At 42.6% G+C, this 144179-nt stretch overlaps 6 protein-coding genes across 20 annotated transcripts in view; 3 read left to right on the top strand and 3 right to left on the bottom strand.

Moving 5' to 3' along the window:
* The window catches only part of LOC118367541 (neural-cadherin-like), a 189229-nt gene extending 165681 nt beyond the window's left edge, over positions 1–23548 (top strand). The window contains exons 18-34 of the mRNA XM_052494416.1: positions 1094–1723; positions 1838–2834; positions 3414–3507; positions 8152–8345; positions 8726–8961; positions 9767–10044; positions 10145–10359; positions 11581–11708; positions 11858–11985; positions 13250–13361; positions 14392–14572; positions 14768–14934; positions 15025–15289; positions 15761–15941; positions 16064–16317; positions 20058–20215; positions 21104–23548. Of these exons, the coding sequence (XP_052350376.1) occupies positions 1094–1723; positions 1838–2834; positions 3414–3507; positions 8152–8345; positions 8726–8961; positions 9767–10044; positions 10145–10359; positions 11581–11708; positions 11858–11985; positions 13250–13361; positions 14392–14572; positions 14768–14934; positions 15025–15289; positions 15761–15941; positions 16064–16317; positions 20058–20215; positions 21104–21697 (4812 nt within the window). The 3' untranslated portion in view covers positions 21698–23548. The remainder of the gene's footprint in view (positions 1–1093; positions 1724–1837; positions 2835–3413; positions 3508–8151; positions 8346–8725; positions 8962–9766; positions 10045–10144; positions 10360–11580; positions 11709–11857; positions 11986–13249; positions 13362–14391; positions 14573–14767; positions 14935–15024; positions 15290–15760; positions 15942–16063; positions 16318–20057; positions 20216–21103) is intronic.
* Positions 23549–26737: 3189 nt separating this feature from the next.
* LOC118367540 (G1/S-specific cyclin-E2-like) lies at positions 26738–33568 on the bottom strand. Of its 2 annotated transcripts, none has more exons than XM_035751122.2 (12): positions 33416–33568; positions 32471–32518; positions 32254–32332; positions 32088–32138; positions 31424–31566; positions 30944–31079; positions 28889–29035; positions 28653–28748; positions 28445–28579; positions 28223–28334; positions 27970–28127; positions 26738–27711 (listed from the first exon to the last, which is right to left on the bottom strand). In XM_035751122.2, exons 2-12 carry the CDS (start codon positions 32488–32490, stop codon positions 27604–27606), a joined length of 1185 nt encoding a protein of 394 aa, XP_035607015.1. In that variant the 5' UTR covers positions 32491–32518; positions 33416–33568; the 3' UTR covers positions 26738–27603. The 2 variants fall into 2 exon arrangements, with proteins under 2 accessions (XP_035607015.1, XP_035607014.1); XM_035751121.2 differs by lacking the exon at positions 33416–33568 and adding an exon at positions 33240–33328.
* Positions 33569–36408: 2840 nt separating this feature from the next.
* On the bottom strand, positions 36409–64415 carry LOC118367538 (tumor protein p53-inducible nuclear protein 1-like). Of its 4 annotated transcripts, XM_035751116.2 has the most exons (7): positions 64289–64415; positions 63884–64089; positions 63694–63741; positions 59414–59490; positions 44841–45169; positions 40640–41108; positions 36409–39260 (listed from the first exon to the last, which is right to left on the bottom strand). In XM_035751116.2, exons 5-7 carry the CDS (start codon positions 44965–44967, stop codon positions 39011–39013), a joined length of 846 nt encoding a protein of 281 aa, XP_035607009.1. In that variant the 5' UTR covers positions 44968–45169; positions 59414–59490; positions 63694–63741; positions 63884–64089; positions 64289–64415; the 3' UTR covers positions 36409–39010. The 4 variants fall into 4 exon arrangements, with proteins under 4 accessions (XP_035607009.1, XP_035607010.1, XP_035607008.1 ...); XM_035751117.2 differs by lacking the exons at positions 59414–59490; positions 63694–63741; positions 63884–64089; positions 64289–64415 and adding an exon at positions 48688–48737; XM_035751115.2 differs by lacking the exons at positions 59414–59490; positions 63694–63741; positions 63884–64089; positions 64289–64415 and adding an exon at positions 47349–47572.
* Positions 64416–65196: 781 nt separating this feature from the next.
* On the bottom strand, positions 65197–69905 carry LOC118367539 (N-acetylglucosamine-1-phosphodiester alpha-N-acetylglucosaminidase-like). 2 transcript variants are annotated; one of them, XM_052494415.1, is made up of 4 exons: positions 69775–69905; positions 67443–67618; positions 67046–67271; positions 65631–65943 (listed from the first exon to the last, which is right to left on the bottom strand). In XM_052494415.1, exons 1-4 carry the CDS (start codon positions 69855–69857, stop codon positions 65805–65807), a joined length of 624 nt encoding a protein of 207 aa, XP_052350375.1. In that variant the 5' UTR covers positions 69858–69905; the 3' UTR covers positions 65631–65804. The 2 variants fall into 2 exon arrangements, 1 of the variants encoding a protein (XP_052350375.1); XR_008090425.1 differs by lacking the exon at positions 65631–65943 and adding an exon at positions 65197–65247 and having other exon boundaries at positions 67443–69817.
* Positions 69906–70036: 131 nt separating this feature from the next.
* Positions 70037–80432, top strand: LOC118367536 (NADH dehydrogenase (ubiquinone) complex I, assembly factor 6-like). Of its 4 annotated transcripts, none has more exons than XM_035751113.2 (10): positions 70037–70185; positions 70290–70409; positions 70789–70892; positions 72699–72821; positions 72985–73041; positions 73138–73240; positions 75869–76002; positions 78370–78471; positions 78886–78942; positions 79905–80432. In XM_035751113.2, the coding sequence occupies exons 3-10, from the start codon at positions 70872–70874 to the stop codon at positions 80031–80033; spliced, it is 726 nt and encodes a 241-aa protein (XP_035607006.1). In that variant the 5' UTR covers positions 70037–70185; positions 70290–70409; positions 70789–70871; the 3' UTR covers positions 80034–80432. The 4 variants fall into 4 exon arrangements, with proteins under 4 accessions (XP_035607006.1, XP_052350374.1, XP_035607007.1 ...); XM_035751114.2 differs by having other exon boundaries at positions 70164–70185; positions 70789–70888; XM_052494414.1 differs by lacking the exon at positions 70290–70409 and having other exon boundaries at positions 70042–70185.
* Positions 80433–98017: 17585 nt separating this feature from the next.
* LOC118367535 (pleckstrin homology domain-containing family F member 2) lies at positions 98018–123967 on the top strand. 7 transcript variants are annotated; one of them, XM_035751110.2, is made up of 3 exons: positions 98035–98266; positions 110204–110378; positions 120422–123967. In XM_035751110.2, the coding sequence occupies exon 3, from the start codon at positions 120433–120435 to the stop codon at positions 121090–121092; it is 660 nt and encodes a 219-aa protein (XP_035607003.2). In that variant the 5' UTR covers positions 98035–98266; positions 110204–110378; positions 120422–120432; the 3' UTR covers positions 121093–123967. The 7 variants fall into 7 exon arrangements, 6 of the variants coding, with proteins under 6 accessions (XP_035607002.2, XP_035607003.2, XP_052350373.1 ...); XM_052494413.1 differs by lacking the exon at positions 110204–110378 and adding an exon at positions 101082–101224; XR_004822128.2 differs by lacking the exons at positions 98035–98266; positions 110204–110378 and adding an exon at positions 115379–115509 and having other exon boundaries at positions 120422–122711; positions 123512–123967.
* The last annotated feature ends 20212 nt before the right edge of the window (positions 123968–144179 follow it).

The following is a 144179-nucleotide window of genomic DNA, read 5'->3' as shown; positions in this document are numbered from 1 at the left end:
CATTGTCCACCCATTGATGGAAATGTGGCTTTGGTTTCACCTCTCAAGAAGCATAATATATACGGTAACTCATCGCACATGTGGACATTATGTGAAATCAAATAGGCTCCAATGTTATACTCCTATCCTAAAGTGTTGATACCTAATACTACTCAACATGAGCACCCACAGTTTACCCACGATAAATAGTTGTGGAGCCTCCTGCTTTTTCTTAGGCTTTCATTGTGTACCCAGCCTAGTTTCGTCACACCTATTCCCACTAATTCCCAGTAATACTGTATGTGCATGTCGCCAAGGTAAATCAGATTAAAAAGGAGTACGATTCATGAGGGCATGGAAGTAATCCTGGAGAGAGAGGCATGTGTCACAGTATTCAACCCAGGGCGGCTTTCCTGGAGTTGGAATTGATTTGATGTGCACTCAGTTCCCCTCTAATGCACTTAATAGTTTCCAGTGTGTGGCAGGCAGCCATCCTCTCCCCGAATTTCCTTCGCTCTGTATATGAATACAATCCTGCCGAAAGAAAAAAGATAGGAAATCCAATTTGAAATGAGTATTTACCTGGCCTTGGCTGTCGTACGCCGCACCGTGTCTCGATATTGTCTTCTCATTGCATTGTCAGGAAATGGAGAGAGAAAAAAAGATAAACTTTCAAAGGCTTTTGTAAACAAACCCTCTGGTGAGAGGAGAAGAGAGGAAGAAAGAAAGTATATTTATTCTTTTGCTGGCATCTATTAACTTTTAATTGCATTGTGCGTTCTGGTGATAGATGTGGGGGGAAGTGTCTGAGCTTGTCCTTCACACAGAGATAACATGAAGGCAGGTTAATTATCTATAGAGGAAACAAGGAAAATAGTCTTCTTTTTGTTGTAAGGCAACGGACTGTATATTGGCTACTGCAATCAATGCTCTTTTCATGTCCTATTTTTGGAACCAGATGGAATCTGAAGAGGCAGAATATCCGTAAATCAACAGAATCGGTTAAATCAAATTGTATATTCATAGTTAACTTCATTGAAAAGAAAAATTCACAGCAGACTCTATCCGGCCCTACTGTCTAATGCAATTTTTTTTGTGGTTTTCCTGTTTGTAGGTTTCAGCAACCGACCCAGACCAGGAGGCAGACCAGAGCGCCCTGCGATACTCACTCCACGGCCAGGGAGCCGGCAGCGAGTTCACCATCGATGAGCGTACGGGCCGCATCTACGCCCAACACCGTTTGGACCGTGAGGAACGGCCAGCCTGGCGTTTCCTGGTCCTGGCCACCGATGAAGGAGGAGCGGGACTCACTGGCTTTGCTGACGTCCTTTTGGAAGTTCGTGACATCAATGACAACGCACCAGTCTTCCCATGCCAGGCGCCAGACTCTTCAGGCTGCTTTGTTGGCCACGTGCCTGAGAACTCTCCCGCCGACACCTCAGTGATGGAGATGAGGGCCACGGATTTAGATGAACCCAAGGCCGGGAAGAACGCCATACTGACCTACCGCATCGTACAAAACGTTCGCAACGAGATCAACCTCAATCTGTTCTCCATCAACCCTTCAACTGGAACCATCAGTACAGTTCTACGGTCTCTGGACCGTGAGGCGGAGGACCGCTATCTGGTTGTGGTTGAGGCCAGGGATGGTGGGGGCTTGTCCGGGACTGGAACGGCTACTATCATGGTATCAGATGTCAATGACCATCCACCAGTCTTCACCCAGAGGGTCTACACTGCCCAGGTTTGTTCACCTGCTCAAAACACACATGTTCCCCCCAACACTGTTGCTCTGTAATATGTTTGATGAGTATTTTGTTATCAATATTTTCATGTCATTTTTTATCAACATTAATAGGTGACAGAGGACCTAGAGATAAACAGCGAGGTACTGGCAGTCTCCGCCAGCGATGGCGACCAGGGTGAGAACGCAGTGGTCACTTTCAGCATTGTCGGAGGCGACGAGGACAGGAAGTTCTTTGTGGAGACGGACAAGGCGAACCGGCGTGGTGTGGTGCGGCTGAAGAAGAAGATGGACTTTGAAAAGCCCCACGAGAGAACGTTCAACTTGACTTTGAAGGCAGAAGATGCAGACTTCTTCAGCCTGGCATACTGCCTGGTTCAGGTGGAGGATTCCAACGATCACGCACCCGTCTTCTTCCCACAGTTCTATGAGGCTCCTGCCATGTCTGAAGACGTGTCTGTTGGCACCATTGTGGCTCAAGTCACCGCTGCCGATCTGGACTCAGGACTAAATGGCCGCTTCTCCTACAGCATTGCCAAAGAGTCTGACCCCAACGGGCAGTTCCTGGTGGACCAGTCAGGCTGGGTGGTAGTGGCAGACTCTCTGGACCGGGAAATGGTATCCCAGCACAGACTCATGGTCCTGGCCACCGACACGGGCATCCCGCCACTCACCGGCACCGCCATCGTCATGGTTACTGTACTGGACGTCAATGACAATGGGCCAGAGTTTGAGGTGCCCTACAAGCCCATTGTGTGGGAAAACATGGCTGCCCCCCAGGCGGTGAGAATAAACGATACATCCCTGCTTCTCCACGCAGCCGACCGCGACTCCTCACCCAATGGTGGACCATTTTCCATCCGTCTCCTGATGTTAACCTCCGATGCTACCAATTTCAACCTGACTGACCTGCGCAACGGTAGCGCTGCACTGACTACCCTGCGAACCTTTGACCGTGAACGCCAGAAGGAGTACCGCCTTCCCATTCTCATGATTGACAGCGGCTCTCCCCCAATGAGCTCAACCAGCACACTGACGGTTGTCATCGGCGACAGGAATGACCACGCCCACTCTCCGGGCCACACAGACTTCTTTGTGTACAGCTACCAGGGTATGTTTCTCCAGTATTCTGCTGATGTTGTTACAACACTACATGTCACAGTTGAATGCGTATGGCCTCTTGAAGCCCCACATCACTTATTTAGAATTTCAGGCCATCTGTCAGCTTGCTGTTACTGCTGGAAAAACTCTGGTTTTCTGTAATGTATTTTTTGTACATTCTCTGTAGGTGTTTTGCCAGATGAAAGTACATTAACCCTCTAATAAGAATTCCTCATGTATTTCCAAAATGCCATGAAGCAAACAATTTACTTAAGCTTAAGTCCCAGGTTTGATAGGCATATAAACAGGAGCCATTACATGTTTTATTTTATTTCACGCCTAAGGGGATTACAGCACTCCATTTAGCTTTTTGGAGGGGAAACGGGAGCTAACATGCTAATGTGTGCACTTCCCCTGCTGTGTCTTCAGAACCGTGTCCATATGTGCCAACGAGGTGACGCTCTCCAACTTATCTTCTCCCCTCCTCCTCCTCTCTCTTTCTTTCTTTCTTTCTCTCACTCTGAGAGCTTTAGGTGTACCACAGGGTGGTGTTGTCTTCCCGCACCTAATTCTGAGTTTTCCCCCGTAGGTGTTCTCCCCACAACAGTGCTTGGACAGGTTCAATCCCCTGACCTTGATGACTGGAGCGAAAAGGTTTACAGATTCAAAGGCAAACCCCCCAGGTACTTTGATCTCCTCACTAAAGTTGGAATGAACCCACAGTGAGGAAAAGAGAATACGACAAAAAGAGTGTACAAAAAGAGGGGAGAAAAGTGTGGGATTGAAAGCGAGAGACAGAATGTAAAAGGAGAGAAAGATAAATGTTAGGGGAAGGAGAAAAGGCCGTGTGAGAGAAACAGAGAAAGTAGAAATAGATTGGAAGAGAGAGAGAAAGGGAGATATGAATTGTCAGGAGCACCATTATTAATACTTCATAAAGAATTGTATTGAAAATTCTCAGTGAAGCGAGGAACGACGCTCTGGTTTTGTTTGATGGGTGCGCAATGTTTGGTGTGCACTGAAAAGAAGCTGATTACGCTGCTCGCACCTCTCCCTCTAATGAGACACCTGTAATTGTAACGGCTTTCTTCGTTTGTCGAAAGAAAGTCGGACTGAAATGCAGCGTGGTGGTTCCCGATGGGACAGATCATGCGTGCCCTGGCGCCCCACTCGCACCTGCCACTCCACATGAACTGAAACACAAGCCTCACTAGAGGCCTCCTCAGACAAGCCGGCAATGGGTAGATGTATGCCAAATACAAAAGAGACGGCAACACATCCACCTTTAGGACCAGGATTTTGCCCATAAAAGACAAATACCTAGCTTTCCACATTGCTAGCTTCCGCTGTACCACTGCGGTACGCATGTTCCAGTTTAGCGTCGCTGAGCCGGAGGTCTCAAAATGGACCCCGAGAATCCTCAGGGCCCCCTCACAGAGAGAACCCCCCAGGCACATCCGTTCTACCGCGCCATCTTCCAAAAAACTTGACGGAAGACTTTGCATGGTTCAGAACTGCTCCCGACGCTCGGGTGAAATCCCCAAAGATGGCAAGGGACCTTGTCAGGCACGAGTCCTTGCACAACAGCAAGGAAGTGTCGTCGGCGTACTGCGTCATCTTAACACGCAGCCCACCACTTCCAGGGATCAGCAAGCCTTCCACCCCTGTGTCTGCCCTAATGGCAGCCCCCAGAGGCTCCATGTACAGAACGAAGAGGAGAACACCATCCATACTCCCGACATCCCCCCCTCTTCCTCCATCTCACCATCCCAGGATGCAGGAATAGTGTTTGCCTCCGGGGTGCCCTGCACCCTGGGTCTACCCCCACAATCCTCCCCCTCCCCAGTGTTGTAGCTGGTTTGGAAAAAAATCAGGGAGGCTGAGTCCCCAAACAAAAAACTCCCCACCTCCTCTTGTACCCAGTCCTGAGTCTTGTTAGGTGTGTCCCCACCCAACAGAAGTTGAGGGCCTGGGGAAACCAGCAGCAACCCAGAGGTTTCTCCCACCCCCATCACTCTCTTGGCCATCCCCTCCCTCTCACTGTCGGCCAATCGCACCCTCCTCTTCATTCTCTTCTTTGGTGATGGCGGCAGTGGAGAGATACCACCCTCCCCCCCGCCAGCTCCTCCACCAGGGCACTTTCCCCCCAGTCCACTTGGTTGCCTTCTTCCGCCGCTTTTCCTGGTTCTCCTACTCCCGTGCCTTCCGTTTCCTTCTCTCTTCCATCTGCCGCTTCTTGCTCCTCCTCCTTCCTTGTGGCCTTCCCCTCTGGACCTGTACTCTGGTCATGAGGCGTGCTTCCTTCCCCTCCTCTTCTTCCCCCATCCCCCGCCCCTGCTCCCCCCCCCAGCCGCAGACGCATATGACCTCTGACGGGCCGGGCACCCCCGCCACAGGTGTGCTGACGAGCCACACCCATGGCACGTCTTAGGCTTGTCACAATCCCTCGCCTCGTGTTCCTCAGATCCACAAAATCTGCATTTTCTTGTACTGCACGAGGCGAATATGTGACCATAGGCCATACAGCGCCTGCAAAATGGGGGCTGACATGCATAAAACAACGTCCCCCTGTCAGCCCCTAGGGAGAACATAGCAGGAGGATGGAGGTAGCCACCATGTCCCTTTGGGTCCTCTCTGAGGAGGGCCTGGAAGCCTCTCCTCCCATTCCAAAACCCAAGGGAGTCTTTGAGGTGCCTTGCTGAGGAGACGTTATCCATGTATCTCCCCAGAAAAGCCCTCACCTCTTCGTCCTTAACGTAAGGGTTGTAAATGTTGACAGTTACAACCCTAAAGTTATTCTTCGCCAGGCTTGTTATTTCATAGTGGCACATCGGCCTCTCACTGCTCTTGCCCTTCTCAGGATATCATCGTGTTTTTCCTCTGTATATAGTGCCACGTCGTATGCTCCCTCCAACGAGTTGCCTTGGAAACAAAACACGTCCTTCACCGTCAGCTTTAGAATCCCCATCAATATTATCCTTCCAAAAGTTTCCCGTCCTAAAGGCTCCAACTCCTTTTCCTTCCAAGCAAACCGAATCGTGTTGGCCAGCCCAATCCCAGGGACCGACCGTGTTGATGTATTTAGCACCATCTCCGCAAGGAGAATGGTGCTCGTTCTCTTCTCTTCCAAAACAAGTAAAAAAGAAAAAACAAAGTGACCGAGCCTATCTGGTGAAACTACACAGAGACAGGAACAATCACCCACGAAATACAAAGCGAACCCCAGGCTACCTAAATACGGTTCCCAATCAGAGACAAAGAGAATCACCTGACTCTGATTGAGAACCGCCTCAGGCAGCCAAGCCCATACAACACCCCTACTCAGCCGCAATCCCAATAACCACAAAACCCCAATACGAAATACAACAAAACAAACCCATGTCACACCCTGGCCTGACCAAACAATCAACGAAAACACAAAACACTAAGACCAAGGCGTGACAGTAATCTGGAGAACTAGTAAGCACATGAAAAGATGACAAGGAACGACAGAGAGAGAGAGAAAGTGAGCAAGAAAGAGCCATTACCATGTTGAATCCCCAGTCAGCAGATCCCAATGCATCTTGAAGGACCAAACTATATGGATCATCTTTATTATACCTACCAGCCATCCCTGTAGATGATGATTTGAAGCCTATTTGTTTTCTGTCTCCGAAGTGCTGTGTTGCATGTTTGCCCCGGCTAGCTCTGCAAACAGGGATTCGTTCATGTATTACATTAACCTGTTAACCTGGTCTCCCGGGGAGAGAAGACATAACACACATCTCTCTCCAGCTCAGCACCTCTTCGATTGGGCCAGCCGGTTTAATTTTCTTATGGCTCAGTTGATTACCTCGTTTGGCCAGACTTCTGAAGGTCACGGGCCATGCATAACCAGAATTTACTGTTATGTAAGAGAGAGCTACGGCACCTTTTCAAACCTCTTTTCAAATCAAATTAAATTGAATTAGTCACATGCGCCGAATACAACAGGTGTAGTAGACCTTACAGTGAAACGCTTACTTACGAGCCCCTAACCGACAGAGCTGTTTCAAAAAATCTGGATAAGAATAAGAGATAAAAGTAACAAGTAATTAAAGAGGAGCAGTAAGAAATAACAACATATACGGGAGGGTGGCAGTACAGAGTCAATGTACGGGGGCACCGGTTAGTGGAGGTAGTATGTACATGTAGGTAGAGTTCATTAAAGTGACTCTGCATAGATGACAACATAAATTGGCAGTGGTGTGGAGAGGGGAGGGGGCAATGTGAATAGTCTGGGTAGACATGTTTGATCGTGGGCCAGTGTGTGAGGGTACTTACCTTGGTGTGCCATCAAACAATGCGATGCTAAAACAATAACGCAGCCATAAACATGTGTATGTTGCTCCAGTTGTACAAAGGCTCTATAGAGCTGAGCTTACATACTGTACTGCTTCTTTCTTTGTCCACATGGGCATTCCCTATTCTTAGAAATGCCCCCCCTCCATCTTCAGTAGAGACGGAAGCTTCAAAAACAGAGACATTCTGAAAGACATCAGATGAACTCCTTGGCATTGACCTCTAACTTGAGAGATGAGGAGAGAGTGAGGTAGATGGAGATAGTCACAGCAGAACCATCATCATTCCCTTGTCATGATCTGAGCCAGTGATAAGGACCAGAGTGGACAGGGGCCAAGTAAATAGAGGGATGATAGATGGAAGGGGAGAGAAGATATGAGTAGATAGCTGGGAAGGAGAAGAGTCACTGTAATAGAGGGAACAAGGACATGTGAGTAAGAAAAGTTAGAGAAGTGAGAAGTAGACTTTAGGAGCAGGATAGGATAGAAAGTTCTGCAGTGTTAACATGGGGCTTAGGTCGGGCTGGTGGAGTTAGTGTAGTGAGAAGGTGTCTAAGGGGAGTAGACAGAGAGACGTAGAAGGAACCCAAGAGGCTGGGAAAAGGCTTTTGATAGAGTGAACACTGAACTGGGTATGCAGGGAATAGAGAAATGGAGTTAACAGGGGGCTAGGTGGGAGGAGGGAGGGGTGTTGGTAGAGTGGAGGAGAGGTAGGGAAGAGGGGGTTGCATTGATACTGATAGTGAAGCCATCTATAATGCATGTGGCTGTCTCCCTGGACAGTTCAGTGTTTTAATGTGAGATGGTGAGCATGGAGGGAGGCCAGGGATAGCCCTGCATGGATGAACACCGGGGGGACTACTGCTGATCTCTCTTACTCTCTGTTCTCACCCCCCTCTCTTTTACTTCTATGCCCACTACCTCCCTTTTCTCTCGATCTTCTTCCATTTCTCTCTCCCTCTATCTCGCTCTCTCCCTCCATCTCCTCCTCCCTCCTCCCTCTCTCAGCGGGTTGTTCAGTCTGAACCACAACTCAGGCCTGTTGATTATCAGAGAGGGGGCCCCTGTGCCGGTGGGTTCCTACAGCCTCGAGGTGCGTGTCTCCGACAAGACCTGGCCCGACGTGACCTCCACTGCAGAGGTCGTCGTCATGGAGCTGGACGAGGAGGCGGTCCAGAACGCTGGCTCTTTGCGCCTGTCCAGTGAGTGTTTTGCACCCTAGTGTATCAGCCAATATTCTCACTTTTCACTCTTTTTCGTGGTCACTGACCACAGCCCATAAGGAGCTAATGCTGTCATAATGTTTCCATAGTAACCGTGTCACGTGTGATGACATGCATGCCAGAGTGCTGTGTGGCAGGCTTTCTTGTATCTAATAGGTCCCTACGGTCGAGGTTCATATCACCCCCAGACACCAGCTGAGCATTTACATACATCCGACTGATCTGTTCTATCATTCATTACCTGTAGAACATTGGGCATGGGAGTGTTTTGCAAGGAACATTCCACTTTGTGGTGTGTTGAACTACAAAATGATGAATTGAGTGTCCTGACCATTCAACCCCCCCATTCTGTTGGGCAGACATCACAGTGGAACAGTTCTTCAGTAGTGCACCGGGTCAGGAGAGTTCTTTCTCCCGCCTGGGTCGTCTCCTCTCCGAGCTTCTCCAGACCGACGGGGACAACGTCCACGTCTTCTCTGTCGCCAATGGCAACCGCCAGGGTGAGAGCGAGATCAACGTGTGGTTCGCCGCCCATGGCTCGCCGTACTACAAGGCCGAGAAACTCCACGGCAATGTGATGGCGCATAAAGCTAAGGTAAAGACGGGATACACACTAAGTCTCTCATATAAGAGTCTGAATACGCATAAAGCTAAGGTAAAGACGGGATACACACTAAGTCTCTCATATAAGAGTCTGAATACGCATAAAGCTAAGGTAAAGACGGGATACACACTAAGTCTCTCATATAAGAGTCTGAATACGCATAAAGCTTCACACTAGACAACATTACAAACATTCACACTATCTCACACACAGTGATGCACTACTAAAAATAAACTCACACACACTTGAAACACCCACATTGACACCATGCTCAACAACATACATATTTCATCACTCACACGCGCACACATTTAAACTCTCACACACACTTAATCACACGCGCACAGCGGCGGTGTGTGTAAATCTTTCATATCCATTTAAGGCATGAGATAGCAGCTGGTGACCCAAGCTTGTGCCGGGGGAACAGAAAGGGAGAGAGATGGATGGAGAGAAAAAGAGGGATGACAGGAGAGAACGTCTGAGTCTTTATGAAGTCCTCACTCGTCCATAAATCCTAAACTGTTTTGTAGTGAGTGTTGCGCTGCCCAGAAGCAGTTGTTTATACACTGAGTGTGTGTCACTGACAGTTTTACTGCTGCCTGTTAAGCTTGGGTGGAGCTGGTGAGTTGCTTTTAAGCCATTGGAGTCAGATTGAGTTAGAATGAATTCATCCAGAGACATCACCTGGCTGTAAATTAAGACTATGAAAGACTGATATGAAGATGATATCAAACCAATTTGATTTCGCTGACAGGCAATAGACTGACTCTCTCTCTCTCCCCCCCTCCTCTCTCAGTTGGAAGCAGCGCTGGGTGTGTCTATCTCCCAGGTGGGTATAGACGAGTGTCCCTACACAGACTGCAGTCAGTCGGGCGGCTGCAGCAGTGACGTCACCTTCAGCCTCACCCCCACAGCCCTCAGCTCCGGGAACACCTCTCTGGTGTCTGTCTCCGCCTCCTCTGAGGCACGCTGCGGCTGCAGGGCCAGAGAGAGCCTGCACCAGGCCTGCTCCTCCTACCCCCGCAACCCCTGCCTCAACGGAGGCACCTGTCAGGACAGCGAGTTGGGATACAGGTATAACGGCCAGAGACAGTTGGACCAAGAGCTCTCGCTGTTAGCATTAGCATTAGCATTAGAAATAACACGTTTGCAATGTTTCTCCCCTGCCGTTCAGGTGCAAGTGTCCACCCATGTTTGACGGGCCTGAGTGCCAGCAGACCAAGCACACCTTCCGCGGCCAGGGTTACGCCTGGTTCCCTCCGATCAGGCTTTGCTTTCAAAGCCACATCTCATTGGAGTTCATAACCGAGTCAGCCAATGGGCTGCTGCTCTACAACGGCCCTCTAGGCCCCGCCCAGGCCGGAGAGCAGGAGGACTACATCGCTCTGGGTAAGAACAGACAGCCTACATGTAGGGCCTGAACAGAAAGAACCACACCATAGTGCAACCCACTTACTCCTACTTCCTACTTTCAAGGTGTCTGGAAATTGATAGGTAAGCAATATGGGGATTGACTGACAACCAGCACTCTTGATCAAGCCTCAAGTGAAGGTGGCATACTCATATCCTCATAAGCTTGCTTGCTTCTGAAGCTAAGCAGGGTTGGTCCTGAGCAGTTCCTGGATGGGAGACCAGATGCTGCTGGAAGTGGTGTTGGAGGGCCAGTAGGAGGCACTCTTTCCTCTTTCCTCTAAAAATTATCCCAATGCCCCAGGGCAGTGATTGGGGACACTGTCCTGTGTAGGGTGCCGTCTTTCGGATGGGACGTTAAACGGGTTAAACGGGATCTTTAATGACTCTCTGAGGTCATTAAAGATCCCATGGAACTTATTGTAAGAGTAGGGTTGTTAACCCCGGTGTCCTGGCTAAATTCCCAATCTGGCCCTCAAACCATCATGGTCACTTAATAATCCCCAGTTTACAATTGGATCATTCATCCCCCTCCTCTCCCCTGTAACTATTCCCCAGGTCGTTGCTGCAAATGAGGACATGTTCTCAGTCAATTTACCTGGTAAAATAACAGGTTAAAAAATAAAAAATAAGCCTGCGTCATATTCAGGTCCCTATAAGCCATGTGGCTTTTATGTCAAGTCATGTCCCCCCTAATCCTAATGTCACATCCCAGTGGTTCTATATGTCCCTAAAAGATGAGTCCAGTTTGGCCTTTAGAAAGGCCTTACCTAATCTGTTTGGTAGCCCCATCGCATTCATTTATGTCATTGTCGAGCTCCAAGTTCCCCGCTCCGGGGTAGCAAATCAAACATGGCTGCTGAATTGATTGCGGTGAAGCATTTTTCACTGGTTCTGCTCAACCGAGGAGCAGTGTAGAACACAGAGGTTGGTCAGGTCACACACCATGTAGTCATACACACTTTCACACACATACTGTTAATGCAACATTAAGGCGGCTTACTCATCAATGTAACTCTGTATATTGGTGAGTCAGCCAGTTTCAAGCGCTTGGTGGCTAGATTGGCTTGTTTCCAAGAATGTGTTTGTGAAAATGACTAGATTGATTGATGGAGAATCAGAATATGTTTCCACTGTTATGTGATCTCAAGCCTCAAGGTGATTATCTCTCCTCATCCATGTTTCCTATCTCTCTTCCAGAATTGAGGAATGGCGTTCCGACCCTCAGCATCAGCCATGGATCGGGATCACTGACGCTGCAGCTCCCAGCGAGATCCACCGTCACGGACCGCCGATGGCACCGCCTGGACATCGTCAGTGACGGAAAGGTCCAGACATATTCCCAGAATGGTTGGGAGGAGGGAATGGTTGGGGATTGGGGAATAGCCGAAGGGGGAATCCTCATTGGGATGCTTACATTATGAACTGAGATAGGACCTGACATTCTTGGTGGTGCTATATGATGTGTTTAATCCAGGCAGTTCAACTGATCCTAGACCAGTGTTCGGGGGCAGTGGTGAATGAGGTGGAGGGTCTAGTGGTGGAGGTGCTAGAGACAGACCAGTCTGGCTGCAAGGCTTCTGGAGAGACCCCTGGCAACCTGAGGTAAGAGGAGACAACTGTAGACCACTAGAATACTACAGACCACTGAAGACCACTACTGACCACCCATATTATGCACAAGCTAGCACTAGCTGGGTTTCTATCCAATTGGCGACAGATTTTCATGTGCATATTCTAAAATCAGCTAAACAAAAACTGATGACATAGTGCACATAAAAATATATTTTGCGGTCAAATTCCCACGTACTGAATACAAAAATACAAGTTAAATGGGTTTCGATCGTATTTTAAACTCTACTGATGGTTTTTCTCTAAAAAAATGTTTTTGTTATATAGCGAGTGTGCCCACTCTGGTATTGGCATGTGCGCTCTAGCCAATAGCGCTATCTGCACGCTGTTAACTAGAGAGCACATATAGCCTACATGATGAGATTATTATTGTCACGTTCTGACCTTTATTTCCTTTGTTTTGTCTTTATTTAGTATGGTCAGGGCGTGAGTTGGGGTGGGCAGTCTATGTTTTGTGTTTCTATGTTTGGTTTCTGTTTCGGCCTAGTATGGTTCTCAATCAGAGGCAGGTGTCGTTAGTTGTCTCTGATTGAGAATCATACTTAGGTAGCCTGGGTTTCACTGTTGGTTTGTGGGTGTTTGTTTCCTGTGTCAGTGTTTGTGCCACACGGGACTGTTTTCATTTATATTCACTTTGTTATTTTGTATTCTGTCATGTTCAGTTTATACTATTAAAACATGGACACTTACCACGCTGCGTTTTGGTCCGATCCTTGCTACACCTCTTCAGATGAGGAGGAGGAAATCTGTCGTTGCAATTATTATGGACAAAAGAGCGTGATTATTTGTATTTGTCAATTGGCAGCCAAGCATCGATCATCATGTCACCAGAATAAGACCCTGGAAATTTATTGAAAGGAGCATTAAACTCATCATTGTGAACTTTCACCACCCTGTGAAGTTCATCACCAACCCATTTCATCTGTAGCCTAATAAACTGCATGCTTTCTCGACAAGTCGTAGTGGGAGGACTACAAAACATGTCATCGCGTGACTCCAAGTTTACTTCAATATAATGATTTATTATATTAATATTTGTGCATAAAAGCGTTTTTATCGACATTTCTCGTATAATTAATTTTACCGACACATAAAGCTTTTCTTTTTTTTGTCGACATTTGGAAAGTTTACCGAAAAATGTTTCCATCAGGCCTGTCATGACATTTTTGATCCATCATGTACTATGCTTGTGAAAAATGTTGGATGGAAACCAATCTCCCTCTCCTCCCCATCCCAGGTTCTTGAATGTGAACCAGCCTCTCCAGCTGGGTGGGGTGAAGGTGACCTCCACACACAGACGCTACAAAGCTTTCACTGGCTGCTTCAGGAACCTGGTGGTCGATAGCAAGGTAACCTCTCTGCCCTAACCTCTCTCTTCCCCCCCTCCCTTGCTTTCTCTTTCTTTCTCTCCCTCTGCATTAAAGTCACACATCCTCCTCTTCCTCCATCACCTTTTATTTCCCACTTCTCTAGTAGTTCTATCCTCTCTTCCTCACTGTCACAGTGTTTTCATGCTCCCCATCAGAGTGACAGAGCTGTCTATCCGATCAGACTGATAGTGACAGGTTTATGAACAGAGCTGAGAGGAGACGGAGACTGGCAGCTGTATTAATATACCTGGGAAGAAGAGATGCTTTTTAAAAGTCTGTTTACTCTATGGGGTTGTCAATATTCATTTGTTTGGGAGTGGGTTTTTCCTACAGTGTTTTGAGAGGCAGTGTATGTGTCTTCCAGTTGGGAGAGTGTTAGCTTCTCTGTCTCTTTTGTGACTTGTGTGTGGGAGCGCGTCAATCTCTTTGTGTCTTCTATTGGCACTGGCTGAGAGTGCCGGGGGAGAGAGTTGGCCAGACGGTCGATTGAGCACAGCTTATGAACTGAGGCCAAAAAAACGATTTCAAAGTCCAAATAAGAAATAAATTCAAAGAACATCTCCTCCATAAACTATTCCTGAAAGCAGATTAGCTTGTGTGGTTTTGCGTCACTACTGGGAAATATGAAAGGGAGGGAACACGGGAATGGAGTGGTGGCCATTTTGGCTCAGACGGTTGACAGTTGACCATATACAGTCCTATGTTTGACATGAAAGTTAGGGGAGAGGAGCACAGCAGGACAGCATGAGTGATAAACATTTTGGATCAGACAGTTGACTATATACAGCAACAGTAATACCCATTTTGACTCTGGAAGTTGAACATATAAAGCCCTATTTGACATGAGGTGTGAAATGAGAGCATCACAGGGCAGCAATGACATCCATTTGGGCTCAGACTGTTGACATAAAGCCCCTTTTTAACAGAAATGTTGATAACTGACTCTGAGGGCTCTCTTTATGTTTCTCTAAGCTGATATTTAACCTATAATATACATCTCTCTCTGGAGGTGTATGACCTGGGAATTCCGGGGGAGAGCTTGGATAGTTCCCCAGGCTGTGGCCTGACAGACGGGGTGTGTGTGACAGCAAGTGGACCCTCCTGTGGCGTCCACGGAACCTGCCTAGGCGAGTGGGGCTCCTTCAGCTGTGACTGTCACCCCGGGTACAGTGGGCACAAGTGTGACAAAGGTAGGTGACTTTTCTGGTGGACTGGTTCTTCACAGCAGTATTTCGGTGTGTGAATGTTGGGGCGGCAGGGTAGCCTAGTGGTTAGAGCGTTGGACTAGTAACCGCAAGGTAAAAATGTGTGTGTGTGTGTGTGTGTGTGTGTGTGTGTGTGTGTGTGTGTGGGATTATTAACCATATCGCCTCTCTCCACTGTAGCTCTACCAGAGTGGTCCTTCGTCAGGGACAGTATGCTACGCTACCAGCTGAGGGGGGGAGGTAGCCCCCGTCGTACACACACCCAGCTCCTGCTCCGCACGCGCTCCTCCACTGGCACCCTGCTCTCCATGACATCCCGCGATGCCAACGAGTACATCATCCTGGAGGTCAGTGCCCTGCTGTGACATCACTCACAGGATCCAATTTAGTCAATTGGAAAGTGAAAAGTGGCTACATTTGCTGATGTCCTCTCTCAGATCGTAGACGGCCACCTGTCGGTGCATGCCAACCTGGGCGACGGTGCCCACTCCCTCCACCTGGCCAGCCAGCGAGTCGACGGGGGCCAGTGGGTCCTCGCCAGCTTGCATCGTCACGACAACCTCTTCACGCTGCGCCTGGAGCAGGGTGGTGGCTCGCGAGAGGTCAGGGCCTGGATGGGGAACAGGCGGGAGATTGTAGTGCACCCCTCCAGTGTGCTGCTGGGAAATGGACCAACCCCGGGACAATCTGCTGACTTCCAGGGTAAGATTGTCTCCTCTTCTGTCCTTTCCATGCTTTCTCTACTGATTCTCTCTTCTTTCTCCTCTGTCTCCTCTTTGTCTCAATCTATTCTCCTGTCTCATTACATCCTCTCTTCTCATCATTTCACCTCATCCTTTCTCTACTCCTCCCCTCCTCTCTACTGTAATGAGCTCCTCCCTACTTGTCTCTCCCTGGGTGTGTCTGCCCTCTACCTCTCAGTGTGGGTATCTTTGGCTGGGTCAATAAGCCACAGGTCCATGTCAAGGAATGACTGATCTTTCTTTCCTCATTTTGTTCTATCTTATTTACTCAATCTTTCCCTTTTTTCCCTTTATTTTACTTTACCAAGGTAAATACATTTCTTAGAAACAGCAATTACAAAAAACAGTTCTCTGATTCACTCTGATTATCTGTAAGAATGTTATCCTATTAGTATTTGTCATTAAGTCTCTCTGCCTCTCTCACTTGCAGGCTGCTTGCGCGATGTGAGGCTGAACGGCCACTCCCTCCCTCTGGATGGTCAGAGTACAGAGTTCAGTACAGTGTTGGAGCGGAGGGGGGTGACCTCCGGCTGTCACTCAGACGCCTGCAGTGCCAAGCCCTGCCGCAACCCCCTCTACTGTGTGGACCTGTGGAGGAAACACCAGTGCAGGTGTGTGAGGCTGGCTCCACACACACACACACATTTAAACACGTACGCACGCACACAATCTTACACATGCTAAGGACACAGACATAGTTAAAAGAACAAACCTGTTCTCCGCCCTCTCCCAGGTGTCCAGGTGGGCAGGTGACGGTGACAGACGAGACATCAGGCCACCACCGCTGTGTACCCTCCCCGTGTGGACCCTCAGCCTGCCGTAACAGGGGCACCTGCCACGCCCTGACCCCCGACAGCTGGCAGTGCCGTTGCCCCGAAGGGTTCAGAGGTCAGCGTTGTGAGGTGGGCCAGATGAAAGCCCACCGTATGGCCGCCCTCAGCCCGGGCTCCATCCTGGTCATCAGCATGTGTCTGCTCGTCTTCTTCGGTAAATATGGGCGACTAAAACCCTCTCTTCACATGACCTTTCACCCTTCATATAGTGAGCTGTTTTCACGGAACATTGAGCGTGCAACTTGTTATGGCTGCAATCCCAATACCGGATCGATATGACAACTACCAGTGAAAATAGAGGGCGCCATATTCAAAACACAGAAATCTCATAATTACAATTCCTAAAACATCTTATCTTATTTTATAATTTTAAAGGTAATCTTGTTGTTAATCCCACCAAAGGTTCCGATTTCAAATAGGCTTTTCAGCGAAAGCACTACAAACGATTATGTTAGATCTCCACCAAACCACAATAAGCACAGCCATTTTCCAGCGAAATATAGCATTCACAAAAAGCAAAAATAAAGATGAAATGAATCACTAACCTTGAATTATCTTCATCATATGACACTCTTAGGACTTCATGTTACACAATGCATGCATGTTTTGTTTGATAAAGTTCATATTTATATAAAAAAATCTTGAGTTTACATTGGTTTATTAGATTCACTAGTTCCAAAAACATCAAGTGATTTTGCATAGCCACATAGTTTCAACAGAAATACTCATCATAAAAGTAAATGATAATACAAGTTATACACATGGAATTATAGATATACCTCTCCTTAATGCAACCGCTGTGTCAGATTTCATAAAAGTTTTACGGAAAAAGCAACACATGCAATAATCTGAGACGGCGCTCAGAACAGAAGCCAAATTAGCCGCCATGTTGGAGTCAACAGAAACCAGAAAATACATGATAAATGTTTCCTTACCTTTGATGAACTTCATCAGAATGCAGTCCTAGGAATCCCAGGTCCACAATAAATGCTTGATTTGTTCGAAAATGTCCGTTATTTATGTCCAATTAGCTACTTTGGTTAGCGCGTTTGGTAAACAATTCCAAAGTCACAAAGCGCGTCCACTATAACGTGACGAAATATCCAAAAGTTCCGTAACAGTCAGGAGAAACATGTCAAACGATGCACTGAATCAATCTTTAGAATGTTGTTTACATATATCTTGAATAACGTTCCAACCGGAGAATTAGAATGACTTCAGATGACCGGTGGAACGCAGGTCCTTCCCCTGTGAAAGCGCATAGTGAATGCATGGTCAACTCGTGGCAGTGGTGACTATTTCCTGTGTCATTCGAACCCCTTTTACATTAGTCATAAGACGAAGTTCTATTGACTGTTGACATCTAGTGGAAGGCGTAGGAAGTAAAAACTCATTCATATCTCGCTGTAATTTCAATGAGAGCTTGGTTGAAAATCTGCCACCCCCAGAAAAAAAAACAGGAAGTGGAATTTCTCAGGTTTTTGCCTGCTATATGAGTTCTGTTATACTCACAGACATAATTCAAACAGTTTTAGAAACTTCAGTGTTTTCTATACAATACTAATAATAATATGCAAATATTAGCAACTATGACTGAGGAGCAGGCCGTTGAATATGGGCACCTCTGTGCACCTTTCATCCAAGCTACTCAATACTGCCCCTGCAGCCATAAGAAGTTAAAAGATCGAAAGAGTAGCCATTATAATGCTGTCCATTCGCAGCATTGATAAACACTATATAGATAGATGTGTAATTACAGTTGAAGTCGGAAGTTTACATACACTAAGGTTGGAGTCGTTAAAACTAGTTTTTCAACCACTCCACAAATGTATTGTTAACAACTATAGTTTTGGCAAGTCGGTTAGGACATCTACTTTGTGCATGACACAAGTAATTTTTCCAAAAATTGTTTACAGACAGATTATTTTGCTTATTATTCACTGTATCACAGTTCCAGTGGGTCAGAAGAACATATACTAAGTTGACTGTGCCTTTAACCAGCTTGGAAAATTCCAGAAAATTATGTCATGGCTTTAGAAGATTCTGATAACATCATTTGAGTTAATTGGAGGTCTACCTGTGAATGTATTTCAAGGCCTGCCTCCAAACTCAGTGCCTCTTTGCTTGACATCATGAGAAAATCAAAAGAAATCTGGTTCATCCTTGGGAGCAATTTCCAAACGCCTGAAGGTACCACGTTCATCTGTACAAACAATAGTATGCAAATATAAACACCATGAGACCACGCAGCCGCCATACCGTTCAGGAAGGAGACGTGTTCTGTCTCCTAGTGATGAACGTACTTTGGTGCGAAAAGTGCAAATCAATCCCAGAACAACAGCAAAGGACCTTGTGAGATGCTGGAGGAAACAGGTACAAAAGCATCTATATCCACAGTAAAACGAGTCCTATATCGACATAACCTGAAAGGCCGCTCAGCAAGGAAGAAGCCACTGCTCCAAAACCGCCATAAAAAAAGCCAGACTACGTTTTGCAACTGCACATGGGGACAAAGATTGTACTTTCTGGAGAAATGTCCTCTGGTCTGATGAAACAAAAATAGAACTGTTTGGCTATAATGACCATCGTTATGTTTGAAGGAAAATGAGGAGTCTTGCAAACCGAAGAACACCATCCCACAGGGGTGGCAGCATCAAGAGGGTGCTTTGCTGCAGGAGGGACTGGTGCTTTGCTGCAGGAGGGACTGGTGCACTCCACAAAATAGATGGCATCATGAGATAGGAAAAGTATGTGGATATATTGAAGCAACATCTCAAGACATCAGTCAGAAAGTTAAAGCTTGGTCGCAAATGGGTCTTCCAAATTAACAATGACACCAAGCATACTTCCAAAGTTGTGGCAAAATGGCTCAAGGACAACAAAATCAAGGTATTGGAGTGGCCATCACAAAGCCCTGACCTCAATCCTATAGAAAATTTGTGGGAAGAACTGAAAAAGTGTGTTCGAGCAAGGAGGCCTACAAACCTGACTCAGTTACACCAGCTCTGTCAGGAGGAATGGGCCAGAATTGACCTAACTTATTGTGGGAAGCTTGTGGAAGGCTACCGAAAACGTTTGTCCCAAGTTAAACCATTTGAAGGCAATGCTACCAAATACTAATTGAGTGTATGTAAATAAAAGCTGAAATAAATCATTCTCTCTACTATTATTCTGAGATTTCACATTCTTAAAATAAAGTGGTGATCCTAACTGACCTAAGACACGGGATTTCTACTAGGATTAAATGTCAGGAATTGTGAAAAAATGAGTTTAAATGTATTTGGCTAAGGTTATGTAAACTTCCGACTTCAACTGTAGATGTATGTCGAAGCGAGGGCAGGGGAAATAGACTAGAGACTAGAGGGCCATTCAGTGACATGTGACGGGTAGCGAGGTTTGTATGAGCCTCTGACGGGTATGGCTGTGTGATGTCAGACTGGCAGTGCCCCCGAGGGCCCCTCTGTCAACGCTGACGGCCCTGATACAAGACGTAGAGATCATAGCCCCATGCCAGGGAAAGGAGAGGGGGATGAGAAGACTAACATAAACATCTGAGTGCTAAAACTAGAAACGTCAAGCGAGATGAGGAAAAGGGTGAAGTAGCTGCAGTGGTGAATGTCTACAAATCAGTGATATATGATGGTTAGACGTGCAGGGAGAGTGAGGGGGGGGAAATCAGAGGGATGGAATGAAGGGAGAGGGGAAAAGACCGTGTAGGATTGCCTGAGGGACAGCGGATGGCCGACAGAAGACGAGGTGAACGTGAAAAGGATAGGTTTTGCTTCATCTCTTTCCCTTCAACACTCAGATGCATGTAGAGTACAGTAGTGTTATCTCTCCATCTCTTCCATCCACTCTAATGACTGAACTGTTGCCTTTCTCTGTGTCCTGTAGCTGTGCTGGTAGCTGTGACAGTGTGGAACCAGAAGGGCAGTCGTAGTAAGTTCCAGAAGAGGGGCGTGTACCACATCCCTGCAGAACACCAGAGCTGGGAGGACATCAGAGAGAACATCCTCAACTACAACGAGGAGGGAGGAGGAGAGCAGGACCAGGTATACACACACACACACATACATACATACATACATACATACACACATACATATACACACATACAAACACAAATCAAATCAAATGTATTTATATAGCCCTTCGTACATCAGCTGATATCTCAAAGTGCTGTACAGAAACCCAGCCTAAAACCCCAAACAGCAAGCAATGCAGGTGTAGAAGCACGGTGGCTAGGAAAAACTCCCTAGAAAGGCCAAAACTTAGCCTGGTTCCTCTAGGTTTCTTCCTATGTGGGGTGGCCAGTCCTCTTCTGGCTGTGCCGGGTGGAGATTATAACAGAACATGGCCAAAATGTTCAAATGTTCATAAATGACCAGCATGGTCAATAATAATAAGGCAGAACAGTTGAAACTGGAGCAGCAGCACGGTCAGGTGGACTGGGGACAGCAAGGAGTCATCATGTCAGGTAGTCCTGGGCATGGTCCTAGGGCTCAGGTCCTCCGAGAGAAAGAAAGAGAGAAGGAGAGAACTGGAGAACGCACACTTAGATTCACACAGGACACCGAATAGGACAGGAGAAGTACTCCAGATATAACAAACTGACCCTAGCCCCCCGACACATAAACTACTGCAGCATAAATACTGGAGGCTGAGACAGGAGGGGTCTGGAGACACTGTGGACCCATCCAAGGACACCCCCGGACAGGGCCAAACAGGAAGGATATAACCCCACCCACTTTGCCAAAGCACAGCCTCCACACCACTAGAGGGATATCTAGTAAACACACACACAGGTCAGACATTGCAGCACAGTGAAATTATCTATGTCGCTGTTCATTGAAATTAATTTCTAAATTGACCACTAGATAGTACCATTTACTTATTTTTCATACTTATGTTTTCAATTTGATGTCATTTCATCCCTCCAGAATGCCTATGATATCACAGAGCTGAAGAGGCCCCTGTGTTCCAGCCTGTCCCAGTCCTCATCCTGCACCACCGCCCCTCTCATCAAGTCCTCCCAGGGCTCCCAGGAGGAGGTGCACCCTGCTGGCTCAGCCTGCAGCTCAGGGACCCCCTACCTCCACATCCCCCACCACCACCACCGCCATCATCACCACGCTAGCAATGCTAGCTATACGAATGATAGTAATGATGCGCATGCTATCTCCGTGGGCCACTGCCCCATGGACTTCAAGAGCTACGTGGCGCGCATCATCTGGGAGGCCGACAACGACAGTCAGGAGTTCCCGCCGGACAGCTATCACGTCTGGAGCATCGAGGGCGCCGGGTCCCCGGTCGGTAGCCTCAGCTCGCTGGGTTCCGCTATCTCCCAAAATACAGCAGAGGAAGAGGAGGGAGCAGCCTTCAGCTTCGACCGGCTATCCCACTGGGGGGACAAGTTTGAGGCTCTAAGTGAAATGTACGAGCGGCCGGCGCTGGCGCTGACATACAGGGACACTTTGTGTTACAGCCAGAGTCAGAGGAGCCATAGTCAGGACAACCTGCCACACCCTTTTTAGGGTATTCATAAACCACAACATCATACACTGCAACATTGACTGACTTAGTTCCTGCTAGTGATTGTCTGGTGTGTCAATGCTGGTTGGTAGTAAGGGAAACAAAGCACACAGAAAATTGGCTCCTGTTATTTTTTTCTTCATGTTGACAGGTTTGCTGAAGCTTTATGTGGTGGAAGAGGGATTACAAGTCTTAGTGAGATGAATTTATTTATTCTGTTTTATTTCTCTCGGTGAAGTGTTGAAACTGTATTTATTTGAGCTCTGAAATGATGTTGAACCAACAGGGACAATGTTGTTCTTCTACATTATAAGGACTTTGAACTTAGTATGTCAAATGTATATGTTACCGGTACCCATTTATTTAGTATTCTACCGTTTTTGTTTCAGACATCCTATTGGATAAAGACAGTCATGCCAGGGAAACGGGCAAATGGAGAAGCTCTGATTTGTTCCTTTATGACATTCTATCCTGTGACAATATATATTAACAGCCTTTTTGCCCTACACAGGGGGAGTTCCCCTTCTTCAGTTGAGCAGGAGGTAGATCTGATCTCTAGGAGGAACCTTTATATAACTAAAGGAAAATTGATTAGACGAAGAAAGCAGTCAATCGTGTTGCTTATTCCTTGATACGAGAAGTTATGAGTAACTCATATACAGGAGGTTCTAGACTATTGTCAAAGACTTTCCCTTTCAATCACGGTCTAATTGCACTAGTGGATGATTCTCAGTGTTAATTGCAGAATCCATTTACCCAAAAATAAGTACAAACCTTAAAATGCTTAGAATGGTAAAAGCATTGTTGATCTGCCTGGTGAGAAACCATCACTTGGCATCAATTATGTGTATTATAGAATATAGTGATGGGTTTCAGATAGGAAATATTTTTCTACTCCAATATAGACATGATGAACCCAGCCCTTGTGGTGCACTGTGTTGATGTGTCTTACAAGGACCTGCTCCTTTCTTCTGTTTCTAGCTCTATGTTGGTTCAGAGATGGTGTTGTGTGATGCCAATCATGTCTGAAACTTCCTGTCCTATCGTCTTGGAAACAGGAGGGCAGGATGACCCCACAGTGTCCTGACAACGTCTGATGAATGTATTGTGCTAAAGGAGAAAGGACATACAGGGAGGGTTTGGCTGGGGAGGAATAGTTGTGAGTAGTCAAAGAAAAGTCAAACAGTACAATCACAGAAACTCCATTGCTGACAATTATTTTACAAATGATCTGATTGAAATGGATCTATGTTTGTTGCCGTAGGTAGACAGAAACTCCCCAAAACTAGCTCTCCAAAATGTCTTCACTTTACGATTTTGTTCTTGATCATTCTTATGTATAGCTGTATAAACAAATATCTCATTTTTTCCATGGCTGTAGAGTTACTGTGATGCACAGTGGGGACAGAGTGAGAACCAGGAACACCTCACTAACAAACACTGATAAAATCCCTTCTGGCTATTGTCTCCACATTTCAAATTACTGGGGGTGCCTTTTGTACGCTGGTGTTTGGTCCAATTATCGACTGCATCCTTACATTTTTTTCCCCCATATAACTTAACTGCAGTTGCTATGTTTGCATATATTAACCTAAAATTATAGATACAATGGATAAATGTAGTTGCAGCCGTTCAGTGATTTTGATCAGGACACACATGGACTCCAGAACTCACAAACCCAGTAAGGCTTCACTCCTCGCAGCCCAGCGTCCCTACTTACTGTATTCAGGACTCAAGGTTCTTGCCCCCATGTTATGTATAAATAATGTACATATCTAACGTTTTATAGCAACCTAACGTCAGATATTCATTTTGTATATTACTTTTATTAAAAATAGCTTTTCTTCAAGGCATTGCATTTGGTTTTGTAACTTTCTTTGTCCAGTAAGTCCATCTCTATTATATGGACACCGTTAATGAACCATGGCCTAGGCTTTATCAGGACATAGCACTGTATGAGAGAAGGTTCAACAACATTAAGGGGATGAGAAATATGGCCATGATTATTCTTAACATAGGGACATACTGCCCTCTGGTGGTGTAATCTGCAGCTCCTAAAGGCACAGCGAGGCTGTTTCATATCTTTACATGAAATACATGCAAAATAATGTATTTGGTCAAATTCAAATTATATTATGTTCAATTTGTTATAGTTTCTCTCAAGGATTTAAAAAAAGATTCCTACTGTAGATGTGTCATAGATAATATGTGCTATTTGTACGTGGAGATGGTAGCACATGTACCTTAAGTTGGAAAATGAAAGAAAAAGTGAAGGACTCATTGTGCAGTTGGGTTGGGGGTGGGGGGAGAGGGTCTCTTTGTCAGGGTTGGTTTAAGAGGGATGGGGTGGGGGGGGGTTACAATAACTCTGGCATGTAGAGGTGGGGGCCATGCATTCCCAGGCCAACACAATAACCTCTCACAACCTAGCCTTGGGGAGGGGGGAGAGAGAGCGGCCCATGGCTGCCTTGCTCTCCCACTGCCTCCTAGACTACCCCCTCAAACACACACACAAACACGCTGGCCTCACGGTAGAGACATGCATCATCACACACAGACACCCAAGCGGAGCTGACTGACCAGGGGTCACTGCCACTGTCACTGTTCAGTCTTTCAGGGTGGGGGACATTAGGGGTACTAGAGATAGGACTGGGGCAATTTTTCTTAAAGGCCCAGTGCAGTCAAAAACATAATATTCCTATGTTTGATGTACAGTATATTTCCACACTGAGGTTGGAATAATACAGTGAAATGATAATGACCTTTTAGTGTTAGAGCCGTTTGAAAAGACTGCCTGAAATTTCAGCCTGTTTTAGTGGGATGGAGTTTTGGCCTGCCTGGTGACAGAGGCGGTGGATTAGTTAGACCAAAAAGAAAGTTCAAAACCTCTGCCAATAACAGATAGTTTCCCCCTCCCCACTGAGACCATGCCCACAGTCCGAGCAAAATTGTTGCTTGAGAAATTGCTGTTTGCTAAGAAGCTATTTAAGTTAATCACAGTAAGTTAATTGTTACCCTGAAATGCATTGGAGCTTTAACACAATCACATATTACTGAGTCTCTTACAGCTGCTTTGGCCCACTTAACCTGTTCATTAGATTAGTGTCCCTCTGGTTTCAACAAACACCCGTCAATACTGGAGTGAAGTTGAGCACTTCATTGAGACTTTACCCGTCTCAGTCACGGTTAAGGCTTCTTTTACCCAAAGCCTGTCATTCGAGTAGTAAAGCGTTCCCCTCCCCCTCACACACTCCCATGGCATGTGTAAACATGAAATGCCAGACCCAAGACAATACGAGGCCTGATAAGGATACTGTAGTAATGCAATGCACATGTTAAAAGTGCAGGCCTCATCTTTATAACACCATCATTGTGAAAAATGGCTTTTCATGTCAGAAGACGCGAAGGGGTGATGCTCACCCCTCACGCTTGTTGAAAGCAAGGCGATGTTCATCCCATTTCAGATGGAAATAAGAGGACTTCTCCAGTCTATGTAATAGGTAGTATTGTGTATGGATCTTGTGGCTTGATTCATTCAAGTTAGACCAGTTCTAAATGTCACTCCCTCGCCAATTCACAAGAATTTAACAAACCATAGTCCAACAAGTACAAGGCAAATGCTGCCATTGCGATGTCAACCATAAAAGCAGGCAAAATGCATACATTTCTATGTCCTTTATTCAAGACAATTCCATTAGAAAACATAACTTTCAGTTTATGTACATAACATATATACATTAGTATTTCATTTACAGTTTAAACATGGTTCTTTGTATACTGCTGCCTCGGCAGACATCTGCACAACACTGAAGGTTTCAGTTGACAGTCACATGTTCGCTAGACTGACTGGGTTGGAGCCCTGCACTGGAACCTCTGGGTTCTCAAGTCTTCACATCACACCATCACCATAAGTAGTTCAACTAAGGCACCACGGGCAGGCAAAACTACAACATTTCATATGTAACTGCATTATACCGCGTTTTCCCACCCAATAACAGATAGTCATAAATAGCATGCATCCCGTGACTTAAATTGTTTGCCTTTGGCATTGTGAAAGACCTGAATTCATAGCCCTATGAATGTATATGGACATAAAAACATTGTAAGGCTTAAATGAACAAATAAATACAATGTTAAAATTACGTACAGTTGTAAATCAGTCCAAAGGGTCTAAATCAAACTACTGAAGTCAAGTTGTCCAGGAATGTGGTGAGAATACACAGCGAGTCGTTCGGAATGTGGTGAGAATACACAGCGAGTCGTTCGGAATGTGGTGAGAATACACAGCGAGTCGTTCACAGCGTGGTGAGAATACACAGCGAGTCGTTCACAGCGTGGTGAGAATACACAGCGAGTCGTTCACAGCGTGGTGAGAATACACAGCGAGTCGTTCACAGCGTGGTGAGAATACACAGCTATGCGTGGTCAGCGAGTCGTTCACAGCGTGGTGAGAATACACAGCGAGTCGTTCACAGCGTGGTGAGAATACACAGCGAGTCGTTCACAGCGTGGTGAGAATACACAGCGAGTCGTTCACAGCGTGGTGAGAATACACAGCGAGTCGTTCACAGCGTGGTGAGAATACACAGCGAGTCGTTCACAGCGTGGTGAGAATACACAGCGAGTCGTTCACAGCGTGGTGAGAATACACAGCGAGTCGTTCACAGCGTGGTGAGAATACACAGCGAGTCGTTCACAGCGTGGTGAGAATACACAGCGAGTCGTTCACAGCGTGGTGAGAATACACAGCGAGTCGTTCACAGCGTGGTGAGAATACACAGCGAGTCGTTCACAGCGTGGTGAGAATACACAGCGAGTCGTTCACAGCGTGGTGAGAATACACAGCGAGTCGTTCACAGCGTGGTGAGAATACACAGCGAGTCGTTCACAGCGTGGTGAGAATACACAGCGAGTCGTTCACAGCGTGGTGAGAATACACAGCGAGTCGTTCACAGCGTGGTGAGAATACACAGCGAGTCGTTCACAGCGAGTCGTTCACAGCGTGGTGAGAATACACAGCGAGTCGTTCACAGCGTGGTGAGAATACACAGCGAGTCGTTCACAGCGTGGTGAGAATACACAGCGAGTCGTTCACAGCGTGGTGAGAATACACAGCGAGTCGTTCACAGCGTGGTGAGAATACACAGCGAGTCGTTCACAGCGTGGTGAGAATACACAGCGAGTCGTTCACAGCGTGGTGAGAATACACAGCTTCAAAAACAGTGTTTAAGAAGGTTGTGTCGTAAACAGTTAACCCTGCACTACCCTTTCAAACAGCTCAAATGTTTAAAATGTCAGAGCAAACATCAACTCACTGCTTTCAGTGTTACTGTATGGCTGAGCCATTTCCAGGAGCACCCAGATTTAAACTACACAGCACCAGATACACATAATAACACATTGTTAAGAGACCGAGTTAAGCAACTCAACTGTGAGCATTATGTACCAATTCACCTCAAATAATGAGCTTTTTAGCCATCAAAACATCCCATGTCTTGAGATGTTCAGCTTCAAGTAACAAAGGGGGAGCAGCAGACATGCTTTCCTATGGAGAAAGGCTTGAGTCAACTCAAATGATCTCCATGTAAAAATCAAATTCTGGGGATTAAGACTGCAAGAACAGGGTCTTTGTTGAAATCATTTGACAAAATATGTCAATATAGTATCCATGAGCTGATTTCCATGGTTGTACTGCATATACTGATATACAGCTTGGTATAAAAAGTTAAATAACTCATTTTAACATGCTACACAAAGGTGAGTTATGCCCAAAAGCTCATTTGATTAGTCACGTGAGGATGAGGTTCCGAAGTTAAGTTTCCCAGCCTCTGGCTGGTCAGGCATGACATCTAGGGAATTCTCCCTTCATCTGGTTGGTCAGAAGATCACCACAAGGAGACCCTGGGGCTCAGTGATTGGCTGGTTTCTCTGTGCTTTTTGGTGGAGTCAATATCCCTCCTATGGCAGCAGGCGATAGTCTATCTTGGCTGTCCGGTTGCCTCTGGTGAGCGTCGCTCTGCAACAGACAAGATGATTCAATAAGATCAATGAACATGTATGCGCAGTTCTATTCTTTTACTTCAAATATGACTTTGTAGCACAAAATGGCTGCCCATACATCACCAATATGGCTGCAATACATGTCTAGGTGAAAGAGACTTGCTACTCACAAACACTGGTAGAGATACTCTAAACAGCCAACAGTGAGGAGCCATTCTGGTTGTCTTTGAATATTATACCCATTCCAGCCCCTGAAAATGTTGTGAGCCCTCACCAGCATGGACAGGTAGTCTACGTGGGTCTGGATGTTGTGTCTTTCATCAGACATCACTTTCTTAAAGTCCTTGAGCTCTGCTCTGGGACAGGCGCTGACCGTGCGCATGAAGGGGGTCATCCACTGGACACAGGGCGCAATACTATCCCACGTCAGACCTGCACAGAAACAGACATGACTAACTAAGTAATAACACGAGGGCTGTGGCGTTCTAGGGGCCAACCCATGTACACGACGTCAAATCATTGCTTACCTGATACTTTGTGGACAACGTCAAATGAGAAGAAATGGCAGAAGGCAGCAGCAGCCAGTATCCCATACTGGTAGTCCAGAGAGTTGATGTCCAGGATGGCCAGGTCTAAAAGCTGTAACATGAAGAGACCAGCCATTAAAACAGCTGTAGGGAAGCTAAAAACCTTCCACGACAGTCAAGTGTCAGGAGAAGCTGCCGGGGGAGGGGGGCTAGTGGACTCACCTGTGTGATCTGGATGTAGGTGTCCTGAGAGAACTGAGGTACCAGGAAGTTGACACCATCCTTTAGAGACTCCACCTGAGCATAGAGCTTCAGCCATGTGATCACCGTCTCTGGACACAGGTTCCAGTTCAGCGCCTGATGGAGGAGAGTCATTAAGTCATGTGTGACAACTGAATTAGTACAGTGTTGGGCACAGGGGGTTTCTTACCTTCAACATGACAAGTTCCATCTCCAGGATCGCTTCCTCCTCACAGGCTCCGTCAGTAACGTAGGCAAACTCATGGAGCTTTGGAGGGTAGATTTCCTGAGGGACATAAGGAGGGAACAATTAGACTTGAGAAGAAAATAAGAGAAGTGCTAACGCCATCTTATTCATTTGTTGACAGTATAAACTAAAGCAGTGGTCACCATCCAGAAGAGCATGAAAATGGACGTTACACCTACCTCTATCTTCGATGCGATGAAGAGGGCTGTGATTCCTATGAGCTGCAGTCGGTCCTTCGCCATATCATCCTGTGTCAGCATGAAGCGGTCAAAGAAGTCCTGAGCCAGATAAGCAGTCTCTCGATGCAGAGTGTACACCTCACTCACCTACAACACAGGACAAAACAGGGATGGGTTAGACATCAGTCACCTCTGTACAAATCCTGTGGCACTATAGTAAACAAGTCAAAGTAATGGAGATGTAGAACCCGAGGTAATAACTATGGAGGTGGAGTATCAGACCTTTGGCTCATGCGTATCTAGTTCAGAGGTCGACCGATTAATCGGAATGGCCGATTAAGTTCTCATAATCGGAAATCAGTATTTTTGGGCGCCGATAAAAATGTTTATAGCTTTATTTAACTAGGCAAGTCAGTTAAGAACACATTCTTATTATCAATGACGACAGTTAACCCACTGTTCCTAGGCTTTGTTAAGGGGCAGAACGACAGATTTTCACCTTGTCAGCTCGGGGGATCTAATCTTGCAAACTTACAGTTAACTAGTCCAATGCTCTAACCACCTGCCTCATTGCACTCCACGAGGAGCCTGACTGTTACGCGAATGCAGTAGAAGCAAAAGGTAAGTTGCTAGCTAGCATTAAACTTACAAAAAAAAACAATCATAATCATTAGCTAACTACACATGGTTGATGGTATTACTAGTTTATCTAGCTTGTCCTGCATTGCATATAATCGATGCAACGCAGGGGGATGATTTAAAGCGCATTTGCGAAAATAAAAGCAGAATCGTTTGATGACTGTACCCAACCATAAACACCAATGCCTGTCTTAATCAATACACAGAAGTATACATTTTTAAACCTGCATATTTAGCTAAAAGAAATCCAGGTTAGCAAGCCATATTAACCAGGTGAAATTATGTCACTTCTCTTGCATTCATTACACGCAGAGTAAGGGTATATGCAACAGTTTGGGCAGCCTGGCTCATTGCGAACTAATTTACCAGAATTTTATTCATTTTATTTTATTTCATTTCATTGAAGGTTGTGCAATGTAACAAGAATATTTATACTTAGGGATGCCACCCATTAGATAAAATACGGAAAGGTTACGTATTTCACTGAAATAAATGTTTTGTTTTTAAATGATCGTTTCCGGATTCGACCATATTAATGACCAAAGGCTCGTATTTCTGTGTGTTATGTTATAATTAAATCTATGATATGATAGAGCAGTCTGACTGAGCGATGTTAGGGAGCAGCAGGATCGTAAGCTTTCATTCAAACAGCACTTTCGTGCGTTTTGCCAGCAGCTCTGTTTATGACTTCAAGCCTATCAGCCTAATGGCTGGTGTAACTGATGTGAAATGGCTGGCTAGTAAGCGGGGTGCGCGCTAATAGCGTTTCAAATTTCACTCGCTCTGAGACTTGGAGTGGTTGCTCCCCTTGCAGAGGGCTCTTGTGGAGCGATGGGTAACGATGCTTCGAGGGTGGCTGTTGTCGTGTTCCTGGTTCGAGCCCAGGGAGGAGCGAGGAGATGGACAGAAGCTATACTGTTACACTGGCAATAGCATAGTGCCTATAAGAACATCCAATAGTCAAAGGTATATGAAATACAAATGGTAGAGAGAAAGTCCTATATTAACTACAACCTAAAACCTCTTACCTTGGAATATTGAAGTCTCGTGTTAAAAGGAACCACCAACTTTCATATGTTCTGGAACTCAAACATTAGCTTTCTACTTCTCCAACACTGTTTTTGCATTATTTAAACCAAATTGAATAGGTTTCATTATTTAGTTGAGGCTAAATGGATTTTTATTGATGTATTAAGTTAAAATAAGTGTTCATTCAGTATTGTTGTAATTGTCATTACAAATAAATAAAAATTGGCATCTGCTTTTTTTTGGTCCTCCAATAATCAGTATCGGCGTTGAATCATAATCAGTCAACCTCTAATCCAGTTATGGCAAATCCAAGAGCATATAGATGGGTACTAGTAATAGGCCCAAGATTGAATAGAGTACAGCAAGTCATTTCAGAGACACATGTACCTCTAGAAGCCAGTCCAGGAGAATGGCCCTCATCTTGGACTTTAGTTTGGGGTGCTGCTGTAGGAAGTCCTTGTCATGGACATACTTCAGCTCCTTGTTCAGCATCTTAATCCACACGTCATCCGAGCTGGCCCAGCTGCCAAGGGGAAACACACCGGTCTTAACAGGACAGCCGGTGTACACTGGCATTGACTGAGGCCCAAAACCAGATACTGAATGTTTGTCATCAATAGTCATAAACATGAAAGGCAAAAAGTAGCCCATTTCTAAAGTTTCTCTAGTTGCAGGTCTACTTCCACCCTGACCTTGTATTTAAGATTTGCATTGACAGTAGAGTGCCATATAAAAAATGACATTCAGAGTTTTCATAAGTAGTGTTGTGGGGGGGGGTACAGTTTAGGAACAAAGACAGGGGAGCAGTTGCCACCAATGAGGTGTAAACGGAATTTGGGCTAAGCCCCTTCAACACACACACAGTACCTGAGGCAGGGCAGCGGTGAGGTCTTGATGAAGATGTTCTTGAATCGGAACTGCTTGAAGCCAGACAAGTCTCTGGTCATCACAAGCTCCTTGTGTGGCGTTTCTACAAGGACACATGGACTTGCCCCTTCTGACCACCGTTTCTAGAGAGAAAAGGCACCAAATTCACTCTTCATCAGCATACAGTCACATAAGCAGCGAATGCAGATAAATAAGCATGCATTTACAGAGTGAAAATTCCATATAGCCAACATTAACAAATAGGTCACAGCATGCTACGCACAGTGAAAAGTACCAAACTGTTCAAAGCTATAGTACACATGAACTTAAACTGCGAAAAGAAAATGATTATTTTAATGGCGACAGAAACTGGGTATTGATGCGCGTTCCATAGTGTATACAAAACAAAGAACGCAATGCGATTTAGATCAGGCGGGGAGGAGAAAGGGAGGGACAGACAAAACGCGGGGTTATTGCGCGCTGTCTAAACCAGTGACACAGATAACTAGTAGTGTGTGTATGTAGCGTTAATTCTCAACAATTACTTCTACATCCATGCGAATTTATTTACCAGTTCACCCCTATATTCTCCCACATGTTTTACAGTCATCAATCACTGGCACAACTTGGTAAAGTTAATTGGTTGAATAAACAAGCAACCAACCTGTATTTCATAGCTTTGTTTCTTCACAGCGGGTGGAATCTTTTTTGATGTCTGAAAAGTAATAACGGACAATACCATTAGCTGTAGTTCTTATTTGGCTTAAGACCAATAAACAATACCGCTACACTAATGATTAAAAATAACACTGCTAGCTAATTGAACAAACCTCAGATTTTCTTTTTCGTGTGATCTTGACGTTCTGTTCCGGTGCGTTCTCATCTCTTGCTTGTAATGTGATGCGACCACTGAAAGGACAGACAACTTTTAGCGGCAGCAAGCAGTCAACATAATTGTTTTCAAACAATGTACAAATATTCAATTTTAAAGTTAGCTTGCAATCATGCTTGTTGATAACGATGCTTTATTAGTGTGGCTTCCCATACCTGCGTCTAACGTTAGCCATTCTGTCAATTGAAGGCTTCAGAGTTCCACTGAAAAGGAGACAGGGCGAAAACATTGTTAAAATGGCAAAGATAGTTTAGAGTTTGTACAAATAAGCATCTTCACAAGTTCAAAACATGATTGGATAATAAAAGGCTGTTTTTGTCCGGGCGGTAAAATGGTATGCCAAATGGGTAGAGAGGGTTGAGCTTGTGAGTACCGTCCTCAATTCCACAAAGAAATCTGCCACAAATTGCATCAAATCTACTGTATCCGCAGTCCCAATGTTATGTCAGAAGCCCTGGTCATAATTTACATTGTTATTGTTAACGAAAGTAACCATATGATCATTATTTTTAATGGTTTGTGAAACCCAACTACGCGCCAATTTCTCGAAGCGGGAGGATTTGGACAGTCACTATGGCTAGCTACAGTAGCTCCCCAGTGAACCAATTTTACCTCCAATACATCAAAATTAAAACAACGTTTACATAAATAGAAATAAATATATGATCATTAAAGAATGTATTGCAATGGCAATAATTCAACAATGCTAGGTAACATTTGCATGATGTAGTTTCCTGTCTAGCAAAGTTACTGGCTAAACTACCTTTATGCCACGTCCATGAAAAGCAGTGGTGACTTGCGTGTTAACGTTAAATATCAAGCAATGTTGATAACAAAGACAGCGTCAAACCAATGTGAAGAAAGAGATGTATTGTCTTATCAAATCAACTAACTAATGTTTACCAGACAGTTTGCTAACGTTACCAGTCGTCCTTGCAATTTGGTTTCTTTTCCAGATTTTTAGACAAAAACAATATCCCAATGAACTGAATGTTCCCCATCGACATAGTAGCTTTACCACTAATTTTCAGAATAAACTCCTGATAAATATAGCTAGCTAGCTAAATAAATGAGCAAACAATTCCTCTCCAGCTCCTTACCCTCAGAAATGAATGAACGAATAATGATCAGCTGGCGCGCCGGCGCCAATCTTTATATATCTGACCATTCCATGGCAAGTGCGCATGTGTGTTCCCGGTTCATTTAAACGCGCTAAATGTTCAAATCTGAATTCCATTTATTGCAAATAAGAAAGCGAACATTCTGTTTTGTTTCCCGAGAATTAATACATTTGATCACGTGTTTGTGATCTTTATTAGGGACGTTCGCTCATCGACTTTTTATGGATGGCGGATCTAGTTTGCACGAGAGGGGTTTAATTTATATTTTTTTGGGGGAAAGGCCGCATTCCTTATTTCCCGGTTAACCTTAAACGACGCAGTAGGCGTTGAGTTAGCCTTTACATGTGGTCAAGTATATATATAAAAAACGTTTAAGCTCTATTTTCTTATTTTTTCTCTGCAAGAATAACACTTCCGTATTACAGGTCCACCTATGGGAGAGGTTTCAAACTCTCTTAGCCAATCAGAGGAAGGTCAGGAGAAACAACGTGGTCTTCCTTCAAAATGTAAACAACCCGAGATGAAGACAGCGTGGAGCGCTGTCATACTGAAACAGGAAGATTCTTACGTTTCAACGCAGATATTATATGCTGATTGTTATTGTACGTAGATTGAGCTAGTTTGAAGCTTTTTTCACTCCTCTTCTAGCAAATGCATTATTTGTTATACTGGACCCGTCCAAATAGTGACATCTACCCCCAGAGGGTAGTATCGTGTACAGTGGGGCAAAAAAGTATTTCGTCAGCCACCAATTGTGCAAGGTCTCCCACTTAAAAAGATGAGAGAGGCCTGTAATTTTCATCATAGGTACCACTTCAACTATGACAGACAAAATGAGAAAACAAATCCAGAAAACCACATTGTAGGACTTTTAATGAAATTAAATGCAAATTATGGTGGAAAATAAGTATTTGGTCAATAACAAAAGTTTATCTCAATACTTTGTTATAAAGCGTTTGTTGACAATGACAGAGGTGAAACGTTTTCTGTAAGTCTTCACAAGTTTTTCACACACTGTTTCTGGTATTTTGGCCCATTCCTCCATGCAGATCTCCTCTAGAGCAGTGATGTTTTGGGGCTGTTGCTGGGCAACACAGACTTTCAACTCCCTCCAAAGATTTTCTATGGGATTGAGATCTGGAGACTGGCTAGGCCACTCCAGGACCTTGAAATGCTTCTTTGTCATGCTGAAAGACCCAGACACGTTTCATCTTTCATCTTCAATGCCCTTGCTGATGGAAGGAGGTTTTCACTCAAAATCTCACGACACATGGCCCCATTCATTCTTTCCTAGACAGATCAGTCATCCTGGTCCCTTTGCAGAAAAACAGCCCCAAAGCATGATATTTCCACCTCCATGCTTCACAGTAGGTATGGTGTTCTTTGGATAAAACTCAGTATTCTTTGTCCTCCAAACACGACGAGTTGAGTTTTTACCAAAAAGTTATATTTTGGTTTCATCTGACCATATGACATTTTCCCAATCTTCTTCTGGATCATCCAAATGCTCTCTATCAAACTTCAGACGGGCCTGGACATGTACTGGCTTAAGCAGGGGGACACGTCTGGCACTGCAGGATTTGAGTCCCTGGCGGTGTAGTGTGTTACTGATGGTAGGCTTTGTTACTTTGGTCCCAGCTCTCTGCAGGTCATTCACTAGGTCCCCCCGTGTGGTTCTGGGATTTTTGCTCACCGTTCTTGTGATCATTTTGACCCCACGGGGTGAGATCTTGCATCGAGCCCCAGATCGAGGGAGATTATCAGTGGTCTTGTATGTCTTCCATTTCCTAATAATAGCTCACACAGTTGATTTCTTCAAACCAAGCTGCTTACCTATCGCATATTCAGTCTTCCCAGCCTGGTGCAGGTCTACAATTTTGTTTCTGGTGTCCTTTGACAGCTCTTTGGTCTTGGCCATAGTGGAGTTTGGAGTGTGACTGTTTGAGGTTGTGGACAGGTGTCTTTTATACTGATAACAAGTTCAAACAGGTGCCATTAATACAGGTAACGAGTGGAGGACAGAGGAGCCTCTTAAAGAAGAAGTTACAGGTCTGTGAGAGCCAGAAATCTTGCTTTTTATAGGTGACCAAATATTTATTTTCCACCATAATTTGCAAATAAATTCATTAAAAATCCTACAATGTGATTTTCTGGATTTTTTTTCTCATTTGGTCTGTCATAGTTGAAGTGTACCTATTATGATGAAAATTACAGGCCTCTCATCTTTTTAAGTGGGAGAACTTGCACAATTGGTGGCTGACTAAATACTTTTTTGCCCCACTGTATACCTACCTACCTATACCACATTTTCTTACTAAACCATGTTTGCCTATACCGTATATAGTAAAGAAGGATCAAGGAATTACATGGCATTTTTTAAAAATATATAAGCTTGCAACAACCAAAAGCATAAAGTTGAGCTTTTTTAATGAATCAGAAAATCAACATTTATTTCTGGTTGCTTCGCTGGCCAAGTGTTGGATTCCACTTTGTAGCATACCCCTCCGATTTCAACACAGAATAAACAGTCATTATTCAATGTTATAGCCTTTAAAACAAGTGTATATGATTATTTTAGAGTTATTGTTTTCTGGGTCACTGTTTATTTTCTGAAGTGTCGAAACAGTTGTTTGTTTGTAATAGTTATTGAAGATCTTCCTGGCAACTACTTTGCTCTGTTGTGATTGGTCAAACATTTGTGATAACTCGTTCTCCATTGTTTGATGAAGCCCATCTTTTAAATGTTTTATTATGCTTTAATATTGCTGTGCAAAGCAGTTACGTACTCTTCATTGAGAACTCATGAGAATGTCATACTGAAAGTAACATCTCAGCTCGGTGGCATAAAGGACTAGGTTTGGAAATTAAGTCCAGCCTGGCTGTGGGTCTTTCTTGCAAAAGACATGTCATCTTAGTTGAATAAACCTGGTAGAATAAAGGTTAAATGGATCAAATGGACAGAAACGGAAGAGTATGTGTATGAAAACATTTATTGTAGACTGTGGCTTACATCATGACAACAGAGCATGTATTACAGTTTTAGAACAGACTACCACATTCTCATTTGCAAATTTTGCTGACCATAAAAAATTGATCTCTCATACGTCCAAAATACAAATAATGTAATCAGTTAAGTAGATAAATAACAGTTAACGCTCAAATTCCTACACTTTTTTTGGCAAAGTGCTGTATTATTCCAGTAAACTAAACCAAAGCAGAAGTCTAACGCGTAGTAAAAAAAAATGCCACCAAATTTCCTTCACACAGGAGAAAACGGGTTTGCTACATTTGTGTATAAAAGCTGTACATGGGCTGGGTGGTTCACGAAGAGAAGCTACCTCCTGTGTGCATAGCTGATTTTCTTTTGTATGTGTTGTCCCTTTGGACAACAGTTCAAGTTCTTCATTAATGCATCGTCATTATACTGTTTAACCTGGAAGGCACGTGATCCACAACAAATTCAAGGCATAAAACAAAATACAAATCCCTGTTATTATCAAAGAGCTCAGACAGACAGCCGAGGACAAAACAAAATGGCTCCTTCCAGCTTCACACATCAAAAATGAGGACTTAGCCATCTCCTCCATTCCCTTCGTCCTGTTGCCCGTGTCACAACAATGCAGTACAAAAATTGACACGTCAAATGATTTGCAATCGGAGAAATTTGAAAATAAAGACATACAAATACAATGGCTAGGCTTAAATCACTTCACTATAAATCAGTTTACAACAGAGACAAAACCAAACAAAACCACCTTACTGCTTCTTAATGCTACCATGATAAATACATCTGAGTATGTATGTACTGTGTATTTCCGCCAATAAGTACAAAGAAACAGGTGATATGTCATAATATCAGGTTATCGTAATATTATGTCATGTAAATGATTGAGTTTGCCCTGGACACTTGACTTTTAGAGGTTCTGTGAAACTAAAATAGGCTATTTGGGTGTTTGAGTTGTCTATGTGCTTTCTTACCACTACAGTGCACAGATTCATGTTGTCACAAACTTGACCATTTCAGAACACAAAAGTCTCCAATTTGCAAACATTGTTAAAGTAAAGAAGAATATACTGTAAAAGCAAAAACAATAGTAATATAAACTATTGCAAGGTTAGAGTTTGCTGCTACTTTTTTGGTTGACATTTTAACATAATATTACTAAGTTATGTAATTAAGCAAATAAAGAACAGGTCAAAAATCTAACTCAAAACAATGGAAAGTACACAGAAAAAAAATACAAACTAAAATTAAAAAGACTAATAGTTTCACTCCATCTTGGTGGGTTATAACAGTCGATTGAGAGAGTAGGAGTTCATTTTCACAGTCCTTGGACAAGCAAACGTTCAAATTCAATTTTATCGAGACGCACACAATTCTTTTAAAAGGTCAATCATTGATCACAAACATTACCACAAGGCAAAGCACACTATGACAAATTTGGAAGGTCTCCAGTATGTACAAAGACAATTAACATCCGTCAAGTAATCTGCATTTTAGTAAAGTGTAAAGGTGATTGACTATGACCCTGAGAAGTGGACTGCAGATTTAGAACAAACAATATGAGAAGATACAAAAACATTTTTTTTCTTCTGTTTTCTCAACATCTAGAGACTAGCGCTATACAACCATGCAACAAATCACACACTAACATAGTCAAACCGCTGCTTACAAACATACCTACGTAGATAAACACTCATACTAACTTCATACTGATATGTAATATAATTTTTTTTTCTTTTAAAAAATATTATGGAATTTTTTTTAAATACATTTTACATTTATTTATTTTAATCTTAAATTCTACTATTATAACAAGGCGTTTAGTGATATTTAACCCAGTATTTGACCATCATTTTCTCAAACAATATTGTGAAAGTACTGAATTACTAAGTTCAAGGCAGGTTCACCCATAGTCAAGAGAGGGGAGGTGATGATTTTGAAAAGTAAGTTGTGGCCATCAGAATGACAAATTACATTAGTTTGCCATGAAGTGAGAGAGGAAGCAATTTCATTGGAGGGGCATGAGAAACAACCTTGTTAAACTGTCCTAATTACAAGTGAAAGACATGCTCCTTTTCTAAATGCCTACTCCTACTCTAAAGACATCACAGTCATTCTATTAAGCCACAAACCCTCTTCTGATAGCACACAACCACTCTATGACAGCATACAACAACTCAATGACATCACTTACAATTTCACTATGACAGCATACAAGCAACTCCATGATATCAATCAATGACATCACACAACCATTCTATGGCAGCATATACAGCCACACTATGACACCACACAACCATTGCAGAGTGGGTGAAAGCGGAGAGTGTCGCCACAGGTGTTATATCTGAATGAACCAGTCTCTCCCAGTTGTGGTGGTGGGGACCTGCGGCCGAGTAAAGTGACCTATGGCATTGATTCTAAAGGAGTCCTCATCACGTCTCTTCATTCCAGAGTGGAGGATCGGTGGATGGAAGATGGAGAGCACGTTGCAGGATGAACTCTTTTCGTGGATCCAGGTTGAGACAGATGGATGAATTGATGGTTGGAGGGGAAGTGATAGGGCCAGGACCTCAGTAGTTGAGATGCCTCTGGCCAGGCTGGTGTAGATAGGTGGTGGTGGTCTTGGCCTGCTTGGCCCCTCCAGTACGCAGCAGGTTGAGGCGGCGCAGGGCATTGCGGGAGAGGAGCTGGTGCTGGGCGGCGCCACGTACCCTCTGGGCCAGTCGTCCATGCTGCTGTGCCTGGTCTAGGAGGCCTGGGACGGCAGCCGCATAGCAGCCAGCATGGAGGCCAGCTCTGCACTGCACTACCGTCTCTGGCCTATAGGGGGAGACAGGAAGGGGGCTGGATTGGTTAATCCATGTTCTTTTTTCAATTTGCGCCTAAAATGAAATACCCAAATCTAACTACTTGTCAGGACCTGAAGCAAGGATATGCATATTCTTGATATCATTTTAAAGGAAACACTTTGAAGTTTGTGGAAATATGAAATTAATGTAGGAGAATATTTTTTTAAATGTCAATTTTAAATTTAACCTTTATTTAAAATAGGCAAGTCAGATAAGAACAAAAAAAAAAAAACAGCCTACCGGGAGAACAGTGCCTTGCTCGGGATTCCTTCCAGCAACCTTTCGGTTACTGGCCCAACGCTCTAACCACTAAGCTACCTGCCACCCCCAAAATATAATATTATACAACATATTAGATCTAACATATATAACACATTAGATCTGGTAAAAGATAGAACAAACAATAAAGTTTTTTTCCCTCTTCTCCATCTTTGAAATGCAAGAGAAAGGCCATCATATAATATTGCTGTTTAGATTTTGGCCACTAGATGACAGCAGTGTGCAACATTTCCGATTGATCCAGTGAAGCATTGCATTACTACTGGACAATATTTTGAATCAAGTCTGCCCAAATGTGCCGAATTTGTCAAATTATACATTTTCAAGTACATACAGTGGGGCAAAAAATGTATTTAGTCAGTCACCAATTGGAGGACAGAGGAGCCTCTTAAAGAAGAAGTTACAGGTCTGTGAGAGCCAGAAATCTTGCTTGTTTGTAGGTGACCAAATACTTATTTTCCACCATAATTTGCAAATAAATTCATAAAAAATCCTACAATGTGATTTTCTGGATTTTTTTTTATGATGAAAATTACAGGCCTCATCTTTTTAAGTGGGAGAACTTGCACAATTGGTGGCTGACTAAATACTTTTTTGCCCCACTGTAACTATAGAGAACATACAAAATGATATGGTAATACAACATTTTTGTTTACACACTCCCAGGAATGTCATACATGATGGATCATTAGCGTACACACTAACTTTTACACAGACAGCAGGGGTTCAAACTGTAGAACCCAGTTCCTACATTTGAATATAAAAATGGATTTTATCAAACAAAATTATGCTACATTTTATCTCTGGGACCCTCAGGATGACAAATCAGAGCAAGATTACTGAATGTAAGTGGTGAATGTATCAAACCAATTGCCGTGATAAAAGTTTGTTGTTGTGCACTCCTTAAACAATAGCATGGTATTTTTTCACAGTAATAGCTACTGTAAGTTAAACAGTGCAGTTAGATTAACAAGAATGTACATTTTCTGCCCATATAAGAAGACATGGGAAATTCACTAAATGTAGGTGCTGTAACACTACTGCCAGTATTTTTGTAGCAACAAGTCCTACCTGTGGCAGGGGGTGTCAAGCGACCGTCGTCCCGGTTCCATGCCCACGGGGTCAACGGGGGGGAGGCAGAGATTGAGATTGAGGGAGAGGGGGAGGGGGAGGTTGAGGGAGAGTCGTGGGGGACAGTGGGTGGTGTACACAGACATGCTGGGGTGTTCTATCAGCAGGTTCTCCAGGGGGCTGGTCTCCAGTACCATAGGCTTGCCCCTCCTCCCCCCGCCGAAGCAGGGTGGGGGAGTAACGAACCAGCTCTCCTCTAGAGAACAGGCCTCCAGGCGCTGGAAACCCCCCTCTTCCTCCTCGGGACCCCCATCCTCGGTGTCGGCGGTGGAGTCCAGGGAGGTGCAGGAGGCATAGCGGATGGGGGAGCTGGCGATGGGAGAGGGGACTACCACAAGGTCTTCCTCCTCCTCCGAAGTCAGTTCCACCTCAGACAGGCCGTCACCACAGGGGCTGGAGCAGGCCTCGGCTGAGGAGAAAGGCAGAGACTGGTTAGGATACACCAGCACAATTTACATTTAAATAAGAAATGGAAAGTTTGTTTGCAACAAAAGCATGTAGGGTATGTGTGAAAATGTGTTTTACAACCATTGAGTTTTATAATTGGTGATAAAAAAAAGGTGTAAAACTCCCTGTAGCAAAATGTAAAAATGCAATATGATGGTCTTGAGGTCAACCTGGGTGGGATGACAACTCATATGCAATACCCTGACATGACTTTAGGGGGCAATGTGGCACAGAGAGAATAGCTTTAGCGATCAAAACAAAAACATATTTTCCCCTGGCGCATAGGTGTCAAAGCCCTACAGGCACAGAGCAGTGTTCTATCGGTCAGAATAACATGCCTGAACCAAAATACTATAGTGTGTGTGTGTGTGTGCGCGCGCAAGAGCTGTCACTCATAGGATCAAGCAGCTTCAGCAAATCCCTCGAACAAACTTTTGCCAAATGCTTTACAGTCTTTCCCAACTCTAGAATGCACCAAAACATGTTTTTCCACTAGCTAACTAACTATCTCAACTCGTGATCCTGCTTAAAAGGTTAGGAGAGAAACTAAGCTTCAATTGAATAAATCTAATCAAGTTAAATGAGGTGGTTTGGCTGGAGCGAGAAGTTGCATTCACTGCATCCCTGGGCAATACAGCATGTCTTGCTTTGAGACTTGATGGTGTTACTGTAAATAGTGCACTAAAGTCAGAATAATACACTGCCATAAGGGAAGTATGATGGAAAAAGCAACTTGATACCAGATGGGAATCAAAGCCAGCAGATTGCTGTTTGGGTTCCCATTATACTAAAAATAGCCTGCACGGACGTCTGGCCAAAACTTCATTCCTGGCCAAAGTTTAAAGCTGACTGTCTGTCTTTTTTTGGACAGCATCTCTGACAAACAGCTGAGTGTGTGCATGTACATGTTTGTGTGTAACTGTGTTCTTTGTGTGTAACTGTGTTCTTTGTGTGTAACTGTGTTCTTTGTGTGTAACTGTGTTCTTTGTGTGTAACTGTGTGTGTGTATTGGATGTGTTCCCGTGTGTGTATGATCATGAAAGGTTTCCTCTCTTTCCTTTTCAGATGTAGTGTGTACAGATGCTCTGAGGAACACAACACGCGTTCATTTCTGAGTGTGTGGCTGTGTTACGGTGTCTGTGTGTGATAGAAATACACCCACTCCCATGGACACTTCAGTTTCCATCCTCATCTTTCTCTGTCACGCGTGTCAGCGGCAGTGCAGCCACCTTGTTAACTCAAAAAAATAAAAATAGTAAATCTCATCGATGCTGACACACACACCTTCAGGGTGATCCGCTCGCTTAGCCACCAAGCAATGCAGCAGAACCCTAAAACAGCTTACATCCCTCATCACTGTCTCTGTAAGGCCAATTAGAACCTGTAATCCTCTCACCCCACCATCCACCTCGTGTTTGTGTGTGTGTGTGTATACTGTATGTGCGTGCGCACGTAGGAAGGGGGAAGGAAAGCAGTCTACGCTATTGATATAATAGATTGGCAGTTTAGAAGAAGTAGGAGACTAGCGCAACTTGAGCTGTTAAAGTGTTCTAGGAATACAGCGGGTACACACTAAATAGTACACACTTTAAGCGTGTGGAATCAATCCCTACTGCAAAATAGGTCATGGTACTGCAGTCTGTGCAGGAAAGAATTATTCAACACTTTCAGAGACAAAACATCTGACCTCTGCTTACTGCATTCACTAACAGTTCTATAAAACAGACACGTAATAAAAGGGTTTATGATACCATGTATCATCTGATAGAGATTCACTGTGATCAGATGAATCATTATTATATCATACTGTTCTATGATCACATAACAGTTTGGGTAAGGCTACAGAGTGCTTGGACTGTAGGGTAATATATCAACCATCTGTTTGTAAAGCATTATGAATGCTTTTATAGGCATTTAAGCATTTACCTGGAACACCTGTAATGAATGATGTGTCACATGGTTTATGAACACATTCTCAGCCTTAATGCATTTCCAGAGGTTGTCGTAAGAGGCCATGAGGAACATATGTAATACAAGTCCTATAACGAATAATGGACATGATAGACAACGGTATGAATGCATTAATCCCAGGTGGTTTGGGTCATAGACTGCTTTACCGACTGGTGGCAATTCTGGAGGGGAATTCTGCTGGGCTGTCTGCCCATACGTCTCACTCCTCAGAGCCTAGAAGGGTAACTCTACCGGGCCTATTTTTATCTTCCTCCCCTCATACTTTTGTTTGACCCGTTTACAGACATATTGCCCATATACTGCCCCATATCCCTTCCACCACCCTCCCCTCCCCCATACAGAAGTGGGCCAGCAGGATTCAGTCTCTCACACCTTGAATATTCACACACTTGTGGAATATGAGATGTATCAGGGACAGACGGGGTGGATGCACTCACTTCCCCCCAATGAACAAGTGTGTGTGTGTGTGTGTGTGTGTGTGTGTGTGTGTGTTATTGAGCGGCATTTATATACTGTATATTGTAGAACCATGCGTGTCTGGGCACACGTGTATGTGTTTTTGTGCGTATGGATACTGGGAACCTTGCCAGGGATTAGAGTAGCATCCTTGTGTCTGCATTTGTGAATGCAGGTGAACTTAGGTTGCGTCGGTACAAAACGGTGGTTTAATGGAGACAATACGGCACCTAAGGATTGCGTAGCCAAGCAGTTTGATAAGGTCAGTTCTTAGATGCGGATGATATGTATATATCGGACAATATGTATACATCTGATAATATGTATACATCGGACAATATGTATACATCTGATAATATGTATACATCGGACAATATGTATACATCGGATAATATGTATACATCGGACAATATGTATACATCGGACAATATGTATACATCGGACAATATGTATACATCGGACAATATGTATACATCGGACAATATGTATACATCTGATAATATGTATACATCTGATAATATGTATACATCTGACAATATGTATACATCGGACAATATGTATACATCTGATAATATGTATACATCTGATAATATGTATACATCTGATAATATGTATACATCTGATAATATGTATACATCGGATAATATGTATACATCGGACAATATGTATACATCTGATAATATGTATACATCTGATAATATGTATACATCGGACAATATGTATACATCTGACAATATGTATACATCTGATAATATGTATACATCTGATAATATGTATACATCTGATAATATGTATACATCTGATAATATGTATATATCTGATAATATGTATATATCTGATAATATGTATATATCTGATAATATGTATATATCTGATAATATGTATATATCTGATAATATGTATATATCGGACAATATGTATATATCTGATAATATGTATATATCGGACAATATGTATATATCTGATAATATGTATATATCTGATAATATGTATATATCGGACAATATGTATACATCTGATAATATGCTCACGTGGAAAAACAAATGCTGCAGCGGCAAATAATCAGTGTTGACTTTTAAAAAGGTAGTGAAGTTCCCACCACGTGACTGTATGGAAATGATGCTCACTGTTGAGCCCATCTGAAACGTTTTGTACATGAATACCAGGAGGTTATGGTGTGTGAGGGGTTGTTTGTGTTTAGAGTGTGTATTTGACTGTTTATGAAGGTTTCCTGTGTGTGTGTGTCTGTGTATGTTCTGAAACTCACCCAGATAGTCCACCAGGATCCACTCTTCATCCTCCTCCTTCTGGCCAAAGCCCTGTTCTCCAGGGCCTCCCCCACTCACCTCCTCCACATCATCCCCAAACAGGACGCTGGTGAGCCTCTGGAACATACTGGGACTCCTTGGGGGGGTACGGCAGGACCAAGGGGGGGCTGAGTGGTGCGAGGACCGGGGTGAGGGTGGGGAACAGGCACTTTGGTCATCAGCTGCAGGTGCTAAAGTGCTTCAATAAGGTACGGATGTCTATCATCTGAGGGGAGCCGTGCAAAGTCTGGTCATAGCTCACCTCGACGTGTGCAAAATTACAAAGGACCTAAGAGACAAAAGGGGAGGGGTAGAAAGAGAGAGAATAATTTGTTGTGATCTTGAGTGACACATTTGAGACCATATACACATGAGCTTATAAAGACCTGTGTGAAAAAGGAGGGGGGAGATGCATGCAAATATCCTTTGGCTTTTGGGCAATTGGCAGGAGGAAAACATGGGTCAGACTGAACTGGAAGGACATCTGTGTTTATTTCTGGGTTACTAGTTTGAGAGGACAGTCCAATATTAACACTCTCTGCCAAAACCAGTTTTTCTATATCTCTAATACTCGATAATTAAACATATAAAAAGGTAGTCAGATCATTCACAACTGTCACAGACTTCAAAGATACACCGTATGTGGTCGTAAATGTTTACAGGTGTGGGTATCATTTGCATATCTACCAAACATCCCTCATAAAGACAATTATGGAAATAGACCCATCATCACCACCTAGCTGCCAACTGACAGACACACTGGCCAAATATGTGTGGGCTTAATAGATCTGTAACCTAGCAGCTTGTTCACTGATAGGGGTGGTCCTTTATAGAACACACACTATAGTGCTGTATCTTCACCTTGGGGTCAACTCTCTGTGACCATACAGCCCAGTATTGGTGGTTAAGGATTGACCTTTCTTTGCAATTAGACCTCCAGTCCCACTGACTAGAGTGTAAAAAGCCAGACAGCATTTTCCTCTGCTGATAAAGTGAACTACTACCCCCACACGGACACACCAGGGAGACAGCACAGCCTTTACACTCACTTCAGGTCATAGATTATGACCCCTGACCTGAAGCAGGATTAGTGATACACAAAAAACATTATTCTGCCAGACAACATTAAATTCCTGCTGTGAAGCCACATTTGTCAGTGCAATTGTAAACTATGAGTTGTATGCATGTACACATTTATGGAAAACACATACAGAGCAGTGCAGCCAATAAATAGAGATGTGGTGGTTTTGTAAGATCTGAAAAGCTGAGAACTGCAGTAGCTTCTTATTTGGCTTCTTTATGATAATGTTCAAAAAGGACAAGATCGCTGTTTGGTAGACGTGACACAAAACTGAAACTTGGAAACCGAAACCTGGTCTGCCAGGCAGGCTACAGGAAAACACACACTTTATACAGTTTGTCATGTATTACTTAACGTCAGACATCTTCGTTAGAAGATGTGTTGGCTGCAAGCGAATGCAAACACTTCGTTCTTTGATTCAATATCCTCTTATTTCTAAGATTCAACGAAAATGAACAGCTGTGCAATGAGGTCAAGGGACTGAGGGCTTTTCTATGAGACGTAATCTACAGTATGTCCAATAGGCAACTGGGTTATAATCCCCTGCACCTGTTCGTCCTCAACAAAATATCGCTTGCATGCATTGTTTCCTTCCCGAGAACGCTGGCTCTATTCAGATAGAAAACAAGGAGGGGGGGGGATGCGTCGTGATATTGGGCCCATTAAAATGGCAGTATATTATTAGTAACGAAATGAAACCGTAGGTTGTGAGAGAGCTCACTTTCTTGTCGTATGTGTTTGGATGGTTGGTTGGAGGCCTGTCGTCGACACCTTGGAACAGAGAACGTTAGTACCGTAACGATTACGTCATATGGATATTCTCCATGGGGTTTCTACTCAGATCAAAATGCCTGATATTGGTTCTGTAATAAAACAAATAAATCACTGAAAATGTAAATAAATGTTAAGTTATTACATCAAAAGTAACAAAAAACGGCACATTTTAGGTTCAATAACAACTTCGTGGTAGGCTGTCTGATTGTAGGATGGTTTGTTGACTAGCATACAAGCAGAGGTTGTAGAGCGTAACCCTACACCTCTTGGGCGGGTCGCAGCTCTTACAATCTTAATCTGCCAGCAAAATACAATTCTGTTTTGTGCATATAAATAGCACCGCCTTCAATAGATCGGGAGACATATAGACCTTGCCATGATAATACATTTTCAGCAGACTGCCGTCTGCCTCTTATTTGGCAAAAATAGGCCGAGAATCTTCTTTTTGCTACACAAAACATTGTTGGTGCATAAAAACAGTGAAAATAGGCTGTGTTTGTGCTAAACCGTTCTTGTGAAAATAAATGTCAACAATGGCCTACAATTGAATTGCAAAAGATTACTGCGTGTTCTTTGAACAACAGACAACAAAGAGACCCCCCAAAAAACTCACCTGCGGCAAGAAAAGATGTGAACAGCAAAGGACGGATATTTAGTGATTAAATCCTTAAGACTTTGAGGTAGATCTTTTAGAAAATATATATAAAAAAGTTCTTCGCAGAAGAAATTAAGTACATGGACCTTTGTATTCGGAGCTACACAGTTCGTTACTTTGTCCGAGCCTTTCCGAGGTCCCAACTGTTCCCTTTGTTATTGTTGAGGCGCTCTAACAGCTGATCCGAGATACGTAGTTTTCAACAGCCTATGGGAGGGCCCTGTATTAAATCTGTAAGCCAATCATACACTGCCGTTGACTCTGACAAACAGTCACCAACGCACGTGACCACCCCAGAGAAAGACAAGACTGGGCTAAACCCAGCCCACAAGTTTTTGGGATTGAATTTTAAAGTCTTTCTTCAAACTTGTCAACATATTTGACAAAGCACCCTTATTTCCTGTGATGGGTAAAATAGAGCCCATATGTTTCCTAATGTATTTTTACTATTTCCCGGCTTAATTTGTCAAGCTTTATTGGATAGCAGGCTATAAATTAGCAATATTATAATATGCGTTAAAACCCTGTTATATAACTGTCCATAAAGGGTAAATGAAGCCATCCTATAATATTATTTCCTTCGCTCAACAAAACATCGCCCTGTAGCCCAGTGACAGTCAAATGCTCTAATAATGTGAAGGTGGCATTATCAAAAGTACCAAAACACTATTCAGCACCCATGCATTAGAATTGACCAAAAAAAAGTACAGGAGTGTGGGACCATGTTACAAAGCAATAACAGCTCGGCCCCCTCCCGAAAAGGAAACATAAAATCTATATGTTTCATTATTGTAACATTGCAATCACAAAAATGAGATGTATGTATGTCTCCTCTATCGGGACAGAATGGACCATTGGCTTCACAAACAAAAAGGATCCAGACAAAGAAAGAGGGGACAAAAAGATGACAATGCACTCAATACAGAGTGTCGGTCACCCGGTGAGGGGTACAACAAAGCACCCCTTCCCTCAAGCGGTGCAAATTGGGAAAAGGGGCCTGATCCAATGGTACACCAACCCCCATACATAAACCAGATTAAGGACACTTCGGACAAAGGACCTCCTGGGGCTGGTTGCACCAGTTGGTGGTAAATGGGTCGTAACTCTACGTCCGACGTAAAATGTGCTGGATTGTTGGCCCAGTATTCCATTAGGGTGAAAATGGGTCTGCATTTCACAGTGGGCAAAAAGACAGACATATAAGTGTCTTTGTTAATTTCTTAAGTAAGCCATACACAACTAACATGTAATAAAATACCAATAGCTAATCGTTTTTGCGGCTAAAAAAAACACTCACCTCAATTTTGCTAACATTTTCCCAGCCGTGTAGGCTATCCAAAACTGACATTCTGTGAAAACACAAAAAAGGTACTGATTGATTTATCAAGACGAGTCCCCACAATTGTATCAAAGAAGCGCAGTTGGGGCTACCGAGTGGCGCAGCGGTCGAAGGCACTGCATATCCGTCCTTTGCTGTTCACATCTACAGTCCCTGGTTCGAATCCAGGCTGCATCACATCCGGCCGTAATTGGGAGTCCCATAGGGCGGCGCACAATTGTCCCAGCGTCGCCCGAGTTTGTCTGCCATTGTAAATAAGAATGTGTTATTAAATGACGTGCCTAGTTAAAAGGTTAAATAAAAAAATTAAACGCCGAAATTATAGCTGACCACACACACCTATCGCTATTTAAAACGGTTGGATGACTGGGATTGTTTCTGTAACAATATGATCAATGGCAATTAGCCTACTTTACTCGAATATTCCCGTCATTCAGTGATATTCATTCCCAGAGTAATTATCCATCCAGTTGTGGTTGAGAAAAATTTGCGTAGTGGTAGGCTTTGTGATGTGACGAACATACCCTGCAAAGTTTAGAATCAATGATGTGTTTAAACCCTGGATGACTAACAGGGGGCGCTGCATTGAACCCTGCTCGCAGCCATCGAGGCACTCAATTCGAAAACATATTTTGGAAGCTTTAAAAATGCGTTTATTCATGTCTACATTCGTTTTCTATTATAGACACAATGCATACTTTTAAATGATATTGTGAGCAAAGACATTTTCCTTAAAGCATTTTTTGTTGATGAGAGTACTGTTACTGTCCCCACTATAACAAACAACAAATAGTTAAATGCATGTAATTTTGTCAGTCCCCGAGTCCCTCAAAACATTTAATTGAAATAGTGTAGAATTCCATTCATCCTATGGAGGACTGCTCCTAATCCGGAGTGCCAATATGGCCGACAGGTGGCTTCCAAGCCTCTCAATCGCGTTATCAATCCAGGCTTTATATAAATCATTGTATCGATCTGCCATGACTGACCAACCATAATCACATGAAGGCACATTGTTTACATCGGATTTAGCTACGATGAATCTTATTTTTGCCTGGTGCAACCTAGCATTTTATACCAACTTTATTTTTTACACCCAACTGGTGCAATCTGCCCCTGGACTGCTGGCCAAGTATTCAATTGGGGTGAAAATGGAACAACATTTCACAGTGGGCCTATAGACAGACATAAGAACTTACGACATGTCTCAGTCAGCCATCCACAACTAATATGTAAGAAATACCAATACCAAGTAGTTTGAGGCGGCAAGAAAAATAACATGGCAAGTATGTAGATTGAAATAGTGTTTCTAAATATATACTAACCCACAAAACAAAGATCCATGTTGAAATGAGGAAGTCTCTTGTCAGAGAGCTGAGAGGTGGGTAGGATGAGGCCATCATAAAAATGTGGAGGCCATAAACTGAGTATGTGTTGTCTTATGCCACAGCCACCCTGCCCTCTTCCATTAGGGCAGTCTGGTTTCTCTACACTGGACCATAGGGCACAGTCGTGTGTTTGTGTAAGCACCGAGTAGCGGGACAAACTCTTCCTGGAAGGCAAATCCCCCCCACACCTTTCAGAGGTGAGATTATCAAAGTGTGAATCAGTCATACGTGTCCATTTAAAGAAAAATCTAACCAGCCATTTCTGTAATTTTCCAGCCCCAAAAACAAAGGCCACACCGGTGCTGTTTTAGTTGGCTACTATTGCAACACTGAAGATGTGGCTTTCAGCTCAACTCCGTTTCCTTTTTGCCACAACAGTGTTACATCACTCAAAATCAACCTGAGTGTGTTCTTAACCTCCATAACTTGAGTTCCAATTTAACTTGGATAAACAAATTAAAACCTACTATGGTGTTTCTATTAAGAACATTCAAATGTTTACATTATGGAAGTCAAACATTTGCGTTATTCAGAAACAGGAAACAAATAAGGATTAAGAGTGAATAAAAAAATAAAAAAATGTTAAATTACCATCAGGTGTAGGTAATGTCAATTTGCCGAACATCAAGTAGACTTTCTCTGATAACTCATCCTGTCAATAAATCAAGTGCTTTTAACAACAACAATAAAATGGTGTAATTTAAAATGGGCCATCGTCAATTTATACAAAGACAATACATGTTCCCTTTCACTTGAAGACACCACATCTTTACATAATGTTGTTAATGTTTGTTTCAAAGTGGGCAATACCTACTAGGTGACAGTTCACTGAAGACTTGTCATTTCAGCGGTTTAATAAATCAATAACGTACATTTTTTACAGAACAGACTAATTAGTATTTTCTCTGATATTTAACATGAACGTATTTAACGTGAATTGAAACTGTGCATGTGACAGAAAAGAACATCACAGAATCTTCTCAGAGTAGTCCAGTTAAAGTACATTCAAGGGGACAGCTATTCCTTGAGGGACAGTTCAGAAATAGAAAAAAACAATTAAAAAATAATCAAAATCAACAAAAGGAAACCTATGTCAAAGGTCATGTGAACGAGTTTTGGGAATTTGGGGAAAAAACAGCGGTGTATTCAAGCTGTGGGGTAAAGAGAAGGCTGTGAAAACACAGGAGCATGCATGCATTCACTGCAAAGTTAAGGTCTCATTTAAGTGTGGTAGGCTACTTCATACAGCCACATTCTATGGTTGGATTGACACTTTCTGTCCATTGATAGGCAGAGGGTGACATTTCCAGCCCTCAACAACTATTATGTCAAGTAAAATCACATCACTAGGAAAGATTCATATGGAACTATGGGTAAAAACAAAAAAAATCAAAACTGATGAAATAGGTTCAAACATTGTTTTTCCTGCAGTCCCTTTTGAATGGACAAAAATATACAACAGACGCCCATAACCTACAGTATGTTTGACACCCATAATAACCTGTGATAGGATCGATGATTAGGTGAAACATGAAATTTGCGTCTGGTTCTGTTTGATTAACATTGACCCAGGGTGTGACAGTTAAACTTCACTTGTTTGCCTGTTAACCAATACAAGACAGACAAGTGGGAGGGCAACCTTTCCTGCCAGTCTGTCTACCTTAAAAGACAAACATACTCGCTCAAGCTAAGGCACACAGAAATTCAATATTTACAATGAATGCTTAAATGATTGTTTTGAAGAACAGTCACGAACACTCTAGGTAATGTGGGAAAGGTATGTCATGAATGGAGATAAGCGTGAGTAAGAACATGATAGGACAACTTAGAGAGGAAAAGAGGTGGACAGGGAACAAGCAGGATAAGGAGCAAAGAGATGCAGGGAGGGAGTGACATCACTCTTAAGAATTGCATCAGCTGAACAGGACAGAGAAGGCAGGGCAGACATGTGCGAGTCAGCAAGTGATTGGGTGGGCCATCCAGTCAGTCACTCCCATGGAAAATAACCTTGACTGTTGAGCACCAACATGTAATGGACTCACGAGACGCTAAAAATAAATCAAATGAGTTAATTACGGTTGTGGAGGCAGACTACGGACATGGCTACTTTGTCCACCAAAATAAACAACTGGTGAATGAGGTGTATGAATTAAGTCCTAAATAGCACCAACCTATCCCAGACAAGACATTGATACTGAAAAAAAATGGCTTTATTGGTGAAAAACAATCTTCACAAACTCAGCAGTGACATGCCAACCACCTTAAACTGCAGTTTGTTGTTCTCAATTCTTGCATTTGCATATTAACGGCAATATGTTTCAAGTACCACCTGGACAAGAGGAATACCTATGTGAGAATGCTGTTCATCGACTACAGCTCGGCATTCAACACCATAGTACCCTCCAAGCTCGTCATCAAGCTCGAGACCCTGGGTCTCGACCCCGCCCTGTGCAACTGGGTACTGGACTTCCTGACGGGCCGCCCCCAGGTGGTGAGGGTAGGCAACAACATCTCCTCCCTGCTGATCCTCAACACGGGGGCCCCACAAGGGTGCGTTCTGAGCCCTCTCCTGTACTCCCTGTTCACCCACGACTGCGTGGCCACGCACGCTCCAACTCAATCATCAAGTTTGCGGACGACACAACAGTGGTAGGCTTGATTACCAACAACGACGAGACGGCCTACAGGGAGGAGGTGAGGGCCCTCAGAGTGTGGTGTCAGGAAAATAACCTCACACTCAACGTCAACAAAACTAAGGAGATGATTGTGGACTTCAGGAAACAGCAGAGGGAACACCCCCCTATCCACATCGATGGAACAGTAGTGGAGAGGGTAGCAAGTTTTAAGTTCCTCGGCATACACATCACAGACAAACTGAATTGGTCCACTCACACTGACAGCGTCGTGAAGAAGGCGCAGCAGCGCCTCTTCAACCTCAGGAGACTGAAGAAATTCGGCTTGTCACCAAAAGCACTCACAAACTTCTACAGATGCACAATCGAGAGCATCCTGGCGGGCTGTATCACCGCCTGGTACGGCAACTGCTCCGCCCTCAACCGTAAGGCTCTCCAGAGGGTAGTGAGGTCTGCACAACGCATCACCGGGGGCAAACTACCTGCCCTCCAGGACACCTACACCACCCGATGTTACAGGAAGGCCATAAAGATCATCAAGGACATCAACCACCCGAACCACTGCCTGTTCACCCCGCTATCATCCAGAAGGCGAGGTCAGTACAGGTGCATCAAAGCTGGGACCGAGAGACTGAAAACAGCTTCTATCTCAAGGCCATCAGACTGTTAAACAGCCACCACTAACATTGAGTGGCTGCTGCCAACACACTGTCATTGACACTGACCCAACTCCAGCCACTTTAATAATGGGAATTGATGGGAAATGATGTAAATATATCACTAGCCACTTTAAACAATGCAACCTTATATAATGTTACTTACCCTGCATTATTCATCTCATATGCATATGTATATACTGTACTCTACATCATCGACTGCATCCTTATGTAATACATGTATCACTAGCCACTTTAACTATGCCACTTTGTTTACTTCGTCTACATACTCATCTCATATGTATATACTGTACTCGATACCATCTACTGTATGCTGCTCTGTACCGTCACTCATTCATATATCCTTATGTACATATTCTGTATAAGACAGTAGTTTTGGAATTGTTAGTTAGATTACTTGTTGGTTATCACTGCATTGCCACTGGTGGACCTCTGACGAAATTTAGCATGATTCTACATGTAGAATCGGTTTGCAAATTATGTCCGGCACGCTGTTCAGAGTTGGTAAATACTCTTGGCTGGCAAACGCTACCGGTGTTCCGCAGCCTGGCTCGGACTCTGGCTAGTTAACACAGACAACAACCCACGCTGGGCTACAACTGAACAACAGAAAATTGTTTTTTATAATATGCCAAGACTATTACAGCAAAAGCGTACAAAAAAAACAACTCAAGCAAAAGGCCAATTAATCACAAGCCGTATGTAATGAAATGATCATTCAGTGGGTGCTTATATTTATCCAAGTAAATACACGTGTGAATTGGAAATGTGTTTTTTGCATATCCCTAATCTTCACAAGACACCCTCAGGGTGACCCTGGAGCAATTACAGTTAAGTGCCTTGCTCAAGGGCACAGACTGATTTTTCACCTTGATGGCTCGTAGATTTGAACTAGGGAACTTTCGGTTACTGGCCCAATGCTCCAACCATTAGGCTACCTGCCACCTATATGTTCCAGGGTAGTGAGGCCGGGTACCTCTTGTTGGCCATCTAGCTCAGAAGCAGCATAAAACGTCTACAATTTACCAAACAAAACCAGTCTCGCAACTCTCCAACAGGCAAATGTATTGAAACAAACTTCTACTCAAGCAACCACCTTGATTTGCATTTTGCCTTGCCTGAAGTGAGAGTGCAAATGAAATTCCTCCATTCTCTTCACCAGTTCAAGGAAGTGCGAGTCAAGATAGGTAACTATACAAACACAACAGCATCGCTAGCACACAGTGAGTCATTATCACTGTATAAAGTCCTTTCAATGTTTTTGAGCACAAGTCATTAGCCGTCTCAGTGGGACAACCCAACTCCCTAACAGCCTCCAAATAGACCACAATCTGGTAACCTGCATGTTAAACACACATGTAACAACACCATCAAACACATTTCCCATAAAATGTTCTCCCACAGCCTTGTAATATAACCACCCCTGGAATGTCTCAGTGAATCCTAACCTGATGTGTGTATGTGTGCACATATATACATGTATATATACACACACACACACACATAATTTTTTTTACAGAACAGGCTAATTTGTATTTTCTCTGATATTTAACATGGTGAATTGAAACCGTGCATGTGACATATATATGTATATATATACACACACAGTTTTATTAAAGTTGATCATCCCTCTTTACATCCCCACTCTCCCAACATAATCACACCATTCCCTTACACCCCCCACTATGACCATATACTACCCCAATAGTCTCATCGTCCCCCTACCTCACCAAGCCGCCACACAATTCTCATATGGAAAACAAATAAAGGCCATAAAGAATTTCCTTGTCTCTGTGAGAGGACTCAACTGAAAAATAAGGAGAATGAGCTTTCTGTTAAAGAATTGAGATTGGGGTCAAGGAGCGGTCAACAAACTTACTCTGTCAGACAAAGTTTTTTTTTTTTAACTGTCAAACTAGTTTGGGTACATGCTTATTTCTGCATTCAAAATCCCTACTGCTGCTGCCTAAGACAATTTTGGCTGAACCAGAAGCACACTTGGCACCCAGACATAATTTAAACAGGATTTCAACAGTTTATCTGAACGGTTACAAAAATAGGTGCTTCACAGGGCTGGTGGAAACATGACTTCAGACAGAAAAAAATAGTTTGGAAATCTTAAAAACAATCCCAGTGAACCCCGGTGCATTCACATTGAATCATTTGATCAAGTGGACTCCATAAATACAAGGTTCAGCGGATTGGAGCGTTGGGGATTTCCTGGCTAGGGTTCAAAGTTCTTAACTTGTTTGTTCTCATGGCAACAGGTGAATAAATCCATCCCATGTTTGTGGAACAGGATTGCAAACATTAGGGTGGCCAACAATAAAAGGACCAGAATCCTCTTCTCTGTTTATGTCCCCTTAAAATACCTATTCTTATAGGGACACATACATCCTAGTGGGTAAACAAATGGTCTACTGTTGATATTAGACACAATCAAATATGTTGGCATATTGTTTCTTTTTTGTCACTTAGAAAAATCTATAGTGGAGGACAATAAAAGTAATTTAGTACAAAAAAGTACAAAGGGTGAAAGAAGTTATTTTCTTCCTCCTTTTACTTTATGCCTTTCTTTTCATGCTGTTTCTCTTTCTTTACATCCACTCTGGATAACGAGATGGTGAGTGATGAGCCGGAGGGAAAATACAAATAGCCCTCTTTCAAATAGGGATAGAGTGTGAAACATCCGAGGGCCTTGTCAGCTCTCCCTCCCTCCCTCCCTCCCTCCCTGACCTCTTTATGCCCTTCTCTATCCCTGGCTCCATCTCTTCCTCTCCTTTATTGATTGCAACCCATTCTCTATCTAAACCTTTCTCCTCTCTTTACAGTATGTTAGAGAGAGCTTCTCCAGACAGTCCTAACAGGGTAGGCTCACTCCCACCCGTCCCCCATCACCCTCCCTCAGCGCGCACACGACCACAGTTCATCCTGGGAGTCAGTCCTCCATCTCGAATACTCCTCTGTTGGGCTGCGACCCTTTCCCTCGGACCCCTGAACCGCACACACCACCATTGATCTCTGTCGGAGAAACGTAGGAGTTGTCCACACGACCGGGGTGGTGAGCCGCGGACCCCCGACACATCTTGATCAGGTGACCCACCAGGATGAACAACAGCAGAAAGGTCAACAGGCCAGTGACAATGAGCAAGCGCTGCCTGGGGAGAGATGAGGGATGAGAAGCGAGAACAGGGGAGATGGGAAATGGAAAACGTTGGGAGCTAAGCATTGGAAGTGGTGTATTTGCGGCATGTAGAGCGCTTGGAAAATGTACATATTCAATCCAAATCCAACCCACTTTTATTATCAGAATCATTGATATCAAATCAAATCAAATTGTATTTGTCACATACACATGGTTAGCAGATGTTAATGCGAGTGTAGCGAAATGCTTGTGCTTCTAGTTCCGACAATGCAGTGATAACCAACAAGTAATCTAACTAACAATTCCAAAACTACTGTCTTATACACAGTGTAAGGGGATAAGGAATATGTACATAAGGATATTTGAATGAGTGATGGTACAGAGCAGCATACAGTAGATGGTATCGAGTACAGTATATACATATGAGATGAGTATGTAGACAAAGTAAAAAAAAGTGGCATAGTTAGTGGCTAGTGATACATGTATTACATAAGGATGCAGTCGATGATGTAGAGTACAGTATATACGTATGCATATGAGATGAATAATGTAGGGTAAGTAACATTATATAAGGTTGCATTGTTTAAAGTGGATAGTGATATATTTACATCATTTCCCATCAATTCCCATTATTAAAGTGGCTGGAGTTGGGTCAGTGTCAATGACAGTGTGTTGGCAGCAGCCACTCAATGTTAGTGGTGGCTGTTTAACAGTCTGATGGCCTTGAGATAGAAGCTGTTTTTCAGTCTCTCGGTCCCAGCTTTGATGCACCTGTACTGACCTCGCCTTCTGGATGATAGCGGGGTGAACAGGCAGTGGTTCGGGTGGTTGATGTCCTTGATGATCTTTATGGCCTTCCTGTAACATCGGGTGGTGTAGGTGTCCTGGAGGGCAGGTAGTTTGCCCCCGGTGATGCGTTGTGCAGACCTCACTACCTCTGGAGAGCCTTACGGTTGAGGGCGGAGCAGTTGCCGTACCAGGCGGTGATACAGCCCGCCAGGATGCTCCCGATTGTGCATCTGTAGAAGTTTGTGAGTGCTTTTGGTGACAAGCCGAATTTCTTCAGCCTCCTGAGGTTGAAGAGGCGCTGCTGCGCCTTCTTCACGACGCTGTCAGTGTGAGTGGACCAATTCAGTTTGTCTGTGATGTGTATGCCGAGGAACTTAAAACTTGCTACCCTCTCCACTACTGTTCCATCGATGTGGATAGGGGGTGTTCCCTCTGCTGTTTCCTGAAGTCCACAATCATCTCCTTAGTTTTGTTGACGTTGAGTGTGAGGTTATTTTCCTGACACCACACTCCGAGGGCCCTCACCTCCTCCCTGTAGGCCGTCTCGTCGTTGTTGGTAATCAAGCCTACCACTGTTGTGTCGTCCGCAAACTTGATGATTGAGTTGGAGGCGTGCGTGGCCACGCAGTCGTGGGTGAACAGGGAGTACAGGAGAGGGCTCAGAACGCACCTTGTGGGGCCCCCGTGTTGAGGATCAGCGGGGAGGAGATGTTGTTGCCTACCCTCACCACCTGGGGGCGGCCCGTCAGGAAGTCCAGTACCCAGTTGCACAGGGCGGGGTCGAGACCCAGGGTCTCGAGCTTGATGACGAGCTTGGAGGGTACTATGGTGTTGAATGCCGAGCTGTAGTCGATGAACAGCATTCTCACATAGGTATTCCTCTTGTCCAGGTGGGTTAGGGCAGTGTGCAGTGTGGTTGAGATTGCATCGTCTGTGGACCTATTTGGGTGGTAAGCAAATTGGAGTGGGTCTAGGGTGTCAGGTAGGGTGGAGGTGATATGGTCCTTGACTAGTCTCTCAAAGCACTTTGTTTAGCTCAGTTACCTTAGCTTTCTTGGGAACAGGAACAATGGTGGCCCTCTTGAAGCATGTGGGAACAGCAGACTGGTATAGGGATTGATTGAATATGTCCGTAAACACACCGGCCAGCTGGTCTGCGCATGCTCTGAGGGCGCGGCTGGGGATGCCGTCTGGGCCTGCAGCCTTGCGAGGGTTAACACGTTTAAATGTCTTACTCACCTCGGCTGCAGTGAAGGAGAGACCGCATGTTTTCGTTGCAGGCCGTGTCAGTGGCACTGTATTGTCCTCAAAGCGGGCAAAAAAGTTATTTAGTCTGCCTGGGAGCAAGACATCCTGGTCCGTGACTGGGCTGGGTTTCTTCTTGTAGTCCGTGATTGACTGTAGACCCTGCCACAAGCCTCGTGTCTGAGCCATTGAATTGAGGTTCTACTTTGTCTCTGTACTAACGCTTAGCTTGTTTAATAGCCTTGCGGAGGGAATAGCTGCATTGTTTATATTCGGACATGTTATGTTCCCCAAAACGGAACATTTGTGGGACGATGAGTGAAAACGGGAGGAGGAATTGAAGAGCGATAAGGCAGAGAAAGATGAGTAATGAATAAACAAACTTGAACCTCCCACTCCAATTGTGGAGAAAAACCCTCCACAGAGCATTTGGCAGAAACCATAGCAACTCAAAACAATCCCTCACTAGCGTATGAAAGGTAAGGGGTTAAATGCGTATGGCCCCTGCACTGTTTGTCCATTCAAATATTAGAACATCAAACATAGCAGTGGACACGCTGTTAGTCACACCATCGAGGCATAACATATGATTGATTAAATTACTATGAATTTCTGTCAGAGCCAAGCTGTGAAAAATAGCATGGTTGTGTTTTGCACAATGGTCATCTGCATTGATTTACAATAGGAGAGCGACAGAGGGATTCAAAGGAGGGAGCGTGGCTGTGCATGCGAGGAGGGCAGTTAGATTGATTTGTAGGTGGTTAACAGCAGGGAGGGGGTTCAGCTGATATGACCTTTGGCACTTACTCAGAGATAAGGCTTGGATTTGGGTGTCTCCTCCTCTCTCCATGTTACAAACATCTGATTAGCAAGACAATGGCCAGCTGTGGAAACAGTATAAACAGCAATTACAGAAACCACTGTCCATGTCTAAAGTCTCATCCTCACACACCACTACGATGCTCACATTATCATACCATTTACATTTACATTTTATCCAGAGCGACTTACAAATTGGCCAACTATACCAACTATAGATGGTCACTTCAGCTTCCTTGTTTGAATGCACTAGCTGTGACTCTCAGCTTAAATGGAGGACAGAGAAAATGACTAAAATGCAAAGAGGATGTTAAAAATATAAAAAAACAGCCATCAAAGTACAAATGCGACAATTTGTTATTCCTCAACATGGCCTCAAGCAAATACAAGCCACTTAACTTTTTACACAGTGTTGTGTTACAGCCTGAATTTAAAATGGATGACAATTAGATGGTAACTGGCCTACACACACACAATTTCAAAGTGAAATGACGCTTCTTGAAATTGTTACAAATTTAAAATGAAAAGTTGAAATGTCTTGAGTCAATAAGTGTGATCCACTATCTCTGTGTGATGCACTGAGATAAACAATGCAGTGTGCTGAGGAGTGAGATTCCAGTCTGCACGTGCCTGTCATACATCAGAGTTGTCGAGAGCTCATGAACATATCCCTGCTATGCCCTACATTGTGACACAACCAGCAGAGTAAGGGGAGGGGGAGACCGACAGTGAGTGATTCCCAAACCTTCCATAACAAAGCAATCACCTACAGAGAAATTAACACGAGTCCACTAAGCAAGTTGGTCCAACACAATCAGACCCAACCACATGAGAAAACAAAAATACATTTCCAATGTGTCAAGTCATACAAAATAAAAAGCACAAACTAGAATGGCAGAATACCTGGTGGCAAAATACCTGACCCCCGTGACTGACCCAAAATGAAGGAAAGCTTTGACTATGTGAGCATAGCCTTGCAATTGAGTAAGGCCCCTTTTGTACTTCACCAAATTTGCACATCGTTACAACTGCCATTTGAAATGTCTATTCCTTTGGAACTTTTGAGAATGTAATATTCAGTGTTTATTTTTGATGATCTATTTCACTTTCTTTGGCAATGTTAACATGTTTCCCATGCCAATAAATCCCTTTGAATTGAGAAAGCAAGGCCAACAAGTAACGAACAAGGAGGGAGGTAAAATGACAGACAGGAACAAGAGAGGGGAAGAGATGAAATGAGGTAATACATGGAAGGGAAATGAGTCTGGGTGTGCTGGGACAGTTGAGATCATCTCAGAGATAAACCTTCCTGATTTGTACTACAACGAAAAAACATAACACTAGACACACAGGACGATCACATTAGGGCCAATTAGTCGACTAAGACAAAAAGGTGGCTTAGACTAAATCAATTTATGTTTGATCCGAAAATGTGGTCGGAGACTCCGTATGGAGGGTGTGAGGCAATTTACGGTGCCTCCGGAGGGCACGCAGAGGCCACGTACCTGACAAATGTAACAATATGGAGGGCTCTGTAGCTCCACATTGACATTGGTTTGGTTTGGTTGACGGTTGATGGGAGCGTTACATCCTGTCTAAACACAAACTCTGCGAAGTGGAAGTAGTATGAATGCCCTGACTTCTGCAGAGGCTGTATCTCCGTAGATACTGCATGGCCAATGCAGACTTCGGATTGACCACGAAGCACCCAGATGCGCTTCTCTCTCCAGAATGCGCTCTTCCACCAATTTGTGCACATTCATTGTTTCATAACTTCATTGTGTGAATCGTTTGTGTTTGATTGTTAGTGTATATCAATTCCTCATTACATAGATCACCATTTGTACATTTGCCATTAATTGCTCATCTACAATGTTTGTTCGGCTACGGTCATTTCTGTTGATGCATTCAATATATTATTCCTTTTAGCGTTCTCATTGTCGGAGTGGACACATTGTTTGCAGAGCGCACAACCTATGCAACACTTGTGAGGAACACGTTTTGGTTTATTTCAACCCATTTACGAGTTCTGTCAATTTAGCCACTGTGGTGGTTAAGCTGTGGAGCTTCTCAAAGTAATGTTTTCACCTCGAACAGCAAGCAAACAAAGTATTTTTTTATATGCATTAGAATGACTATAGTCCCTCAATATATTTGAAAAATCTTTCCAGCTCTCTCCCTCCCTTCTGAATTACAACTCAGTGTGAATGGAAAAATGTCATGCTCTGATCCAGTGGAAACGTCATTGAATAGGCCTACCCGATTACTTCTCATCAGTGGTCACTCATCACTCATTCTGGGTGCTGGAGCTGAAGCAGTAGGAAATTTGAGGTGTCGGTACTCAGCTCCAGTGAGCTCCTGTCCAAGTCAAGCACTGCTTCCTATCACTTAGGCAAATAGCCTACAGCTGTGTCTGTCCAGAGCTCACAGGAGCCTGAAACAGAGGGCCCAGAATATTTTATACAATGTTGCAAGTTTGCTAGAGCAAGCTTCAGACCAGACCCAAATTAATACAATGTTTCAAGTTCATTGCAGAAAAGCCGTGCATAGCCAATATCATTTATAGGATATTTTCTACCGGCAGGCTGCAATGTTTTTGTTTGTTGGCTTTATGTAGGCTATTTTTACATAGTTGACCAATGGCAATAGAAATTACTTTTAAGGTTTGTATCATTTTAATTTAGATATAATTTTGATTAACCACATGACAATGATTGAAATAAAACGTTATTATAAATGTGCATATGAAAACCATAACTGGCACACAGATCGGTAGATATGGTAAGATAAATTGGCATTCCACATGAAAAAAAAAGGTTGCCGACTCCTCGTGCAGCCTATTACCGGCAACTTCAGGAGAACAAGGGCAGAATCTGAAAAAGCCATCAGGAGAGGGATGGTTGGGTCAGGTTAAGTTTTTTCTTCTGGTTATCTAGATCTCTAGCTCCCTCTAGAGTCATTTGTGTCTTATTTAATCAAACAGTGAGCTTAAAGTGTCAGACAAGCTCAATGCATACGGTTGATTTTCTCAAAATACATAGGATGTGTCTATATGGAAAAATACACGTTTAAAAATATCGAACCAATCGATTGGTCGAGGGAACAGACGACGTCGGTCAAACTATATTTTTGTTGTTGTTGGGGGCGGCCCTAGACTACATACAGCCAACTGAAACATATCCTGAATGTCTGTACCATGTAATAATGGGGAACCAATAAAACAGAAAACCTATGCTAGCAGGCTTTGAATGAAGTGGTCCACAAACTGTACAAGACACTTTACAGGATGACAACTAGGAAACTATTAGTACTCTTTAGAGATTGAGGTGCAGACATCACGAAGAGGCTTGTAACCTCTTTATGCAGTATGTTGTGATCCGTTTACTGCAACTAATAGTGCTCAGAGCAGGCGCGGGTGTTACGGGTGGCCTCATACCACTGTGTGGGGAGGGGAACACAGGAAGGGATGTAAGAGACACCAAGGAAACAGGATGAGATGTCACTGGAAAATACAATAAAGCTTTAAAGTTAAGAAACTTCCTTCTTGAAAACCACTGCTCTAGCTTGCAACATCAGGGGTTAGTACCAATGTTTTGGTTTCCTAGACCTTCTAAGGGACTTGAAGATACTGTTCACCATATGTAATTGTCACATATACGTATAACTAGTCCATAATACATGGGAACTACAGCAATGATGTACGTGAAGAGTGAAAAGGCTCTGACAGACAATACGACTTCAACAAAAGCTTCATTTAATCTCCAAAGCAAAAGGTATTCAGTCCAGGATTTGGTAATCAGAGGACCAAGGAAGTGATGTAACGTAGGCTTAGCCTATTAGGGCTAATGCGTTCCAGCTGTTCATTCAGAGATTTGAATAAGTTAAGACACAAGTAAACTGTTATCGGTGGACGGTCAGATACTGTAGATTTTGGAGGGAGTATTACAGGATATGAGGACATGACCTCACTGTATAAAGTTTTAGGTAGGATACAGGTTTGGTCAGGAAAGTAAGGAGTGTTTTATAGGACCATGGGGTTGGGAGAGGGTGCAGTGAGTGAAAGAAAATGTGAGGGCTAGGAGGTGTTAAAGTACTGCCCTGGAATGTGGACTTTATAACTACCAATCGTAATTGCCAAAGCTCGACAGAGTACATTCTTCACAGATCATAGGGTCCTGGGGACAAGCAACATGTTTCACACCAGGAGAAATTACAGACTTGTTGTGTAAACAAACCAAGCCAGAAAGAGAGAGAGAGCGGCTGATTACCTTGGCCGTAGTTCGCCCCTCTCCATCCAGCATCACACGCACAGCCATCTGCACCATGAGAGAGATGAGATAAGAAAGGGGAGAAAGAATAGATAAAGAATGAGGCAAGAGGCATTTCATTGTGACCTCAGAGCTTGTTCAGAACACAAGAGAGAACAACTGTACCTACTCCTCACCAGTCATCACTCACCCTGTGTACAGACACCATGAGCACCGCAGGCGGGCGGTTGGCACACCAGGTTGTCACAGCCAGTCCAATTCCAGCCCTCCTGGCATTGGCAGTGCCCATCGATGTACATCCCGTGACCTCTGCAGTCCTCAGGCTGGCACTGGGGCTGGCGGACACACAGGATGGTGGAGACCCGCCGAGGGCAGCACCACATGGGGTCTGAGACACTGAAGCAGGAAACCGATAGGCGAGATGGGGAACATGGAGACAAAGAAAGCAGGTGAGAGAATGAATATCATGAATAGAAATTGCAGTGTGTCAAACAGCAACAACATTTGACTAAAATAAAAGTCACAAAAAGCAGCTACATAAACCTTGTAATGTTATTGCAATGAACATGTGACTTAAGCTCTCTGTTTGGCTTACCAGTGGTCTGAGGGGTAGCTGGTCAATGAGCCATTTGCCACGTAAGTGGAGGAACCACCCCCATCCAGGTTGATGGCGTTGATGACCCCCTGACCTTGCAGAAAATGTGCCAACTCCCAAAGAGTCATGCTAGAGAGGAATGAACAGTTGTTACAACACCACTAGTAGTACAGTACCATAAGGCCATATAGGAGAAAGGTGCATGCATTTAATGCAAAACAAATCCATAAGGATTTCTGAAGCAATGTCGATTGTGTGAAAAATAAGGTAAATTCATTGGAGAAGGTCCGTGGTTGGACTGATATGCACCTTGAGACTGTGCTGACTAGATACGATTTATTGACTTTATATGGCCTGATATTGAGTGGAGAGGCCATGGACATGAACAGACATGTCCCCTTGTGGTCTTTTCAAAGCCATTTCTTTAACAAACTCATGAATCTCTAGGTCAATGAGGTCATTTGTTCATTGCACCGGTGCAGAGAAAGCCAGATCAATAGAATTGATCAGAGCCTTATTACTTAGCCCTATCTCTTTCATATGCCTAAATGACCCCACTTCTGTCTCCTATCAAACCTGCTTTGTTTCACTTTGACCACGCATTTTCTCTCCCTCCCACTGTATTCCCTTTGTCTCCCACAATCCTCTTTCCACTTCCCCCTCAACCAGTTACACGGTACCCCCCCCCATCTCTTTTACATTTTTACCCTCTGTGGTCCGTCTGTCCGTCAATGTGGAACAGGCAGGGTAGTCTAGTGGCTAGAGCATTGAACTAGTAACCGGAAGGTTGCAAGTTCAAATCCCTGAGCTGACATGGTACAAATCTGTTGTTCTGCCCCTGAACAGGCAGTTAACCCACTATTCCTAGGCCGTCATTGAAAATAAGAATTTGTTCTTAACTGACTTGCCTCGTTAAATAAAAGACAGGATCAGTTTCCCCTCCTCATCGTGGAAATTCCCTGCGGAATGAAATGCATGAAAATGTAATTGAAGCATTCTGGCTGAATTTGATAGAATACATCATTGTTGTTTTTACTTAGCCAGAATGGGCAAACAGTGTTTCACCATACGCATTAGTGAATTGTGCCACAGGAAATGTCTCTTCATATTTCTAAATGTATTTTTTATTGTGTATTATGACAACTCTGTTTTAAATGGCCATGTTATATGAGTGATGTGAAGCCAAAACAGATTTCCACATCAAGTCTAGGACAAAGTTACCGCTAAGTGCTAACGTAAAGCAGGACTGGCTTTACGTTAGCACTTAGCGGTAACTGTTATATGTGTGATGTGAAGCCAAAAACAGATTTCTACATCAAGTCTAGGACAAAGTTACCGCTAAGTGCTAACGTAAAGCCAGTCCTGCTTTTTACTTCCTAATCTAATGGTTGAGGAAGCCGATGCTAGATCTGCACTTAATGGGAGACTTTACCTAAAGTAATATTAAAAGATGTCAATACTAACTATCTACATACCTCTAGCATTTTAAGTAAATATGGCTAAATTGAAGACATCCTCAGTATCCTTCAGTAGCGACCTGTCTCCTTGCACACTCAGCATCTATGCTCTGGTTAATGTAGACCTGGCTGTCTCGGAGGAGCCACACCACCCCACTGACTAACTGCACAATGGGGTTGGCCTCATCAGAGCGATAACTTGAGGGAAAGAAGTAGAGAAACAGGGATGTAAAGAGGGAAAATCAGGGACAAAAATGAGGTAGTAAATAACATCATCCGGTGCCATCTCAAGAAAGGAATAACCAACTGTGGAACAAGGTACTCATCAGATCACATACTTCGATACTCATGTTAAAAAGGGTACATTCTGCAATCGAGTGAGATAAAACATTTCTAAAAGGCAGCCAAAAGCTCAAGTGCATCCTAAATCTCCGTACACATCAGGGTAGCCTAGTGGTTAGAGCGTTGGACTAGTAACTGAAAGGTTGCAAGTTCAAATCCCCGAGCTGACAAGGTACACATCTATTGTTCTGCCCCTGAACAGGCAGTTAGGCCACTGTTCCTAGGCCATCATTGAAAGTAAGAATTTGTTCTTAACTGACTTGCCTAGTTAAATAAAGGTAAAATTTGTTTTATTTATTTTTTCGCCTGGCTAGCTTTGTTGGCTTCCACAAGAAATGTTTATACTTCAGTTTGTGACAGTTAAATATCTTAGTGTTGACAGCCCTCAGGCTCTGGTCTATGAAAAATCTATGGGGGGGTTGAGATGGGGGTGAGATGTGGGGGCACATTGGACACATTGAATGCTTTGGTGAGTCTGCCCATACAATATTACATCAGCCACGCCACAACAACCAAGCAGCCGTCTGTTCCAGGTGGCTGGTTTTATTGGGTCAGGGACCACTGCTTTTTTCACTGCTCTTATTTTTCCCATCAAACATGCATGAACGTAAACACCCTTATCTGGGTAACAGGAACATTCCAAGTTAGAGCCATTACTCTACACAGAATGACTGACAGGTCAACACAACACTTCTCCAGGGAACAGGGAGTCCCATTCTAATCTAATTGGTTATGTTCCAAAGTAGGCGTCATATTACGCGATAGGGTTATAAACATAAGAACTTCATATTTTATGATAACAGGATCAATGTTCCACAAACTCAACTACAAGCCTTGACAGCATTTGTCTAGAAAAAGTCATGAAGTGCAAATTTATGTTAGCTATTACAACCACAAATGGAGCTCAAATTGAGTAGAGAGATTGAGAAGGAAATTTTACAAGACCGGCAGCTCTTACCCAAAAAACAGTGTAACGTCCCTCCTGATGCCAAACTGGGCATTCTGCTCCCCTCGGCTGTCCCTCACTTGCACCCCGTCACTGACTACATTCCCCAAACACTCCCCAGTCCTAGTACCAAAGAACCCTCCATTCTGGGCACAGAGACACCTGGCGTTGTTAGCCGTTTCCTCCACTGCCTCCCGCTGGTTCACCCCGCACCCCCTGGGCTCCAGCACAATGTGACCTGTGGCAGGGAGGAAATATTTTCATGACAAAAGCCTAATATTGTAATGGTATGGTGTTTAAAACTGTTGAATAGATATGGAAACAAAAAAATAATAGTACATTTTGCCATACAGAATTCAAATGGGGTAATTGTAGGGGTATTTTCCAAATGTATATTTCCTCCACTGACCTGTGACCCATCGGGTTGTGCCAGGGACGTCAGAGATGAAGACTTTGGACTCAGCCGCGGGCACCCCAGTGTGGTTGCTGGTGGGCGACGTTGCCATGGACAACGGGCTGGCAGTCTCGGACATGACGGTGGGAGTGGGAGGGTCCATGGTTATGGCCGTAGGAGTACGGAGATACCTGGTTGTTTCAACTTTATTTACTCATGATACACTTATCTTGAATTCATATTGCATTAAACGTTAAGCAAAATAGACAAACTGCATTCAAAGAAATCAAGATCTGCAGCAAAATTGTTTAGAACTTTTTTCTTTAAAGTAAAAGCACCGGTCACACATTTGAGTTATGTCCAAAACACTTTCATCTCACAAACAATTGACTTATTATCAGTGGGTAAATGTGTCCATAGATTGTTAGTCATGTGAAGAAAAAAAATAAGAAAAAGCCTCCGGCCACTTCCAACCATCCTTGGTACGTCTCAACGCTCATGATACGTGTTAATAAAGATGCACTACGCAGAAATCGCACCTTATTTCAGTTTCAGTAATAAAACAAGCAAGTATAGTATCATTGTACCATTTAAACCGCTGTGAAATATATTTTCCATAACCAAAAATATTGTAATTTTAGCCATTTGAAGCTTGGTGTACAAAACTGAAAGACGTAAAAATTAAACTAAAACGGAAAGCATATAAATAGGGCACATAGACCACATCACCTGCGTCCTAGACTTGCTTTTCAATGAGAATGGGTCTTCTATACCATTAGACAACATATGGCAGCTTATGCTACTTGATAAGATGAGAGAAACGCTGGAGGGGTTGTAGTAACAAAGTAAAGACAGGGTCTGTAAAACCAGACAAACTTGAATTGAGAATCGATTACTAGGATTTGATTTACATAATTTTAGATACAAGCACATGACTATACAACACTGCCCTCTAGTGTTGATGAAATGCAACTACCGGAACCTTCAAGATGAGTTGTGCTTAAATGCTAAGAAACACCTCTGCCTCAATGAAATGACATGTGTACTTTAGATAATATAACATTTGTAAAGAATATGAGTTATTTCAAGCATAAAAAAAATCTCATATTTCACATTAGCAATGACAAGTACAATGTACAGTTGAAGTCAGAAGTTTACATACACCTTAGCCAAATACATTTAAACTCAGTTTTCACAATTCCTAACATTTAATCCAAGTAAAAATTCTCTGTCTTAGTTCAGTTAGGATCACTTTATTTTAAGAATGTGAAGTGTCAGAATAATAGTAGGGAGAATGTTTTCAGCTTTTATTTCTTTCACCACATTCCCAGTGGGTCAGAAGTTTACATACACTCAATTAGTATTTGGTAGCATTGCCTTTAAATTGTTTAACTTGGGTAAATAATTTTGGGTAGCCTTCCACAAGCTTCCCACAATAAATTTGGTGAATTTTGGCCCATTCCTCCTGACAGAGCTGAGTCAGGTTTGTTGGCCTCCTTGCTCGAACACTTTTACAGTTCTGCCCACAAATTTTCTATAGGGTTGAGGTCAGGGCTTTGTGATGGCCACTCCAACAAATTGACTTTGTTGTCCTTAAGCCATTTTGCCACAACTTTGGAAGTATGCTAGGGGTCATTGTTCATTTGGAAGGCCCATTTGAGACAAAGCTTTAACTTCCTGACTGATGATGTCTTGAGATGTTGCTCCAATATTGTTAACAAGACTGGGGTGGTTGTTGAAAAACACGTTTTAATGACTCCAACCTAAGTGTATGTAAACTTCCAACTTCAACTGTATATGTTTATTTCAGATAGGTCCTCAGCTTGCAGTGACGCTAAGTGTACGAAAGACTTCTTCACTTGACTGAACATGTTTGCGTTAAATAGCCTATTCACACAGCCTAGTAAAGTCACACAGGGGAAACATACTGTTGTCAGAGACAAGAATGACTTTGCTCTTTACTGTTGCCATTGCACTAGATAAACAAATCAAGCAAGTGCCTGGCTTTAACTGATCAACATATTAATGAATTCGTTTATTAATCCCCAAAAACCTGGCAGAACATAGGCAGGGAATAATTTAACCTGATGCATTTTACTCAATACATTTTCCTACTGGTCACCATTGGAAATAGAAACTACAACCATGACATTGCAAGCTCCATGCTCTGCCAACTGAACTACACGGGACTACCACGTCAGAAGGGTGCGGTGTCCTCACAGGCTGTCCTAACAAGATTCCGGTCTGCCTCCTTGAGACAGCAGCCCAAGCAATCTAGCTAGCGCTTGTTCACTTCTGAGTCTGATTGTGAACGTTTTGCTTCCGAACTAGACACGACGGCCCTTACCCAATATTGTTGCACTCCGAAAGCCAAATACCATGCCATATCAGGACCAATGCAAAGTGACAATTAATTGAAACTGTTGCCATATGACAGCATCGACATTTACAGTGTGTAACTGGCTCACTCTACTTTTAAGCTCCCATAATCATAGCGAGGGAAGTCATATGACCCTTATATATGACGTTGTCCAGAACAAGAGCACGTCAAGTTCTGTTTACTTTGCCTGCTGCAAAGGTCTACTATAAATGAAACTCTGAAACGCACAGTTGTAGCTGCTTCATATTGTTCGCTAAATTACAACTAATTCTCTTCCTTGAGATAAATACTTTACCTAAAACGAGTGTTCTGTATTTCAAAGTACAACATAAAGCGGAACACATGAACTAGGGAGGAATACTTTTGTTGTGACACAAGGTAAGGGTGAAAGTTGAAGGGTATATTATGAACATGGCATCTGGCATTAGTGCAAAGCATGGATTATTAACCACAAAATGTTCGGTGTTTCACTCACTCCAAAGAAATATATTGCCACACGCTATTTGTATTCAACGACCTACCGAAGTAAAATGTATACGAGCTTCAACAAACTCTACTGCAGAATCTCGGCATAACGAAAAATACTGTATCGATATTGTGAGGTAAGTAAGCCAGTTTGCTAGCTAGCTAAATATGGCTAAATGGTATGACGAGCAAGCATCCTTCTAAGCACAAATTGCATGGGCCCCTCTGACTGGCTACATTGTACAGCTCGTTGCATGGTTGGGTTCAATTCCTGTTAATTTAGAAAGTTAACCAAATGCATTTAAATTCCAATTGTTCCTCGTTGAAATGCATTCTAGAGAATTGGAATGTCAGTGCATATACTGAATTGAAATGGAATTGACCCCAACCCTGGCTAGTAATTTGTTTTTGTTACATGTGTTACTGCATCTAACGTTTTCATTGTGAAGAAGTTAGTCCACCAATAGCATTACACTTGACTTGTTTCAAATAATTCCACTGCCTTGTTTCCCCCAGGTCTCGGGACTATGACGGTTTTGTGTCCTCCCTGCTTCTCCCTGAGGATGCCCGGCGCTCCTCACTGGCCCTGAGGGCCTTCAATGTCGAGCTGGCTCAGGCAGGTATTCCAGAAAGTTCAGCACTGAGTGCCTTCAGAAAGTATTCATACCCCTTGACTTGTTCCACATTTTGTGTTACAACCTTAATTCAAAATGGATCATGATATATATTTTTTTCCTCACCCATCTGAACACAATACCGCATAATGACAAAGTGAAGACATTTTTGCAAATGTATTTAAATTTAAATACAGAAATATCTCATTTACATAAGTATTCACACCCTTGAGTCAATACTTTGTAGAAGCACCTTTGGCAGCAATTACAGCTAGGAGTCTTTCTGGGTAAGTCTCTTAAGAGCGTTGAACACCTGGATTGTGCAACATTGGCCATTTATTATTTTCAAAATTCTTCACGCTCTGTTAAATTGGTTGTTGATTATTGCTAGACAAGTCTTGCCATATATTTTCAAGCAGTTTTAAGTCAAAACTGTAACTCGACACTCAGGAACATTTCACTGTCTTCTTGGTGAGCAACTCCAGTGTAGGTTTGACCTTGTGTTTTAGGTTATTTTCCTGCTGAAAGGTGAATTTGTCTTCCACTGTCTGTTGGAAAGCAGACTGAACCAGTTTTTCCTCTAGGATTTTGCCTGTGCTTAGCTCTGTTAATTTTTATTCCCAAAAACTCCCTAGTCTTTGCCAATGACAAGCAAACCCATAACATGACACAGCCATCACCATGCTTGAAAATAGGAAGAGTGGTACTCATTGATGTGTTGTGTTGGATATCCCAAAACATAATGCTTTTTATTCAGGACATACAGTTCATTTCTTTGCCACATTTTGCAGTTGTACTTATTGCAAACAGGATGCATGTTTTGGAATATGTGTTCTGTACAGGCGTCCTTCTTTTCACTCTGTCAATTATGTTAGTATTGTGGGATAACTACAATGTTGATCCATCCTCCATTTTCTCTTATCACAGCCATTCAACTCTAACTGTTTTAGTCACCATTGGCCTCATGGTGAAATCCCTGAGCGGTTTCCTTCCTTTCCGGCAACTGAGTTAGGAATGATGCCTGTATGTTTTTGTTGTTGTTGCCATCTACCAACAGGTGCCCTTCTTTGTGAGGCATTGGAAGACCTCCCTGGTCTTTGAGGTTGAATCTTTGTTTGAAATTCACTACTCGACTAAGGGACCTTACAGATAATTGTATGTGTGGGGTACAGAGATGAAGTAGTCATTCAAAAATCATGTTAAACACTATTATTGCACACAGATTGAGTCTATGCAACTTGTTATGTGACTTGATTATTACATCTTTAATCCTGAATATATTTTGGCTTGCCATAACAAATGGGTTGAATGCTGATTGACTCAATACATTTCAGGTTTTTATTTTTTATTAATTTGTAAACATTTAGAAAATCAGTTCCACTTTGACATCATGGGTTATTGTGTATAAGCCAGTGACATAAAACATCTAAATTTAATCCATTTTAAATTCAAGCAGTAACACAAAATGTGTAAAGAGTTGAGGGGTGTGAATACTTTCTGAAGGCACTGTATGAATATGCATATATTGGAAATGATGATACTATAATCCTCGGGGTGGTCATATGTCCAATACATGTCCAGAGCTAAGTGTTGATGTTCAGGCATCCTGCTGTTGAAGATAATGCTGTTTATGTCTAGAATAATACATCAATTTATAGACCTAGATATGAACAAGGATAACAGTGAGGGAATGGTCTAGTAAAGCAAGGCATTTTTCATGCAAATCTGTATGCCTAACAGTATAAACTTATTCAATGAAGATGTCTTCTGAAAGGAATTGAGAAAAGACTCGCTTTTTTGTTTCTCTCCAAGGTGAAGGACTCTGTTTCCCAGAAGACCATAGGTCTGATGCGGATGCAGTTCTGGAAGACTACAGTGGAGGAAATCTACAGGGACGACCCCCCAGTGCAGCCTGTCAGTGCAGAACTATGGAGGGTCAGTCTGGAGTAGATATTTTCTGTTTTTATTTTCATGAATACATCTGCAGGCTAACGCAGTCTACAGTATAACGTTTGGACTTTGCATACCATTAAACATAGTACATATCAAAGGCATTGGAAAAGCTGTTTTAAATATCGTCAAATATCTCCTTTTGCAGGCGGTGAAGAAACACTACCTGACAAAGAGGTGGATGCTTAGAATAATCTCTGAGAGAGTAAGCAAATGTTTGCATTTTAGGTCATGGATTTGGGTGGGTTCAATTCTAGTTCTGTTTAATTTATTTGAAGTATGTCTCTACTGTTGCCAACAGGAGAAAGACATGGAAGACAGAGCTTATAGAAACCTCCAGGAGTTGGAGGCCTATTCAGAGAATACCCAGTCCTCACTACTGTACCTTCTTCTGGAGAGTTTAGGTGAGCAGGTGTATCTGTGTTTTGTGCTCGACTCCACTGACTGAAGAGTGTACAGCATGTGCATTGCTCTGTTCCCGAGGGGGGAAAAAACATCTAATTTATATTCACAATTAACTTCCCAGTGTTCAAGTACCTCTTAGAAATGATGAGAATCGTGCTTGCAAATGCAGCACATTTGACTAAATTGAGAAAGATGAGAATTGCAGCCAGCGAATGGAACATTGCCGGGAACTTTGTAATTGTGTCTTGTCTAATGATACCTTGTCCGCCTGGCGTTGCAGAGCTCGTCGTGTATAATTGCACAACGGAAATGCCATCAGAATGAATCAATATAGCCACTGATCTCGTGTAGATTTTTGCTGAAAGGCTGGACAACAGAAACGACCCATTTCCACTCTACATTAAACACATTCTTAATAGATTCCATAGAGCCAAAGAAATGGATGACAATGACTCTGCTCCTTCCCTATTTGGAAGAACCTTGACAGGAACAGTCACATTATACTGTGTGTGTACGGTGCATTCGGAAAGTTCAGACCCCTTGACTTTTTCCACATTTTGTTACGTTACAGCCTTGTTTTAAAATTGATTAAATAAAACATTTTCCTCATCAATCTCCACACAATACCCCATAATGACAAAGTGAAAACAGGTTTTTAGAATTGTTTGCTCATTTGTTAAAAATAAAAACAGAAATACCTTATTTACATAAGTATTCAGACCCTTTGCTATGAGACTTGAAATTGACATCAGGTGCATCCTGTTTCCAATGATCATCCTTGAGATGTTTCTACAACTTGGGTGGAGTCCACCTGTGGTAAATTCAATTGATTGGACATGATTTGGAAAGGCACACACCTGTCTATAAAAAGGTCCCATAGTTGACAGGGCATGTCAGAGCAAAATCCAGGCCATGAGGTTGAATTAATTCTCCGTAGAGCTCCGAGACCGGATTGTGTTGAGGCACAGATCTGGGGGAAGGGTACCAACGTATTTCTGCAGCATTGAAGGTTCCCAAGAACACAGTGGCCTCCATCATTCTTAAATGGAAGAAGTTTGGAACAACCAAGACTCTTCCTAGAGCTGGCTGCCTGGCCAAACAGAGCAAATGGAAATGGAGGAGAAGAGCCTTCGTTAGGGAGGTGATCAAGAACCTTATGGTCACTCTGACAGAGCTCCTCTGTGGAAATGGGAGGACCTTCCGGAAGGACAACCATCTCTGCAACACTCCACCAATCAGGCCTTCATGGTAGAGGGGCCAGATGGAAGCCACTCCTCCAGTAAAAGGAACATGACCGCCCGCTTGGACTTTGCCAAAAGGCACCTCAAGTACTCTGACCATGAAAAACAAGATTCTCTTGTCTGATGAAACCAAGGTTGTATTCTTTGGCCTGAATGCCAAGAATCACACCTGGAGGAAACCAGGCACCATCCCTACAGTGAAGCATGGTGGTGGCAGCATCATGTTGTGTGGATGTTTTCAGCAGCAGGAACTGGGAGACTAGTTAGGATTGAGGGAAAGACGGACAGAGCAAAGTACAGAGAGATCCTTTATGAAAACCTGCTCCAGTGTACTCAGGACCTCAGACTGTGGTGAAGTTCACCTTCCTACAGGACAACGACCCTAAGCACACAGCCGAGACAATGCAGGAGTGGCTTAGGGAGAAGTCTCCGAATGTCCTTGACTAGCCCAGCCAGAGCCCGGACTTGAACCTGATCGAACATCTCTGGAGAGACGCTCCCAATCCAACCTGACAGAGCTTGAGGATCTTCAGAGAAGAATGGGAGAAACTCTCCAAATACAGGTGTGCCAAGCTTGTAGTGTCATACCCAAGAAGATTCGAGGCTGTGATTGGTGCCAAAGGTGCTTCAACAAAGTACTGAGTAAAGGGTATGAATACTTTATTTTTAATATATTTGCAAATATTTCTGAAAACCTGTTTTTGACTTGTTAGTATGGGTGGGGTATTGTGTGTAATTTGAGGGGGGGACATTTAAATAATTTTATAATAAAGCTGTAACGTAATAAAATGTGAAATCAAGGGGTCTGTAAACTTTCCTGAATGCACTGTATACAAAATAATGATTACTTGAACATGCAGATTGTTTTATGAGAGGAAGACTTAGAAGCTGGTCAAGCTGTATTCACTTGAGCGATTAATTAACTTGCATCATTTCTGCATTTCAAATACCTGCATTTCTGTGACTTGTTCGCATCTTCTCTTGTGGAATGTCATTATTTTTGCCCCCCTCTGCCAAGGAACCTGTCACACTTGTTCCAGTCTAATTGACTAGAAGAGATGTCTGACTCAAAGCCTCAAACTATTTCAAGTACAGGGCACTCCGCATGAAAGCATTTCCCAGTTATTGATATCAAATGTGTGCGCTTCATTGTTATAAATTATGTATACAAGAGAACAGTGTCTGCTTAAGGTTTTAGCATGGTCCTAGTCAATCAAAAACGGTAACTAGGTTTCTGAGGTAAACTAGAAGACAAATTCTTCTTGTACCTAGACAGCGCATGTTTAATTCAAGAGTTTAGTAATTTTTTTTAAAAGTGGTGCAATGATTTAACTTTTATTTATTTTTCTGTCTTCCCTGATTCCCTTTGTGTGTGTGTTTGTCCAGGTGTGAAAGATGTCCATGCTGATCATGCTGCCAGCCACATTGGTAAGGCCCAGGGGATCGTGACGTGCCTAAGAGCCACGCCCTACCACAGCAGCAGACGCAAAGTCTACCTACCTATGGACATCTGCATGCTGGTGAGTGATCATATCTGCAGCAGAGGTATCAAAATGATGACATTCCTGGTGCCGTTTTGTACAGATGGATGCTACACTGCCATTCCAGACACACACACACAGGCCTTTGTGACATTATATTCCTGCTCGACCGGTTTGGCAATATCAACACAGTGAGGGAGTGTGTCACTACTCCAAATGAAGTATGCCAGAGGCACTGTTCTAATGAAACCCCATGACAAATGCACTGGCAGCAGTTACAAGTCAAATTCTAGCCTTTGTCTGATCATCTGTCGACAAGGTCTCTGAGCCACAGCTGGAGTGACAGGGGACTGTGTGCAGCTGATTTATGATGTGACATCAGGAGATGTTTTTACCGCTACTAGTCCAGTGTGTGTGACAATAGTGACCTCTTCAGGTTTAAGGAGACCTCCAGGTCATTTTCCGATCAATATTGTTTTGACACCTGGGGTGCTACTGTAACATAAAGGTCTAGTCCTGAGCTCAATTGAAGCTTGCTAAAGTCTGGTGGGTTTTCTCCACTTCCTGTGTCATTAAGGGACAGTGACTGCTTTGCAATTTTCCAATTATTTTAATCCAGTCATAAGTTCATTGCTCTGGTCGGAAGCAGAAGGGACTGTTGGTGTCCAGGGGTTTAACTACTTCAGCCTCTGTCCGTGGTGATGTTACATTTATACAGGCTTTGGCAGTGGACCCTCTGTATGTTCGTGTTTTGTTGTTTTGCTCCCATTGCTTGACAACAGCTTCTAGCCTAGCTAATAACTTGCAATTCCAAGCTTCATTTTATTCAAATAGTATTGATGTTACCTGACTTGATTGTTTAGTTTGTCAAGCTAATGTGTGTAGCAGCATGTCTACAGACACCGACCGCCTTGTGCTTTTGAGCAATACAAAGTCATTGTCCTCATATTATTGTTAAACTAAACTCAGCAAAAAAAGAAATGCCCTCTCACTGTCAACTGCGTTTATTTTCAGCAAACTTAACATGTGTAAATATTTGTATGAACAGAACAAGATTCAACAACTGAGACAAACTGAATAAGTTCCACAGACATGTGACTAACAGAAATGGAATAATGTGTCCCTAAACAAAGGGGGGTCAAAATCAAAAGTAAGTCAGTATCTGGTGTAGAGGTTGGCCGATTATGATTTTTCAATGCCGATACCGATTATTGGAGGACCCCCCCCCCCCAAAAAAAAAGATGCCGATTAATGTTATATATATATATTTTTTTTTTTAAATTGGCCAAATCGGGGTACAAAAATACCGATGTCCGATTGTTATGAAATCTTCAAATCGGCCCTAATTAATCGGCCATTCCGATTAATCGGTCGACCTGTCTAGTCCAGTGACTGTGGGTTTGTGCCCATAGACGATTTTGTTGCCGGTGACGTCTGCGGAGGACCTGCCTTACAACAGGCCTACAAGCCCTCAGTCCAGCCTCTCTCAGCCTATTGCGCACAGTCTGAGCACTGATGGAGGGATTGTGCGTTCCTGGTGTAACTCATGCAGTTGTTGTTGCCATCCTGTACCTGTCCCGCAGGTGTGATGTTTGAATGTACTGATGCTGTGCAGGTGTTACACGTGGTCTGCCACTGCGATCAGCTGTCCGTCCTGTCTCCCTGTAGCGCTGTCTTAGGCGTCTCACAATGCGGACATTGCAATTTATTTGCCCTGGCCACATCTGCAGTCCTCAATCCTTCTTGCAGCATGCCTAAGGCACTTTCACGCAGATGAGCAGGGACCCTGGGCATCTTTCTTTGTTGTTTTTCAGAGTCAGTAGAAAGGCCTCTTTAGTGTAACTGTGACCTTAATTGCCTACCGTCTGTAAGCTCTTAGTGTCTTAACGACCGTTCCACGGGTGCTTGTTCATTAATTGTTTATGGTTCATTAAACAAGCATGGGAAACCGTGTTTAAAGCCTTTACAATGAAGATCTGTGAAGTTATTTGGATTTTTATGAATTATCTTTGAAAGACAGGATCCTGAAAAGGACCTTTCTTTTTTTTGCTGAGTTTATATCAAACTAAACTCCTTATTTGTGGAATAAGATTACGATGAACCGTTTTATATATATTTTTTGCTGTCAAACTATCCGACTTGTACTCTATCTTCTATCTATCATGGGGTTGACGGCCACAGTGCTGTAAACACCTCAGGGCAGCCTGAGGCCATAACAAATTTTAAAGGAGAGAGAACAGATCTGACAATCGCTATACATACCGTGAATAATGAAGATAATTATCGAGAGCTTCACTTTGTTCGCCCCATTAGTGGCCATATGCTATCAGCATGAACAATTGGTTGGCTTGGCTAGAATAGTAGTTTGAACAAATCTATCCTGTGTGTGTATGTCACCACCACCAGCACAGAGCCTCCCAGGAGGACTTCATCCGAGGAAGCCGGGAACAGAATGTGAGAGATGTGGTATATGACATTGCCAGCCAAGCCCACGTACACCTACAACACGTACGTAACCTCATGACATTAGGACAGTGTTCCTCCAATGTTATTTGGTGGGCTGTTCTTGCCGAACAGATTTACTGCTTGATTTGATTCAATTACATTTCTACATTTGGAGAGCTCTGATAGTGTATTCTCATGTGGGTTCAGTCGTTTTCTCGAATGGCTACTACAATGCCTTTTTTACCTGTACAACCCATACATAATCATTTAAAGTTGATGAATACTTGTAACTTTGTTTTATTGTGAGCTTCAAGTTAATTAAGCCTTGTTTGTACACAAAAGGAATTTAAAAGAGAAGCTGAAGTAGTCTGAAATTTAGCTACTGGTGTTTTATATGCACGTCCATCTCTGTTAAACGGATTATAGCTTTATTAGCCTGTTAGTCATTTTACTCAGTTTGAACCTTTGTCTCCACAGGCCAGATCCTTCAGCAAGAACATACCAGCTTCCGCTTTCCCTGCCTTCCTCCAGACAGTGGGTTGTTGTTATTATTATAAGAATGATTGGGTTATGTTGTGGTCACTGTGACTGACGTAATATCATGAAAAGGGTCATATTTACTAAAACGTTGACCAAAGACAAGACTGAACTACGGGGCTTCTTTAGTCCTGGCACCAGGGAAGAGACCAGGTCTCCGTGTTAGTTTCTCTTAAGTTCTCTTGTCATTTGTTTTTTAATGAATCCTCCAGTCATGTTCATCTGAACCTAGGTAAGGAGGAGCAGCCATCTTGAATGATCCTTTCTCTTCCTTAGCCACCTCCCAATATCCTCACATGGCTGTATGTCTAGCCTAATCTCCCTCTCATCACAGCACGCTCCCCATCAGGCCAGACACACCTTTTACTGCTCCAATTTAAATCGCACCTGACAGACCACCAAGGGACTGCAATATGGGCTCTTACCACTGGCACTCTCAAAAGCAGTCTGATTCCCACAGAGAAGGGGCATGAAAGAGCGCAAGAAAGGAAGGGCAGAACATATTAACCAGAGGCTTGAGAATGAGGCCCAGGTGAAGAATTAGAGAGACAAATGCCCCGTGTCATGTGTTATGTTTTGAAGGGTGGATGTCACAACGCTTGAGTGCTCCAACCAGCAGGGGTATGATGGTAATTAGAGAAAGAGAGAGCATTAATCCACTCAATTCTGTGTTCCTCTTTTATCCTCTCCATCTAGGACAATTTCCACAAATATGATGCTCTATTGCTGCTGGTGCTATAACTATGTTAATCTGTTCTGACGCCTTAAAGGCTCTTTCCTCTCAGATGCTGAATCATATCATATGTTTTAGGCCGGGCTGGCTTTGTGTGTCTAGGGCAAAGAGGAAGCACATTCCTGAGCTCTGAGATGACGCTCACGCTAGCTTCCACATGTAGAGAATAAGGACTGACGGACACATGCTGTGGATGCTGTTTCCCTCTCTCTGGCTGCTGTTCTAGGTGGTGCTGGAGGACTACCTTCAAAGGGTGCGGAGGGTAGACTTTGATGTGTTCCATCCCAGCCTACAGAAAAGAAACCCACTGATCCCCATCCAGCTCTATTTCCGCTCCTGGAAGAAGACCTATTGACCTACATGGTGGGACCTTATCTTTAGCCCTATTGTAATTTATACCAGATTTTAACATCCGATTTCCCAAAGTCCCGCTCTCGTATGTTGGTTTCTAAGTAGACCTATATCTACAACAGTGGATTTCAAGAGACTCTTCCATCTATGATGTCAGCACTCCCCAGAAAAGGATTCTGATTTAAAACATGCCTCTGCCATCTAAACCAGTTCACCTGTGTTATTCCCTGTTGTAGACTAGACAGCTGAGGACCACAGACAGAGATTATTGCAAAGCAATAACTACAGTACTGGAGACTGAACTGCTGCCCTGATATATTTAATAAGTCGTGTAGCCATGTTGATGGTCTAAGTGTTTTTTTCTTCTTTTTAAAGCTCTTAAATAAAGATGTCACAACCATAACAGTTATGTATATCATTGTGAATTATGACATTTAAGAAAATATAGAGCTTTTTACTTGACTTAAGTGTGAATATCGCTGTCCATATTTGCGGCACAAGCTCTATACATATACAACATTTCACCAGCACAAAATGATATGGTACTGTTGCTCCTGATAACCATTTACAGCCAAAGTAGGATGCAAGTGTATAATTAGCGTAGTGCTTCGTTTACCAGAAAATGTCCACCTCCAGTTGATTGTTTTGATCTGGACCAGATGCCAGGTTGTGGAGTTAAACAGTTCAAAATGGCCCTTTTCTTTTCATGTATTTATTTGGTTTTATTCTTCAAAACCAGGAAATGCTAAGGCTTCACCTTAAAGATTGTCACAGAGAGGGCCAGGTCATTCACCCAGGTTAGTTTGATTATTTTATTTATTATAGTATGTATTTTCCTCCCTGTTATGAATCCTTACAGTCAGTGTGTTCCAGACCCTGATGATGCCCTCTTCAGACTAGGCTACCCTAGCTCTTCTGCCCTTAACAGAAGGGAAAGTCCTCCCATCCCACTTTTTCTGCCTGTTCTCAATGTTGCAAAGAGCTGTAGCCTTCCAACGATTCATTGGGTTTTTGTTCCCAAGCAACCCTCTGTGCTACTTCTGTCCGCTTAAGGCTGGTTCTTATACATGCAAATACCTGTGGTCATTCGTTAGATTGCCATGGTAGGATGAAACATCAATCTTGATGCAGGCAATGGACTACTGATAAAATGAAGTTGGTATCATTCACTTGAAGCAACCCAGTGAAGTCCTGGACATGTGCCATGTTTTGATGAGAAGTGCCTTGTACTTCTAACGGGAGAGACAGTGAGAGGGCAAACGCGACTAGAAGAGAGACATCCAGGATCAAAGGATATTTGATTGGTGAAGGTTTAAACCAACCTAAGATAAGCGAGCATCGTCACAATTTATGTATGTTTTTCGTCGCCAAGCCTGTGATGGCCAAAATACAAACATGCACACAGGCAGGACTCATATCAAAAACCTTTTCTTTTGAACCAAGATACCAGTGTGTGATGGCCAGTCAGTTCTCTATAGTACTGTCTCTTTCGGAGAGAACACTTTGGTCTCATCCAATTGAAGATTCTCCCCACTGGGCACAGACGTCTGTTCCACATGGGTTCAGCGTCATTTCGTTGAAATTATGTGGAAATGTTTATTCAACCAGTGTGTGTGAGTGCCCAGTGGTCTAGAGGTACAATTTAAATGCATCAACATGATGCCAATTTTACCTTTATATAACCATTGTGTCTAGATGCAGATTTGCATTTGACGGGATTGTCAAACTAAATGAATTGCTGTGATGCATAACATATTTCGATTCAATTAAAATTGTGTGCTGAACCCTACAGGACTTGACAAGGTTCCCTGTCTAGTCAAAAGCCTACTAATTCCATATTGCAGGAAATATAGGTCCAGCCAAGCTCTCGATCCATTCCGTAATGAACAAAAATAAATGCAACATGCAACAATTGAAATTGTTTTACTGCGTTACAGTTCATATAAATTCATTATGCCCTAATCTATGGATTTTTGATGACTGGGAATACAGATATGCATCGGTTGGTCACAGAACGTAAAATAAATTATCTGTTGTGACTACCATTTGCCATATCTCTTGAGATGTCTGTATCCTACTGACTGGTGTTTATTTAAGACACTTAATATGCTTCTCTGCATCTCTGATCAAATCTGGGTAAAAGATTGAAGGGAATGTGAGTCTTGTCCAGTACATTTAGTAATTGCTTGCTTTTCTAAAGTCTACCAACCTTGCCAGCAGGCACGCCAGCCAAGATACAGGTAACTGCCAAAATAATGGAAACACTTGAGTAAATGAGAGTTACAATATATATTGAAAGCAGGTGCTTCCACATGTGTGGTTCCTGAGTTAATTAAGCAATTAACATCCCATCATGCTTAGGGTCATGCATAAAAATGCTGGGCAGGCCATTATTTTTGCTATTATTTTGGCTACCATGGCTCTGTGCCCATAGGATGACAATGCCTCGATCCACAGGGCACAAATGGTCACTGAATGGTTTGATGAGCATGAAAACAATGTAAACCATATGCCATTGTGGTCTCAGTCACCAGATCTCAACCCAATTAAACACTTAAGGGAGATTCTGGAGCAGCGCCTGAGACAGCGTTTTCCACCACCATCAACAAAACACCAAATGATGGAATTTCTTGTGGAAGAATGGTGTTGCATTCCTCCAATAAAGTTCCAGACACTTCTAGAATGTATGCCAAAGTGCACTGAAGCTGTTCTGGTGGCCAAACACCCTATTAAAACACTTTTAGTGTTTCCTTTATTTTGTCAGTTATCTGTAGTTGGGCAAGCTAGCTACTGTAACTTGATTGATAGCCTGAAATGGCTTCTTGGTAGCTAGTTATGAGGTTGGCAGATGGCTTTAGCTAGCCCAAAATGGAAACCTAACTTCATAAAATGCTAGGTAGCTAGTAGTATTACAGAAAAACACTTACATTTTTTATTTTATTGAAACAGGACAAATCTGAGGTACCTCTGTATATGAACATTATACCCAGTCACACCCAGAAACATAGACAGTTATCTAATTCTGTGGGATCTATTGTGACTGCTGAAACCAACGTTGAGAAAGTGTCTGATAGGAAACATTATCATATAAAGTGTGAAGAACAAGGGGTTAGGAGTAACTAGTAAACAACTCCTGCTGTTCTGTTCAACTTCTTCAAAGGAAGTGGTGGGTGAGTAGGGAGGCTCCTGATGCTTACCAACTTGAAAAAAGATGCACAATGGCTTCTGCCCTGTGTGTGTGCGCGTGGGGGCAGACTGGTTAACTAATTGGAATTTTCATGACGGATCCAGAGTCATGCTAGATACGTTCATGCCAACTTCAGATTGAAGACCTTTTTACTGCCACATTCCCTCAGCGGGGTTGCATAATGAGACAAGAGAGGGGAAATAATCAGAGAAGAGTATGCTGGGAATAGATAATGGAATGAACTGAGTTTATATTTTCTCTCGTCAAGTCCACTATCCACATTTTAGCCTTTGAAATTGCTGGCAGGTAGAGATAATGAACATATCACTCATACCAGTCACAGGAGTTCTGTTGCTTCAAGCAGGTCCAAATAAACTGCATACTCAGGCCCTGGACATGTTTACATGAACGCAGTTTAAAACATCTGGTCTCCTTCTGTAAATAGTATTTTGATGAATACATGAATCCTATGTTATGTAGCATAAGAATTATATTTCTGACTTATCCTGCTGGACACACTGTTCCGGGTTTCGATTCAATAAGCCCTTCGGTTTTTATGGAGATTACAAAATGTATCTCTGGGAAGTACTTAATACTCCCTGGTTCCCCCACAATAGATGTTTACTGAGGAGCTGTAAAGAACTAACTCTTAATCCACCTGAAAAGCCCTCCCACATGCACAGAAAAAAACACTACAATCCTTTTAGCCATAGATTTGATGTACTTCTTAAAGCAACTTCTCTTCTATTATTTTCCATGGCAACCTATGTTATTACTGTGATGTTACATAAGAACCTCAGGGGTTGTATGGGTTTATTCAGAGAACTTGGGAATTTCATGAAGTTCTACTGTTACGTGGTTTACTGGTTGGAAACACTTGGTTAACATTATGGACTTGATGTAGCCTACAAGATAGAAATGACAATCACAACAACCGTCTGCTGAATATACTGTAAGTAACGCGGAAGGAGACCGCATGCTAAATCAAACGCGTCAAAAAAGGGGCAACCGAATCAATATCATTAATATTTCATAACAACTTGCTGAGAAAGACAGCAACATCAACTTACACCCCTTAGTCATGGCATCTTGCTTCTCAGATGTTCATATCTAGAGGCAATTACGTTAGCAAATAGAGAGAAACAGGGGAACATATAGTACATTGTTTTTTTTAGAAGCACTGGACACATACACCAAGTCCCTTGAAATGCTAACAGTGTTTTGTCATTTAGGAGTGTCAAATGAAGACATGGAAATACCCTATGACTGGATGTGCTCCTTTCATTTGCTCTGAGGTTATGAGTGTAATGAAAATGGATCTGCGTTCTGATTATTTATTTTTGTCACCCAGTAAGCCTACTTTTCACATAATTGTTGGCCAAGTGAACTTCACCCCATAGTGACACTGTATGTGATAGGCTGTGAAAGTGCTTGACAGGAAGCTCAATTTATCTTTTTGAACTGTTACCCTTTTTAGCTCGTGTGAATAATGTAGAAGCCTGCTATGGCCTGCTATAATCACTTTATGGCCTGCTATAATCACTTTAGAGGCTACTTCTTGATAACCAATTTGTTCTTATTTTCTTCTTTATTTCTTTATTTTTCCAGTATCAACATGAAGCTCATTGTGGTTAGGCTAGTTAGCTAGGCTAGTTATAGCCATGGATAATGAAGGAAGAGTGGGAAAACAAAATAATGACATGAGAGAGGGAAGACAAATGCCTTTGGACTCTCTTAGATTAAGGTCAATCTTACTCACTCAGCTGAAGAAAGGACAATTCTTCCCATCATTTGTTTTGCACTTTACATTTTAAAAGCTTTTATTGAAGTGAAGTAAACATGAGCATTTTCATGTAAACAACAAAAGCAATAATGCCAGAAGTCTGAGGTATTGTCAGCGCCATGTTGCCTGTTAGCTACTGAGGGACCCATAATCATAGGTTAATTCCATAGAACTATTGTGTCTTTCTAAAGAGGACTGTAGGTAACTTCAATGTGTTTGTGTATGTGTGTGAGAAAGATAGCATGTGTGCATGTATTGCAGTACAGTCACTCTCTCTCCCTCTCTCTGTGGTGATGTACAAATGTCAACCTCACCATGTGTATGTACATGTATTGCAGTCTCTCTCCCTCTCTCTTTGTCAACTTCACCATTGGTCCAGATGCCTTAGTAACATTGTAATTCTGAGAAGAAAGAGGATATACAGTATACTGAAAAAAATATATACGCAACATGCAACGATTTCAATGATTTTACCTAGTTGAAGTTCAAATAAGGAAATCTGTCAAGTTGAAATAAATATATTTGGCCCTAATCTATAGATTTCAAATGACTGGGCAGGGGCGCAGCCATGGCTTGGCCTGGGAGAGCATAGGCCCACCCACTGGGGAGCCAAGCCCAGCCAATCAGAATGAGTTTTTCGCCACAAAAGGACTTTATTACAGACAGAAATACTCCTCAGTTTCATCAGCTGTCCGGATGGCTGGTCTCAGACGATCCCGCAGGTGAAGAAGCCAGATGTGGAGGTTCTGAGCTGGCGTGGTTATACGTGATCAGCGGATGTGAGGACGACTGGACGTACTGCCAAATTCTCCAAAATAACGTTGTAACCAAAAATATAAATGCAACAAGTTGTAAAGTGTTGTTCCCATGTTTCATGAGGTGAAATAAAAGATCATAGACATAGAGAAATTAACATTAAATTATCTAGCTAGATCTATGAAGTGAAATGAGGAGAGACCTTTAAAAACGCACAGCTGGCGCACTAGTGGGGGGCGACGAGCATTTTAAATTGCGCGATAGGTCTCATGTGAATGGTCAGCCGCCGCGACAAAGAGTGGCAAGCGCAAGCCTGGATATCAGAGAAGAAACTCATGACTGCAGCTCCGCCGAGCCATAATCCTCAAAACGAAATTAAAGACAGGTTTACAAAAATCCCAAATCTGCTCAAGATTACCACTGACAACGTTTGAATATTTTCTCCCTGAGCGTGCGTGTGGGTGTGTGCGTAATCAGAGTGACAATGATGACACTTCGGCTTGCCTATAGGTCACCTACAACAGGACAGACGCATTACACATCTTCACCATCATCGTATTCATTCATTTTAGGCTACCATTTGTAATATCCAACTACTATAATGGCTGCACAAAACAAATTCATATGTTGCCATGTTCTTGCTAATGTTGAGATTGACCCTCTGCTCCCTCACACGCCGCTCTACCCCAAGGTAGCCTATCAGAATGAGGTGAGGTGTAGCTCCCGCTTGTGATTATGGTGTTAATAGAAAGTGCAACTTCCACCCATCTGAACAGGCTCCCTAAATTGTTTTTGTAACAAAAAATACATTTATTTTTAATAGTCAGAGAACACATTGTGTCAATAATACCACATATTTGAGCAAGTGTAGTACACACAGTTTACACACGTCAAGTATAGCTGACAAAACAATCATTTCACAAAATGGCTAAGTGTGCGCTGAACATGACATAACCTAAGACACAGCTGCTATACCGTCATATTGGAAACGTGTTATGCTTTTATGATGTAATTTGATTTTTTTATTGTTGGACATAAAAGACTAAAAACACCAGCAAGCAGCTCCAAGTGATTTTCATTTTTGCAATCTGTTCCAAAGTATTCAAAAATAAATCTGAGAGACTTACACTGAGTAGGAAAAACATTAAGAACACCTCATTCCATGACATAGACAGACCAGGTAAATCTAGTTGAAAGCTATGATAGCTTATTGATGTCACTGTATTAAATCCACTTCAAATCAGTGTATATGAAGGGGAAGGGACTAGTTAAATAAGGATTTTTAAGCCTTGAGACATGGATTGTCTATGTGTGCCATTCAGAGGGTGAAAGGACAAGACAACAAATGTAAGTGCCTTTGAACGGGTTATGGTAGTAGTTGCCAGGCGTACCGGTTTATTTTATTATGTTCAATTAACCATACGTTCAAGAAAAAATCTGCCTGCGGCTGAACCTAGTTGATGGTCACTGCCCGAACACGTGTGTGCGTAAAGCATCGATCACAGAGATACCATAACCTAGCATTTCTCTTTAGGCTGCTTTTCTTTCGTTATGATAAAGGTACCAAACACAATGTAATAAGTCCGTCATTTCGACATGTACAAATATGTCAAAATAAAATTAAGACAAAATGTCCACAGTTTTTGAGGTCTTGGTGACATTATTGATTTGGGAAGGAATCAAAAGCTTGTGCGCGCGCAGCCTAAACTTCTGGTCTCTCACGCTGTATATTATAACATTCCAACAGCTATTCGTAGTCAGTATCCAAAAAGCAAAAAGCGAAAAGTTGCACCATTCGTTTCCAAGAACATTTCCCACGACAAAGACAGCAATGGGGGTGAAGGATGCCGTAAAAGCCAGCGTTAAGGTCCCTATTGTTTTGGCAGCCTTGATATCGGAGAAAGTGGGTCTGGAGCCGCTTTGGCATTCGCTTTCAGCCAGATGTTTTCTCTGCTTTGAGTTCTGGCGTATGCTAGACAATGAAATTATATTTATCACCACGGTTCCACCAAGGAGTGTGAAATCAAACGCGGGAAAGAGCAGGAGAATGTTCCATGCCTGGGAAGGAAACGTGTCGATGGTGCCTAGTGCGTAATTGCACATTCTACTACAAAGGTTATATTCGAGGGCAATTTCATTGCTGAAAATCATCGGAGACACTGCCAGAAAGAAACTTCCCACCCATGAGAAGAGTATGAGGATAGTGGTCCGTTTGCGCGTAATGACTGATTCTTTGTGCAACGGTCTCAAAACTGCGATGCTCCGTTCGATAGTAAGGAAAAATATAGTCGTAATGGACACAAAGGTGCAGCCAGCGAAAATGGGGCCAATTAAATTGCACGGGTGAAAAGCAGTTGCTTGTGAATTGTTCACGATCCATTCTGGCGCGGAGTTGTTCAACATAAGCGACACCTCTGCGTAAACGGAGACTGGCACCACAAATATCCCTACCGCCAAGTCAGCCACCGCTAGCGACGTTTTCAGATATCCCTGGGGCGTATGAAAGTGCTTAGTCCCGCACAGTACGGCTAAAGTCACCGAATTCCCGAACAAGATAGCAAAAATCAAGATAACCATAAAAACGACCATCAAAATCTTGTTGGTCAGAGCACAGTAACACAGAGTACAGTTTGTCGGCTCAGTTCCCTCCGGCAGCATGATTGGTCAATATGAGAAGACCGTGAGCTGAAGTTACTTTAATAATGATGACTATCCTCCTCTTCAACTATATGTTACAGCAAGAACATCTGTGGTAAACGACCCCAGGACAGGACACGCGCTGTAATGTCTCGCGTCGAGCTGTCACGAAGAGTAAAGCGATGACGTCATATTTAGTATTGACAGCAGCTGGAATAGTAAATACCGCTGCTATTATTTGTAATGTGGATTTCATAAATGAAATCTTGCAACCCTAATATTTGATAATATGAAAAAATAATAATGTAGTAAAAACAAATAATATTCTAGGCTCTCTCTTTTAAAAAAAAAAAAACTTTTTTTAAGTAGACAAGTCAGTTAAACTTCTTAGGGATAGGAGTCCTGCTAGCGGGACAACTTCTGGTGAAACTGGAGGGCGCGCAATTCAAATAAATAGTCATAAATATTATGGATTTTAAACATTTATGTACATATAAGTATATCGGCTGAAAGATTAAATTCTTGTTAATCTAACTGCACTGTCCGATTTACAGTAGCTATTACAGCGAAAACATGCCATGAGATTGTTTGTGGACGGCGCCCCACATCAAAATGTTTTTCCACCGGCACAGGTTTAATAAATTCACATATAACGTTTAAATATTAACTTACTTTTTGAAAATCTCCCTCTGATTTGCCATCCAAAGGGTCCCAGCTATAACATAGTGTCGTTTTGTTAGATAAAATCCTTCTTTATATCTCAAAAAGTCTGTTTAGTTGGTGCCATCAATTTGAGTAATCCACTCATTCAACTTGCAGAGAAAGGAATCTGAAAATCTGCCCCTAACTTTGTTTCAACATGTCAAAATACATTTCTATTGACTCCTCAGATACCCTAAAATGTAATTAAACTATAATATTTCTTACGGAAAGAAGTATGTTCAATAGGAAACTGATTTTAGCAGGTGTGTAATGTCTTCATGGCACGCAAACACGAATTTACAAGACTGCGTCCTTATGCTAAAACATTTTTTTTCGTTTTTGAAGTTACAAGCCTTAAACCTTGAACATAGACTGCTGACACCCTGTGGAAGCCATAGGAATTGCATCCAGGGAGCGAATTTTCAATATATCTTTTTATAATTTATTTATTTCACCTTTATTTAACCAGGCAGGCTAGTTGAGAATAAGTTCTCATTTACAACTGCGACCTGGCCAATATAAAGCAAAGCAGTGCAACAACAACAGAGTTACACATGGGATAAACAAAAGTAGTCAATAACAATAGAACAATCTGTATACAGTGTGTGCAAATGGAGTAAGCAAATGGAGTAAGGAGGCTGCAGCGATCGGTGAGCTGCTCAGATAGCTGATGCTTAAAGTTAGTGAGGGAGATAAGTCTCTAACTTCAGCGATTTTTGCAATTCGTTCCAGTCATTAGCAGCAGAGAACTGCAAGAACTGCAACCAGTGAGATATACCTGCTGGAGCGCATGCTACTGGTGGGTGTTGATATGGTGACCAGTGAGCTGAGATAAGGCAGAGCTTTACCTAGCAAAGACTTATAGATGACCTGGAGCAAGTGGGTCTGGCGACGAATATGTAGCGAGGGCCAGCCGACGAGAGCATACAGGTCGCAGTGGTGGGTGGTATATAGGGCTTTGGTGACAAAACGGATGGCACTGTGATGGACTGCATTCAGTTTGCTGAGTAGAGTGTTGGAGGCTATTTTGTAAATGACATCAGGAAAATCGAGAATCGGTAGGATAGTCAGTTTTACGAGGGTATGTTTGGCAGCGTGAGTGAAGGAGGCTTTGTTTGCGAAATAGGAATCCAATTCTATATTTAATTTTGGATTAGAGATGCTTAATATGAGTCTTGAAAGAGAGTTTACAGTCTAGCCAGATACCTAGGTATTTGTAGTTGTCCACATATTCTAAGTCAGAACTATCCAGAGTAGTGATGGTAGTCGGGCGGTCGGGTGCGGGCAGCGATCGGTTGAAGAGCATGCATTTAGTTTTACTAGCGTTTAAGAGCAGTTGGAGGCCACGGAAGGAGTGTTGTATGACATTGAAGCACGTTTTGAGGTTTGTTAACAGTGTCCAAAGAAGGGCCAGAAGTATACAGAATGGTGTCGTCTGCATAGAGGTGGATCAAGGAATCACGCACAGCAAGAGCGACATCATTGATATATACAGAGAAAAGGGTCAGCCCGAAAATGGAACCCTGTGGCACCCCCATAGAGACTGTCAGAGGTCCGGACAAGAGGCACTCCGATTTGACACACTGAACTCTATCTGAGAAGTAGTTGGTGCACCAGGCGAGGCAGTCATTTGAGAAACCAAGGCTGTTGAGTCTGCCGATAAGAATATCGTGATTGACAGAGTCGAAAGCCTTGGCCAGGTTGATGAAGACGGCTGTACAGTACTGTCTCTTACGCTTGCATTTCTAAGAGGATGGTCTCTCTCTCAAAAAAAAAAAATCTGGTTGGTTTTTCTTTGGATTTTCTCCTACCATATCTGTTGTGTTATATTCTCCTACATTATTTTAACATTTCTACAAACTTAAGTGTTTTCTTTCCAAATGGTACCAATTATATGCATATCCTGGCTTCAGGGCCTGAGCTACAGGCAGTTTACTTTGAGCACATAATTGAGCACATAATTCAGACATTAAGTGGAGAAAAAAGGTGCCTAGCCCTAATTAAGAACAATTTCTTATTTTCAATGACGGCCTAGGAACGGTGGGTTAACTGCCTTGTTCAGGGGCAGAACGACCTTCCAGTTACTAGTCCAACGCTCTAACCACTAGGCTACCTGCCAACCCGCAAAATAGAAGTCATTATTGCAGATGGTAGAAACAACTCACTTACCTTAAATTGATTTTCAAATGATTAGATATAAAATTCACTAATATGCTTTATTGGGGGCACATAGGCCTACAGTGGCTGCATCTTTTGCGCTAGGTTGAATATACCATATATAATTCCTCTCATAAAATAATGAAATATGACAGACTGCTATTCTCAAACCCACTTTTTTGGATGACTCTTGGAGACGAGGACCAGACCCAGTCAGTCCGGGACGATATGACCAGACAGGGCTTGAAGTCAGTGTGACTATGTACACTGCATGGTCAAATGTTATAGGGAGAACTAGAATTAGAAACTAGAATTTTTACACAGGCAGATTCAACCCCATTGGCTGATGTTCTTGATGACAAAATTATTGATGCTTAAATTGTCTTGATGACATATGAGGTTTGCTTTGCACAATTTTGGGATGACAAACCTATCAGTTTATATCGTATCAAGTGGAGAGATGAGGACGAAAGTATCAGTTGGTTGTGATGGTGTGAGGGGCCTGGTTCAGGAATTTAGACAGGACTATTAAAACCCCTATTTGTCATAAAACTCCCCTATCACTGCCCTGTGTTGTTGGGGTCGTCAGATTGATGGCCCCTTTTTAGCAGCAACCTGATTTTGTTTCCCCATCCATCTCCCTAAAGTAAAACTAGGTCTGACCCTGCTAGATGAAAACCAGTAGGACAGAGGTTGGTGTGGTTTTGCTGACTAAAATCTTACAATAGTGCACACTGATTAAACCTGATTGTCTAAGCAGTCTAACATGGACGTTCGGCTTTCGCTCTGTTCGGGCAGAAGTATACACAGAAAAACAAAACAATAATCTCATGCCATAGTGTGTGTAGTTTAGTGGTAATAACCCATAATCCAGGGTCACCACGTGTGACTCAGGTACCAGCTCTGCAAAGCTCCATAAACAGAGGAAGACATGCAGCTGGCATCATGCCCATCTCACCAGATGCAACAGTCAATATTGCCTATTCAGTCTGAAAAGGTGCAATGGGAGGACAGAGAAACAGATGGAGATGGGAGATCAAACAAGCGATATTGAGTGTAATAAGAGAGTGAGGGAGAGAGACGTAGGAATAGGTTGTTAAGGGCGTGACAGAGACAAACAAAGCAAGGGCACTTATTTTCCATTGCTGGGCCTACAACAGACAGCACCAAGCGAGTCGAGTCAGATTAATTGGCTTTGACCATGACATGCACCCGTTTCTCTCCGGAAAGACCAGCGCTGCCGCTATTGCTTCCCCTATCCCTCAGCTAAGTCTAACTCTGCTCGGTCAAGCTCTTGAGGGTGTGTAGGAGTGGGGCTTTGGGAAGGTGGATTGAAGATGTGGGTTTGGTTTTGAGTGACAGATTGAGAACAATCGCTAAGCATGGTTTTTAGTACAGTGGTAATTGGCTGTATTGTGTAGCTCTGAGGCAAGTTTGTTTTCACTATATTGTCATCCTTGTGTAGTCATATTTCTCAGTGCTGGCTGTGTTTATGCCCTGCTGAAAGAAAATAGCATAGGCTGGTCATCAGCCTTCACTGTGTTTTTGCTGTTGCCTAGTCTTTGCTGTGTTTTGGACACAGGTGACATTAATAAGGGATCATAGCTTTCACCTGGATTCACCTGGTCAGTTTAGGTCATGGAAAGAGCAGTAGTTCTTAATGTTTTGGACACTCAAGTGTATATAATACAGTGGCTACCTCAGGTCTGCCAGTCATGTTATGCTGGTTTGCAAAGCGAGGTTTAATTCATATTGGAATCCAGCCAGAGTGGGGATATCCAACAATTATTGTAACTTTTATTCACCCACAATCTGCAATCAGAATGACTGCCAGGGTAAGAAGATTAATAAATGATACTACCTAAACAATCTAAACTGGAACAACCATTTCAGTAACAGGTGCAATAAATCCAACTAACAGATTGGATTAGAATTGTTTTATCTTTGTGCAGCATAAGATTAATGAATCGATCAATGTACATGCAATAACAAAAATCAAACTTCAATAGAGCTTGCTGGGAAATATGATAATGATGGCCGTGGTTTTACCTGACTAGCTTGACCAGCTAGCTAGACCATGCTAGACCAGCATACACCAGCTTGGTCACCAGCATAAACTGGTCACCAGCATACCAGCATGAGCTGCTCACCAGCATCATCAGCTTGAGCAGCTAGTCGGCCAGTCTAACCAGACAAGGGGTGGGCAACTTTGATGGGGGTGGGGGCCACCAAAAATCTGAACTCATGAGAGGCCGCAGTGGCTCGCGGGTCTGCGTACCCACATCCATACTCACACATGCAGCCTTTTGGGGGACCTATGTGAAATTTTGTTTCTCTAACAAAATCAATAGCGGCCCCCCGATCAATAATTTGACCCTGATTACTACAGGTTTAGATAGATTAGTAAATTAGTCTAGCCAACTAAAACATGTTAGCTGACATGGGCTAATTGAGTGACTGTCAGTGACTGACAAGAGAAAAACTGCTGATGCACATTCAAATTTAGAAATTGCACCCTATTCTACTATTCTGAGTTACTAAGTTTAAAAAAAATTAGCATTGTGTGGAAATAGATCCGCGGGCCTACAAAAGGGGGGCCAGTTGCCCATCTCTGTGCTAGACCATGCTGGTCAGACCAGATATACCAGCTTAAACCAGCATGAACCAGCTTGAAATGTAGGCTGTTTTTTTTCAGCAGGGCGTACCTCGTCATCAGAAAGTTGAACTGAGTTAGTATTTCATGGGAGTGTTTCCATTGAACAATATAAACTATGAAAATCCTGGAAAAGGGTCTCAAATTCCATACAATTCATAGAAAAAAACGTTTAATTCACAATATGTGTTCCTTGAGCATTGCCCTCCCTTGTCCTATTTGCTCAAGTTGGCAAACACAGCTACCTTTCAATCAGGGCAGTAGCACTGACACTTTTCAGGTCAATTAGGCTGCGTCAGCCATTCCATCACAGCCTCAGTCACTGAGAGGAGCACTTCCTCGACAATGAGCCAGGGAGACAGTCTGGAGATGACACAGGGAGACACACCAACGCAGACAGGTTCACCTGTTTCAGACAGGGACAGAAGTGTAATGGGATGCACGACAGGATAGGGGCATGAGCCATCTGGCGGAGGTGACGACAGCTCTGTGATATGAACCCTGGTAGGGGTGGCGATGCACAGGAGTTATCCTTGCTGAGATTCCCATTAGCAGAGAGACTGGACAGTGCTGAGTGACCCACGTCCAGGCGAGCACAGGGGGGGAAATTAAGCTAGAGCAATGTTAATAAATTGCCTTGGACACCTGACATTTTCTAATGGGAATCTAAACCATGTAAGAAAGCAATTAACAGTGATAGGATAGACAGACCAAGGCTCAGCAGATGTTGAGTTCCACATATTTATTATAAAGTGAAACTTAAAAAGAACAAAACAAATACATCAATAAACTAACTGACTACATGATGCACAAAATAATATCCCACAAACACAGGTGGGAAAACTGCTACCTAAATATGATCCCCAATTAGCGACAACGATTACCAGCTGCCTCTAATTGGAATCATACAAATCATCAACATAGTAAAATAAATTAGAACACCACATAGAAATAATAAACTAGAATACCCCAAGTCACACCCTGACCTACTACACCATAGAGAAACAAGGGCTCTCTATGGTCAGAGCATGAAAACCATGAACAACAACAGGGCCCAAAACACATGTGGAACGTCAAAAAGAGAAAACTTGAGAAGTCTTATCACTTATCATGGAGATGAGATTTAAAAAATACAAGGGTTTTAGAAAATACAAAAACATGGCTTTGATAAAAAGAGGTACTTTGTGAAAATTCCCTAAATGTACATTAGTTGCTACCTGGAGAGATAGAGTCTAGAGCAAAGGTATTCACTTCCTGCTGGTTCTGTTCTACCTGATAATTAATTGCAGACACCTGGTGTCTCAGGTCTAAATCAGTCCCTGATGAGAGGGGAACAATGAATAAATGCAGTGGAACTGCTTCAAGGCCCAGAGATAAGTATGACGGGTCTAGAGGATAAAGCTGGGATTGAACTAAATCTCCTTGAGGCCACTCTAGCTGAGAAGAATGTTTATTTCTCCCTTTACTCTCAATTTGTTTTTTTTAACTTGCCCAGAGGAGTCTTTTCCTTGTAGTCACCAGAGTACACACTCCATTTGAACAGACTCTAGTCTCTACACACTGTTTTTTGGACTACAATTTAACCTGTTGTGTGTGTTCATGATTAGTCAAAGTAGTTCAGATGATAATCAGTGAATTATCATTGTGCTCTAACTCCTAGCCTGGGTCAAAATCAGCTGTTTGAGACAAAGGAATTATGCTCCTTATAAAAGTGTGAAACATTCAGGTGCACTGAATTAGATGTACAATTAATTGTATTGGAACATGCTTTGAGTGTTCTTGGATATCCCTGACCTACTAGTGCTATGTCTGTGTGTACTAGATGGTTGTCCATGCTTACATGATCCTCCAGGCTATATTCACCTCTATTAAGAGTGTGTTCCTTATTTAAAGATCTAGGCATTGGAGGATAAGGATTAGAGAGGAGCAAGGATGTGACATTCTCCTGATCCTCTTAACTACACTAAACAAAAATATAAATGTAAAGTATTGGTCCCATGTTTCATGAGCTGAAATGAAAAATCCCAGAAATGTTCCATACACAAAAATGTTGTGCACAAATTTGTTTATATCCCTGTTAGTGAGAATTTCTAATTTGCCAAGGTAATCCAGCCACCTGACAGGTGTGGCATATCAAGAATCTGATTAAACGGCATGATCATTACACAGGTGCACCTTATGCAGGGGACAATTAATGGCCAATCTAAAATGTGCAGTTTTGTCATGTAACACAATGCCACAGTGGTCTCAAGTTGAGAGAGCACTCAATTGGCATGCTAACTGCAGGAATGTCCACCAGAGCTGTAGCCAGATAATTTAATGTTAATTTCTCTACCATAAGCCACCTTCAATGTTGTTTTAGAGAATTTGGCAGTATGTCCGACCAACCTCACATTCGCAGACCACGTGTAACCGCGCCAGCCCAGAATTTCCACATCCGACTTCTTCGCCTGTTGGATCGTCTGAGAGGGGTTGTTGGGGTGCTGAGGAGTATTTCTGTCTGTAATAAAGCCCTTTTGTGGGGTAAACTCATTCTGATTGGCTGGGCCTGGCTCCCCAGTGTGTGGGCCTGGCTGCCAAGTGGGTGAGCCGATGCTCTCCCAGGCCACCCTATATCTGCACCCCTGCCCAGTCATGTGAATTCCATAAATTAGGGCCTAATGGATTTATTTAAATTGACATATTTCCTTAAATGAACTGTAACTGTAAAATATTTGAAATTCTTGCATGTTGCATTTATATTTTTGTTCAGTATAGAAGAGAAAGCAGATGGACTTGAATGGAAAGTGATGTATGTTAGTCTGTTCCTGAGTTAATGCTGCGTTCAAAACAACTGGGAACTCGGAAATCTCAAGACTTCCAACTTTGGAAAAAAAACTAGCTTAATCTGTATGGACCTCGCTTTGTGCACGGGGGAATTGTGATGCTGAAAAAGAAAAGGGCCTTCCCCAAACTGTTGTCACAAAGTTGGAAGCACAGAATCGTCAAGAATGTAATTCTATGCTGTAGCATTAAGATTTCCCTTCACTGGAACTAAGGGGCCTAGCCCAAACCATGAAAAACAGCCCCAGACCATTATTCCTCCTCCACCAAACTTTACAGTTGGCACAATCCATTTGGGGAGGTAGCCTTCTCCTGGTATCCGCCAAACCCAGATTTGGACTGCTAGATGGTGAAGTGTGATATATCACTTCAGAGAACGAGTTTGCACTGCTCCAGTCCAATGACAGCGAGCTTTACACAACTCCAGGTGACGCTTGGCATTGCGCATGGTGATCTTAGGCTTGTGTGCGGCTGCTCAGCCATGGAAACCCATTTCATCAAGCACCTGATGAACAGTTATTGTGCTGATATTGCTTCCAGAGGCAGTTTGGAACTCGGTAGTGAGTGTTGCAACCGAGGACAGACGTTTTTTGCACGCTACGCACTTCAGCTATAGGTGGTCCCGTTCTGTGAGCTTGTGTGGTCTACCACTTCGCAGCTGAGCCATGTTGCTCCTAGACATTTCCATCTAGCAATAACAGCACTTACAGTTGATCGGGGCAGCTCTAGCAGGGCAGAAATTTGATGAACTGACTTGTTGGAAAGGTGGCATTCTATGATGGTGACACATTGAAAGTCACTGAGTTATTTAGTAAGGCCTTTCTACTGCCAATGTTTGTCAATGTAGATTGCATGCTGTGTGCTTGATGTTATACATGTTTCTGAAATAGCCGAATCCACTAATTTGAAGGGGTGTCCACATACTTTTCTATATAGAGTGTATTTTTAGTACTGGCTAACCACATTATATGTTATAGCAATCTGTCAGTCAATGACGTGATACGCAACCATTGATTGATGCTTGCAAACGCAACCTATATGTGGTTAGCTGATAAATACCTATCAGGCATTGTATGATCTGTCAGGAGTCAGAAATATCCAAGCAGTGGAACATGACCTGAGTATTCACTCAGTAGGGAGTCGAGGCAGTTATCTTCTCTACTATTGTTGGATCCCAGTTTACTAGGGGAGTAGCCTGCCTTCTTTCATAATAGGGCCTGTTGACCAATCCTGAAACAAATTATGAAGAAAAAAAAGACCAAAAAACATGGTAAACCAGTGTGAGCCACTTATCCCTGACCCGTCCTGTTTATGACTGCACGTCCCAGTCCAGCCCAACCCAGCCTTGCACTCACTCCCATATTTTTTGAACAAGTCAAGTGACGCCACTACTCCCTGTAGCCATATTGTTATTACTTTCAAGGCAACGAGTGAGCCGCTACCCGCCGACAGCAAGGTAGAGTGCGACTGACAAGTGTGGAATTTCATTAAAACGAAGCTACAAGTTACGTGTAAATTTCTGGCCGAAGTTAAAATCGGGTATGTGCTTTGTTGGAATGATATCTCACTATTTATGTTATATTCTTAGCCAGTCACAGCTACTGTAGCTAGCTAACGTTAACTCACCACTTGTCCACTGCACTGCGCTAACACTACAGCAGCTAAGTTAGCTAGTAAGTTGGAAACGGGACCGAATGGAGGATTTAGCTAGCCTTTGCATTAACATTGTGGCTAATGAGCGTAGCTAGCAACTAAATAAATAAGTTGATCTAGCTAGCGCTACACCAATTATGAATTATTTTGAGATAACGTTGGCCAAGTTAACCACGCGAGTAATCTTTAGTAGCTAATGTTAGCTAGTTAAACAGTACACCATAGTTCGCTAACGACGTCTATCGTATTTAGCGCCCATTGACGATAGTATCGTCTGACTGGGGGTGTTTTGTTTAAGAGCCCCGACGCTTGTTCTAAACGTTAACGCATCGTTTGCGGTAGGGTTTTGAAAACATAAGAAACGTATCTTTCATATCAGTAGGTGGGAAAAAGTACTCAATTTTCATTCTTGAATAAACATAAAGATACCTTAATAGAAAATGACTCAAGTAAAATATAAGTCACACAGTCAAATACTACTTGAGTAAACGTATTTGGTTTTAAATATACTTAAGGAGCTATCAAAAGTAATTGGAATTGCCAAAATATACCAGATCAAAGACTGTAGGGATGAACAGGGATGTTCTCTTGACAAGTGTGTCAATTGAACCATTTTCTTGGCTAAATGTAACAAGTACTTTTGGTTAGCAGGGAAATAAATGTATGGCGTAAAAGGTACAATATGTTCTTTAGGAATGTAGTGAAGTAACAAATATTTTAAAAACATATAAACAAAAGTACAGCCCCCTCCCCCCAAAAATGTAATTAATGTAATCTGATAGTCATGGAACCTTATGACATTGTCCACACAGGGCATCTGAACACACAAAATACACCTGGATGATTTTCATTACATGTTGGATGTTTTATTTAACTTTTGTACACCTGTGGTGTTCCCGGTCAACAATGACCAGTCATTAGAAATGAATGGGTGAGATGACAATTAGTGTATAAAATTGAGTTCAGGCACATGCCCATTCATCAGATGGACACTTCCTCTCCCAGACCCCCACATGCATGTGTGTTTGAGCACACACACACACCTCACTCCCCTTCTTGGCTTCCATGGCAACCCCCATTGAACCTTTCCCCAATAGAATCACCTGTTGGAATTCTCACAAACAATTGCAACATTGTTTCAATAATATTAAGAACTTGCAGCTCTGGTATGTAAAAGCTTTTTTGAGGCCTTGCTCACAATTCATTCTGTGGCAGCACAATGACCAAACAATATACTGTATGTGAGGCTCTTGATCATGACACTGGTGAGGAGGAGAGAGTCCTTGATAAACTGACACAAAAGTAGTCTGTGATAAATGGCACTGTTTCATCTGAGTATTTGTTATAGTCAAAATAATCCATACATTATGCTTTTTTTTAAAAAACTCAACAAGTTGTATAAGCCTAAAGGCTATAAATAGCAAATATAAGTTCAAACTTGTAATGTTCACATGAACTTAAGTTGATAAAAAGATCTAACACAACATTAGGTGACTATGTATTATGGATTTATAATCGGCTATCATTTTGTACCGAGAACACAGAATTAATTAACATGAAACAGACACAACAGGAGGTTTAAAGTATTTTTACTTACAGTAGAAGATGGATGTTTACGTACACCTTAGCCAAATACATTTAAACTCAGTTTTTCACAATTCCTGACATTTAATCCAAGTAAAAATTCCCTCTTTTAGGTCAGTTAGGATCACCACTTTATTTTAAGATTGTGAAATGTCAGAATAATAGTAGAGTGGATTTATTTCAGCTTTTATTTCTTTCATCACATTCCCAGTGGTCAGCTGTTTACATACACTCAATTAGTATTTGGTAGCATTGTCTTTAAATTGTTTAACTTGGGTCAAATGTTTCGGGTAGCCTTCCACAAGCTTCCCACAATAAATTGGGTGAATTTTGGTCCATTCCTCCTGACAGCTAGTGTAACTGGGTCAGGTTTGTTGGCCTCCTTGCTCGCACATGCATTTTCAGTTCTGCCCACAGATTTTCTATAGGATTGAGATCAGGGCTTTGTGAATCCTTAAGCCATTTTGCCACAACTTTGGAAGTATGCTTGGGGTCATTGTCCATTTGGAACACCCATTTGCTACCAAGCTTTAACTTCCTGACTGATGTCTTGAGATGATGCTTCAATATATCCACATACTTTCCCTACCTCATGATTCCATCTATTTTGTGAAGTGTACCAGTCCCTCCTGCAGCAAAGCACCCCCACAACATGATGCTGCCACCCCCTCTGCTTAACGGTTGGGATAGTGTTCTTCGGCTTGCAAGCCTCCCCTTTCCCTCCAAACATAATGATGGACATTATGGCCAAAAAGTTATATTTTTGTTTCATCAGACCAGAGGACATTTCTCCAAAAAGTACGATCTTTGTCCCCATGTGCAGTTGCAAACCGTAGTCTGTTTTTTTTATGGCGGATTTGGAGCAGTGGCTTCTTTCTTGCTGAGCGGCCTTCCAGGTTATTTCGATATAGGACTCATTTTACTGTGGGTATAGATACTTTTGTACCTGTTTCCTCCAGCATCTTCACAAGGTCCTTTGCTGTTGTTCTTGGATTGATTTGCACTTTTCACACAAAAGTACGTTCATCTCTAGGAGACAGAATGCGTCTCCTTCCTGAGCGGTATGACGGCTGCGTGGTCCCGTGATGTTTATACTTGCATACTATTGTTTGTACAGATGAACGTGGTACCTTAAGGCGTTTGGAAATTGCTCCCAAGGACAAACCAGACTTGTGGAGGTCTACAACTTTTTTTCTGAGGCCTTGGCTGATTTATTTTGATATTCCCATGATGTCAAGAGAAGAGGCACTGAGTTTGAAGGTAGGACTTGAAATACATCCACAGGTACACCTCCAATAGGCTAATTGACATCATTTGAGTCAATCAGAAGTTTCTAAAGCCATGACATTTTCTGGTATTTTCCAAGATGTTTAAAAGCACAGTCAACTTAGTGCATGTAAACTTCTGACCCACTGGAATTGTGATACAGTGAACTATAAGTGAAATAATCTCTGTAAACAATTGTTGGGAAAATGACTTGTGTCATGCACAAAGTAGATGTCTTAACCTCCTTGCCAAAACTATAGTTTGTTAACAAGACATTTGTGGAGTGGTTGAAACACTTAGGTTGGAGTCATTAGTTTATGTAAACTTCCAAATTCAACTGTAAGTACTTTACACCACTGCAAAAAAAATCAAAAGGTTAAATGACCTTTTTGTAGGGTTAGGGTACCCACAGAAACATATTTCTATGTTTACAGCCTTTGTTTTCAGCAGTGATGGGGAAACGAAGCTTCCTGAAGCATTGCATATTTCCAGCCAATTGTGTCAAATAGGTTCATTACTCGAGGCTTTGATCAACACTGTGTACACTAGTGGCTCTTGGGAGTCAAAACAATTTAGCACAGCCAAATTATTATAGATGACATCCCACATGCATAGTCTTCTTCCGAAGCTGATGCCTAGCCAATCAGGTGTTTTGCGCCAGGTAGCCTAGTGGTTAGAACTTTGGGCCAGTAACCGAAAGGTTGCTGGGTTGAATCCCCGAGCTGACAAGGTAAAAATCTGTCGTTCTGCCCACTGTTCACCGGTAGGCCATCTTTGTAAGTAAGAATTTGTTCTTACTTGCCTAGTTAAATAAAAATAAGATTTTGTTAGACGAAACGAAGCTTCGGATGTCATTAATCACGTGCCTTTGATAAAGTGATACAAAGCATGCTTAAAAATAAACTGCTTAGCGATTGCCTCTGAGCACCGCCGGTATTAAACGTATCATCACTAGTTTATGGAAGACTGTGGACTAGCTAATTAGCTATCTGCATCACTGACACGTGTGTAAACAAAAGACAGACGCAACAAACATCTTGTCGCTGAAAAATACTGTCGGGTACAACTGTGTTAAAACCGGTTAAAACATTGTATAGTAAGTGTGTGTTTTTAATCTGTGAAATTATTTTGTTGTGAGATGAAAGTAGAGTGATTTCTGTTTCTAGAACCGTACTGCAATTGAGAATCAATGCTTTCTTAAGGGCCCTTCCTAACAATGCAGAGAGAATTGTATAAATAATAGAAAACAAGGAATAAATACGTAATGATAACTTGGCTATATACATGGGGTACCAGTACCGAGTCAATGTGCAGGGGTACGGGGTAATTGAGGTATATGTGTACATATGGGTAAAGTGACTATGCAACAGGATAGATAACAGTAGCAGCAGCGTTTGTGACGAGTCAAAATAGTTAGTGCAAAAAGGGCCAATGCAGATAGTCAGGGTAACTATTTACTAGTCGTATGGCTTGGGGGTAGAAGCAGTTCAGGGTCCTTTTGGTTCCAGACTTGGTTTATCTGTACTGCTTGCTGTTCAGTAGCAGAGCGAACAGTCCATGACCTGGGTGGCTGGAGTCTAACAATTTTAGGGAGTTTTTTTTATTTAAGGACACTGACTAGTATAGAGGTCCTGATGGCAGGGAGCTTGTCCCCAGTGATGTACTGGGCCGTACGCACTACCATTAACACCTTGTGGTTGGATGCCAAGCAGTTGCCATACCAAGTGTTGCAACCATTCAAGATCCTTTCAATAGTGCAGCTGTATAACCTTTTGAGATTCTGAGGGCCCATGCCAAATAGGGCTGTTGCGATCAGAACATTTTTTTTCAATGTCAAAAATAAAAATGTGAAGTAAACCAAACTCTTTGGTCCTTTAAAAACCTGATGTATGTAAAATATTGTGTGCTATATGTTATACCGAACAAAAATATAAATGCAATATGCAACAATTTCAATAATTTTACTGATTTACAGTTCATATAAAGAAATCAGTTAATTGAAATAAATTCATTAGGCCCTAATCTATGGATATCATATGACTGGGCAGCCATGGCTGGGCCTGGGAATGTGTTTTCTCCACAAAGGGCTTTATTACAGTCAGAAATACTACTCATCAGCTGTCCAGGTCAATCCCGCAGTGTTTGAAGCTGGATGTGGAGGTCCAGGGATCTTTTTATTTCAGTTCATGAAACATGGGAACAACACTTTACATGTAGTATTTTAGTTCAGTATAAATCAATGTGTCTCTGGATGACTGATGTTTGTTTCCAACATTATGTATGTTTTCCTAAAGAAGTTGAATCTGCTTTGTGTTTTATTTTCTTGCCAACGCCTTTCGCGATACTGGTATCATCATGAACCTATTGCCAAATCTTTTCAGCCTCCTGAGGGGGAAGAGGCGTTGTCGTGCATTCTAAGAGGCATTGTTGCACCTTCTTCATGACTGTTTGGACCATGATAGTTCCTTAGTCATGTGGACACCGTGGAACTTGAAGCTCTCAACCCACTCGATCCTCTGTTTCCTGTAGTCCACAATCAGCTACTTTGTCTTGCTGACGTTGAGGGAGAGGTTGTTGTCCTGGCACCACCCTGCCAGGTCACTGACCACCTCCCTATAGGCTGTCTCATCATCGTTGGTGATCACGCCTACCACCTTTGTGTCGTCAGCAAACTTAAAGATGGTGTTGGAGTTGTGCATGGCTACAGGAGGGGACTAAGCATGCACTCCCGAGGGGCCTCCATGTTGAAGCTCAGCGTGCTGGATGTGTTATTGCCTACCCTCACTACCTGGGAGCGGCCCGCCAGGAGGTCCAGGGTCCAGTTATAGGGATGTGTTCAGTCCCAGTGTCCTGAGCTTGGAGGGCACTATGGTGTTGGAATGCTGAGATGTAGTCAATAAACAGCATTCTCACATAGGTGCTCCTCTTGTCCAGGTGGCAGAGGGCACTGTGGAATGCAATAGAGATTAACGCTAGGCTCCTTTAGTCCATTATTGGGCTAGTTAATTAGACAGAATTTAGATAGCTAGCCGTTTTGTTGTTTATCACCACATCCAGTACTTAAGTAGCTGGAGAGCTTACAATGGCCATAAATAGGTTCAACTCACTTAGCTAGCTAGCTACCCAACTAGTAATCATGACAAATATCAATCACCATTTAAACTTGTAGAAACTTGAATGCAGAACACCACCACAATGACAGCTCAGCTATCATTAAATGTATTTTATCCTCGTCCCGGGGAGGCAAAGGTGTGTACTTAAAAATAAATTCCTTGCTCGGTTTGTAGAGCAGAATAGTGGGTTTCGATTCCCGGGACCAACCTTACGTAAATATATGCATGCGTACTGCAAGTCGCTTTGGCTAAATGCGTCTGCTTATGGCATATTTTAGCCTTCGCACTACACAACTGATTCAAATGATTAACTCATCAAGCTTTGAGGATTTGAATCCGTTGTGTAGTGCTAAGGCTAAAATATGCAACTCTTTCAGTTGCCAGGACCAAGATTAAGAAATTGCGATTACGACATCCGCTATTTTTTCACCTGGTCAGAGCATCGGCCTTGTACAATTATGTCAAAATTAGAGGTATTGAGCAATCTACCAGTTGCTTTTGCTCTGGTACGAAACATACACGACTACCCCGTGCCTGATGCTGCTTACTCATAACTGTAGAGTAGCCTAGATGGCTTAGGGCAAAAGGACAACGTTGTGCAAGTGTGTCAATAGGCCATTGCCTATTGAATGAAGGTCCTGTCATTTTTTTCCCCCCTTGTGTCGTTTCACGTGGTCAGAGGCAAAGCATAAAATGTGCATCTGAAAAGAAGTACCTACAATATGTTGCTTGACAGTGGTTTTATCCCTTTTTTAAATATTTTTTTTAGCTTAATGGTGTAAAACCAGTTTTCTACCAGCTAGGCCTAGGTGAGGCTAAATGCAGTCGACTTGCCCAGGAGGAGGACTCCCAGCCTCAGGCAACTTGCTGCTCTGCCGCACCGGTACAGGATGTTGCTCTGGTTCCTGTAATCCAATATGGCTCTGTTTATAAATGGATGCAGATTAAATACACTAGAATACTTCCCACTCTGAAACAAATGGGTTGCCTTCGCTTTAGTAGCTCACAGGTATTGCTTAGCTTGCTAAAGTTATCGGTGTAGTGTATGTCAATTGTGCCCATCTTTCTCACCAGGAAGTAGTTCTATCACAGAAAGGCCTATAATGTAATAGTAAATAGTTTCCTGTCGCAACAGGAGGGTTTTTCATATTATGTAAGCATTTCACTTCTGCGTTTGTTGTGCCTGCCTCCAACCTGGCGTTTTTGAAAAAGCACAATTCAGACTCACTTTTGCAGGGCCTTTTTACTTCTGATTTATTCTCTTTTGTCTCATTGAGAGGATTTCACTTGTGACAACTTCACTTTTAGCCACATGAAGGGAAACAAACGATTAGCAAGATGGGCCGTGAGTAGCCTATTTTTTTCTTGCTATTAACAGACAGTTTTATTTTAACGTGGCTAACTGCAAGCCTTACCACTCAACCTTTTTACTGTTCTTTGCTACCTTTTGTATTAAAATGTCCCAGACGTGAATATGATGAACGCATAAGCACATCTGAATGAGTGTAACAGATGTTGTTATGGTGCATTCCTGTGTAGATAAATCCTCACAGTTTCTGCTCCTACAGACACCATGGTTGAGTTTAACGAGCGCTACCAAAAACCTGGAAAGCGTTTGGAAGAGCAGCCATTTCACATGTCATCAGAAAATATCATGTGTTCATACTCAAACCCCATATGGAGTTCAGCTACCCTTTTTTTTCACTTTAAACATCCATCTGTAGTGAAAGCTGCTGCTGAGGGAGCGATCATAGCTTTCTGAGTGAGTGGTATGAGTAACAACAACTTCTCCACATAGAAGCAGAGAGCTTAAGGATCAACCACATGACACAGTGCCCTTTGACCTCTACTACAACTCGGTTGGAAAGAGGCGTGTCAGTCAGAATCTCCATGGTGATTTTACAAGCCTGTGAGCAGTCTGAGCTAATATAATAATAATAATATATGCCATTTAGCAGACGCTTTTATCCAAAGCAACTTACAGTCATGTGTGCATACATTCTACGTATGGGTGGTCCCGGGAATCGAACCCACTACCCTGGCGTTACAAGCGCCATGCTCTACCAACTGAGCTACAGAAGGACCACTAATGCATAGACTTACTAAAGCTCCCACGCTGCCTTTACTGGAAATTGTAGAGGTTGAAATTATGTTGTCAACCTATAGGCCTAGCCTAAGAAATAATGTTAAGACAAAAAGGTACTTTGATCATTTATAGCGTGTCAACTTTTGGCCTGAGAGGCAGCTGAAGTCAAAGGGTGGTGACCTCAAAGGTTTAAGCCAAGTTCATTTGAGTCAGGCACTTTGTCAAAGACAATCATTCAATGATTTTTGTCAATGATCGCCTGTTCCATTAAATCGATTCAGAGGTTTTATGTAGCCTAGCCCCACAACACTGGGGTGGCTTCCCCTCTAGTCAAAGTTAACATCCTTTCTGCCTAATGCTTTTTTTTACTAGCTTCTTAGTCAGCAAAGTTATGGCAAGGACTAAATCTTTCCCTCCAAGGTTCTCGGTAGAGAATAGTAGCTGAATAATTATTAGCCATTTTAAGAGTAGAGTTTATTTTTTTATTTATTTTTGTCCCTCAAACCAGTGTTTATTTTTTAAATTTAAGCTCTCACCTGCACAAGGTTATAATTTAGCCAATTTACAGGTGGCTTCACTGTAATAATTTACACAGTGGAATGTCCCACACCTTCACTTGAAGGTAGAGGTCCCCTAACAAAGGTTAGACTGAAATTCAAATCAAACCTGGTTGCTGTTGGATTGATAAGGGCCCTCCCTGTATTCTGTAAATGCACTGCCCTTTTGCTCTGGTTTAGAGAGCACATCCACAACAGTCCCAAGCCATTGTGCATGTCACGAATTAGGCTTGGGCAGTATACCATATGTCAGGGTATTTGGAAAAAGCCACGGGATGGTTTTTCAATACTGTTGAAACTATTTATTCGTTTTTTTAATACATTTTAATATTTGTAGATAATTTTGAAGTAAATACCTGCAGTCAACTTGTGAAATACTATAGTAGATAAAGAACATTGCGTAATATAGTTAACCTGTCACATTTTTATGAAGTTTACGGTAGTCCCCAGTCACGTGTCACATGGTGTTTGTTTACAAGCAAACTACGACGAGAGATCGGAGCCTTGTGAGTCACTCACTTTTGTGCAGCATGCGCCAGGGGATCTGATTACAGTATGGAATTCAGAACTAAATGTTTGCCAGCTAGATATCTTATAACGTATGTTAAGTCTAAAATGTGCGAAATGTCTGCAGTTGTGCATTTGGTGTGCACATTTAGTAGCTATCTAGCTAAGTGGTTAGCTTATTCCAAAATCAAGCATTAGCTTGGTAGCAGCAGAGAATCCCATCCTGGACCAAGAGCCTTGCTGGCAAATATTTGTTTTGTGTGTGCAGCAAAATTAGTGAGTAGTATTTTTGAGTTACTTGTTTAGTTCAGAAACTGTACAACATGTTTACAATGCGCTCTTTAGCATTTAGTTGGTATTCTCTATTGGGATTTTACAAATACAGTGCATTCGGAAACTATTCAGACCCCTTCCCCTTATCCAATGTTTGTTACGTTACAGCCTTATTCTGACATGGATGTGTTTCCATTGATTATTATTGATGTTTATACAACTTGATTTGAGTCTACCTGTGGTGAATTCAATTGATTGGACATGATTTGGAAAGGTACACACACACACACACACACACACACACACACACACACACCAGTCAATACAAGGTCCCACAGTTGACAGTGCCTGTCAGAGCAAATCCAAGGCCGAAGAAATTGTCAGAGTGCTGAGACAGGATTGTATCAAGGCACAGATCTGGGGAAGGGTACCATATCGACTGTAGTAGCCTAAATGTGAAGTGAAAATGCCATCATGCCACTATATCATCAGAGGCCATTAGGTCAAATGGCTTGTTTTGAAAGGTTACCCCCCCCATATTTGCAGTGACTGGTTTGACCTCAACTTAGCCCTGTCCTATTCAACAGGTCAATGTGCCTGCACTGCACACCTGTTTTAGATATCACATAAACAGCCACTTCACACAACATATTTCCAACCCCCTTATCTCATATTGTGATCATGTAATCCTCTGTAGACATGCTGTGCTCATGGTAAGCCATGAGTGTGTCCTCTGCTGTAAGGCTGTATTTCCTCCGAAGAGGTAAGCGAGGATGAAGTTGTTTGTTGTAAGCTGACAATAACACAGTGCAGTAGTGTTGTCACGATACCAGAATTTTGTCTTCGATACTCAATACCACAACAAATAAAGAAGGCGTATCAGCCAAAGTCAAGTAATGTCACTTGATCCAGACAGATCTTTTGAGTTCAATATCATTGCATTACAATGAGTTTTGTTTCAATTTTTTATAACTACATAACGCTAATCATTTATTTGAGTGGTAAATCTTAGGGATGTGCAACTTTCCCTTTCTTGACGATTCAGTACATACATGGGCTCCAATATGACACAGGAACAATATGTTTTGGTTTTAAACGACTCTGTTTGATTAGAGGAACGATACGATTCGATGCACTGACATTTTGTTGTATAAACACATTCGTTTTCCATTCTAATCTGCAGCTAATGGAGCTTATGAGCTGGGTGCCTCTAAGCTGAATCTGTCTGAGCTGACCTCTCTCACTGTGTGTGTGAATGATGTGTATATGTCAGCGCCTGAGCTGAGCCATAAGCAAGATTCTGCATCTACTACCCCACCTATCAGATAATGGGGATGAAGTTTGCTTTTTGTCCCTCAACTTTCGATATGAAATCCCATCACCAACGAATTTTGACATTTAACTAGGCAAGATAGTTAAGAACCAATTCTTATTTAGAATGAAGACCTACCCCAGCCAAACCCTAACCCGGACAACGCTGGGCCATTTGTGCGCTGCCTTACGGGACTCCCAATCACATCCGGTTGTGATACAGCCTGGAATCGAACCAGGGTCTGTAGTGACGCCTCTAGCACTGAGATGCAGTGCCTTAGACCGCTACGCTTCTCGGAAGCTACCGGTATCTTCTTGCAAGTGTTTTAGCCTGTAATGCTATTGAGTGCAGTGGTTCCTCAGGCCAGGCTATAGCTAGCAAAGAGTAAGTGGAGCAGGGCGGTTGCTCTCTCGCTGTTAGGGGACATCGGCTGCCCTGATAGACATACTTGATCCTCTCTCAATCAGTAGATGATGTTAGGCACATTTGACACTGACAGAAAGTAACAAATTCTAGTAACAAACTTTCATTTTCTAGTATTGAAAAACGACTGAAAGCTCGGTATACCGTGCTTCACTACAATGAAATGGTACCTGTCAGTTCCAAGGACTCAACATATTTTTTTCTGGCTGTCTGACCCTTGGTGATTGTGGCTGGCTGCAGAGTGGGCATTAGCTCGGAGAATGGAGAGTAGAGACTTGGGTGTAGTGAAGTAGTAGCCTGAATTCTTTAGGTGTCTCTGTGAGGAGGCATAGGCTTGTAGCTGTACTGTACAGCTTACATAAACACCTGCTAGTGGGGGTGGTGGTGAAGTCAAATGTCTCACATATACAGTGAGGATGTGCTTATCCTCTCATACAACCTGTGCTACATGGTCCAAGGTGTAGTGAATCATGAGCTTGGCAGTCACACTTTCACTTTAATAGCTGAAATGCTTGAGGCGGATCTTCTCTTCCTGTCTGGTTGAATTATGCTATCCTCCGTCTTTCACGCAATGCTTCCTTCAGTTAAAGGGGCAATCAGCAGTTTCTACATACATTTTAGACTTATGCACTGAGTGTACAAAACATTACAAACGCCTTCCTAATATTGACTTGCACCCACCCACCTTTTTTTTGCCCTCAGAACATGAAATCTCCAAGGTGTCGAAAGCGCTCCACTGGGATACTGTCCCGTGTTCATGCCAATGTTTTCCACAGTTGTCAAGTTGGCTGGATGTCCTTTTGGTGGTGAACCATTCTTGATACACACAGGAAACTACTGAAAAACCCAGCAGTGTTGCAGTTCTTGACACAAACCGGTGAGCCTGGCACCTACTACCATACCCTGTTCAAAGGCACTTAAATCTTTTGTCTTGCCTAATCACCCTTATAATGGCACACACAATTAGTCTCAAAGGCATAAAAATCCTCTCCCCCTTCATCTACACTGATCAATAAGGGATCATATGTTTCAACTGGATGAACCTGGTCAGTTTATCATGAAAAGAGGAGGTTTTCTTAATATTTTGTACACTCAGTGTGAATTATATATGCCCATTGATTCTTGAAGAATTTAACTTATAAATGTCTCATGACCTAAGTTCAACTGTCGTACCCCATCAGAACCCAAACTATAAACATGTTTTACTCCCACTGTTTGTCAACAAAGTAAATACAAATGCTATATAGCCTTAAAACATGGTTAAAACTATAATTTTGATATATAATGGATGGTGAATCCTTGCATCCATAGCTCTGTCTATGAATTTGAGTGGTTAGATTTCTCAAGCCCCATCCTTTAACTTATTACTGAAACTGGTGGGGAGGTCACTTTGTTATTGTTTTACCTGCTGATTGCCGCTTTAAGGTCATGAATTCGTGTTTTGGTGAGCGGTGTAAAAATCACTTGATGCTCATCTCTTCAGATTAATGTGTGCAGGGTAATTACTTCCCCTGTAGGAGGAGGCTGTGGCAAACTGTGCATACACCAAAAACATGAGCCCCTCCCAACAGTGAGGTTGATAAGCTACCACACCACAAGAGTTTATAAACCCAGAGGTGCAACATCGCGAGACTTCCAGAAACGTCTGTGAAATAGACTAAGCAGACAGTTTGGGGTTTGAGCAGTCAATGAGAGAAGTGAAATTCTTTCTTATTAGTTTATTTTCTCAGTCTAAAGGCACAACTTAGATTCAAGTCAATGTCTAAATAAGTAGTTGAACATGTTTTTACTCCAACCTCGTGAAAAATCAAAACGTGTTAGTTTAGTTTCGTCAAAAACAACTTTATATTGAGTGCCTTTGCTTTGACGGCCTGCACATGCAAAGTTTGGCGCCAGACGACCGTTAGACCTGCTGATGTGTTTCTACACATGAGCTTAGCTAGCCAACGTCGCCATGACATCGCCTACAAGCGTGATCTTGGATTTCTATTGGCGAAGCAGTTTCTGCCTGTCTTTGACCTCTCATATGCAAAAGCAGCAGCATCCTTCTCAACAACATAACTCTCTTAATTGGTTTTGCTTGTTTTGGAGATTTCTGTTTGGGTTAGAGCATACAAACACCTCTCTTTCTTCCGGCACTTTCATTCTCTTGGTATCGGAGTCAGTTCTCTGTCTTGCCAGGGTTCATGAGACATGGGCCGGTATAGAACTGCATTGCACTTTGACTCAAACAGTGATCCTCAACAAGTTTTCTAGTGTCTGACAGTTAGGCTAAGTAATGTTGTAGCCCAGCATTGAGAAGAAAGGTTGAATGTCCCCTGCTGCTTCCCTCTGTCTGCTTCATGAAGACGAGGGTTTTGCAATGGTGACCCATCTGGGGAAACCTTGGGTTATTTTTAGATGTACTGTCTCCCAATTTGATACTGAAAGAAGACCGTTTTGCATTGGGTGCCTCTTCTGTTCAACGTTACAGGAAGGTAAGGGCAAGGAACCATTCATTATGAGAGCCAGGCCTTTTTAAAGCTGTTGTTTATAGGCAGTGTCTCCTATACCATTAGTTTATTATGACCATTACACCATGTAATTGGATGCCCTCCTGTCTATGGAAAATGTTAGCATTATTGGCCTTGATGTTGCCTCAGGAAGATGTTGGGTGGCAACTGTGTTCATTAGGCCCTCCCCACACACTCCTATAAACCTAACATAGAAAACATTGTGGGGAAAAGAAGAACTAACATGAGTGTTGACTTTCCCTAAGTTGTCCTATTTTCATGTCTGCCCAATGTTGGTTATATTTTCACAACCTCAATCTGCTTCTTGGCGAAATGTCTAGAAAAATAAACTTGAAAGAGTGAGAGGACAGAGCTCGTAATTAGGGATGCACGATATATCAGTGAACATATCGGAATCGGACAATATTAGCTGAAAATGCCAACATCGGTATCGGCCGATGTCTAGTTTTATGCCAGATGTGCAAAACCTATGAGAAAGCTGTAGTGCATACTAGAGGTCTACCGATTACGATTTTTCTACGCCGATACCGATTAATCTATTTATTTATATATATTTGTAAGAATGACAATTACAACAATACTGAATGAACACTTTTATTTTAATGTGATTATAATACATAAAATCAATTTAATCTAAAATAAATTAAACATGTTCAATTTGGTTTAAATAATGCAAAAACAAAGTGTTGGAGAAGAAAGTAAAAGTGCAATATGTGCCATGTAAAAAAGCAAATGTTTAAGTTCCTTGCTCAGAACATGAGAACATATGAAAGCTGGTGGATCCTATTGACATGAGTCTTCAATATTCCTAGGTAAGAAGTTTTAGATTGTAGTTATTATAGGACTATTTCTCTCTATACCATTTTGTATTTCTTATATCTTTGACGATAGGATGTTCTAATAGGTACTTTAGTATTGCCAGCCTAATCTCGGGAGTTGATAGGCTTGAAGTCATAAACAGCGCAATAAGCATTGCGAAGAGCTGCTGGCAAACGCAGTAAAGTGCTGTTTGAATGAATGCTTACGAGCCTGCTGCTGCCTACCACCACTCGGACTGCTCTATCAAATCATAGACTTAATTATAATATAATAGACACACAGAAATACGAGCCTTAAGTCATTAATATGGTCAAATCCGGAAACTATCACTTCTAAATTTTAGAAGAAGAGAAAAAAAGTTTATTCTTTCAGTGAAATACGGAACCATTCTGTCTTTTATCTAACGGGTGGCATCCATAAGTCTAGATATTGCTGTTACATTGCACAACCTTCAATGTTATGTCATAATTACGTACAATTCTGGCAAATTAGTTTGCAACGAGCCAGGTGGCCCAAATTGTTGCATGCAATGAACGCAAGAGAAGTGACACAATTTCCTTTAGTTTAATATTGCCTGCTAACATGAATTTCTTTTAACTAAATATGTATCCACGTTTAAAAATATATACTTCTGTGTATTGATTTTAAGAAAGGCATTGATGTTTATGGTTAGGTACATTCGTGCAACGATTTATTTATTTTTCTTGCAAATGCGCTTTTGTTAAATCATCCCCCGTTTGGTGAAGTTGACTGTCTTTTGTTAGGAAGAAATGGTCTTCACACAGTTCGCAACGAGCCAGGCGGCCCAAACTGCTGCATATACCCCGACTCTGTTGCACAGAACGCAAGATGTGACACAATTTCCCTAGTTAAAAGAAATTAATGTTAGCAGGCAATATGAACTAAGTATGCAGGTTTAAAAATATATACTTGTGTATTGATTTTAAGGCGTTGATGTTTATGGTTAGGTACACATTGGTGCAAAGACTGCTTTTTTCACGAATGCACTTGTTAAATCACCTGTTTGGCGAAGTAAGCTATGATTCAATGATAAATTAACAGGCACCGCATCGATTATATGCAGCGCAGGACAAGCGAGAACTACACAGGGTTGATGATATTACTAGTTAACTAGTGATTATCTTAAGGTTGATTGTTTTTTTGTAAGATACGTTTAATGCTAGCTAGCACTTTACCTTGGCTCCTTGCTGCATTCGCATAACAGGTAGTCAGCCTGCCACGCAGTCTCCTCGTGGAGTGCAATGTATCAGATCAGTGTCCAAAAATGCAGATTACTGATTTGTTATGAAAGCTTGAAATCGGCCCTAATTAATCGTCCATTCCGATGAATCGGTCGACCTCTAGTGCATACCTATATAATGAAGGTACATCACTTAATGATGCAAAATTTTGCGCTATATGTGCAACACAGCATTCCTCAACTACCCCACAATGTCTGCTGTGTGGATCGAGCTGTCAAACAGTCATTTGAAAGAGTAACAAAATTTCAGCGAGACAGCTCAAAGGCAAAATCTATTAAAGCTACGATAATGGCATTCGTAGCCCTTGACAATCAACTGTTCGCCGACTGGTCGAGCACGGGTTAACACTACCAAGTGCTCTATTTTTCAGATGTTGCCCTAACGGAGGTACAATGTAATAGCGTCAATGTATGTCAAGAAGCTAATAGCATACTATGGAATGTCGTTTGGGTCTTTGCGTGTCAAAAAATATACAGTAGCACTGTCAAAGCTGTACAAAAATTCAGCAAACAAGCAAAACACTGGCTTGGTAATAAAGCATTATTTGTTTGACCGCAACTTCTGTGGTAGCTAACTTTAACTTGTTACCTAGCTAGTACCAAATACAACGCAGCCTGAAAACAACGACCAGTAGAAACTTCCATCATTTTCATTATTCTTAGCAATGATTTAGGAATCCGTGTGAGTAAGTATTGTTGTTCGCCTATTGATGGTGGTTGATGGTTATCCTGTATGTGTTTTGGCTAGGTACTTTTTTGCTATGTTATTTTTGTTTGAGTTTTAATAGAACTCTTGAAATCAAGTCTTTAATCTGTCATTATTAATAACAGTACTAAATCTTTCCGGGACATACACACGTGTTTGATGCGATGACTGATGAGTAATTACCCTGTTCCAGTGCGTATTTTCTTTCGTCACTGATCATTTGGACAAATCACAATTTCACAGGTGTGCTCATCGTTAACATTTCAGGGAGGGGACATTTGGCCCATAAACTAGCCTGTAACCTGCAAGGAGAGGTGGTTGGAGCTACAGCTCTGCTTCCCCTCCTCGTTCTGGTGTCTTTTCTAGCTAGTTTGCCCTAGGAACTTAATCGAGCATCTGCAATCATGCATCATGTGATTTCTTGGGATTTTAGTTATGGATTTCCGAGATTACTCAATACTAGGTAGTGGACCCTGTATACCCTAATCTATTTGACAGCAGCACATCTATAGCATTAAAATGTTGAAGTTAATTCAGTCCGTATGTGCTTACTCTTTCAGGCAGTGCACTGTTTGACCCGTTGTGCTGAAGGTGGTGTATGACCCGAGCTTAGCTGAAAGGACATGAGATGTTTTTCTGTCTTCCCCATCTGTTTACTGCGTGTCACACTGAAGAAGAGGAGGCGGCGTGAAAGTGAGACTGATGTCTTGTAGGTCATTATGCTGTTATTTTGGATGAGAGCTGGAATCTGCATCTTCGGAACTAAATCTATTCAATCCACTGAAGCAGTACATGTACTTTACTCATAAGCTTTAAGACATGTTAGGCCTGTTACTGTATAAAGTTAATGCAAAATCTTTAGCCTCACTCTGAAGCACTTTTCTCTGAAATGGCATAGGCCTCCCTTTCCACTCTGTGTTTAACTTTGCAGAGGTGAGTCACAGTAGTTCAGTCACAACCAGGATTGGCAGTTGGTTTTGTCCCAACATGTTGGGCCCTTCAGATGAAAATGACCACGCCTAACCCGGTGGGCGCAGAGCATCACACTATGCTTTTTCCATTTACATGTAGGTGTTTGAATCGATGCCTCCATGCAGCCTCACCACCGCAAAGTATTGCTTTTTTAATATATTTTTTTACAGTGTAACGAGATCAAGATCATCTGTTGTAATCAGACGTGTTGAAAGGTTTAGGCCTTCTCTCTTTCTATTGGGCATTAAGTACCAATGAAGAGACCAAGCAGTCTTGTATCTTTCTCTTAACCAAACTCCCTATGATTTATTTCCCTGACACAATCCTTCATCTCTTTTTTTTCTCTTTCTTTTCTTTCTTTCTCAGGCCCGGCTCTAGATCTCCTCTTCCTCTTGACTGCAGCTGAAGCTTGTCGTCATGGCAGTAGGCAGTGAGGCCTCACTAACAGGGCTAACATGTCTCTAAATAATGTCCCTCCCCCGGCAGGGGCACATAAGGCCCTGTACTCTATGGCTCCATATCACCTGTTGTCAATAGTGTTAGCTCTCTGGGCTAGGTGGCTAATGCACAGATCACTGTGAGCCCGTGTGCCCTCCCTGCCTGTAACCTCGCCCCAGTGCTTATGTTAGTCTTAGCTCCTGCTGCTAATTAGCACAATCCCAGAGCAGCAACAGTGGGGCCAGGCCTGGAGTGAAATTGCGAGTGAAACCACTCCATATTAGAGATCTGCCAGCGGTGTGTTTACCTATGTTTTGAATTTGTCTTGGTATCAACATCAAGAGATGGCATAGTTGAGTAGGCTATGTGTATGCGGTTCTGTATGCTTGATTTGAGATTGGTGATCAAAAATAATGTGCCTTTAGTATCATATGCATGAGACGCATGTGTGCATCACCAGTTCAAACAACTGAAGTCTGTCCCTCTTGCAAGGTACCATCCCCAGGCCTACAGGGCAAATGCAGCCTTTCTCATCAATTACCTTTGACTTTGGAGACACTTAGAAATATCCTTGTTTTTGAAAGAAAAGCATCCCAGAGTCGCCTCTTCACTGTTGACGTTGAGACTGGTGTTTTGCGGGTACTATTTAATGAAGCTGCCAGTTGAGGACATGTGAGGCGTCTTTCTCAAACTAGACAGTAATGTACTTGTCTTCTTGGTCAGTTGTGCACCGGGGCCTCCCACTCATCTTTCTATTCTGGTCAGAGCCAGTTTGTGCTGTTCTTTGAAGGGAGTAGTACACAGCGTTGTACGAGATCTTCAGTTTCTTGGCAATTTCTCGCATGGAATAGCCTTCATTTCTAAAAACTAGAATAGACTGATGAGTTTCAGAAGAAAATACTTTGTTTCTGGCCATTTGAGCCTGTAATCGAACCCACAAATGCTGATGCTTCAGATACTCAACTAGTCTAAATAAGGCCAGTTTTATTGCTTCTTTAAACAACACGACAGTTTCAGCTGTGCTAACATAATTGCAAAATGGTTTTCTAATAATCAATTAGCCTTTTCAAATTATTAACTTTATTATCTAACACAACGTGCCATTGGAACACAGAAGTGATGGTTGCTGATAATGGGCCTCTGTACGCCTATGTAGATATTCCATAAAAAATCAGCCGTTTCCAGCTACAATAGTCATTTACAACATTAACAATGTCTACACTGTGTTTCTGATCAAGTTGATGTTATTTAATGGACAAAAACAGGTTTATTTCAAAAACAAGGACATTTCTAAGTGACCCCAAACCTTTTGAACGGTAGTGTATATGAATATATAATTACACGCTCCCACTCAGTGCCTTTGCTCGAAGATGGGTCACAGCAGAGAAATGTCTGTTTGCTTTGCTTGTTTTGGATTCACTCCAAAGAGTGAGAGAGATGAGGGGAGCATCTACCTTTTGGGATAGAGATGAATCAGGAGGATGAGCTGCAGGATCAAATCAAATTGTATTTGTCACATGCACCGAATACACCAGGTAGACCTTCAAGTGAAATGCTTACTTACAAGCCCTTAACCAACAATGCAGTTTTAAGAAAAAAGTTTTAAAAATAAATAAAATAAAATAATTAGAGTAGCAGTAAAATAAGAGTAGCGAGGCTATATACAGGGAGTACCAGTACAGAGTCAATGTGCAGGGGCACAGGTTTGTCACTGTAATATGTACATGTAGGTAGTCTTAAAGTGACTATGGATAGCCATTTGTCTAGATGATCATGAGTCTTATGGCTTGGGGGTAGAAGCTGTTACAAAGCCTTTTGTGTTTAGACTTGGCGCTCTGGTACTGCTTGCCGTGCGGTAGGGTGACTGGAGTCTTTGATAATTTTTAGGGCCTTCCTCTGACACCTCCTGGTATAGAGGTCCTGGATGGCTGGAAGCTTGACCCCAGTGATATACTGGGCCGTACGCACTACCCTCTGTAGTGCCTTGCGGTTGGAGGCCGAGCAGTTGCCATACCAGGCAGTGATGGTGCAGCTGTAGAACTTTTTGAGGATCTGAGGACCCATGCCAAATATTTTCAGTCTTCTGAGGGGGGAAAAGTCTTTGTTGTGCCCTCGTCACGACTGTCTTGGTGTGCTTGGAACATGATAGTTTGTTGGTAATGTGGACATTAAGGAACTTGAAGCTCTCAACCTGCTCCACTACATTGAGTAGCATTCTCACGTTGGTGTTCCTTTTGTCCTGGTGGGAAAGGGCAGCGTGGAGTACAATAGCGATTGCATCTGTGGATCTGTTGAGGCGGTATGCAAATTGGAGTGGGTCTAGGGTTTCTGGGATAATGGTGTTGATGTGAGCCATGACAATCCTTTCAAAGCACTTCATGGCTACAGACATGAGTGCTACGGGTCAGTAGTCATTTAGGCAGGTTACCTTAGTGTTCTTGGGCAAATGGGACTTTCTGGTTTCATGCCATGGTTCTGTGAAGCTGCAGATGGAGGTGTCCTCAGGATAGAGAGAGCGAGGGAGTTAGATTGGGGGAGACCGATGGTGTCTTCTGGGCAGAGAGCGAGGTTAAGGAGGCGATCGAGTAACGGAGAATGTCATCATTAGGAAAGTTAGATAGGAGCAGCTTGGTTTTTCTACTGGTATGTCAGAACCTGTTAGAATATAATGTCACAGTGAAATTCTGTACTGGTACATTAAAGGGATAGTTCACCCAAGTTACATATTGGTTTCCTAACTCTAAGTGGTCTATAGACAAGGTATGACAGCAATCCATGCTTTGGTTTCTCTTTCAACATTTTCCAAGTCATGGGACTGATATTAGCGTTTTTCGTGCTTCATGTTTAAAGCATCATCAAGTGACTTTATTGAGCTTTACAATCAATGTGAGATACTTTCAGATAATTTGGATATGACGTGTGAAAAAAGCTATCGGTCCCATGACTTGAGTGGGATTTGTGCCTCAAATGCCCCAATGTTAGCATGTGGAAACCGTGCCAGGCAAACTAAACCAAAGCGCAGATTGTTATACCTTCTCCATCAACTGCTTACAGGGCATAATTTAGTAATTTCTGTGAACTATCCCTTTAAGACCCATATTAAACTCTTTGATTTTGACACCCATCTTTGGTGGACACCGTTATTCTGCAGCTATCAACCTTCATTAAAATGTTTGTCCAGATCTGTTTTTGGGGACGATGGGCGTTATTAATACTAAGTGTGTGTGTGTGTGTGTGTGTGTTCATCGTTCTTTGAAGCAGTTTTCCCCCTATAATCATTTAGCAGCGGTGCCGCCACTGGAAAAAAAATACATATTTCTGCCAAGATACGCTTTTAAGATCAGAGTGGCAAGTCACAACAAGTTGCATATCTTCCTCAGATTTTCATCAGCTCGTCCGAGAACCTCCCAAGGTAATTTGTAATCCTGGAAGTGTAGCCAACCCATAGAGAGGGAGAGGATTCTAGTGCCCAAGGGTCTGTTTTAGCGTGGGCAACGCTATTGAGGACTTTCACCATTTTGAAGAAGTTAGCATGGTGGGACTTCCTATGAGTAAAGGAAGGACCACATAATTCCATCCATGTCATCAGGAGGGATCAGCCAGTGAATTATACTTGTAAGAAAACATTCCATAACTGCAGGTGGCAGTAAATGTATACCTGTTCAAACCGTACACTTCAGGTGGCAATATGCACTCTTTCACTTTGTTTACTAACTCATAGAAGTACTAGAGGAAAAACGTTTGACTACTTCAAAATGGAGATGGCCAACCTTATTAATAGATGTATTTAATAATTGTTAGCTAAGAGTTACGTTACGCTAGTTAAATTACCTTTTGGGTTAATATAGAATGGTCTGGTGATGTCATTGAGATTAAGAGAGAAAATTAAACTGTCCTTGATTTTCAGATGAATTTTAAAGGAAGATAACATGTATTTTGGAGTAGGATGTTCAACAAAAAAATGCTAATTTTGAGTGAGTCTTAAGTTAATAAAGCAGCTGACTAAATGAGAGGCCTAGTCCATGTTCTCTATTGAAACGCGTCTGTGTTGCCTGCCACATATTTCCTATATCGCTTTTCATATTCTTATAATGCAATGAACTGGATGACACTTTTTTTTCCACTTTCAATCTTTGTATCGCAGCTTTGAGGGGGTATTTGCTCAAAATTAAAACACAATTGTTTTTCTCTCCCTCCTCTGTCTGCTCCAGGCGAGTCTAAGATGGTGGACCGGCTGGCGAACAGCGAGGCCAACTCCAAGCGGATCCAGGTAGTCGAGGGCTGCTTCGGCGCGGCGGGCCAGCCACTGGTCATACCGGGCCGTGTACTCATCGGTGAGGGTGTGCTCACCAAGCTGTGTCGCAAGAAGCCCAAGGCGCGCCAGTTCTTCCTGTTCAACGACATCCTGGTGTACGGCAACATTGTCATCCAGAAGAAGAAGTACAACAAGCAGCACATCATCCCGCTGGAGAGCGTCACCATCGACACGGTGGCTGACGAGGGCGACCTGCGGAACGGCTGGCTCATCAAGACACCCACCAAGTCCTTCGCTGTCTACGCCGCCACCGCTACTGAGAAGTCAGAGTGGATGAGCCACATCGGCAAGTGCGTGGGCGACCTGTTGGAGAAGAGTGGCAAGGCACCGACTGGCGAGCACGCCGCCGTCTGGATACCAGACTCGGAGGCTACCCTCTGCATGCGCTGCCAGAAGATCAAGTTCACGCCCCTCAGCCGCCGCCACCACTGCCGCAAGTGCGGTTATGTGGTTTGTGGCCCGTGCTCTGACAAGAAGTTCCTGCTGCCCAGCCAGTCATCCAAGCCGGTGCGTGTGTGTGAGTTCTGTTACCTGCAGCTGGCCTCCGCAGGAGGGGGATGGGCTTAGGCCCACGCTCGGACTCCTACAGCCGGTCAGGGTCAAAGTTCAACAACGTGTCGGACGACGAAGATGAGGAGGACAGCAGTGACTGAGGAAGGCCTTCCTGACAGCCTTCCATCTTTCCCCTTTTATTAATCAATTAGCAATATTCCACTAATAATTACTTTTTTGTATCCCTCCACAGCTTAAAAATAGCGTAGGAAGATTAATTCATTGGACAGCAGTGTTTTGAAGAAACATTCTCTTTTTTCTTCTTGCTGAAATAAATGTTTTTTAATGATAATATAGTGAAATGCCTGATGGGAATTGTAGTAAGTTCGGTTAAAAATATCCCTCACACTATTAGTAGTATGGCTGTTTCCTGTATGGCATGCTCCATAGTACATCCTCTTTGTTCTCCATTACACAGTGGACCTCACTACAGGAGTGAATGATGCTAGGAGTAATGTAGCACCTCTCATTGTCCTCTCTGCTAATGTCATCCTTGCTTCTATTACATTCTTGATTTCATTTCCCCTTATAATTTTTTTTATATTTTTTTTTACCAATGAACCTTAAGAGGTGTGTTTACATGCCTCAATGCTGATATTTCTGCGGGGAGAAGTGATTAGCATTCAGTCACACTTTACATAGTCTTACCTACCCCTTTAAATATTTCAGGTAAAGTACCTGTAGGTGCTTTTTTTTCTCGGTTTTTAAACTGCTTCAGTATTTTCTAACATAAATAACCCCTCCTTAACTAACCTCTCAAATGATTCCAGTATCAAAGCCAGAAACGTGAACAGTCTGATATGTTGTCTGTTGATTTGTCTTTTGTAGTTAGTTGCTTATGACAAATCGGCTAAAGCTTTACAATTGTATGGTGAAGCTCCTCTAGGTGTGTGTCTTAGCATAGAGTGGTGGCCAACTTTCAGTTTTGAAGTTTTTCTCCACAGCTTAACTTGTAATAGCATGTATTTGAAATGCACATAGTCATCCCAAAAATGTACCTCACACAGACCTTAATTTTCACACAGTGCCTTTTGAGAAAGTGAGTTGTCTGGGCAGGACTGTTTTAATGAGATATTGCATCAGACCCTAGTACTGTAACTTCTGTTTTGAGGCTGTGTTCTGTCGGTATAACCCTATGTTGAATAATGGCTGTAGGGAGAAGTTTGTGTGATCATTGTGTGTGTGTAGATACACTAGAAAGCTTTACTTCTGATATTTTTTACTAAATCAGAGAAGAAAACATGCACCTAAAAATACAGTCATGGTTTATAAGGTACTGTCCAGTGTTGGAGATGGGGTTTTGGTTCATCTAGAGTATTTGGCAAGTTTCTGGCTGGAGTTTCCACTGAGTGCCTCTAGTGCTGTGAGAGCAGAAACTTGACCTGTGATGATCAGGAAATCAGCCCATTGTCTTACAGTGGTCTCCTCAGTATGTGACTGCTTCCTAACCTGCCCTCAAAGTTCCAGGGTATCCTGACCTGTCAGAAAATAAAGCTGAACTGAACTTGCCTGACCACAGAGAACGGGATATCATTGCATAACGTACAGGAAGTGTCTACCATTGACTTCTCTCAGAGGAACCGAGACCATCCCTGCCCCCTCCTGTCCCTCTTCCAACTGAGCTTCCCTATAAGGTATGGCCAGTCTGTGTCAGCTGACGCTGACATGTGAAAGGCTTGTTGGAGGACCAACAATGACCTACCAACAACCACCATCACTTTTTCACGCTGTGAAGCGAACGTGAAATGCACTAACCATTTCAGGTTTTACACTCTGGGCCAGACAGATCTAATTCACTTTGTCTAGGCATAGCTTATACCCTGTGTTTCCATCGGAATCCTTTCTCTCCTTTTAAAGCAACTTGTTTTTACACTTAAGCAGTCAGGCTCACGGGTGGCATAGACTTGGAAATAATTTGCAGTCTTTCAGAGTAAAATGGAACGTTTATCCTGAGAAGTGTGTGTTTCAGAGTGACGGAACTGGTCAAAGGGATCATTTCTTTCCTTTTAGTTTTTTAGCTTCTCTAAGAAGTAACTGTAGAACCCTATAAAAGTCAATCTCTTTGGCAAGCAATAAGACGTCATACAGTACTTCGACGTAAATCTCCTACCCCGTTGTCTCTTATCAGGTTGTATTGTTGAAGAAGCAGATGCTCAAAATACTACATCACTCACTCTATTGAAGGTTTATCATTATACTCACTTAAGCAAGTTTTGCTGTTGATCCTACTTATAGATATTGGGCACATCTATATTAACGCAAATCCTACCATAATCTGTCGTTTTCTTAACACGTTTGTTTTTCTTCTTTCACCTCACTTAATGAATATTTTGAAATGACTGTTTTAATCCTGTTTGATTTTGTATATTTGTATAGTATTTGGGATTTGTTTTGTACAGTATACTATGTAGTTATACAAATGCCGCTGTTTCAGGTCTCTTGTGGTCGTCTCGTCTTCATGTATGGACCGGATTAAACACCAGCACTTTACTCTTTCTCTGGAGAGAGGTCGTAAACAAGAGCTACAGTGCCCCTGTGACCGTAGACTGACAGGACTGGATTTCCTGTATGATATCACCTCAGGAGAGTGAGATAGGGGGACCTACACAACCTGAGATTTAACATTGTACACCCATTAAGCAAAAATGATGTCTGAACACAGAACTGAGGGAACAATGTGAGATTCTGAAAGAGCATACCATACTGTTTTGAGTTTGTTTTCTTTGCCTGATTATCTGGTGTGGTTTGTTAAACACTCAAGTCTCATGGAATTGAAGTTCTCTCGATTGCTATCGGGTGACGTTTTGTCTTCTCTCAGATTTTGATTTTGATTTAAATTCTTGTTTAAAACATCTTTAATAAAGGGCTTAAACCTGAATGTAATACAGCATATCATCGTTAGATACTAATTTTCTCAATTGAAATATATATGTATAAAATAACATATTGCCTAAAATCTGTCTGGTCTTCTTCGGCTTGTTGGAAAAAAAGTCCTCATGGCTTCAGAGGGGAATTACTATTTACCATGGCGTTTAGAGGGAGCTTGCTAGGTGGTGGCGACAGTCTTCTCGGGGAGCTGAGAACTGACTGCTCCATGACCTCATAGGCTGCCTGATAGTCACATGGCATGTAGTGCTCATAACAATCATGCCATAATCCAGCAGCCAAATTGCTCTCAGTGCAGTTTTCAAGCTCTGTTTGTCCAGTGATTCAATGAGAAGGCCAGAAAATTCTGAGAAGGTATTTTTTTATTTTCTTCCTTGTGCAGATCTTAACATTAGTGATTAAGTCAGCGTCGTCCGGGTTAGGGAGGGTTTGGCCGGTAGGGATGTCCTTGTCTCATCGCGCACCAATGACTCCTGTGGTGGGCCGGGCGCAGTGCACGCTAACCAAGGTCGCCAGGTGCACTGTGTTTCCTCCGACACATTGGTGCGGCTGGCTTCCGGGTTGGATGCGCGCTGTGTTAAGAAGCAGTGCGGTTGGGTTGTGTTTCGGAGGACGCATGACCTTCGTATCTCTCGAGCCCGTACGGGAGTTGTAGCGATGAGTCAAGATAGTAACTACTAATTAGGGAGAAAAGGGGGTCAAATTGTTTTTGTTTATCATTCAGAAAGAAATGCACCAAGCATTTCTGAAAGCTATTTGAATCATTCTAAAGATGCCATGTTCATAGCTGTCCTTTCATTTATTTATTTGACATCTTACATTCATACGTTTCTGATGAAGTATCAAGATGCCCTCAACTAAGCCTGTGGTGTCTTGATATAAAGTCAAATAAAATAAAGATTATAGGGATGGTTGTCACATTTTCCAATCCCATTCCCTGAAGCAATACATGATGTATGAAGCTTAACTTGTCTAACAAGTGCAATTTTGAAATGTTTTATTATGGAGTATTTCTGTCCCCCTCCCCGCAGGTACAGGTATATTAAAACTTTCAGGTTGCAGTTGGTTAAATGCCCCTAAATCCAACCGATACACCATCTAGCCCCAAATCCTCCGATACACCATCCAGCCAAAATCCCGCTCACTACAGCCCCTGGCTAATCTCCACTGTACAGTTCCCATGGTAACTGTACAACTACATTGTGATAATGTTGCAGATGGTATTTGTTTGACTAATTTATCAGACCATTATAAACTTGTGGTAGTTATACATCTTCAGAATTTTCTTACTAAAATTATGTCAAGGCTATTGACTGGGGTCAACCAACCCTAATGGTCCAAGCTGGGGGGGGGGGGTTCAGCCCCTACATGGCAAAAAAATTGTGTACAACATCTTCAGAAAAATAAGTATTGATTGCTTAAAACCTACGACATCAAACTGAGGAAATGGCTCCCAGCCTGATTGTCTGTCATCAGGACTGATGTCCATCCGGCCTCTATCACTGGCAGGTCGGCAACCAAAGATTCATGGAGTGGAGGAAGAGGAAAGAGGTATCGATTAAGCTTGCTGCCAGTGGGATGTGGCAGGTTAACGCCACTAAGAAAGCAAGATGTACATGCTCAGGTCAGGTTGAGGGTGTGATCAGCGGGGAAGCTAGAACACGTTGTCTGTGAACAACATGCAATAAATGCACAGACAACCATGAAGTGGAGTGTTTGGTTTAGAAGTGAGAACTGCTTGTGTGTGACTGCTCTCTTACAGATGGGAGCGATGGCTGGTCCTGATGTTGTAACTTAAAAAGCTGCAGGGCGCTTCCTACTGGCAGACGCTTCAACTGGTTGCATGTAGGTGACTGTAGCAGTCTTCTACAAGTCACGGTGTTCATACTGAGAACAGAAACTGACATTGTCACATGGTTGGTGGGTATTAGGCAGGTTACTCCACACATGCTTTACATCCTCTTGCAGCGGTTTTGAACTCTGTACGGTTGGGATTCCTTCTCCTGGCGTTCTCCTTTTCTACTTTCTTTTTGACTGAGAGGTGCAATAAAATGCTATATTAACTCATTTTCATTTTCTATCTGAGAGTACCTCATTCACACCGCTTGTGTATGAAAAACTGATTCAAATGAGCAGAGGTAGAAAAGCTGTTTTGAAAATCAGCTGTACGTGTTCCATGTTTCATTCTACAAAGTCCCATTGTTTCGCTCCACAGGTATTAATGACCTTATTGTTGTGTCAAATAGCCTGCCTTGTCTCTCCAAGGTGGAGTCTGATGAACTACCCTGCATCGGAAACAGAGGTGCATTGTTTCAATAGGGATGGCTGTTATAGGAAATGCATGAACATACTTGAGGAAGATGCCCGTTGGGTTCCCACAAAAGTCAGTTCAATAATGTATGTCAAATACATTTCAAAAGAAAGAGGCCTAGATAACAATTTTTTTAATTAAATGTTTTAAGTCAGCTTTATTTAACCAGGTAGGCTAGTTGAGAACAAGTCCTCATTTACAACTGCAATCTGGCCAAGATATAGCAAAGCAGTTAGACACATACAACAGAGTTACACATGGAATAAACAAACACAGTAGAAAAAGTATATATACAGTGTGTTCAAATGAGGTTGGTTAAGGGAAGTAAGGCAATACATAGGCCGTGGTGGCGAAGTAATTACAATATAGCAATTAAACACTGGGGTGATAGATGTGCAGAAGATGAATGTGCACGTAGAGATACTGGGGTGCAAAGGACAAGATAAATAAACACATGCAGTATGGGGATGAGGTAGTTGGATGGGCTATGTACAGGTGCAGTGATTGTGAGCTGCTCTAGCAGCTCGTGCTTAAAGCTAGTGAGGGAGATATTAGTCTCCAGCTCCAGTGATTTTTGCAGTTCGTTCCAGTGATTAGCACCAGAGAACTGGAAGGAAAGACAGCCAAAGGAGGAATTGGCTTTGGGACTGACCAGTGAGATATACCTGCTAGAGCGCGTGCTACGGGTGGGTGCTGCTATGGTGACCAGTGAGCTGAGATAAGGCGGGGCTTTACCTAGCAAAGACTTATAGATGACCTGGAGCCAGTGGGTTTGGCGGCGACGTATGAAGCGAGGGCCAGCCAATGAGAGCATACAGGTCACAGTGGTGGGTAGTATATGGGGCTTTGGTGACAAAACAGATGGCACTGTGATATATTGCATCCAATTTGTTGAGTAGAGTGTTGGAGGCTATTTTGTAAATGACTTCTCCGAAGTCTAGGATCGGTAGGATGGTCAGTTTTGAGGGTATGTTTGGCAGCATGAGTGAAGGATGCTTTGTTGTGAAATAGGAAGCCGATTTCTAGATTTCATTTTGGATTGGAGATGCTTAATGTGAATCTGGAAGGAGAGTTTACAGTCTAGCCAGACACCTAGGTATTTGTAGTTGTTCACATATTCTAAGTCAGAACCGTCCAGAGTAGTGATGCTAGATGGGCGGGCATGTGCGGGCAGCGATCGGTTGAAGAGCATGCACTTAGTTTTACTAGCATTTAAAAGCAGTTGGAGACCATGGAAGGAGAGTTGTATGGCCTTTAAGATCGTCTGGAGGTTAGTTAACGCAGTGTCCAAAGAAGGACTAGATGTATACAGAATGGTGTCGTCTGTGTAGAGGTGGAAAGGAGAATCACCAGCAGCAAGAGTGACATCATTGATGCATACAGAAAAGAGTCAGCCCGAGAATTGAACCCTGTGGCACCCCCATAGAAACTGCAGAACAATGCAAAAATAGGGCACATAGCTGTCAGAAAAGCTTCAGCTATGCAATTATGACCTTAATGATGTTCTTCACTGACAGAAATACAATGGAACGAACTTGTGAAAGAATGCATTGACCATTAATAAACCGAATAATAATAGTAACCGTGATTATGATTGTGTAATCAGCAGTGCTTCCCAATGACAAATCATAGCTAACTGAACACAGGAGGTACAACGGCAAGAGTATGTTGTACTTTACAGTACAACCATCCCCACACATTTTAAATGATGCCTCTGCTGTTTTCAAACATCTTGCATAGCAGGTGACTGTCAAATAATGCCAGGATCAGCAAGAGTGAAGCTGTTGCAGATAATTGGGGTACCATCATTTCTATAGAAATACAGTAAATCAAATTCAAAGTTAAACTTCCTCTTTCAGGGAGTTGCTCTGTCTCCATCAAACAGATTACATTTGATTAAATGGATGTCTTGTTGACGAGTGCAAAGATGTGTGAAGCACACCACCAACAATCACCCTTCGCCCGTCCTTGTCAATTAGCTCCAGTGAGCAACAGTAACAAGACAACTAAAGAGAGAGAGAGAGAGAGTCTTGACTTAACTATTGCGCAGAAGAGAGACAGTAGAATGTTCTCTTTGGCTAAGTGATCATTTATTCTGGTCTTGTTCTGTGTCGAGTGGTCAGAATAACATCACATCAACAGTTGGTGAAAGTGAGAATTGTTGTTGAGCCAAAGTCACTTCAGAAGTTCCGTAGAAACCCTATGTCATCGGAGTGTTAATCACCAACTTGCCATGTAATCCATGTGAGTCATTGTGGATGCTTACTGAGGTATATGATCTGTAGTACAGGGATAACGGTATATGGAGAGTTGTGAGGTAGTGGTGTGTGCTTTGATACACCAATCAGTATCATGGAGACCTGACCTACTGTATAGTACTGTAAGGACTCAAAAGGGTTGTGAACCTGTTCTGGAGCAGGATCTATTGGGTGGTGGGTTGCAGAGTTGTTACACAACCCTCCCCTATTTAAAAGCATGTCAACACTGACTCACTAACTAGTCCTTCATAGGACTTCTGGAGTGATGGTTGTCATGGTCACAATTCCACTTCTGCCACCAACATAACAAAGCTTTGGCCTCATGTATAATGACTATACAGTATATTGGCCTTGTACAGTGTGTATAAAGGACACATTTTTTACAAAAGCACAAGAGAAATTGACATACATTATTGTCTTTCTGGATCTGCTACAACATTTCAAATGAGTTTGGGCCAAGTTCTGGGCCCAGGCCTTCTGCAGGCTCTTCAGACTGAAGGAGTCTGTGTTTGTGTATGGTGTAACCACATCTCATTGTCAAACGATTCATGATCAATGGAGGAGAACATTAAGGGTGTAATAATTAGTCCAAACAGTTGTTTTGCAATGAAAACAAGAGTTTCTATTGGACAAATTCAGGTAGGTCCCTCCCAGTTTCATTCCGTTTAAGAAAGGTTTTGCAACAGAATTGGTGTAATGAATATGCCCCAGTTGTGGGCGTACTGGAGGTTTAATCATGTGTACTCAATGACACCCATAGGACAGGATATTAGTTGGTTATGAAATCACACCTACTCCTCCCTTGGGCGTTCTGTCTGAGGCAATATTGAACACTATACCTGAGGTCTCAAAGTGGTTTTGGTTGTGGTGGGAAATGCGTCACAGAATCATTTTATTTAAGTAAACAGCCAGACTTAGCAGTCATGTCCATTCCTGTCCGCAGTCCAGCTGTTTTAGAGGGAGATAATGATTTGTTGTGTTAAAAGTGTTTTTGTAAATTGCTTGTTAATGTAGTAGGTAGTATAAGTAGGTAGTGTTACCATTGAAAAGGGTATCTGTAAATATGCAAAACTATTCAAACCAATAATTGACTCATTAATGAAATGTCTCCTTAGATTATATAGGCATGCCTTCTATAACTTTCTCCAATTATAGCAAGTTACGACCTTGTGCCTCAAGCAAATCAGTCTGTTGACATCCACCCATCCCTCGAGTGGTTCAAGTGGCTTTCCTGTTCAAACCAGAAGCCCCGTGGCGGTAGAAAATACATTTAGTTAGGGGGAAACCCTGAGTCTGATATCAAGCCAGGGCTGAGTACCATTCCAAAAACTGTGACCTTGTCCATCTGGCCTTAACCAACCTCTTTCACATTGGAAGTTTTAGCTGCTGCTTTCGCCTATCCAGTACTTTCCATTCTGCAAGGTTTAGTCGTCAAGGGCAGAGGAAAGATGTAAGGTTTTTGGAATGGAATGCAGTCCAAGACTAGAGCCACACAACACCTCAGCAAAGGTTCCTGTAGCAAACAGGTGAAAATAATACAAGGTTGGCCTTGGTAAATGAAAGCTATTTGGTTAGTTTCTCTGGCAGTAGTTACCAAATGCAATTAGGTCGTTTTTGACAAAGGTTTCAAAAAAATGATATTTGATTTATCGTGCATCTTCAGTAATCTTTGTCCAGGGGATGACTCATTCCATGTTGCTGAAAAATGTATGATGTACTGCACTCGGCAAGAAGTAGCAGTACATCGTGTACACACATACTTACCACCCCCATAGCTATCGACATGGTTTGAAAGTCTTTTGTGTGAAGAGATGACACACTGACCATCAGCTATGTCCAATAACTCAGCATGAGAAACACAATAATACCGCACCACAGCCTATTTGTCACCCTGCCTTCCTGGCTATGTTGCTATTAATCATTCTATGGTAGTTTCGGTACATGTTACATTTGTCATTTCTCTGTGGGACAGTGTATCAGACACCTAGTCTGGATCAATCTGGAAAACCAGCCCAGTGATAAACATGCAGATAGGCCTGACTGTGATGGTTGGAGGGGCGGAAGTAGTCTTCTTATTTGATTGAACATGAGAGGATGCAAATTAGAGTATTTAGTACCCTGTTGAATGTTGAAATAAAGAATTGTTCAATATTCTTCCTTTAGAAGTGGGGTATATACAGTGGGGCAAAAAAGTATTTAGTCAGCCACCAATTGTGCTGATCTGGAGATCTGCATGGAGGAATGGGGCAAAATACCAGCAACAGTGTGTGAAAACCTTGTGAAGACTTAGAGAAAACGTTTGACCTCTGTCATTGCCAAACAAAGGGTATATAACGAAGTATTGAGATAAACTTTTGTTATTGACCAAATACTTATTTTCCACCATAATTTGCAAATAAATTCATAAAAAATCCTACAATGTGATTTTCTGGATTTTTTTTTTCTCATTTTGTCTGTCATAGTTGAAGTGTACCTATGATGGAAATTACAGGCCTCTCATCTTTTTAAGTGGGAGAACTTGCACAATTGGTGGCTGACTAAATACTTTTTTGCCCCACTGTATATATACACACTACACATGTTGACATGACTTCACCATAGTTCACACATTTTTCAAATACAGTTGTTTATTTTCAATGTGGCATACTGTAATTACTGCCTGAAAGCATGGTTTAGAAAGGTCTTCTGAAACTGACTGAGTGTCATGAAATTGGATGACAGAACTAGTCTGTCATCCAATCCTTATTTTGGTTGACAGAATGAGGTGGACTTGAACGAAGGAAGATATTTGACGTCCATTCGGAACAATTGTGGATGAAGTTAAATTCAGAGCGAGTGACTGGTCTGCCTCTATGGGTAGAGGTGAGTCACAATACAGTGTTAGGGGACTATTTCAGCGGAAGCTGTAAGCGGAGATGTTGCCGAAGCAAAGACATTTTTCTGAGTCCTTCTGCAGAGTTATTTGAGGAAGGAAAGCGAGGAAGGCTCCTGCCACTCTCATTTGAGTATCTTACCTAGTTATTTTCTCATCTCATTTAGCTTTTTTGTAGCTTTGTGTTTCCCAAATAACTGGTTTTACAGGTTTTACAGATGCTCCCAACCCCGTGGCTGCAAGCTTTCTAATTCAGTGTACCCTGCCCTGCGTGCACAACCCATGTTGAATTCCTAGCCTCTGGCAAAGTTTGGAACTGCCAATCTGCGGTCCCTTCACTTTTTTGTCCCTGACGGAGACATGGATTTCCCCAGAAAACACTGCTACTTCAGCTGCTCTCTCGTCATCTGTGTTCTCACATAGTCCGAGAGCATCAGGTCGTCGCGGTGGTGGCACAGGGCTACTCATTTCTCCTAAGTGGAGATTCTCTCTTTTCCCCCTCTCTCGTCTATCTCCTCATTTGAATTCCATGTTGTCAGTGTCACTTGTCCACTCAACTTAACATTGTTGTTATCTAATCGCCCACCAGTCACCCTTGGAGAATTCCTCAATAAGCTTGACACCTTGATAAGCTAATATACCGACGCTGCCTCACCACTCATCGTACAGGGTGACTAACCTCCTCACACCTGACTTCAATTCATTTCTTTCCACCTCTTTCTTTTCACTCCTTTTCTCTTTTGACTTCACCCTTTCCCATTCACCTCCCACTCACAAGTCAGGCAATACACTTGACCTCATCTTCACTAGAGGCTGTTAGCCTACTAACCCCAATCAATGCCTCTGATCACTACTTTGTTTCCCTTGGTGGTCAGATGTCATGCACAGCCGCAATCTTCACTCTTTCTCCCGCTACTCTCTCCTCTTCTATCCTATCCTTTCTTCCTTCTAAATCCTTCTCCCTCCTGTTTTCTGACTGCCTCTTCGACTCTATTATCCTCCCTTTCTGCATCCTATGACTCTACCTGTCCCCTTTCCTCCCGGCCTGCCCACTTGACCACATCCCCTCCTCCTTTCTTCAGACCTTCTCACTTCCCTCATCAACTCATCCCTGACCACTGGCAGCGTGCCCTCTGACTTAAAGATGGCCAGAGTCACTCCCCTTCTCAACAACCAACACTTGACCCCTCTGACTTAAAGATGGCCAGAGTCACTCCCCTTCTCAACAACCAACACTTGACCCCTCTGACTTAAAGATGGCCAGAGTCACTCCCCTTCTCAACAACCAACACTTGACCCCTCTCTGACTTAAAGACCCCTCTGACTTAAAGATGGCCAGAGTCACTCCCTTCTCAACAACCAACACTTGACCCCTCTGACTTAAAGATGGCCAGAGTCACTCCCCTTCTCAACAACCAACACTTGACCCCTCTGACTTAAAGATGGCCAGAGTCCTCCCCTTCTCAACAACCAACACTTGACCCCTCTGACTTAAAGATGGCCAGAGTCACTCCCCTTCTCAACAACCAACACTTGACCCCTCTGACTTAAAGATGGCCAGAGTCACTCCCCTTCTCAACAACCAACACTTGACCCCTCTGACTTAAAGATGGCCAGAGTCCTCCCCTTCTCAACAACCAACACTTGACCCCTCTGACTTAAAGATGGCCAGAGTCACTCCCCTTCTCAACAACCAACACTTGACCCCTCTGACTTAAAGATGGCCAACTTGACCCCTCTGACTTAAAGATGGCCAGAGTCCCCTTCTCAACAACCAACACTTGACCCCTCTGACTTAAAGATGGCCAGAGTCACTCCCCTTCTCAACAACCAACACTTGACCCCTCTGACTTAAAGATGGCCAGAGTCACTCCCCTTCTCAACAACCAACACTTGACCCCTCTGACTTAAAGATGGCCAGAGTCACTCCCCTTCTCAACAACCAACACTTGACCCCTCTGACTTAAAGATGGCCAGAGTCACTCCCCTTCTCAACAACCAACACTTGACCCCTCTGACTTAAAGATGGCCAGAGTCACTCCCCTTCTCAACAACCAACACTTGACCCCTCTGACTTAAAGATGGCCAGAGTCACTCCCCTTCTCAACAACCAACACTTGACTCTGACGTCACAAAACGACAGATAGGTATCCCTTCTTTTCTTTCCAAAACACTTGAGCCGTTTCTGACCAACTCTCTCGTTATCGCTCTCAGATCGATTTTCTTGACCCTAACCAGTCGGCTCACTCAACTAAGACTGCTCCCCTCTGTGCCACCAAGGCTCTTCGCTCTGCCAAAGCTGACTCTCTTTCATCTATAATAATCCTTGCGACACTCATCTCTGTGTGCCTGGCAGAGATGAGTAGGGTTTGAGCACCCACCACCTCAAGCTCAACCTCAACAAAACGAAGCTGCTCTTCCTCTCGGGAAAGGCCTGCTCGCAACAAGACCTCTCCATCACGGTTGACACCTCCACAGTGTCCCCCTCCAAGAATGCAAAGCAATGACTATAAGCTTTCCTTACACAGGAAGTTCCGCAGGTCCTAATCCAGGCACTTGTCATCTAGACTACTGCAACTCTTTTATTGGCTGGGCTCCCCGCTTGTGCCATCAAGCCCCTGCAACTTATCCAGAAAGCCGACGCCCACATGGTGTCCAACAGTCCTAAGTTCTCCCATGTCACCCCGCTCTTCCGCACACACAACTGGCTTCCATTCGAAGCTCGCATCATCTTCAAGACCCTGGTGCTTGCCTACGGAGCAGCAAGGGGAACTGCCCCTCCTTACCTTCTGGCTATGTCAACCCTACATCCCAACCCTAGCACTCCTTTCTGCCACCTCTGGTCTCTTGGCCCTCCCACCCCTGCGGGAGGCCAGCTCCCACTCAGCCCAGTCAAAGCTCTTCTCTGTCCTGGCACCCCAATGGTGGAACCAGCTAACCCCTAAAGTCAGGACAGTGGAGTCCCTGCCTATCTTTAGAAAACGTCTGAAACCCTACCTCTTTGAAGAGTACCTTAAATCAGGGCTCTCCAACCATGTTCCTGGAGAGCTACCCTCCTGTAGGTTTTCACTCCAACCCCAGTTGTAACTAACCTGGTTTAGTTTATCAACCAGCTAATTATTAGGTGTGCTAGATTTGGGTTGGAGTGAAAACCTACAGGACGGTAGCTCTCCAGGAACAGGGTTGGAGAGCCCTGCCTTAAATAACTCTCACGCACCCTGACGCTCCCTAAAATGTATAAAAAAATTGTACTGTTTAACACGAACCCTGTTAAACAGCCTTTATATACATTTATTGGGCAGAACAGACACCATTATGTACAATAGAGAATGACTGTTTTAATGTGTAGGAGTAAGACATTGAGCATCTCTTTACAGTAATCACCCCCAGCATTACAGATTTTGTGGTAATCAATTTTCCATCCATTCCTTATAAGTTGCTAAACGATCACACTTTTCAGACGTGCGCGTGTGTGTGTGTTAGAGAGAACACAAAAGTTAGAGAGAAATTACTTCCACTCTCGTGAAGGTACACTACATGACCAAAAGTATGTGGACAATGGCTCGTTGAACATCTCGTTCCAAAATCATAAGCATTACTACAGAGTTCTTCCACACCGATCTCGCCAAACCATTTCTGTATGGACCTCGCTTTGTGCACGGGGGCATTGTCATGCTGAAACAGGAAAGGGCCTTCCCCAAACGGTTGCCACAAAGTTGGAAGCACAGAATTGTGTAGAATGTCATTGTATGCTGTAGTGTTAACATTTCCCTTCACTGAAACGAAGAGGCCTAGCCCAAACCATGAAATACAGCCCCAGACATTATTCCTCCACTATGCATTGGGTGTGGCTGCTTGGCCATGGAAACCCATTTCATGAAGCTCCCAAAGAACAGCTCTTGTGCTAACGTTGCTTCCAGAGGCAGTTTGGGACTCTGTAGTGAGTGTTACAACCGAGGACAGATGATTTTTACCCACTTCAGCACTTGGCGGTCCCGTTCTGTGAGCTTGTGTGGCCTACCACTTCACGGCTGAACCGTTGTTGCTCCTAGACGTTTCCACTTCACAACAGCACTTACAGTTGACCGGGGCAGCTCTAGCAGGGCATACATTTGATGAACTGACTTGTTGGAAAGGTGGCATCTGTTGAATGTCACTGAGATCTTCAGAAAGGCCATTCTACTGCCAATGTTTGTCTATGGTGATTGCATGGCCGTGTGCTGGATTTTATACACCTGTCAGCAGCGGGTGTGGCTGAAATAGACAAATCTACTCATTTGAAGGGTTTACACATACTTTGTATATATAGTGAATGATAACCACTTATTACTAAGAACAACAGCAGTTTGACTTCCTCCTCACTTTATATTTAGATCGTTTGGAGGGTGGAAACTGTTTGAACTGTGTTTGGAGGGAGCAAATCACAGGTGTCTTTGTCCATAAACACACACACAAATACACACACAAACACACACATAAACACACACAAACACACACAGCTGTTTTTAATCTCTCTCCACTGCTTTCTTTCATCCTTGTCTGAGGGTCATTGCCAACAAAGTGCAAATTGATATTTGGGCAATTTTCTAAAATGTTTTCTCATTGGGTGTTTATGCAGAGCTTTAAAGGTATGGCTATTGACCAGAAAATGCATACCTAATCTATCTGTTGTGGATTCAGAGAGCTTAGGGGTCAATAGCTGAATTGACAAATATATTTTTTACCAAACTAAATAGGCCTAGTGATGATAAAAAGTTTGACTGTATAGTGTAAGGTCATATTAGGCTTGTTGTAGCTGATTAAATTAGTCAAGGGTTTGTTGTTGATCAGCTATAGTTTGATCAGTTGGTATGGGTTCAAACAAAAGCCTGCACTCTCTGTGGGTCTCCACTCTCCATGGACCAAGATTTCAAAAACAGTTGTAGGAGTGTGAAGATTTTGTTGTTGGCATATTGTTAGCATATGACGTCACAAAATGCAAAGTAGGGCTGCTTTTCTCTTGGCTTTGAACCTTTCTCTTAATTTCCAACCCATGAAATGGAGGAATGGGTCATATCAGGAATCTCAGGTAAAAGCAACAATTTAAGGTGATTTTGAAAGAACTAATAGCGCCCTCTTTTGGGTTTTCCAAGTACAGGCACAATTGAACTCATAAAGCAGGCGGTCATTGCTTTGCAACAGGTGTGGGACATCTGGCGTACGCAACTCTTTGTTTTATATCATGGCACCTGATAATTGTCACTGTGCATTACGTCAAAGCAAGAGTGTTTTTTAAGGCCATGTGACAATCTGTCAGACGCAAATATCTGGTTTGATATCCGTTTCAACCTACCTAAAATCATGACTGATATAAGAGGATAGAATTCAACCATGATTACCCATAGCTCCCAGGAAATTCTCTCTCCAGGTAGCAAAAATAAAACTAGCCTAGCTAGTCTTTTAAAGTAGGCTAGATAAATACATTTAGGCTACATTATAAATGGGTATATGGAAGGAGAAGGGATGGAAATGACAGAATACATTTTAGAATCAAACTACATTGACCTTGTTATTATCAAAAAAGTGAACCTAATATTTAAATATCTGTTTAAAAGGAGGCTATCATTAACTGATTGCCCCCCTCTGTTCTCCAACAGCTCTGACCAGGGTTGGGGTCTGAATGGAGGCGGAAGAGGAAAAGGTTCCACATCGCCAAAACTGCTTCCCCCAACTTAGAATGTAGCAGGTCCAAGGAGCCAAAGGCTTTCAAGGAGCTAATTGCTGTGGCAGCTCCCCCTGCACCCATGGTCCTGTGCTGGCTCCCCCTGCACCCATGGTCCTGTGGCGGCGTCCAGGGAACGTTAGCCAGAGATGCAACGCTGTGACCTCCAGGGCCTGGGGCCCAGGCAGGGGAGGTTGGATGGAGCCTGTATGCCATGGTCCAGCCCTGAACCAGACTCAAGGCCCCTGGCCACTGTGCTTGGTGGGGGCAAAGGGTGACTGCCCCTCCACTTCCCGCCCTAAAGCCACTAAACGCCACCGCAAAGTTAAAAGTGACCACCAAACAGATTCAGAAATCATTTCTGGTTCCATCAGGAGGGAATTCATTTTCACAGCTTTGTTTCATTTCAGCCTGGCTGGAAAAGCTGTATGTAAAGGGGGCATTGCTGGGGAAAGGGGGCTCAGGCTCCGTCTATGCAGGGACCCGCAAATTTGACACATGCCGGTGAGACCACACACAATTCTTCCCTTTCCTGTGAAAACACATGTTGTCTGTGTGACACTTAATATTGTTTTAGTGTCATACAAAATCTTAAGCCAGTCTGGTTACACAGTCTGTTTCTGCCTCAGCCAACTTGTTGTTGTCCTGCTTGTTTAGCAGAGCAACAAATAACTGATATATTGTTGAAAGCAAAAACAGACTGGTAGTCTTATACATGTTTCTACTCTTACATCCTCAATCTTACACACTCGCCGACTCACACACTCAAGGGATCTAATCATTATAGACAGCCTTACAGATTTGTATATTTTTAGAGTTTGAGACATTCTGTCTCATCGATGCTATAACTTTTGATTGTCGGCTCTCTATGGCAGTTGACTATTGATTTGTGTTAGTTTTACACAGTGCTCGACTTGGGTAGGAGCTCACCAGAGCTGAGTACCGGCTCCTCACATTTTCTACTGCTTAAACTCCTGTTCCTTTTATAGAATAGGCCTGTCAATACAATGGCCCAAAGCATTTATTACCGCAGAGCAGTCTCAAATGCTGAGTCACAGCTCAGTCCCATTTGGGTTATAGCTCAACACTGGGCCCTGGGTTTGTTCCTGTGTCAGGTCACATTGACTTTGGATGGCCATGTCACAGTACAAAAGAGTGTGATCCACTACTCCAGAGGAATATTTGGTCTCCATTCTCTCACCATTGCAACTGCTTCAGTTGAATCTTGCCCCCTGGTGGACCAGGGAAGGTGAGTGTGTGCTTGATCCATGACACTGGACAAGAGTTATGGGAGTTTAGGTGTAAGATGGAATCGAGAGCAGCCTCTTTGTTTTAAATACCCATGGCTTCTTAAATAAGCTACAGTTGCTTCATTCAAAAGCACTGCTTGACTTGAAATAGGTGCCGGTACTGATTACATTTAGGTGCAGGAGCTCCACAATACATTTGACATATTCTCACCTAGGTCATCCTGTTACAGTACATTTTATTTCTCTGTCGGCTGTCAGTCAATATAATTGCCCCCCCCCCGGTCTTTTGCTCCATCTATCCTGCAAATTTAGCCCCTTTCCTTTCCTAACAGTGGCAGTGTAGGAAGGTAGTTACACAACCTCACCTAACTTTTATTTCCAGTAGAAAATCTCAACTTTCTTTTCATTTAGTAAGATCTTGATCTGCTCCCTTGCAAATCAGGAAAAATGACCCAGTCATTAAACGAGCTTGTAATTATACTGAATAAATATAGAAATGCAACATGCAACAATTTCAATGAGTTACAGTTCATATGAAGAAATCAGTCAATTGAATAACATTCGTTAGGCCCTAATCTATGTATTTCACATGACTGGGCAGGGGCGCAGCCATGAGTGGGCCTGGGAGGGCATGAGCCCACCCATTGGGGAGCCAGGCCCAGCCAATCAGACTGAGATTTTTCCCACCATAAGGACTTCATTACAGACAGAAATACTCATCAGTTGTCCAGGTGGCTGGTCTCATGATACCGCAGGTGAAGAAGCCTGATGTGGAGGTCCTGGGCTGGCGTGGTCTGCGGTTTTGAGGCCGGTTGGACATACTGCCAAATTCCATAAAACGACGTTATCTGGCAACAGCTCTGGTGGACATTCCTGCACTCAGCATCCAATTGAGCACTCCCTCTAAATGTTGATATCTGTGGCATTGTGTCAGAACTGCGCATTTAAGAGTGCCGTTTTATTGTACCCAGTACAAGAACCACCTGTGTAATGATCATGCTGTTTAATCAGATTATCGATATGCCACACCTGTCAGGTGGATGGATTATCTTGGCAAAAGGAGAATTGCTCACTAACAGGGATGTAAACATATTGGTGCACAACATTTGAGAGAAATAAGGTTTTTGTGTGTAATCAACATTTCTGGGATCTTTTATTTCAGCTCATGGAACATGGGACCAACACTTTACAAGGAGACAAGGACCCTCTATCCTGCTCATCCTTCCAGCCCATAAGCTTGTTGGATTTCGACTACAAAATAATTACCAAATTGCTCGCCAAAAGACTAAACGATCTTCTTTCCAAAGTTATAAAAGCGGACCAAACTGGATTTATTAGAGACAGATACTCTTCTGATAACATTCACCATCTTTTTGATATTATTGATCAAGTAAACGCACAGAAGACCCCTGTCCTGCTGGCTTCACTGGATGCTGAAAAGGCGTTCGACAGGAGGGAGTGGAGCTTTCTGTTCTCAGTCTTAGAAAAGTTCAACATGGGCCCAAACTTTATTAAATTGATCAAATCACTATACTCTCATCCAAATGTCATGGTGACTACTAACGGACTGAATTCTGACAGATTCCCTTTGGGACAGGGGCACAAGACAAGGGTGCTCGCTGTCCCCCCTGCTCTACTTGTTGGGGGCAGAGCCGCTGGCAGAGTTGATAAGGAGTAATCCAAGTATTATGGGTGTTTCTGCAGGCGGCCTGCCGCACAAGATTTCGCTTTACACGGATGATGTCTTGCTCTGCATATCCAACCCTGAGACATCCCTCCCATTTTAGACAAAATTGCTCAGTATGGCAAGTTCTCAGATTATAAAATAAATTTGAACAAATCCACTGTCTGCCCTCTCAATCTTACACTCACCAGTTCTATGGAGACACTGTGTCCATTACAATGGAAGACACAGGGGTTTCAATGCCTTGGGATCTTCATAACACCAGATCTGAATAGCCCTTTCAAGGAAAACTATCTTCCACTCCTGGATCGAATCAAGAACGATCTCCAAACCTAGATCTCCCTCCCAATTAGCTTAGTAGGAAGAATTAATGTCATCTGTATGAACATCCTCCCTAGACTGAACTATTTTTTTCAGATGCTCCCATGCTATCTCCCAGTTTCCTTTTTCAAAACAACTAACCAAAGCATCATCAAATTTATATGGGGCAATAAAAAACTTAGGATCAAGTTCTCCACTCTATCGAAACCTGAATCTAAGGGTGGTCTTGCCCAATCCTGTGGTTCATTGCCACTAAGCTCAATTATATTCATGAATAATTTTAGGGAAGTGGGCAACATAGCCAAAACCTTTGATTTACAGCACCCTACTAGCATGGAAGGCCTGTAAGAAATACCTGGGCATTTCCTCCCAAATATGTTCTCACTCGCCCATAGTAGGCAACCCACACTTGCCAAAAGTCCTGAAGGATGCCAAATTTAATCTTTGGCAAACTCTCAGAATCAGGACCTTTTCAGACCTATTTCATCAGAAAACCACAAAACTGTAATCCTTTCAAGAGCTCTGCAGTGAATTCAATGTGCCAAGATCCCATTTAAAAAATATATATCTTCAAATTAGACATGTATTTTCCTCATTTACTTCCAAGTAAATGAGGAAATGAAGTTGAAACCCTTCTTGTCACAGCACAATCCATTAAAGGCAAAATATCTTATATCTATAGACTCCTTTCTGAGAAAGGAGGCTCCTCCATTACTCCTTTGAAAATAATCTGGGAAAAGGACCTTGGTCTGACTGAGTGATGAGTTATGGGCGGAGGTCTGATGTAAAAATGGACTCTGTAGTAGCTACTATCTTGCATAGCTGGCGCGAAAGTTGTGCAGCCAAGCCGCACAGTGCCCTGATAACCACCTGCTGCCAGCCCGCCACAGGAGGCTGGTGCACGATGAGACTAATTACACAATTTTTGTTCAAATTTTATTACATAGCTGGCGCTTTGAGCGACTCCATAGGAATTTTTGTTAAAATTTTATTACACTCCTTTGAGACTCCATAGAATGAACACGGACATCTCTCCTAACTGTAAAATATGTACCTCTGAAAGTGGAACCTATATGCATGCATTTTGGAGCTGTAGGGAGATTGCCAGATTTTGGCAATCTATCCATACTGCTGCACAGAAAATACTAATGTACAGTTTTATATGACCCCTGTATCTATCTTCTTCATGCCCAGCAGGACTTTGTTCTTGATCCTGACAGAGAAAATTTGCGTATGACTATTACATACTTTGCTAAGAAATGTATTCTTCTATTGTGGGCCTCTAATACCCCTCCTACATTTAAAATGTGGATTGACCAGACTTTCTCCTTGAAAATCTCACTTATGACCTCCGCAAGAGACAGCCCAGGTTTGATAGACTCTGGTCTCCACTACTCAACTATATTTCAAATTGGACAGAGTGAATGGGGTGATTAGGGAAATGAGCAGATACATGTTGTGTAAGGTGCTGTAAAATCTAAAAACTAATGATTTGCTCGTCGTCTCAGCTAAGGCTGGAAATAGCTAATAAGATATAGTGCTGCTGCATGTTTTATATATATATATATATATATATTTTTTTTTTAAATCATTAAAAAATACATTTTTATTTTTTTATTTTTTAAGTCTGTCAAATCTGTGAATGTGGAATGTGTTTTGTTGGTTGATTGAAAAACAAGAACTTAATAAAACTTTAAATTGAAAAAAAAATGAAAAACAAGTTTTAATGACTCCAACCTAAGTGTATGTATACTTCCAGCTTCAACTATATCTGCTCTCTATAGCACAATATAACATCAGAATGTGAGAGGGAAGCCTCTTGAACTGAGGGTGTGTAGAGGGTGGGACTGGTCGCTAACAACAGTCAGCGCTTTCCTTTTAGTTGCCTTATGGAAGAGGTTGCCCAGCTGTTCCTGTGGCTGACCGATGATTTTGCTGGCTGACAATTGTGGCCAGCTTGTTTTTACTCCTCACATTGAAGTTGCTGTATCAGACTGTCATGTTGATGATTAGAATACTCTCCAAACGGCTGTACACCATCTCCAGAATATCTTGACCATCTACCTTGTTCTCTTTCTTCCTATCCTTTAACCCAGATTTCTAGTTAGCAAAAAATGCATATGTCCGAAAAAGGGAAGAATTAAGATAAAACTGAAAATAAATTTTGACCTCAGTCTGGTAAATGATCTAGACTTATTCAGAGCATAGACAGAGCTTGGAAATGTCTCAAACTTTTTTGGGGTTATTCAAGCATAACATTGGCTCCAATCTCTACTGTTTTCTGATAAGTACAGCCCCACTGCAAATGCAGTTCAAAAAGTGAGATATATCTGTACAATTCATGATTGAGTTGTGAAAGACATTTAAATAAAGCACATGATCTATGTAAAACTTCAAAATATAAAGATTGAGACAAAGACAAGTTGGGGGAAAAAATCACAAGTTCCCTTTGAAATATTCTTACAAAGCAAATCAAAACATGAATGAATGGAAGAGAGATGGTTACTGAGTTTCTCTGAAAGGAGAGTAAACAAGTCCTTTCATTTCTTTTTCGATTCTATTCCATGTATTCAATTTAGCTGAATCTCGTTGATAATTACTTTGTTCACATTCTCGTATTCCTTGGCAACATATTAGCTGCACTATCAAACCAACATGTTTGGTATTCAGTCAGTGTCCAAAATTATCAATTTAATTTCAATCGAGATGCGGCTCTGTCAGATGAGTTGATGATTTATATGAATAGAATCTGTGTATCTGCCTGCTGGGCTACTGGACTTGTGAAGCATACATTTCCCAGACATTGTTTTCCCATCAAACTGGAGAAGGTAGATATCAAAGCTACACACTATGAATGTATTTCCTAGCAGGTAGCTGTCCTGTAGCACAACAGTGTAGACAACCAAAGAGTTCTTACCTTTATGCATTTGAGTTTCTTGAGAACATTGTTTAGTTTTGGGAACAAAACAATTCTGTCAGTGCAAGAGTTGTTTTTATTAATACAATATGTGATTGAATAGGGTTCCTAAGTTTACAAAGGGACACCAAAAGTACGATTAAATGGGGGTGAAACAGGGTAATTGTAATTGGAACGTAAATGATTCACATTTGATTTCAGAATGTTGTACTATTTTGAATGCAGAATGCAATATTCAACCTGTTTTGGGGTTTTGTTCATTTGGATTAATATGAATTCAAGTCTAAATTATCACTCTGAAGCTGAAACATTGTTTCCTTCATTAATCAATAGGAATGACAGCAACAGTAATAATAATTGTAATGAAAGAGAACAAGAGACCATAATACCAATGTCATTGGGAGGAACAGTGATCATTTTAATAAGATGAGAACAGCTGAAGCCCCACTCTGTGACAGGTAATCTCCATTGCTAATTGTCTGATTGTGACCACATTATGCTAATGACGGAGTCTGCGTTGATTTATGCAAGACCCCGAGGGCAGTGGGAGGCGATAAAGTCACCAGACTGGAAAGGTAGGTAGGAATCATATTATCATATAAAAAGGAAGAGACATTTAGTCATGGGAACTAACCTTCATGGCATCGTTTGGAGATACTCTGCAAGGATAACAATAAAAGGTACTGTAATACAAATTGAAGACATAGGTTTAACTCAAGTAATAATTAACATTATGAAACACTAAGGTTTTTCATTGTCCTCAGCTTACCTAACTGGAAAAAAAAGGCTATATGGTTGTTGTATCAGTCACTAGGATACTCAGTTGATTCTATATGTTCCCATCATGTCACAGGCATGTCTGCAGAGCTGTCATTTAGGAGAGACGTGATTGACATATGACT

The sequence above is a fragment of the Oncorhynchus keta genome, chromosome 34 (genome assembly GCF_023373465.1).
Source record: "Oncorhynchus keta strain PuntledgeMale-10-30-2019 chromosome 34, Oket_V2, whole genome shotgun sequence".
NCBI lineage: Eukaryota > Metazoa > Chordata > Actinopteri > Salmoniformes > Salmonidae > Oncorhynchus > Oncorhynchus keta.
This window is presented reverse-complemented; position numbering and strand designations above follow the sequence as displayed.

Excerpts from the sequence above, each read along its gene's own strand:
- LOC118367540 (XM_035751121.2), bottom strand. The coding sequence starts at position 33,322 with ATGTCGATGGGGAACATTCAGTTCATTGGGATATTGTTTTTGTCTAAA. Across the intron at positions 28,128-28,222 it reads CGTTGTCCACAAAGTATCAG|GTCTGACGTGGGATAGTATT; the intron begins GTAAGCAATGAT and ends GTTTCTGTGCAG. Across the intron at positions 27,712-27,969 it reads TAGACTACCTGTCCATGCTG|AGCGACGCTCACCAGAGGCA; the intron begins GTGAGGGCTCAC and ends TGTCTGTTGCAG.
- LOC118367536 (XM_035751112.2), top strand. The coding sequence starts at position 70,213 with ATGAACATGGCATCTGGCATTAGTGCAAAGCATGGATTATTAACCACA. Across the intron at positions 70,410-70,788 it reads TACTGTATCGATATTGTGAG|GTCTCGGGACTATGACGGTT; the intron begins GTAAGTAAGCCA and ends TGTTTCCCCCAG. Across the intron at positions 72,822-72,984 it reads TCAGTGCAGAACTATGGAGG|GCGGTGAAGAAACACTACCT; the intron begins GTCAGTCTGGAG and ends CTCCTTTTGCAG.
- LOC118367538 (XM_035751116.2), bottom strand. The coding sequence starts at position 44,967 with ATGTTCCAGAGGCTCACCAGCGTCCTGTTTGGGGATGATGTGGAGGAG. Across the intron at positions 41,109-44,840 it reads GATCCTGGTGGACTATCTGG|CCGAGGCCTGCTCCAGCCCC; the intron begins GTGAGTTTCAGA and ends CTTTCTCCTCAG. Across the intron at positions 39,261-40,639 it reads CTTGACACCCCCTGCCACAG|GCCAGAGACGGTAGTGCAGT; the intron begins GTAGGACTTGTT and ends CTCCCCCTATAG.
- LOC118367539 (XM_052494415.1), bottom strand. The coding sequence starts at position 69,857 with ATGGCAACAGTTTCAATTAATTGTCACTTTGCATTGGTCCTGATATGG. Across the intron at positions 67,619-69,774 it reads TCGGAGTGCAACAATATTGG|GTATCTCCGTACTCCTACGG; the intron begins GTAAGGGCCGTC and ends TGAAACAACCAG. Across the intron at positions 67,272-67,442 it reads CACAACCCGATGGGTCACAG|GTCACATTGTGCTGGAGCCC; the intron begins GTCAGTGGAGGA and ends TCCCTGCCACAG.